Consider the following 110,534-nt stretch of genomic DNA (forward strand, 5'->3'; position numbering starts at 1 on the left):
TTTACAATTAGTTTGAATGGCTCTAATAAATTTATTGATGGTTATTAACAAGAAATAGTGTTTTCATTTGATTTTCTCCCTAGTGTATTGTGCAGCCTCCCCCCCCCCTCCTAATCTTTGCTCAAGATATTTCTTCACAGACATACCTATTTTATTTCATCCTCTACTTTTTTTTGTGATTTTTTTTTTACTTCTTTTTTTATCACAGTAGAATCTTGATTACCTGCCGGACGGAAGCTACCTCAAATAATCAAAAATCTCGGATAATCCGAAACCAATTGCTGCGTAGCCTAGAAAAGTGATCTGAAAGGCTTTAGTTTTAAAGGCTATGAAAAAACTTGACAAATATCAGACGGATAAGTAATTATCAGTTAAAAATGAATTGACTTTACCCTTAACAGAAATCAAGTATTTGAATAAACACCATTTCTGGAGAGAATGTTTCACCAAAATTTGCACTGTACAATTGGAACGTCTTTGGACTATGATTTTTCACATGCGATCTAGGAGCAGTAGTTCTGCTGGGGGACCGCCGAATGAAAAACCGTGGATAATGCGAATCGTGCATAATCGAAGTGCAGATAATCAAGACTATACTGACTCTGACAATGTCATCACTTTAGGTAGACGTTTCACCCAGAATGACGGCAACTTGTTTGCTCATTATTTTGTTTATTTTCTTTTACCATCTATTACTTCTATTCCGCAGAATACAGAGCTATTTTATACCCTCCCGGTTTTAGCCAGAACTTGGTACCAATTTACCTTTTCTCTCGTGCAGCCTCGAGTGGAACGTAATTCATTAATAACTGTGTCGAGAGGCGTCCCCTCATATCGTCACCTTCCGGCCAAAATATCACAAGCGCCATGCGACGTTTCAAAATTTCTGGTGCCCTTTTATTTTTTTACCGAGAAATTCTTCAACGGAGCTGTCCAAAAATTTCACTGAATTTTATTTGTGCTGCCGATAAAATTCAGTAAAATTTTCAAACAGATTCAACCAACAATTTGTATGTAAAAAAATAAAATGGCACTGGAAATTTTTAAACGTCTTTTTTTCAGTTTCAACTCGATGTGTTTTGGCTCCCACTAAACTCGGCGTTTTTGGAAAAAGTTAAACCTCAGAGTCCTTTTTTGTATGAGCGCTCTCAGTTATACGCGCCGTTTATTTTATATCGATTCAACTATGTTTGTACGATTCAGATTTTCCCGCGCTATATCCTCTACAGCAAAAAACGTAAACAAAAATTCTAACCTAGAATATTTCACGAATCATCCTCCTGCATCCGCTAAGACAGTGCAATTAGTTGTGGAATAAGTTTCCAGATCTAAACTTTGACAATGAGCTAAATTATTAATATTGTAGCTCTGGAATTCTATGCTTTCCTCCGTGATACACGTTAAGTGACTCCTAACGCAGTCGATCATCTTGGTGCTTAGTTGAGAGAGTGCCTCAGAGGTCCGGAGCTCTACCCCAATCATGGTCAGTTCTATTAATAATTAACCTACTTTTGTTTAGATTTTTCCCGGGATTATGCCAAAAATGTATCACATTAAGATTGGAAAAGTAAGATGTTTCTCTTACAGTGTAGATGTCAATGAGTATCAATGATGTTATCAGCAACTGTCTTCACCGATGGTTCCTCGAAGGTAGAAGCACATTAGTAACAGACAATTTGTCACTCTCAGTTCGTAGAGATTTAAGTACCTCTATGGATTTTTCTGCAAATCCTGAAACCTTGATAATCTGTCATATTATTAAAGGAGGTTATATTTCCACATTAAGATCTTACGAGAGTAAAAATTTATCTTTTGGAAAGATAATACCCAGTTGTTCTCAAAAGCACATCACACCGATTATCAGGGAGGAATATGCAAGAGGAAGATTTTACTCTTTATTTATTTTTTAAATCAAAGCAGAATCAGGGCCAGTATGCACACAAGCCAGGATGTAGATGGCTAGGAAGTATAATTGTCGTAATGGAAGTATAATGTCATAAAAATTGCTCAATGTCATACAATAAACTTTCTTCTGTACAAATTTCCCTCAAGGCTTACAATCAAACAGGTCCATCTAGTTCTAGACTGAGACAGAAGACCAGCCACATTTTGTACTTATATTACCTTTAAATTTTTAAATGAAGACTGTATACCTCTCTTCTGTCATACTTTAAAGGTGTGTATATTAAGAAGACGGTCTATTAGTAACCATCACCACTAGGGACAAACTTACCAACAGAGGAATGTATTGCAATCTGTACTGACCTCTGATTTGTTCTTCCCCCCAGTATGTAAGTAGCACCCAGTTTTTGTCTTATGTTTATCATCCATTTTAGTTCTTGGGTCACCATTCAAGTTGTAATTGAATCTTGTGAATTTATCAGCTCTTTTTCTGCAAACAGGCAATACTGGGAGCACAGATTGTCATCACTCTGGTGATGGTGAGCGTCATTCAAAAGCTGGCACCACATTTTTCTTTTGCTAGATGGTTGCTCTGCTCTAACAAGTGAGTATTCTTATGGTAGTTCATTTTCATTATTCAAAAAAATATAACCACAGCTAAAACCAAAAAAAAAGTACCTTAGAATGCAACAATATGAGTCCTCTCCGCTCATGTTTGCCACTTTTTCAAATGCAAACTACCTTTTACATTTTATTGATATTTTCTGTGCGTAAGTTTTCTTTTTTCGTACTAAAAATGAAACAAAATTTGAAAAAAGAAAAATTGATCAGCATTCTTGAGGAAAATAAAATATAGTTAATCAGGGACTTTTGAACATTGCAAGTGAAGGACCGGAAAGATAAACGGGATAAGTTCAGTTTTTGAAAAAATTGATGTATTAATGATTTCAAATAAAACTAGTCTCAAAATATATTCTGTGAAAAATTTGCCTCTAAAATCCAATTTTGAAGCATCCAAAAGTCAGTTCGAACTTTCTTTCAACCATAACCCTCCTCATAATTTTGAAACTTTTAACAAGTATTTCGTAAAATGGCAAAAACTGCACTTTTTCCTAATCTTACTTGCTTAACTGGTTAGATTTTCCTTTAAAAAAAAAAAAAAAAAAAAAAAAAAAAAAAAAAAAAAAAAAAAAAAACCAAACTATTTCCTTGAAATTTGATGTAAATATTTTTAACTTGGTATTAAAAAAAATTCACAGAACACTGAAACAAAATTAAAAACTGTTGGTTTTTTTTTTCTTTTGAAAAAGTAGCATAATAGCAGAGATTTGCAACCCTGTGATCGAGGGTACAATTTTTTTGACTGAGCAATAAAATTGTATAAATTCTTCTTACTAATTTTATCATTCTCAAAATATATCCAAAATAGCATGGACAAAATTTTTGAGAACAATACAAATCCTATCATCTTTACATGATGGAAATGATAAATTTTGAAATTCCAGTGTTTTGTGCTGGATTTATGGTAATAATCTATTCTAAGGCATTTTCCTCCTCTTTTTAGGAGGCCTGTGCTTCTTTTTCAAGGAGCAAGTGCATTTTCCAAAGTTACTCCGTCTGTGTGCATCATTTAAGTTTTTATTCTTTGTCTTATCAATCAACTGGACGGTAACTACACTCCTATCCATCAGCTCAGCGTTGAGGAGACAGAAACATTCTTCGCATGATTGATGACAGTGATATGCACTTCAATGCAAAATTTTCGAGCCTGGAAAATGGCAGATAAAAACTGTTTGTAACTTTGTCTCAAAACTATGTTTTTTTAGACAGCAATGTCTAACTACTGTAATTGCCATTCACTGCATAATTTTTTGTAGTATTATGGCCAAATTTTGGTTTAACAATCCTTGAGGCACAGGTGCTACTAACTCATTTTTGAGTTTTTCAGCACCGAGGTCCCTCTTCACATGGACAGATACATTTTTATCTAGGAAACTGACTAATGAAGACTGGGTTTTGTACTTTCATTGTTTCAGTTTGGTAAGGTTTCTGTATCCCACCAATGATGAACTTAGAGCGGCTGCAGGCATACCCAAAGACAAACCAAAAACGAAGAAAGGGAAAGATGGAGAAAATGGAAAAATTGTTCTAGACACCTTTAAAATACCACGAAACATTGACATTCAAGTACGTAGGTAACTTTTTATGTGCCACAGAGGACATCTTTGCAGTTTTAGAAACCTGTAATTTTTGCTATTGTTATATGAAACGATGTGAGAAAAACAGTCCAATGAAGATTTTTTTTTTTTAAAGAAAGTGCTAGTGTCAGATAAAAGACCATTTCTAACTGAAAGTCATCAAAAAAACCCTGAACAGGAGAGGCTCTGAGCGATGTATTCTTAAATATATAAAATAGAGAATTTGCAAGTGTCTGAAATTTGATGAATTTCGTGTATAAGTGGAAACTACTGAGTGAACTGAACACAAGGATACCCTTGGTTCATGAATTGAACAATTATTGGAGAAGATATGACAAAATGATCTAATCTGCTAAAATATGTGTGTTTAAATGGAGAATGCCGCCAGATGATATCACTAGGCGGTGCATTTTCTCACTTTTAAATCTATTTTTATACTGTTTCCTCTATCAGAAAAAAAATATGAAAAATGAAATCAGCTCTTTAAGTACTTTCAGATGAAGCAATGAAAAATGTGCATGCAAACTTGCCATCGACCAGATTTTATCTTTGTACATTTACCATAAATTACTTTCATGTCTCAATCAATTTGAATATTGTTTGTTTTAGCTTGAATTTTCCAAAGTCACTCCTCAAGATGTTGTACATCTGCGGTACTACACCGAATATCAGTGGCTTGTGGATTTTGCTCTTTACACTGCTGTTGTCTATATCATTACCGAGGTATTTCATCAATACATTTTACATTTTTCAACATGCTGCTAGTCAGTAACTTTTTTCTTCATCTTGATTAACAACAAATATTGAAAGTAGTTCATACGTAATACCCTGAAAAAAGTTCAAAGAACTGGTATTTTAAGCAGAATTTTACTCTCAAATCAGCCATATTATAGCTTTATGAATATCAATTTGTTTGAGATACAGCCAAGCTAATAGACATTTTACATGTGGAATTGCACAAAAATTCTGCTGTGTACATAAAAAAAGTCTAATATCTTCTCCATAGAGTACAATTTGCATAGTTTGTATTACGCTTTTTCAAATTTACAGTATACGCAAGTACCTAGTTTGCCGTACAAGCCAGCAGTCAGGTTTGTCCAAAGACAGACTCAGGAAAACCCAACCTAAATAAAGAACCAATCCTGCAAACTGTTAAAAACTTTCCTTGCAAAACAAAACAGAAGAAGGAAACAAACGCTTAAAAATAATTGAAATCATACTCTAGGAAAAGTTTGCAAAATTGTTTGTCTATTCAGGTCAGGTTTTCTTAATCCTCTGTCTGTGCAGACTTGGTTGATAGCAACTGAGATTACTGCCCTTGGACGCAGGAAACTTGAAAAAGCGCATTACCAAATACACAGATTGCGTGCCGAGGGTGGGTTTCAGACTTTTTGGTGTACCTATTGTGATTTTCGATTTTACTCATAACAAGTCTATTTACTTGGCTTTATCTTTTGCATGCAACAGACCCAGTGCATAGTATTTGAAATCTGCTACAGGACCAAGGTAAGTGAAAAGAAGGTGTGCTCTTCTGATGCAAACTACCCAAAGTTGCGTTTGTTTTTTTTCAGCCTTGGTGGGAAGCACAGGGTTTAAATTCCGCAGTTTTCGATTCTCATTGGTCCGTTCTTTTGCCAGGGCCAATCTTTAACTTACCTTGCTATAGAACAACATTGTTGAAAATAGCACGTGTGGAACAACTGGAATATCATTGAATTTCTATCATATGGTTTCAACAGCTAACATATACTAACTTTCTAAGAGGCAAACAATTAGTTGTCATTGTTATTTTATTGTGTTTAGGATTCTCCATTACTTACTTAGTCCCCTCTTTCTATTTTTCAGATCTACACCTATTTTTTTCCACTGCAAGGGGAAGTCAATCTGAGCATTCTATGGTGTCTCCTGTTCCACAGTTTTGCGCTGTATCCTTTTTTACCAACTGAGAACATATGTCCCTAGATTTCCTTTTCTTCTGTCAGGAGAGTGATTCTGTATGTAGATTTTTTTTTTTTTGAGAAGGGCAAATGACATGTTGGTAGGGTAATGAATGAACAAAAAACAAACGAAAAATGGTAATCAAATTTTAGAATAAAAAAGAACATGATGAACTTGTCAGGCAAACTGAAATCTCCACGATGGAGGGAAAAAGGTCAAGGAGCAAAATATTCTCTCAGAGAGATATGCTGTTTGGTCCAACACTAGTTACGAAAATTCAGGAAAGCAACTGTGATTTTGCTTGGCATACTGAAATTTGACACTAAATTTTTTGCAGACAATGGCATTAAGGTCATCTCTGTCTAAACGACTACTGCGTCAAACGGCAACTGTTTGTAGTCAAGGAAACTCTAGCCTTTGTTATAATTTTCCATTATTTGGAGGAACTAAAACTTAATATAAGCCTATTTTGAGAAAGTAGAGACTGAGGTGTGAATTTTTTAGCTTTTTTATACATTTGTTTGAAGACATGACCTTGCCGCTATGTCTGAAAAACCAAAGTCGAAAGCATGTAATGTTGATGCTTCCTCTTTGGTGGAGAAAACAACTCTCTAATGCATCACCATTCTGGCAGTGTTGCAACATTTCCCCCCAAAAACTTGTATAATTAAGCTAATAAATTTACTTTTTTGCCCCATTCCCCTCCAACAGACACACTAAAGGTTCAAATTTTAAAGCTTACCTTTGCCAGAATTTTTTCATGATTATTGTCCAAAAAAAATAACAAAATGTAACATAAACCAAATTTGCTCAATTTATGTACCTTATCCTTTGACTTTCACAGCTCTCTTGGATGTGTCTTTAACTCATCAATTGATATTTGCCTTAACCTAAATCCAGAAAAACGCTTTTCTCAATAACGACTGAATATTTCCGCGGGTCTGAATCAATAGGAGAACGCTCAACTGTAATTGTTTCTGCCTTTGCATTTCTCTTAATCAGCATGATGATTTTGATCATTGACGAGTCAAAATTAGATTCTGGCCTTGAAACAGCTTATTCAAGCTTCAACTCTTCAGCATCGGTCTTCTTGGAAAATCAAGGCAATGCTTTGTTCAATTAGTTTTAGTGTTTTACTGCTCAAAAATTTTCATATGACATATGAGGTAGAGCTTAATAACATGTATTTATGTACTTATGTATTTTAATGTAATGCTTTTGCAAAATTTAATCAAGTAATCTACTTTGAAGGAAAGCATTGATAAGCAATGGAAATTTTTGACAGGAAAGCTTAAATATTGGTGAAAATCACATCTTAAGACCCTCTCTGCGAAGCATTTTGGGTACTCAGGGTGGCAAAAAACCCTAAATCAGGGAATTCAAAACATTCAGGAAGACACAGGAGGTGTCAGGAAAATTAGCAAAATTCGAATGTAAAATTGTATGAATGGGTCAGTTATGCTGCTCACAGAATCGTGTTTTGATGCTTGATTCTTGTAGATTATCTAAAGATATTAAGATCTGTCCAAACCACAACTTTATACGTTCAATATTAACCAAGAAAAACCCTTTGAAAAGTCGGATTTTTTATATCATCCACCGTGGTAGTGACACCCATGGTTTCTTCCACCTTGCTTTCATCGGTTTGTGACGTCAGGTTACTCAACATGAAACTTAGATGAAAACAAGGTGGAAGGAACCGAGGATGTCACTACCGCGGTGGATGACGTCAAAAACCCGACTTTTCAATGGGAGATATCTTGGTTAATATTGAACGTAGAAAGTTGCGGTTTGGCCCACAGGTGCACTTCTAACTCAATTGGTTATTAGGGTTGCTTGAAAGGTACACAAACACATTTAGTTAGCATCAACCAAAATCAACCGAACTACATCAGGTGTTACTCAATATTTTTCTCATGTTTTATATTTTCATAAAATAACCAAGCAACATGCTGCTTAAAAATGTATTTTCTTAGGTTTATTTTCTTTAGGTTAATTCATGGAAACTTTTAAAGGTGTCATGTTGTCAAAATTTGTTAGTATATGTCAGTATCATTAATTAGACTTTGAATTTTCTAATAGGCCTTCCCTCTGACGGTCCAGCTTCAAAAATCATCCTGAAATTTGTAATAGCAGTGTGGTGCGCCCTCATTGGTGCATTTTTTGTTTTTCCTGGTCTGAGAGCAGCGCAGATGCATTGTGATGCACTGAGATTTTACGATGATCGACATTTGATCCAGTTATTGCTCAACCTCAGCTTTGTCTTACCAGGACTCCTGTTACTGTTTTGGGTCAAGCCACTCTCATCGGATTACCTGAGCAAAAGAGTTTTCTCTGGCATGACTGAACCATTGTAAGAATTCAATTGTTTACTTTGAATATTCTTTGAAATTATAGGCCTCATTTTCTCATTTTTTAAAAAAATTTTTTTGATAATTTCAATTTTTAGAATTTTTGAAGATCTTGATTACAGCTTTGAAAAATTCCAAGAAATCAAATCAAATATTCTTTTGAAAATCCGTCCAGTAAAACATGAGAAAAGTGTACCTTAGCATCAGTACATTTTAAATGAAGAAAATCGGGATTTATGACTCCCTTTAGTGCATAGTGTCTCCAGTCTTAGGAAATCAAAAGTAGCAGACGCCAGCTTTGGTCGAGTCAAACAACCTCCTTTTTAACCCTAACAATAATTGTATTTCTCATTAATGTCAACAATTTTATCTCATTTTTTTAACTGCCATTTCTTTTTCAGGATCCGCTTGGAATCATTTGAGAGCATTCGACTAATAGTGGTTGTGGGCGTAATCTTTCATAGAATTATGATCATGCCTCTTTTTCTACAAGCCTACTTAAATTTAGCGCATCGGAAAGTTGAGGATCAGAAAAAAGAGGTTGGAAAAATGACAAATATTGAGTTTCAGAAGAAGGTGAGGTGATGATGCTCCAAGATTTTTCAGTAATTCTGACTTTTACCCTCAAAATCATTTTTCAATTTTAAAAGCGAGATCTAAAGATTAGAAAAATCCAAGGAAAGTTTTGGATATTTTTTGAAGTCAATTTCATGGAGCCAGAAAGGTTAGAAGCTGTAGAATGAAAAAAAGCAGGCCTGTTAGATAGACCGTAAAATCTGCTTCAGTGTCAAAAGTAGAATATCAGCACCTTTGAGACTTGGTTAATCACTCAATTTTACATATATCCTTCTTTTAAGTAGGAAAAATTAGTTTTCCCCTGCTGTACTCCGATTTTCTCTAATTTATTTCTATGGCGTTGTTCAAATACAAACATTTTAATGCATTCTTTTGTGAAAGTTAGACCAGAATAGGAGATGTAGCTTTTACATGATCTAAGAACTGTCTAATTACATTCCTTTTCTATGTAAAACTTAGCAAGTATTTCAAAGCTTAGAAAAGCTTAAGCAATTGTGGAAGTCCAAAAACTCATAAGCTGTGGCCTCTGTTGTTAATAATGTCCAGCATGGCTCATGGGTATTAGAACTTTCACCTTTTTCATAAGCAAATATATTCAATTAATTATTACGGTCATCATGGGAAGGAGGTGGACGTCTGAATGCCCATGAGCCACGCTAGATAGTTTTAACAACGAAAACCAGAGCCCATGAGTTTCTGGACTTTGGCCGTTTTGCTCGGCTAAATTTATCATTGTAGTATCTTGAACTTGAGCGAATATCACATTCTCAACCTTTTTCTCTTTCAGATAGCGGCTGTTTTTTACTATTTGGTGGTTGTTGCTCTGCAGTACCTTATACCTCTTTTGATGTGCCTTTATTTTGCATTTATGTATAAAACTTTGGGTGATTATTCATGGTTAGGCACCCATTCTCTGAACGCCACCGAACATTTGACTCCTCCAGCGTCACCTGCAGCTTCTCAATCAGAAGATGGAGACTCAATCCTCCAATCAGCCCACCAGTTTTCTCTTGCATTAAATTCTCTTAAAGATGTGAGTCAGTTTTCTAAAATCCATTATTTTCACCGATCCAAAATCTTTACTGGAACTAGTAATATAGTTTTTCAATTCCACTCTTGAATTATTTTTTTTCGCCGGAAATGAGCTCACTGCGAGAAATATGTAAAAAACTAAAACAAATGTATAAAAAAATCTTTCAAGCTGCTCCTAATACAAGTCTGCAAGCCTTTTTCGAGCTTGATTAATTTAAAGCTCATGTCTTGCCTTTACTCTGAATAACTGTTTCTTCAAACGATTGAGCTCATTTGTCAGAGAGACCGATTGCTGTCTGCAAGATCATTTGCTTTTTTAAGCTTGGTTTTCTGGCATGTCTCTTTTGGCAGACATGATTGTCAGTAACTAAGAAAAAAGTGTCCCTAGCCACAAGGAATTCATAAACGTGTGGTATGATCAATGAAAATCGTTTGCTGAGAGTAAATTTTCGACTTTTTGATGTTCTTAGTAAGATATTTCTGTTTTTACTATTGTAAAGTTTCCTCAGTTGACAGTACCCGCTAGGTGCAACTTGTCCATCAAAATAGGTACTAGAATCTGATCTGAACTGTTAAACTTACCTTTGCTTGAAATGTTTCAGGTTCTAACAGCAGAAGTGCACCGAGGATTGTTTGGATTTGCCACATGGTGGAGTATTTTCGCGCTCTTTACATCTTCCTGTTTAGGTTTAATCTACCAATCATACTTTGTGAAAGGCTACTAGTGAATAGTTTCGCCACAACATGTATGAATTTTCATAACAAACCTCTCACATTCTCTAGTCAAGTTTTCCGTCTTGTCATTTTTTAAAAACAGAAAAGTTGCATATGCATTCGGAAAAAAATTGCTCTAGAGCTTGTTTAAAATTTTTGAATTTTTTTTTTTAAAAAAAAGAAAAAAGTGTAAAAAATAAGTGAGAGTGTGTGATGACACTTGAAAGTATTGAATATTATTAGTGACTGTCTAAATGTAGCGATGCTGTTTGTTGGTAGCAACCACCCAGGGTGGGTCTGGCTTTAAAATTCTTGGGGCGCTGATACGTCTTCGGGGCCCCTCCTCTCGGGTGAGGGCCCCCCTAACTAACCCAAAGTCTTCCTTTATGTGGGTTTTCCACGTCTCGGGACCCCTGAATCCATTTTGTCAGAATTTTTCGCGTGCTGTAACATCCCAGCACCCCTGGCCAGACCACCCCTGCAATGGCAGTCTGTTGTTAGATCTTTCGAAATGTGTCGGTAATGGTGTGTTAGTGTAAATTTAATGACTGATAAAGTAAGGAAATGAATTACTTACGACAATTATACGTGAGAAACACCAGAGAGTTGAACTTTTTTACAAGCTTAATGTTAAATATTTCTTTAAAATAGGTAATCACATTGTGTTGGCAGCTTTTCATTCACTGTTATGCCAAACACTAGAGTCGTATTTTTACACTCTTTGTTCGTTCCAGATTGTCTTTAAAGGCATGTTTTATTTTCAAACTGTAGTATAATGAATGTTACCAATATTTTGTACATTTTGTAAAGTTTATGAATTTTATTAATCAAATGATTTTTTGAGGGTACAGGAAACCAAGCAGTGTTAGGACGCATTTCAATCCAATTGTTCAAGTTGAGTTCGCACTGAAATCTCAACCAGCAATTTACAACCTCTTTTGGCTGTGAATCATACTTAATGTTGAAAACTATTTTTTTCCTACCACATGAAAAAATGGAAAATATTAAATTCGCTAGAAGGTTAAAGCTGTGATTTTTGCATGAATTTGTCAGTGCATGGTTCTGAATCGGGAAGTTAATTTTTTAATACCTTAGTTAATTTTTTAGTGTATTATGCACCTCTTATTATAAAATGAAGAATTGCCACCAGAAATATTTGGAACAATGGATAATGTGTGTTTTACCAAAATGTGTGCTGCTTACTGAATTACATCATTTTTCCAACAGGAGCTTTCCATGTATCATTTTTAAGAGAGTTAGGGATGACCATTTTTTATTAAAATTGCCCCCAGGAAAGTTCATTTATTAAAGTCCTTTGTATTCAGGAAATCGTGAAGAACATCATACAAAAAAAATAACCAACGTAGGTCATGCTAAATTTCGCCATGAAAAATGTATTACTCTTTGACAGGGTCTTTTCAGACCAAATGAATTCTCCTGAAAACTCCTTATTTGGAGTTTTCAGGAGAATTTTCCTTAGTTGGAGGTGAAAGTGCTTTTATACCCAGTTCTCAAGAATTTTGTCACAAATTTTTAAAACTTTCCAATGAAATGCCCGATTCTGGCGAAATATTCATTTTATTGTTCTTCTTTGACTTCACTATTGTTAGGAATTTTCTCTATAAACTTGCCCTTCTTTCAAGTTTGGGTAACTCTTGTGATAAATGATCCTAACCGTCTAGGGCCACCTCTTAACTCCTGCATCTTCTCGTTATTTGATAATCGGACTGTTAAATATACATAATTTTCTTAGTTATTTTGTGTGTAAGCTATTAAATGTATGATCAAACAGCAGGTATGACTATCTGTAACAGTGCATTTTCTTCAAGTATCTGTTTTTGTTAGTGTATTTTCCGAAGGGAATACACTATTTGTTTTTTGGGTTCAAGCCGTGAGAAGTGTTGATGATGAAAAAGCTTGTGGTATGAATTAAATGTATTTCTGCATTTTCTTTGTCCTTTTTCCATCATCAGTTAATTTAGAGAAGATTCTAATTTACTCTCTTGTTTAAGTACTTTTGCTGTTTAAATGAAGGCACTTTTCATGCAGTAAACCTCATCAGCATTGAAATGGCAACTTTTCTATCATTCTGGTGGAATCGGTCAGTCTTTTAATGAAGCAAAATGTAGGTTCCGTGAAAAGACTGAAGTTCTCTCTGTTTTTTAAAATATTTTTTCTTCCAAGAAACTAATTTTGTATTGCTAAATTTGACCAAGTATGAAAGTGACAAAAGCACTCTCACTCTTTAGCCAAAGTTCCTTCTGAATCACTGCCTTTGTCTTTATGTGAAAGACAAAATTTTTGCTGTTAGCTCAAGCAATCAATGGATATGTTACATTCAAAGAGATGAAGCAAGCATTTTGTCAAACTGCCTGGCAAATAGTCTAAATTTTTTGAATTGGATATCTGGCCCTCATGCTGACTTTTAACAAGATAATACTTCTCTCATATAAGAAAAAAAGTATTTGTGAAATTTTGTATCTTATTCTATAGGGAATGATTCAGAGTGCGTGAAGGAGCATTCATCTCAAAAATTGCATTATGCCATAAAGTACTGCATATTGGTAGTTTGTCACAGATGGTGAAAATCCCAAACCACGCATCTCAGTTTGCTACATTGCAGACTTCCCATCATATTTTATATTTTAAATGGAGAACTACTCAACGGCAATTCTAAAAACTTCCGTGATCTTTCTACTCTGTTGGAAGTAAATTCTGAAAAAACTTCAAGGAAAAATGTTGATTTGTTCTTTTTCAAAAAATAAAATAGGAACAGTGATTTCAACACCACAAACATGATACTTTGTTTAGGAGTTTCAGCTTTGTTATACTAAGGAAAGGTTTCGTATTCGTTATACTAATCTTCAAAATTTGATTATGGGTCCTGAAGGCATTTAACAAAATGCTTGACTTGTTTTCTTGCTTGCAATGGATGTATCCAGCACCCCTGTGTAAATACATGCTTATTATTGTAATGATGATGTGAGTGATTATTTTTCATGAGGATGTATAAACCTTAGATTTTAGTTCTCATTGAATAATGATAGTTTTATGCAGAGTTTACCTTTTGGATCTTCAATCACCACGTAATTTTAAGACCAAAATATGAGCCATATAGTATTATTTTTCCTATAATTTAAGTGTGTACCCCTCATTTTTGTAACTTTCCCTTCTAGACAGCTGAAATTTTGCAACAAGAGGAAACCTCATTTCTTTAACTTAACATTATTATCAGTACTCTCAGAGAGAGGGGGAAAAATATGAGTGGCAAATGTTTGCACCAAAAATTGTCTCAATTTTGATATTATTGATCCACCTGCGTGACCATCCATGTGGTTTGACGTCCCAAAGCGGAGAAACTTTTGAGTTATTGTAACAATAGCTCAGAGAATTGTTTTACAAACATTTCAGGGCCAAAACTTGGACAACAGTGTTTAGACAGTTCAAAGTTCTCTGTTTATGAAACATCAGAACATAATTTTTAGAGAAGTAATCTAGATTTTGTCCTCACCTTACCCAGGGCTTAAAAGTGTTGAGTCAAAAGACTTTACGCCCTTTATTGGTAGAAAAAGGAAAAGAGCCCCTCTTGCAAAATTATTCCTCTTCGATACTGTCATGTTCTATTTATTAACTTGCAAATACTAAATCTTGACTCACCTTGGTCAAAACCATTTTCCTGCGAAAGCCTTCACCCACGTAAGATCCCCTCTCTCATTGACAGCCATATTTGTTTTGTTAATGTTTGCTGGAGTCAGAGGTAAGCTTATTCTGTATGTAGCGTCACTCTTCTTGGGAGATGTTATCAGATGCATTGCATGAAAACTCCCAAAATATATCTTGAAGATTGATTAAAATGGTTTGCACCAACGTTTTCGCAGTTAAATTATTATTTCTTTTAAATCCAACAATTTGTGTTGATCTGACTTTTGATTTCATATTTTGGCCCCCTGAAAGTTTCATCTTGAAAATTGAAGGTACTTTTCTTGTAATGCATTTGAGTTTAGGTCTTACATTTTTCATTATTTTCTGTTTACTTTATCTTTTTTGCTGCTGTTTACTCAGTGTTAGATTTCCATTAAATGAATTGTCATTGGTCCTCCTGAACTTAAATATACCTCTCTCAGTAATGAAGAATGAAATTTAACAATGAAGGCGAGTCCTGGAAGAAGGGCGAGTTTGTTTTTTCCAAACTGCTGTATCTGGAAAGGCAGGTTGCAATAGTCTTAGCGGCACCACTGCTTGCCCAGCTGCGCAGTGGCTGATTAAAGAAAGAAGTAAACGTGAATTATGACGGATCATGCGGAACTATCCTCAATTGCAAAGCCTGAATAAAATATGCATTTTTAAAAGCTAGCTTTGCCTTCATTTTTTATGTTCCTCTCATCAAAGAAACTTTTTGATTTTGTGCATAGTGAGTTTCTGTGTATATCTTTTCATCTTGTAATATTTTTGTTCACTTAATACATTGAGGGCTAAGGAACAAAACCGCTTAACTGACAATTTTGGTGAAAATGAGTTAGTGGCGTTGCTGCATACAACAATAGTGATTACGCAAACTGGCGTGTTTAATTTTTTCCAATTCCGCATGAGAGCGCTGTAATGACGCTGTAATGTTCAAAAAAATTGCAAATCTAACTTCAAATAGCGTAGTTTTTTCTTATTCCTGCACAATCGTCAGATTGCATGAGGGCGGTATTTTCCCCTAGCGATCGATATGTGTCTCCCATATCAAAGGCTGACAAAGAATATTGCCTAACTGACAATTTTGGCAAAAAAGAGTTAGCAATGTTGCCACATTCAACAGTATAAAATACGCAAGCTGGTGGCTTCAGTTTTTTCCAATTCTGGAGGGGAACACTTCGGTGATGCTGAACTGTATGAAAGAATTGCAAATAAAACCTTAAAATTACAGAAATAGCAAAGTTTACTCTTCGTTCTGCTAAATTATTGGTTTGCAGATAGGCGATATTGTTTGTTAGCTATCGATATGTATTTTATATGATCTGATTTTTCCCTTTTATTTGGGCGGACCTTATCCACGTAAGAGGACACAACAGTGAATTCAAAAGTTGAGGAGGGCTTAAACTCTTAGTCTACATCCCTACATGGTTGACATTTCAAAACATATCTCAATACGAAAATGGATTAGTCAGAACACTCAATTGTGACTCTTAGGAAAAAGCTTAAGATTGCAGCTTATTATATTAAAAGAAAGAAACTACTGATGCATCATCAAAAAACTAATGATCTGTTAAAATTAAAAAGGAAAATATATATATTTTGAAATATTTGGAAAATTTATACAAACATTTTTACAGAATTACCATTAGCACATGAGAGTACCAAAATAGTAAAACCTTGTCATTTAAAGAAGGAAAGAAAAAACAAAAAGAGACAACAAATATCACACACAGAAAGGAAGATTAAATATAAATATCACATTTTTGCAAAGTGTATTATTAACATTCTCAATAGAAATATGCTTCGTTTCAAATGAAGGACTTTAATCTGCTCTTTCGGTTACTAGTAAAATGTTGACCAGAGTGACAAAAGTACTCAAAATGCTTCAAAAAGAATACTAACGTGTTTAACAAATAGAGGTATTCAAATCGAAGACTAAAACAGTAGGTCAATTATGTGACTCAATTGGCATAATGGCGATTATTTTGCAAAAAATCGTTTGATTTTACGCAAAAGTCGACTTCGGTTTGAGATTAATCCAAAACTTTAATTTTCTCCAAAATTGATTACTTGGACTTGAGGTTTAAAATGATGATAAATATCATAAGAGACGTTGTTGCTGTCAACTTCTTCAAAATTTGGATCACCACTTGACCAAAATTGCTCGATTTTAATCATGTTTTAGTTTGAAACAGTAGTTGACTTAACAAACTGATTAAAATTTTAAATGAACCCTAGAAAATCGATTCGATTTTACAAAAAAATCATTGCCATCACAGCAACACTACTGAATTGTTGTTCCTGAGATAGCAGGGAAAAATAATTAAGGTGCATTTTCTTCTCCTGTTTACGAAGGGAAGTAAAACAGGGAAATGATTGAAAATGTAAGATTGTTTTCACCGTTATTCGAACCAAAATTAGACGAAAATTAATATTATTTCCTGTGAGGGCAAGAGGTCTATAATTTCAGAACCTGGCTGTTGATATGAATCAAAGTTGAAAGGCATTATTAAAACTTATTTAATTTTCCTGGTCTTAAACTTTAAATGCACTGAGTTTTGATTATGTGTAGTATTAAGTACAATCGTCTATTTCAGAACAGCTGATGATTAAACATGACATTCTCCATTTAAGACAAGCACCGATTTCTCCTATTTGAAAAAATCAATAATAAAAAAAAAAAAAAAAAACCACTATCTAATCCTCCATAAATTTTTGAAAATTGAGGAACAGGCGTGCTTCTAAAAAAAGTACTCATTTACCAAAATAAAAGATTGATTTGACTTCAAGAAAAATGATTCTGTCCTGCCAAATTCGGTCAAACTGGAAAATGATTCGATGAATGGCTTTACTTGCAATCATTATCATATAACATAAATTCTAAAGCATCTTAAAAAGAGTCATCTACTCTAACATCTTTTTTTTTTTACAGTTTTACTGTAATCCAAAATAATTGCTTTGAGTACTTTGTTACGTATTACACATCGAAGATGAAACTAAAAAAACCCTAAGTGCCTCAATTTAAAACATTTCTTATTTCTTGCCTTTCAATTGCAGAACAGAAAGCCAATAAATTTTAATTCTCAAAACATTGCAGGGCTTTCCTTTTTTTTCTCTTAAACATATGTTGGAAAGTATTCATGGGAAGGTATTTTTTGTTTTTCTTTCAAAAGAATGAAGTCAGAAATTTAGAAGATCTATTCCTCAAGTTTCAAATGGAAAGGCAGATCTTGAGGTATTGTGGTAAAGAAAAAGGGTAATTTCATTTCTCCTTTGATTCTGTTCTACCCTTTTATCTCACCGAGACACTTACGTTTGTTCTAGTTTCATCATCGATTTGAGATTCGCAAACTAAAGTTCAGTTCGTTCAAAATACACTTAGCACCCATTTTAGCACAAAATATTAGTCTACAACAATAATACTTACAAAATAAAAGAAATTTATGGGTGTTAGGATTCAAAAATGTTACAAATTAAAGGGTAGGTAAAAAGAAGGCACAGTAAAAATGCGTCAGTGATGGATAATTTGTCCAAACCACTTCATGCGACTTTTGGTTTAGTTAAACGCAATAAAAAATTCGAAACGGACAAGGCATTCCTGGTCAGTGATTTTCTGCTGAGTGAATCTGCATAACTGCATTTCACATTGCCTTATTTTATCTAATGTTGTATTCCTTTAACCAAATGCTATGCAACAATGCCTGAAGTATTTGACTTGCATCTTCCCTTGGTTATAAGAATCCATCATATTTACAATTTTGCCTATAAACAACAGGAATTCTTCCATTTAGAGTAAAAAACAAGTTCACAATTTTTATGAGACTAAACATTCATTTAGGATCGTATGGAAAATTCTTGATTGTCAAAAGTGACAACCATTTAACTATATCGAGAGGAGGAGACCACTGAAAAATGGGGTGAACATAAATATAAGATGTCCGTTTAGGACACCATACATGCTTGCAATATGGCTAAAGTTAAAAGGTAACTTTTGAACAGCATCAAAAGCTGCAAGGACGCCATTGTAGCCTCAACTGGGAGGCTAACAGCGGATTTTTTGCTTCTTTTACAAAATCAACAAAATCCCCCTCCCACCCCAAATAATTATTACTTACTTAAAACTACGTTAAGGTAGCGTGAATTCATAAATTCTTTCAATAAATAGTTTTTGAGATTGAAGTATTAAAATATTCTAGTATGAAAACAGGTACATGAAACTTAAATTAAGTGAGAACTTTCAAATAGCAAGCAGAATTTGCAAGCATGATTTTGAAATCGGAAAATTAACTTGAAAACTTAGTATTTTCCTCACCTTTTTTTTTTTAAAAAAAAAGGAAAAAGAAAATTATTTCGTTACAGGAATGTGATAAAAGCTCCAAATTCTCTTTCAAAACTGATGTCAATGAGTTAAAACGAAACATGAATATACCTAGGATGTAAAGTTAAACACAAAGAATAAAAGTTAAAATTAAGCAACAGAGATACCTATGTGCACTAGTTTTATTGCCTTACACTTAGCAGAGATAACTAATTCTACGAGATGAAGATCTATCCGGTATCAGAACCTTGCATGTTTAAACAAATAGGTCTGAGAATTCCCTGCATGAACAAAGTGAAATTTCGTTGTTGCTTCATCAAATAAGACTGTTTAAAACATGGAAACAATGCAAATTGACAAGTTCTTGCATTGTAAGTTGGCCAAAGTGGCGAAAATTTTTGCGATTTCATTTTCAGTTATTTGAGGAGGTATAGATTATCTGAAGTAAAATTGGGGATAAATTATAAGAGAAATTTCAGAGCAATTTTCTTGAGTAAGTAAATTTAAAATTCCACAAAGACTCTCAATATTTCGATCAGATGTTTAAAAGAGCGTTTTGTAATAAAAGTGTTTTAAATCTACCCTGATGTTGATGAGCATTCCAGAAACGATGTATTACCCTCTTTTGGAAAGACTATCACTAGGGTCATTTGAATCAAATTGGGTCTTCGATGATCTTCAAATTTTCAGATACTGCAGAATCAATCTATGATAAGAACTAACAAGTCTAAAGAAACAAACTTTATGGATGAGAAAAAAAAAAACGCTTACGTAATAAACAAAGTATTGGATTGGCAGGGCCATTGTGGGTCTTATTGCAGGAAATCATCTGACAGTTTCTTCTGAATTGTTTCAAACGTTAAACTCCAAAGATTAGGATCAAGCTTGGGTAAAATCAAATTCCATGAAACATGAATTAAACTGTTCACACTCTTTACTTTGCATACAAACTCTTCAAAGATGGGGTATAGCAGGCGCCAAATTTCTTGGTAAATATTATTTTCTTCTCACACTTTTAGGATTTATAATAAGTGACCTATTTCGTACCTCCGAGTTAAAATACCATTTATAACCATCAAAAATCAACCTCTATGTCTCCTGCGATGTTGGCATTTAGACGCTTGATGAAACATTTAGAAGTTTCTGAAAGAGGACCCCATTTTTACAGCTTCTTCCAAATTTCCAATACTTGTCAAATGATAAGGTTCATTAAATGCATGACAAATCAGAGAATATTTTAATAACTAACAGGAATCATTAATGAGATGAGATTTCATAGAGCCTTCAGAGCTTGTAAAAATTTGCCAACGATTTTTTAGCTAATAATAGACAAAAAACTTGGCACTTAGGATATTAAAATTTAACATAGGTGATGATGAGATTGATTTTAATTTGAGGAGTCATCAAGACTGGGAAAAGGATACTTTTCCAAAGACTCATCACTAACTTCATCGTCTGATTCATCATAAAAAGGCCTTGTAACGATGTCTTTTATCGGCGTTCGGAACAGCTCTGCATCTTTATCGTCATCCTCAAATAGCAATTTTTGCGGTAAAAGGGAGAATCCACTATAGTAGCCTTTATGCTGATTCTTGAGGCGAGAATAAATAAGAAGTCCAATCATTCCAAAGCAAGCACACCCAACGGTGACTAGAGAGATGAATGCAAGCCGAGGTAGTGAGAAAATAGTCTTATCCCTTACCATCCGTATAATCACTCTTGAAGCTTTCTTCTGCTCAACATTGATAAGTTTCGTAACGGGGAAATACCCTGAGGCATTGACTGATGCGATGTATTCACCTGATAATACAAGACAGAGGATGTTGAAAATTGACAAACATATTTTACAGGGAAAATTTGCATCAACGAAAAGGATATTTCACAGAGGATGGTGGAATTCAGAATTGTCTGATTATTCAAAAGAAAGTTTTTCATTTTAACTCCTAGTGGAATTGTTATGTTAAATTTGTATGTTTATGACTGTCACTTGGAATAAAGACCTCAATACACAGATGCAAATTTTAAAGGTCTGCTGTCAAGTTCATTGAAAAATCAGAATTTTTGACAGAGAACGCTTAGGAGCTGGTCGTAAATTATTTCATGCTTCGAGTCAGAAGGAAGGGTCTGAGCCTGCATTGCATATGCATTATAGGGAGAGTTCAGAGCTGCATAACGTAATGCTGAGGCTGGCACTGCATGTCAATTCTTTTAAAATGTAAGATGTAAAATCAACAAAAGGTGACAATTTTTCATCCAAAAGTTATTCCGAAATGTCAATTTGAAAAGGGAGGGGTCAAGCAGAGAATTAGATATTTTTTTAAGGAGGTGCAGACCTGTTTTACAGGCGCATCACCATGGGAAGAAAGGAAGTCAAAATATTTGATTTTCAGTGTCACATATTTTATGTGCGGCCCCTTTCGGGTGTCAGGAGAAGTAAGTTATGAGTCGCTTGTTTCATTTTGCCAAAACAGAGGGTAAAGTTGCATTACAATCTGAAAATGTAGAGCCCTAAAAATTGCAGATTGAAGCTTCAAAATATGTTTTCTCTGCATGACATCTCTTCTATAACTGGTCACATTTCATTAGATAAATGTACTTCTCCAAGTAGAAGGGGGGGGGTGGATTTGAATTGGTGAAAGTATATTACTTCCATAATTTTCTAATAATGAAAATCTTTTAAGGCTCCTGGTGCAAAGACAGGACGTAAATGAGTGAATAATTACCTGGTTTGAGGGGTATCCAGAAATGAGAGTCCTCATCTGGAGTATAAGTTACATTAGTGTCCAATATTGCAAGGCTGTAGCTGGAAATACTGTGGTTCTTCATATCCACAACATAGCCAAATATTCCTGGCTTCTTAATGCTAAAAGCAGGTTTCCTGGCGCCGTTTCTTTTCACTGACAATGTGATCAGAACTTGCGTAACATTGAATTCACTGACTTTCACATGAGCAATTTGTTCTTTGTGATCCGGACAGATAACCTGTGTGAGAAGAGATATTAATGGATGTAGTTTAGTTGAAAACGACACTTTCTGAAGGAGAAGTTTGAGGGTTCAGCATCATGGATGAAAAAATGACAGAGCGCAAGTGGTTGTACGATTTGGTTCTAAAATTTACTCCATGTAGCTTGAATGCAAACGGTGTTTAAATGATACCATTTATATTGCTTTTGCACTTACGAGATAGCTTTATTTTTAGCTCTTCCTTTAACTTCCTGCTACTCTCACCACTGTATCCTCAATGATCATTACTGTCACTTATACATTGCATCAGTATGATCACTAAGGTTCTCTTAATTGATTCACTGCTTCTGTCTTTTTAGCAACATATTTCTACCATAAATTGGCAGTAGCTGACATAGCAGAAACAAAAACTTCTATTTCACACTAAAAAACTAGGGCTCATAGCTAGTTTTTTCTGGGTAAGCCTTGCACCAACGATCAAATTCTTGAATGAGTTGCAAGAACTATTGTGTCCAAAATATCAAATACTACACAGATTAAACACTTACGTGTAGGTCGTATTCGCCAGGAGATAAGATAATTTTAAAATATGCCTCATTTTCAGACACTTCAATATCCTGCTGATAGCCCTTAATTTTGATGATAGCATTCCTCATCGGCTCTTGGTTTGTATCCTGGACTCTGCCAATAATTCCTGTGACTAGACCTTTTAGGATACTCATTAAGGGATTCAAAGTGTACATCCAGACTTCATGGGCACGTTCTGGTGGAACAAAGTTACAACAATCAAGCCGAGCGGAGAGCATGAGCGTATTTTCAAGTTCTTTGCCAAGTTCCACGAAGAGTCGTTCCTTCAGGTCGTAAAGAGGTGCATTTTTGCCATCACATTTGACTAAATCGGGATGAAGTTGAGCATCAAATGTGTCAGCAAAACTCTTGTATAAATTGTAAGAAATACGGTTTGGAGAAACTTCTGGTGATCTAGAAAAGGGAAAAGTTGAAGATTAGTTAACATTGCTTGAACGAGACAGTGTTGAAAATTTCACAGGCATTTTTACACCTAATAATCACAATTTTACATCTTACTGATTTGCTCAGTGAAAGTATGCAATCTGATGAATAGAGGTTGCTTACATAAAAAGTAAACAAGTATCACCAATTCGCTGAATTGGACAAAGGGTGGTCTTAGGGTAGAAACATGTTTCAAAAACCATAATTATTGTATGGGGGAAAAATTGAGTTCCAAACATATTACTTGATTCCTGTGACTAAAGCGAGATTCTGGAGTTGAATAAAGTTTTAGCCTAATTTACATTTTCGAAAATGTTTGATTTAGTGAAACAGTTGACTGTATAATTGAACCTTGTCATCCTAATGATGATGCACTAGTTTACCAGTGCAGGCAGTTTTTTGAGTTTCAATTTCTCACATGGAAATAATCTGCCGTTTACTGAGGAATACAAGAGAGGTCCATGAATTATGTGAAGTTTCACTGTGGACGAAAAAAGGGTCTGATTGCAATCTTTCAATTACAGAGATAACGACAAATGTTTTAAATAAGGAGGGGGAGGGGGGCAGAGATGTTAAACAAAATTGGAGAATCAGAGTTATGTAACTTACAGATGCCTCTAAAGATAGTTCCATGTACAACACTCATACATACTCAAAAACCTATAAGTAAGATTCATCCATTTTGAAGAAAATTTTGTATCATGTTTATTATTACACAGTTAATTAGTCGTGCAATCACTGAACAATGACAAGCAATCGGTGCTCATGCAGTAAAAAATACTTGGAAAATAGCTCACCGTAATACCAGTCCACCTCCTTCTAGAGAAATGATTGCATCAAATTTCTCTTCCAGAAATAGCTTCATGACCGCATTAGAAAGGACAGATTGATTGTACCTTCCATTTGCCAACAAAAGAGCTATGGGCGCGACACTCACTGGAGGTTTGTCAGTCTCACACTTTGTACTTTCAGCATATTTCACTTGATTTGCGATTGGAATTAAATGAAGTACGCTGTGTCGAAGAATTTTACGTGTTATTGAGCTGTTGGTGCGAAATCCTGCCGTAAAATGCCGGGCAATTTTTATAAGGAACTCCTGAGTAAACATTTCTGTGGAAAATAAGCCTCCGAGAATACCAATATGAAATTTATTTTCCTCAGGGGCACCAACCTGTGCAGACAATACATAGATGATTTCATTAAAAATTAGTATGAAATCTTCTGCCCAGCTCTGCATTAAAGATTACACAAAAGATTACTGCATTAGAGATTACTGACCTTACAATTTTTTTGATATTCTTTTGCATAGATCACAGTAGCTACTTCAAATCTCCTTGAACATCATGAATTTTTCTTTGAAACAAATTGCTTTATCTGATTTTAAAGTACAAGAAGTTTTATTTACTTTACTTAATACTGACATTATTTTCAGGGCGTCCAGATGAAATCTCTTTTTCAAGGTGAAAAACTTTCTTGATTTTGACTTTTGACTTTCTGACTATTCCATGACTTTCATTTTCAGGGTTTTAAAATGTAATATTCCCAGAATTTTCGGTGAGTTCTTGATATTTTTTGGCATGATTTCTCAAGAAAATGTTTTTCAAAACCTGTTTCTAATGCTGAGTTTCTTGAAAATCGGCTTGAAGGAAGAATTTCAAGGTTCAACAGCAAAATTCACTGAAGCGTCCCTGATTTTTCAGGGTTAGGGAAAGTTTCCTGACTTTCCCAAGTTTTCAATGACTTTTTAAGAACTTAGAACTCCGTCTTGATTTGTTGTTTCTCTAGGAAAAAGACGAGACAATAAATGGTAAAAAATGTTTGATACGGATTTCAGGTAACTCCCATGACAATGGTGTAATGCTGAAAAGCAATGACAAAATAAAATAAACATGTCCTTACAACTCGGCATTTCTCATCTATTCCGCACTTCGGCCACCTATCAACTTTACATTAAGGTTAATTTCATCCTATACCACGAGCTGACTGAAAATTTGCTTTGCTAATTGAGTGTCAGACATTATGTATTGTGTGAATTTTTAAAAAATAATAAAACATGTTTACGAAATACCTTCTTTACTAATGGGTATCTCACAGATATTCCAGAGTCTATTAGAAAAAGAACCTCAAAGCGCCGGGGCAAATTTTTTTATAAAGGCAAGTAGTCTTATCAAGTTAGGTCAAAAACTCAGAATTTTACCTTTCAACAAAAAACACCGCAACAGCCAAAAGACTAAGCTGGAAACATTTTAATTCAATTTAAACCGGCTGACAGTGTTAAATGGCTTTAAGATTACACAATTTTGACCCACAAACTTATGAAAGTTTAAATAGGTAGCTTTTTCTCAGAACTATGTTTTTTGAGTAGGCAACTTCAGAGTAGCTTAGTTGATTTGATAATTTTTGTGCCAAATTTTCACAAGATACTTCTCTATGCAGTAGGACCGATCAATCAATTTTGAGTTATATTAATACAATCCCTTATTTTATCGATAGTCACTTATCTTGGAAAATTTCAAATAAATTCATACCTGAGCTGTGATTTTTAATGAGCCAGCTGAAGGCAGGAGTCCCAATGGATTCTTCTTGTATTCAGCAATCTTATCATTTTTGTGCTGAAAGGACTCAAGGTCCATCAACTTTTTGAAGATTTCCTCAGCAGAGCTATACTGATGTTGCACTTTGACATTTTCTAGCTGACCGTAATCATTATTCACAGCCCATATGCTCTGATCCAACCGTTCCAGCGAGAAATTCAGCCACTTTGGTACAACGGAGTTCTCAACAGTGACATTCATAGTTGCTGGGATATAGCTGAAAAAAGGGAAGAGTTGAAAATAATTTATTAAAAATAGCCTTTCAAAGTTGAGCCAAAAGGAAGCCTTTTGAAGTGATTTGTACGTTGATTAAAAGTTTGCTTTAAATTCAAAGTCAGCTTTACACAGAGCAGCTGTTTACAATATTTTTATACCCAAAAATATGTACTTGAAATATTTTAAAGGAAATATGAATAGAAATGTAGAGATTACTAGGGATCAGAGTCTTAACAAAGCTTATTACTGATATTACCATGTAAGCTTGGTTACTTAATGGCAAATGCTGTACCGCTTTGCTTAATTTTGGCAAAGTTGAGATGCTTATTAACGTTTCTTACATAAAATCTGAATCTTGCCATAATCTCTCCTTTAATTGTACACATAAGTCAAATTCACCTAAACTCATTGTGAATCAGGTGAACTTCAGAGATAAGGTGAGCTAAAAAAATGAAATAATCTATCTTCCAAAGAACAAGAGAGAATATACACACCCAAGAGCTGAAGCCGTGATTGCATATTTTCCTGGGGCAAGTATGCGCCAATAGTCCCCATCAACAGCTGAGTGGACAACATGAGCAATGTCTGAGACACGGATCGATGCATTTGCAACCGGTTTCTTGTAAAAATCATCTAAGACGAAACCTTTGACACCACGATGTACCTGCATTCAAATTAAAAGGAATCAAATTTGAAAGGATTTTACTTACTAGTAAGACAGAGGTAAATACTAACCTACTCACTATAAGGAAGTAATCATATTCATGATTAAGGGGTTTGGAGACTGTCAGATGACGTTAAGATTGGTGCCTAACTTCTATTTTGGTCTGAACTTGAAATGAAAATTGTAGCCTTTTTCTGAAATAAGGCTACAATTTTCATTTTAAGTTCAGACCAAAATAGAAGTTAATACCTTTCACAGTCATTTTTAAGTGCTTTTATACTATTACTTGATTTTGACCATCGAAAAACAGGTAAATGAAAAAAAAATTACAAATCACAAGTAAGAATCTTTTAGAGAAAATTATGTATAAAAAATTATTGATAATCATTTTACGTAACCTTCTTTGAAAGCATCACCTCAGGTGTGATGACCAAAGATTTTTCCCAAAAAGATAATTATCTACTTTTAACACCCTCCCTCTTCCTGAAAAGAATGGCTATGAGACCAACACTTAGATGCGATTTCAGATTAAATAAAACTGTGCTTAAAAACTTTGGATAAATGATAGATTTTAAACTTTGAAATCCTATGCAAGTATTATGACTAGTTGAAACACAGACTTAAAGTCCCATAATTTTGTTCACATTTTATTTTATTTTTTCCATCACCTGACAAATGAATAGGTTCTTACTTGTTCCATGTACAAGAGGAGGGGTTCTCTGTTATCCAGCCAGTACTCAGACAAATTCGCTTGATAAGGATACTTGAAGCATCCCAACTCCAATGTCAATTCCAAACATTCTGCCTGAAGGTAATTGTAATCTTGCATCCCACCTGTTACTGAGTACCATACGTTTCCATTGATCACTCCTCCTGGAAACTTGTCGTTGTAACCAGGACATGATTTGCCTAGGTGCATTTTCGGATGAGCCTGATAATTGAACAAAAAAATAGACTTTGATACACACTAGACTGTGGAGCAAAAGGAAAGAGTTGAAAATATGACAACATGCGGTGTTAAAATAATCCTGAAATACCGCCCATCCTAGTTCCTTCTACTTGATTCTATGATTCAGCTGCATTTTACAGGTAGGTACTTCCCTTGTGAAGCTAAATGATTAAATTATAGTTTCTAGTGGTGTGGCTTGAATGATCGATTATCGATATTTCCCCATTTGAATCCGTGGTAAAGAATTAATTATTAAGGTGTTCACTGCGAATACCCTGTTAATCGATTCTTTTCTGAAGGTTTAAATGACAGATCAATTGATATATCGCAAAGCACGCCACCCCACTGTTAGTTTCTCTTCATGTACTTCAGAGAAGCTGTGATGTCAAAAATTAGAAAAAAGGTGAAGCAGGGTGACAAATGATTAATATTTCTTACAATACCAGACTACTAAATGGATAAGAGAAACTGCAGCTCTGCAATCTAGAGAGGTCTTCATGAATAATTTTGTCATCAACAAAATCATCTTAAATTCTGGGTGTACTTCAATTAAGTTATACAAATATAGTTAACAATTAAATAAAAGAACAATCAAATTCTTTTATTATCTTGATGGCTAGTTTCTCTGAATTGATGTAACAATTGATTCCAAAACTAACAAAAATTAATCAGTAACCTGGGAAAAATCGTGATTTTTTTCCCTTTGACTTTAAAAACATAGAATGCTTTCAATATTATCTTCATTATTCTTTCATTATTCTACTTCCAGCTTTGCTCTGAATTGCAACAAGATATGGGCAGATATTACTTCTGCATTGATCAAAAATAATTTTTGGATTAGAAAAATATCAACCAAACATGTACTAGTTTAGAATCTTCCAAACGTAAACATGACTATATTTTGACACTTTAATCATAGGTTTCAGCAAGAGTTTTGTCTACCACATATTTAAAAGATTTAAAATATGTATTCTACTTACATTTGCATACAGATGAGCCAAAAACGTGAAGATTTCATTGTCAGGCGACGTGTTGAGGACACCATCCTGTTGATTTTGACTGTCATCGTAGGGATAATTAGCCACAAGGGCACCACCATGAAGATTGGCCGACAGGACAAAATGATACTCTTTCAACCACTTAATTACTGCTGCAACTTCTGGTTGCATAGCTCTATTTTCCTAGAATATTGACAGAACAGCATGTCAAAAAAATGAAATTCATAAGTAGGTTAACCATTTTAAGAACTCTTGCTTCCTATAAATTTGATTTGATTCCCGCCTGGAATTGCATGGTTAAAGGTGAATTTTTACATAGCTGGCCTTATTATCTATTCCTTATCCCCTCATCTTCACTCAGATCAAGCACCAAGCATCAGATCAAAACTACTTGTAAGGTAGGCCAAGGCAAAATTTTTTTATGCGTTGACATGCAAAAATCTCAGAGGATCAATTGCTGGAGGGATGTTGACCTATTTAGCACCAAACCTGGCCGATTACATAAGTAAAAAATCTTCATAACATACCTCAAATACACCGTATTGGTCAGGGAAATTCCTGTTTAGATCAATGCCATTAGCATTTGGTCTTCCATTCAAACTGCTTCGATCTCCTAAAATATTTCAAAACAAAAATAGATGCAGAATTACAAAAAAAAAGGGTATGTTTCGACTCAACCCAATATGATGCTCATCTTACTCAACGTTGCTGGATTGTGTTATTAAATGGGGATATTTTCCATGGGTTAAAAAGTGGAAAATGGATGATTTTTTACCACAATCTGGCAACAATGATCTTACTGTTTTCTATCTTACAAATGTACTAATCTTTTTTGAGAAAAGGATAAACCTCAGTGGGCAGCATACTCAATTGAAACCTCAAATGAAACACTATGCGACTGCTTTGCTCTTGTTAATTTGTTGCTCTTAAATGCTTTTCATAAAAGGAACCAGTCAAGAAGTTACCATTTTAAACATTCTGGAATCAATATATTAGTTTTGGCTTTCCTGAAAAATTTCACCATAGAAAATAAAGTTTCTACCAGATTTACAAACTGACGCTGAGACTAGAAGAACATTTGCGTCTCAAAATGTCTTTAACTGTTTTGTTCCTTTAAAAAAGTATTATTACCTGATATTTGTGCATGGACGTTTTAGAGAAAACGCTTTTAAAGATAAGGAAACATCATTCAAAGTTTTGTGGAATATATTTGATTGATCATCCTCTGAAAGAGTAATACATTGCAGAAAATCTGCAATGTTACAAACAGATATCTAATTTTCTAATCTTACCATTGAGATTTAGGTTTCGTTACAGACTTTCAAAACACTGACTTCTTAAAATTTAAAATTTTTGTCGAAAAAAGTCTTACCTTCTTTGGACATTTCATACCCATCTGGGTTCATTGAGGGCATTAGATGAATTCTTGTGCTGTTAACGATCTCTGTGACCCGATCATCCAATCCATAATTTTGCAGTAGATAGTTCGCGAGGAGTAGTACCATTTCCCGCCCAACAACCTCATTTCCATGCATATTGGCAACATATTTAAACTCAGGTTTTCCTGGAAAAGTCCATTCTTTTTTAGTACCACATTTAAAACAGTTTCCTCTCTTGAAAAATTGCAAACTTGGCTTGGAGAATCCCTGGCACTAGTTTTGAATTTAGGAGAGACAGACGGAAGATTGTAAGTGCAAAAACACAAGTAAATCTCCTTTTACATTAAGCACAGCGTCCTTTAAGGGGGAAGAATCGATTTCAATGATTTTATCATGATGTTTCAAATCATCATCTTACATTCAAAGAAGCAAAATAGGGCTTGCCAAGGTTTTTTGGAAAAAATATATGAATAATTTTTTCTGATACTAAAACTTGGTAGCTTTTTGATAGCTACAGAAATACTGCATCATAGATTTTATAGAAAAAATACCTGGCTCATGAACTCCTGGGTTGGTGGAGATCTCTAGTACATACAGTTTCCGCTTCTTAACACTTTCCCCGATAGAGTAAAGCCTTGTGTACGATGGATAATTTTCAGCAAGAAAACGGAGTACTTTTTCCATCTTCACATAATTGTGATGGATAATCGGGGTAGGTAAAAGGAATCCATATTTGTCTCGTAGTGGTTCAGTAAACTCTTTGACCTTGGTGCCTGGAGCAGAAAAAATAAAAAAGCATTTATTCGTTACAATTTTATGAAGGAAACCTGAGGAATTTCATAGATCTTTTTTGACTGTTGTGCAAAAATTAAATATACAATGGTGACATGTTGATGTTGATCGTAGGTTTGTAATGGCCTAATAAAATTAAAGAAAGGCTGATTTTAAGGGTGAGTCGAGGCTAGCCTGCTAGGGAGTCATTCCTCTTACCAACCATTTATTCTGTCATCATTTGCAGCCGAAACTCTCTGCATTAGTGAATTGATTTTCATGTTGTCAGGAAAATATGATCTCTATTTGCTCAGGACTTACAATACTCAATCATACTCTCCGAGGATCAGCTTGGATCAATTATGATACTTCGAAAAAAATTTTAAAAAATAAAATGAGAAATATAAAAAAAACACAAAGCCAGCAATATTTTTCCTGAAATTACGTTGGCTTCATTGAAGTAATGTGGAAATTACAATTATTTTTAAGTACTGTCGAACGTCTTCACTTTTTCGCTTCTTTGAAATTAGAAAGTGTGGCTTACTGACACACCAGAGAGACAAAATTCAACAAAACTTGATTCAACTTTCAGATTTCTAAAGAGTAATGTACAATTATTTTCAAACCTTCCACAGCCGCAGCAAAATCTAGTTTGAATAAGTTTTATTCAATTTTAAATTGGAAAAATCAACGAATTTCTCGTCAGGATGGCCTGAACGAGACAGCCTTATACACCATCATGCTGATATGATAGAAAAAAAGGATGATGCGGTTTAGACAGAAAAAAGCCAACCTTTTCTATTTAGAGTGGCAAGTTTTGAAATCAGAGCCAAGGCAATACATTTTTACTCATGAAGCTGATGTTGTGAAATTAAATGCTTAAGAACATCTTCCCAATTTTTGAACTTGATGAGAATGAAAATAGAAATTTGTTTACACTTCTACTGGACTGGACGGAAAAAAACAAATATTTGTACAAATAAAATTTCCACAAAATCACAAAATACTTTTACAAATGCTTGAATTTCTCCACATCTTATCGTCATCTCAGAAAGAAAAAGTTTATTCAAATAACAGAGTAAAATTGTAACAGATTTTGAGCATTATCTTGATTGAGAAATATCATATTTAGAGTCATTATTGAAAAAGTTACATAGACTGAAATGAGATTCATTGAGGTGTTGATGCAAAAATGTAATATACCTAGTTCATGGTTAATCGGAACTCTTACATGAACTCTCATACCTATTCTAGAGAGGAAATGCACAGATAATTTTTTTAAATTTAAAATTAAGTAGTACTTGTTGGTCTACATAATGAAAGCAAAAGAATAAGAAAGAAAAAATAAAATCCCTAATTTTTAATGATTACAAAACAACTAGGTCTTGCTCTGGTTAAATGTTAAAGCAATCCTGATAAATTTTGGATTCATAGGTTTTAAGAGTTTGGCGTTTTAGTTAGAAAATTAATCATTTTCCTATTCCAGGCTAGATTATCAAAATAAAAAATTGATTATAATTAAAGATAAATGTTTGGAAACACAGAATACTTTGGTCATTTACTTGCTGAAATAGAACAAATTCTTACATTCTTAAAAGAGAGCATTATTCTTCATTACTTTAGCAGAGGTACTGAAATTTTGTTTTGATGGCTTGAGTTTGATTAAATAAGAAAATGTTCAGCAAGTAAAAATGTTTTTATTAACCCATGCACAAAAATTTACAATCCGAAATAAAAGCTTACATAAAATGCGCACCATTTACCAAATTTAGAGTAAGAAATAAGGGAACAAATAGAAGTACATAACACAATTGGAAAAGAAAAAACAAAGAACTTGAAAAAGCAAATTTAAAGCCATCAAATATGTATACATAAATAAGTCAAATACCTCCAAATTAAAATGCGTTTCTAGTGGATATGTTTTGATTATTTGAGACCATTTAAATTTTTAAAAAAAAATTCGACAAGAAATGCTCTAAAATTAGGGCAGGCATTATTAAAAATATATCGTGCTTACAATTAATCTATCCAGTTATGAGAATTCTACCAACACGAGAATAAACAAATAGTTAGTATTCTTCTTCAAGAGTAAAGAGAGTGAGTAGCAAATAAAAAAATTATGATACTGAGGGCAAATGCTACCGATTAATAATTAATATTATCATTCACCAACACAAACAGTAAAAGTATTCTGTCACATTCATTTTAGTCTCATCCTAAAATTTTTTAGAACTAGTATACGATGAAAATTACTTAATATTATCATAAAAACTTGTGATCTGTCTTTAAAGATTCATGAGCGCATTAAAAATAGAACTAAGCTTTACTGCAAGGGAGCTAGAGATCCAAAACGTCCATTCCTCTCCCCTTAAAAAATCTGCGCGGGGAATAATAACGTTCAACACCGATTTCAATATTCTGAATATTAAAATAAAAAATGTGTTTACGAAGTTTCAAGAAGAGAGTATATGACAGTGAATCTTGCAAAATGTTCCTTAAATGAGTCAATGAATCTTAATTTTAAAAAATGTCTTCCTTTCCCTCCTTTGACAACAGTGCGGTTCTCAACTAAAGATTTTCAAACTTCGCCAAAGTGAATAAATCCATTTTGTGCTGCATGCTAAAAAACTGGGTATTTTTAGTTAAAAGGACTTGTTAATACTAGAATTATATGACAAAAATAAAATAAGATGCAGTTTAAACAGTTAACAATCAAGTGAGATAGTCGCTGTGTCTTCTTTTTTTTTCTGGCTTTATTTGGTTCAAATTTTGTTCATTTTCTCCTTCATGAAAATTTCTAACATTTTCACCGTTTCAGAATTTATTTGACTCATTTTCCATGCTGAGAATAACCACTTCCAGAGACTCCTCTATTTCGTAAAACTATCCACAACATAGCTCTATCAAATTTTCCATCTTTTCAAAATTACTTTAAGTGGATTGTACCCTTATAAAACTTCTGAAAGGTGTATGATATTAACAAAAGTATATAATCTAACTAATAATTCTAACAGAAAAGATCAAATCAGGCACTAGTTTAAAATGTGAAAAATATTATATTAAAATTGTGAACGTAAATTGAGAAAAAAAACCTAGTTTTCTGAGGAGCATTTTTTAAAAGTATTTTTGGTTTGATGTAAAAAAAATACAGAAGAATGAGTGTAATGATATACTTTTGAAAGCTCTGTTTCCCAGAAAAATCAATTCAGGGTTCTACAATCAAAATGTAAAAAACATTGGTAGATCCTTAAGATAATGTTGTACAACCTGATTTTTTCTTTCCATTTCCATCTTTCTCTTTCACTTTTGCATCTCTCTTCCAAAAAAATTGGGGTTCCAGCATTTTCAGAAGTCACTTGATTGATGCAAGGACTTATCTATCTAGGGATCACGTTATTGATGTTTGAATTGATAGCTCCGTGCATTGGCCACTACTAGCCTGACATATTTCTTTCATTCCATCCAATCAAATGACTTCTTCCACCTCAACAGTTAGGTAATGTTGCAACGGTCTACGTATCAATAGAGTATTATATTTTAGTGTGATATATCAGTTAGGAGTTCCCATCATCATTACTTCTAGTGCTTCAATATTATTTGTAATCTCTCATCCTCATGAATGTTATACACATTTTTTCAAATTATTTTTTTTATATATATTTTTAAATAACTCAAATAATTTCATTTACTCAATTGTTTTCAAACAGTGGAAAAAGCGTTGAAGGAATTTTTTGGTTGTCTTTAAGAGAGTAACTTACAATAGTCTTATTAGAAATATTTGTAATAAACTTATAGAGAAACAAGGGGAACATTGCATAAAAAAAGAGCAATATCACATCTTGGGGAAATGAGGGGGGAAGAATATATATATAAATTCTGAACTTATTCAAAGAGAAATATGGGAGAGAATATGTGGGTAGCTGCTAGTATTTTTTCTGAAATTTCATGTGTATCTTTCACAGCATGTCTACCATAATGATCTGTTTCTGATTCATCAATAACTTTCACTTGAACTGGTTGTTGGAGAAGGAAGCAAAGCAAGTTTCACCATGAACAAATAACTGGGAAATCAACTTTTTTAAATTATTTCTTCTGTCCAGGCTATAAAATATGACTCAGTCTCTGAGAAGGGACTCGAGGTTTTAAGATTAAAAATTGAAGTTACTGGCACCATTTTATGAGGAATGGACCGATGGATATTTTGGAATAGGTTTCAACCTATACCTCAAAAATTAAAACAGAGTAGATGAATAAAGTCTAGGACCAAAGAACCCAAGTTCAGTGAAAAATTTATATCGATCCCTTATTAAAATACTTGAGTCTGCAGAAAGATCGTCCATAGCTACAAAGTGTACATACTTTACATAAAAAATAAAGTTCCCAAAGCTTCGATCTTAAAACCCTGTCACTGAGAAGTTTTTACGGGGAAGAATACAGTCTCTTTTCACACATCCATTCACAAGTGCAGAAAACTATGAGAGACATTGCAACTACGTCTATACAAAACAACAGCTTTGAGCAGGAAGAGGGATAGACATATAAAGAGAGAGCCCCGACCTCAAAGACAGTGCAAGCACATACAGAAGCACCATTGACGAAAGTTCTAGATATAAAATTAACTATCCAATTTAAACTGGAAACGCTACAGGAATGATTATTATAAGAGATACAGGATGTCTTTTTTTGTTCAGATTTAGTCTTTAATAGGAACACGATGGTAAAAGCCTCAATCCTCTGACCATCAGATATTACTGGGATGTGATGTTCGGCTTTAGTGGCTCAAACTCGAAAACCGGTATTGTTATTGTTTCATCTGTTTCGGGACAGAAATGAGAAAAATAGCTGGAATTATTCTTTTCTGTGCAACAAAGCAATAACAACACTAAGGAAGTGTTAAAAATAAAGCATTCTTCTATTATGTTAATTTTAAATATTGAGCAAAACACAATGTTTGATGATATTGGAAGCAGATGTTTATTGAAGCGGAATGACTTCAGTCTCTTAATGAACTTGCAATGAGAGAATGAAGCTAGATTATGATGTGAAACATTTTTGTAATAAATTAATTGAAACTATCATACACTGTCCAGGTTTCATTCTGAAAGTAAGTTTTCTCAGGCTCAGGCACATTCTCCTTGCAGATAACAGGGAATTCGTAGTTTTGTGACAGAAACTCCAGCTCTTGCTCAAAAGGCAACAAATATTTTAAACATTGAACATTGAATCTGCTTCAGCCCATCAAAACTAGTTTCAAAATAATATGCTGAACAATGAATCGATAGTTCAAATTTAAAACCCCGTACCTTAATTGCAACGTTTCTACGAATACTCTGTTTCTTAGAAGACAAAAATAGAATATAATGGCTTAAAAATTTTTAAAAATGACTATGGACTGGTATGGAAAAGCTAGAAAACATGCAAGTCTTAGTGATGATTTTTCTTATTTCTAAAAACTAAAAGGGGAAATTTTGAAACCTTTCTATTGCAATACATGGTTTTGGCGTTTGGCCATTGATATGATGACAGTTTCAGCCATTTCATAGGGCACCACTACGTGTAAGGATCTCACTTTATCCACAAAAAAAGTTTTTGACAATTTTACAGAATGTTCCCATTCAGTTACAGAACATACTTATGAATGTGTTTGTTCCTGTGTTAATTTATTTCAATTTTTTATATTTAGATGTGAGAATTTGAAAGTATACAAGTAACCGGGATGGAGCAAATCAGTGCAGAAGTAAAGAGTGAAGGATAAGCTGAGGACTTAATGTGTTGGCTCAATCAAGCAGTGTTTGGAATGAGGTCCAATCCCAGCATTGAGTAGCAGAGATTTTACAAGCAGCAGTGCAAAGAACGTCGGTTTATAAGTGAAGTTTCGAAAGGTGTGTAAAATAAGGCACATTCTTGACTATTTTCAAAACCTCCTTTCAGATAATTGTAAACTTTTCCCCGTGAGATTTTTTCGACACAGCTAAAGAATGTTGAAAAGATGGGTCTGTTGCAAAGTCACTAATTATTATTATACTAATTTTTATGTTACCATTTAAAGGAATAAGGACTATAGTGCCTGTAAAATGGAATTTAAGATATTATTATGATTGGTAAGAGGAGTATTTTCAAAAGAGTATGGAGTATAAAGTAGAGTAAAGAGTTATTATCATTGGTAAGAGGAGTATTTTAAAAAAAGTATGCAGTAAAAAGTATGTTTGAGTGGTCATGTTTTGATTTAGAAGAATCAAATTCCAATGGACAGTGGCAATGATCATGGTGATGGACAAAGGGACAATGGAGCAGCAGCTGACCAACTTTTTTTCATTGGCTTGTACAAAGAGCTAAATTGTTCCGCCAAAAAAGTCTCGGAGAATTCAAATTTGAAGAACTTTTGAACGTGCACAGATTGTGATATTGATTCTTATCAACATTGGCAACATATAAAGGTAGTTGCAAGGAGGCAAAGAGAAAACAACAGTATGATGGATAAATTTAAAATCATGCATCTGATCAGTCATTGCATTCTCTTTTGGAAGAACTTTTCTCGTGCTTCAACCCTCGAAAACAAAATTTTGTACACATTTGTGAGATAGTTATTTACACCCATTTTTAAAAGAATATCATGTTATAAATAGACTGATAAAATTTGAGAAAATTACCTTGTTCTAAAGCCTGCTGTGATCTAGTAAGCGTGAAATTATGGACAGTCGCAACAGGATACAAGTGTGAATCACTTTCTTTCAGGACTTCAATTTCTACTGGTGAAATTTTTTCATGCCTACGCAAAAATCAAATGAGAACCAGGTTTAGATAAACATTACAAATGGATCTGCACGATACAAACTCATTGAAGCAGGAACATAATTTTAACCAAAATTGTTTCTAATAAGCATAAATTTAACACGAGAAATCAATGTACAAGGGTCGTCCAGAAAGTAAGTTTACCTATTCCATATCTCCTGAACTAAGATAGATAGAGGAATTTTGTAACCTTGAAAAGCCACTACTCACAGCTTTCTAGCGCGCTATAGATTTTTAAGTTTGGTTTGATAGAATTTTATAAAATTGGGCTTTTCTAGACCCACCTCCTCTCCGCACGGGTCCAAAATTTCAAGGAGCGTCATCCGCAAGTGAGCTGCTATGTTTATCACTCATGGCAAAAAAAAATGACTTCGAAGTGGTTCAGGAGATATTGAACAGGTAAACTTACTTACTGGACGACCCTCCTATAAGCACCTTCTTAAGTTGTGGACACTAACTATGTCATTTTGTGAACTAAATGAAAAAAGTGAACAAGACATTGGTTTCCAGCATCTAAAAAAGTATGGATAGTGACAAGATGGAAGAGAGTCCTATATCCAAACTATGTAGATGTTGTTCGGGGTAGGGCAAAACAGTTTTTTTATACAAAAATATTGAGCCCCTACTACACAATTTTTGTAGGTGAGCTCCAAAAGTTTAAAAAAAAAAAAATGAGAAAGAGGGTTACTTGCTGTAAAAGCAAAATTACACGCATCAAAACTGAGTTCTTCGGTGGCGCATCAATATTGAGTGCTGCAAATTAGCCACGAGGTTCGAGGTTCAATTCCTGAGGAAATTGCTTTTTTCTCAGTTTTTGTGATTACTCTCAATACTCTTATCTTCCTTTGAATGGTGTGTGTAACCATTTTCTTTTTACAGAGGTTCATGTGATAAACAATAGTTATTTGTTATTATGATAAATATTGATACGATGATACTCTTTCATTTAAAAATAAATTTAAAAAAAAGAGCCAGGAACTCATCAGGCAGCATTTATTTACTTTAAAGGGGGAAGGGGACACTGAGAGTCTAAGAGTGTTTCTATCGGGTATTAATTGATGACCCCTGTTAGATTTAACTTATTATTCAAAATAATAAGAATCCTAGGGTAACTTGCCCTGTTATTTACAAATTAGTCAAAGCAGACCGTGAAAGTCTTAAAGTTTGGGTGTTATTAGCTGAAAGCTGAACGAAGTACGTTGACAAAAAAAATAGCCTTGCGGCTTTAAAAATTTCTCCATCATCTGCCTTACCAAATTCATTATATGAAAGGCATTTTCAATTTCATTGATTCTAAAAATATTGACTCCTATCTACAAGAGATGCAATCAAAGTAGTTGAAAAAATTAACTTTGCAAAATACATTTTTAAGAATTGAATTCTTACTTGTTGATCAAATAAAAAAATTACTGTGAAATGAGAATCATCTGAATTACAACCTCACCTCTGAGAATTTTTTTTAAGCTTGGAAGTTTATTTCAGAGAAAACCACTGGACCATCAGGTTTCTTAAAAAATTGCATAAAAGAACAAGTGCTCAAAACACAAATGCTTGACACATGCAAGAGATCCATTCTTGATTACTGCTTATTTGCTTATTTTGCAAGTATGAATAGATGCTGTTTTGGAGCTGTGGGAGACAATATGAGAATGAAAGGTACATACATAGGAGAGTAGACAGAGATATTGTATTTTCCAGGAAGTAACAATCTCCAGTATTCTCCATCACGAGTTGTGGTGATGTTGTGATTAATGCCTTCCACAATTATGGTAGCACCAGCTACTCCCTTGCCAGTTTCATCTGTCACAATACCTGTAAAAAGAAAAACATTAATACGATTTCCTCCCAAATTATTATTCTTTTTAGCATGTTGGCGACATTGTCTGGTGCTGGTGCTTGAAAGCATATTCCACTTTGGGATGGTGTCGACCTCCAGTACTAAAGACTGACAGGTGGATATCAAATCGTGGATTGATTTATCTAGTTGTCCATGAGTTGTAATGTGGTGGTTCAAGAAAAAGTCTTAAGACAAGAAAAGTCAGAAAAGTCTTTCATTTCTACTTCAACCTGTCATGTGATTTCTGACTCCTGTTAAAAATGAGTGAGAACTTCACATGTGGATACTACCAGGTGCTGGTGCTTGACCAAGTGACCACCTCAAGATCACTTTGGCCACCAAAAGCACTTTTGTCGCCAACATGTTAGGGGCTTACATGTGAGTTAACACTGCTCTTACAGCCTTTAAGTGCTGGTACATCTGTTGACTCACCATTCTGCTTTGGAAGAATAATGATGAGGAAAATAGAAGGAAATAAAAGAAGAAGGCTGAGCAAAAATAAAAATGCAGGAAAGATTACTGAAACTTTGAATTGTGAGAGATAATCTCAGAAGTGGCCACCCTTAATTTGTTTGCAGCTTAGAGCAATGAACACTTCAAGCACAGCATATTGACTGGCGCTTTCCAGTTTTTACTTTCTTGCTCCTTCTGTGTGTAGAGAGAGTATTGTCTTCCTAAAAAAAAATTTGAGACCTCTTCATTTCTGGGTATTTCAGGGTGCCTCGAGTCAAAATCCATTGGTACTTGAAAAATGTAAGTCTGTCCGTAATGTATTTGTAGGAACATCAGTATCTCAAATTGTAATTATTAGCGTTCATTCGAGAAGGGCATTAAGAATTATCTTCATGGTCCCTTATGCATGCTAAATGCATTTCACGTGCGCCAAAATTTGAGGGGTCTTAAGGGCAAAAACCTGAAATTAGACTTGATCAGAAAAAAAAAATTATCAGAGAAGTTTGCCCCAATGTTTATCCTCTGATCCAAAATTATAATTATTTCTGTAGTACTCTTAAACCATCCTTACTATACAAAACAATTTCGTAGTAAACGCTTGTGTGATGCAAAGAAAAACTATGATCTGCTAGTCTTATACGTCTACAATGTATTGAGCACAAACATTACAGAGTGAGAGTAGAAGATAACAAAAGTGTGTAAACTACCTTTAACTCCCATGTGAGTGTTTTCAATATAAGAAAGTAAAGCTCCTTTGTTTTTACGCCATTCGTTAGGTAACTCAGATGCTGGTGGATGTTTGCAACAACTCAGTTCAAAAGTCACCTCAAAACAATTTGAGTGCAGGTAATTAAAGTCTTGCATACCACCTATAAAACAGAATCAGCAAGTTCTCAGTGAGAAATCAATGACAGCAACACTAACACAGGACAAAATGTGAGTAATTCCATTACCACAGGGCAAAAATAAGTCTGAGAATACAATATCAGATCCTTCCCTGAAGGTGTCGCATTTTTTTTCAGTAGTTACTGAAACAGTTCCGTTGTATAGGAGTAACAATAAGAACACCCTTATCGTGGACAACAGCTACCAGAGTTTAAAAATTTGGCAAACATATACTACGACCAAGTATACATTTTCACAAACTAAACAACCATAGAGACCAACGTACAAAGCAACAGTGCTTTTCCTTGGAACTCATGTAGTTCCAACAACGGTAGCCTTAACAGTGTTTGTTGGTAATTCAGAAGAGAGTGTACACCCCAATCTCAAATAGGGAAGAAAATATTTAATTATTCGAGTAACCAATTTTATTTTAAAGGCATACTGAGTACCTAGTTTACCTGAATGATGTTTAAAACAACGTAAAAATTCAACAATCGAGCAAACATTGGTAAGCTGGAGCTGATCTTCCGGGGATGGCAAAGTCATTCCAGGATGAATCAAAGCTTTAAAATAATATTTCATTTACCTTTAACATCATACCAGACTGCTCCATTTGTGATACCTCCATCAAAGTGTTCATCGTAAATCTTGCACCCATTTTTCAAGTTAGAATGGCGATTTGCATATTTACTGGCAATCTGCTTGAAAAGTGCATTATCTGGAGATATATTCGAGTTGTCTTTGGTAGTTTTATTTCTAAAACAGAAAGCAGGAAACCGAATAAAGAAAAGAAAATCATTTCAACAAAATTTTTCTTATGTTTCTTTTCCTCCTTTATCGGATTGTATCAGATAATACTCACTTTTTTTCTCTTTTTTTTTTTCTTTTTTACTAATAATCGGGCGAATAAGAAAGAAGTGAGTATTATTAAAATTTTTCTTTGGAGCATTATCGTTTTGTTTTACCCTGAAAAAATCTATGAATGTTTTTGAAAATATGAATACTTCCAGCTATGCCTTGTAAAGTTCTAAATTTTGAAAACATGGATTGGGTATAATTTCCAGAAGATGCTTATAAATAAAACATACTCTAATTGCTATCAATTGGTGGGTACTTGCATAAAGATAATAGGATAATCTGCTAGCAATGCGTTCTGGAAAAATTACGAACAAATGTCATTTTGTTCCAATATTTTTATGCACTTGCTTGCAAAATGTAATAATAATAATGGAAAATGTGCCAATAAAAGTAAAATTTAGAAAATCTTTCAAAAATTATGAAAAATCTTTACCAAAATTGTGACAAAATCCTTGCTGCTTGAAACAGAGAGGACAAAAATTAGAGGCCTACTAATGATAAGAGATTGAGCTTACAAATAAAGACAACTACGATTTTTTACTTAGAAAATGACAGTAACAAAAGCTAGGTACATTTATATATAAAAAGTAAATATTTTTGGCTTTCCGTCATAAATTTTTAATTCCATCACTGTTTAATTTGTTATTGCGTCTTTTGTTATATGCTATACTAGCAATTAACTTATGCTTCGCAGGAGACGCAATAACGTGTGCTGATAATAGCACACTTTAATCCAACAGCGATACAATTAGAGGGCACTTCGTATTAATTTTGTCACTGTCTGTCTGAATTAAGATGAGAACAAAAATCCTCTTGAGCTCAGGGCAATCTATTCAATCATGATGTATTTTTCATGGGAATTTCAGTTAGTCCTATTTACAAATTTCATGCTAGTTTTCAAACTAAATTTTCTTTAAAACAGTAGATATCAGTGCTGGATATTTTATTAAAAAGTATCACTTTTAATAATCTAATAGCAATATCATCCAAGAACTTGGATGCTGAGGCAGGGCTGTGAAATAAACTTGATTTGCCTGCGGCTTGATTTGTTACTCACTGACTCATCCATTTATCGACTTACTTGGTATCGTCGTACGGGTAGCTGACCACAAGTGCTCCCCCATGAAGATTTCCAGAGAGAACAAAAGGGTTGTTGACAATCCATGCCATCATAGCTTGTGTCTCTGGTTGCCGTTTTGAAATAGGCTGGTGCTCATATTCGGCATCAAACTGATCGGGAAAGTCACGGTTGAGGTCCACATTATTGGCATTCCTACGACTGGTTTCCTTGTATTCATGCTCAACACCACAAGTTCCTTCCTGCAAGAGATAATGATATTATCAGTGGTGTGCAGTTAGGAAAGGCAAGGCAATCATTGATTATGTTCCGATTTCTGGCAGAAAGAGGAAAATTATGCGCTTGAGATTGATTGCATTTTTGCAGAATGGAGATCAAAAGAAAATGTACGTAGAAAGTAAATCATGACAATATCAGACAAAATGAAACGATGATGCACACAGGATTACAGCAAAAATGATGAGAGCTGAGCAGATGAAGGTCACAAAGCTGCGCTGTGCAGTTCAAACACAGACCGACGGCGCCAACGCATGCATTGGTACAACTGTTGCTCTGGGCTGAGTATTTAAAGGCAGTTTATAGAATAAGAATTATGACAGAAGAGACACAAGATACGCAAATAATTTGGCGACAAATAGTCGCTAGCTTCCAGTACACTTACTGCTGAAGGGTTGTGTAGTTACAGCACAAACTCAGCCGATTCCTAAAGCCTGCCTATCGCTGAATTAATTGCTGCCATTTTGACACAACAAAAAGCTTCGAATGACATTTTCTGAGAATTTACAGAACTCACACTCCCAAGAAAACTCACAAAACTGCAATGAGACATTTTAATTGGTTTTCCTAGTAGAAAATAAAATGTGAGCGGTAATTTTTAAAAATAGCAGCTGAGATACGCATTTTCAGCAGTTAGCCAGGAAGCAATAAGAGATGACTCATTACATGTAGTACTCACAAAAATACTTACTTACAAAGTTTGTTCGATTTCTTGGCAGTTATTTAAAATCTGCACAGCTGTTGAATGCTGGATGAAATGGTAAAATAGATGGTTACAAAATGTTATTACCGTCCCTGACAGGTGGCAAGATGACAGGAGACTCTCAACTACATTAAGCTGAGGAGGTAAAGTTTATTAAGTTTCATAAGCTAAATGCTTTAGAATTACTTACTTATGCTTATACGTAGTATGTACGTCTGGTTTCTCTATCAGTAATCTTGAGGCTCATGTTGTCAGCCTGCGGCCACATAAAAAGTGAAAAGGAATAAGAGGAGTAAGTACTTACGATTGATTCAGAGTATCCGTCTGGATTCATTGAAGGCATCAAGAAAATATCAGTGTTATTCACGAGTCTCGTGACTTGGAGATTAGTGCCATAATTGTTCACCAAATACTGCGCCAAGTACACCATCAGCTGATAACCGACCGTTTCGTCTCCATGCATGTTGGCGACGTATTTGAACATCGGTTTCCCCAACTCACGTTTGACGACATTTTTGCTGATTTCGATTACAATCAGGTCCCGGCCCCGGACGGATTTTCCAATGCTGTGCACCCTAGCAAATGTTGGGTGATCAGCTGCCAGCTGGTGAAAAAGACTCACTGTTTCATTGAAAGGATAATACCTGGGTTCATTCAGGAATGACTCGTCTGATGTAGCCACGGATACACTAGAAATTTCGGGGAGATAAATGCACAAAAGTAAAGTTAACAGGTAATAAGGATTTATTTTTATCCCCATTGTCCTGGAGGAAGACAGTCGATTGTAATAGCAAACCTCATAGAGAAAAAAAAGGAGGTGTTTGCATTTCGGGCATCTTGGAGTATTTTGATGACTTGATGACGTAGGTGGGTACAGCTGGGTACAGGGACGTCCCCTTCACACTGTACCCACCTACGTCATCAAGTCATATAAAATTCCAAGATGCCCGAAATGCAAACACCTCCTTTTTTTTCTCTATGAGCAAACCTAACCTAATATCAACAAAAATCTGATGAAAAAAAGTATATCAACAGGCTGTGTGCCATGTTGCCGAATAGTGCAAAAAATTCAAATATTCAAAAGCAATTTCTCAACAAGATTCTCTGGATCCAAGCATAAGGCAGACTTTTTTAAGAGTTTATTTACATCAAGAAGGGGAAAATCCTTATTTTTTCACATAAAAAAGTCTTTACTCGACACAAGGTTAAGTATTCTCCGTGGCCCGCAGCGCAGCCACGACAGAAAATTCTACCACGAGGGAACTTTCAAACTTTCTCTATCATTGTTCGTAACTAGGTACTACACCTGCTAAGTACTCTACTAGACGCAGTCCATATTTTCGAAGGGAAAGAGCAAAACATAATATAATTTTCACTAATATGTTTACCAGACTTTACTTGGCTAGAGTCTAGTTCCGCTGTTGCACTTGGGTTAGGTTTCGCAGCTTCCATCAAATCGCAATTGCCCGGAAACTAGGACCGCACATCTTATCTGATAAAATCGTTCACCCTTTGGACCGATTCTGGGGGATTAGGCTAGACTACTTAGTCGATGAGTCAACTGTTGGTCTTATTCTCTCATTTCATTACGTGAACGCAGAAGAAAAACGGGGTAAAAAAACACTAATTTGTGATCAATTTTCAAGGACAATTCTGTAATTTCTCCTACGATTTTAAATCTATTAAAACGCGTGATGTCCAAATTCTAAGCTCAGATTCAGATTCCTCGTGAAAAACTGATGCGATTTCATGCATCATATGTTGGAATAGCGTGAAGGGAAGAGGTTTAATGACGTATAAAAACACTAATGTGTGATCAATTTTTAAGGACAATTATGTAATTTTTCCTACAATTTTTAATAGATTAAAACGCGTAATATCCAAAATCTAAGCTCAGATTCGGATTCCTCGTGAAAAATTGATGAGATTTCATGTATAATATGTTAGAATAGCGTGAAGGAAAAAGGTTTAACGACGCCTATAGATTCTGTCGTACTTCCTCTTTGAACTACGCCGCCGCCTGTCGCCCGAGTGAAACCGAACGGGCCGGAGGCGCCACTTAGCGCCGGCTAAGCGTTCAGTTTCGTCGCGAGGAATTTCTCACGATAAATTCTTATTCTTCCTCCTCCGCTGACCCACTGAGCACTACCCATGTTGTCACGTTGCATTCATATGCTCGAATCAGTATGCCTACGTTGCGTCTCTTTCCTCCACGCTATGCTCGGGTATGATACATGAAATTGCATCGATTTTTAACGAGGAATCCGAATCTGAGCTTCGATTTTGGGTATCACGCGTTTTAAGTCACATTTTCCAACTTCAAAAATCCGAAATGACGGACGTGGCTAAAAATGCCATCTCGGCTCCTGTTCGATGGATTTTTGTGAAACTCGGTGTCAGGGTATGATACTTACATGAAATCGAATCGATTTTTTACGAGGAATCCGAATCTGAGCTTCGATTTTGAGTATTACGCGTTTTAAATCAAAATCTGTCAAAATTCAAAAAATTCAAAATTTGAAAATCCGAAATGACTGAAGTGGCTTAAAATGCTATCTCGGCTCCTGTTCGATGGATTTTTCTGAAATTCGGTGTCAGGTGGTATTTTTCGACGGGAAACTCGAATTTTTAGTCCATTTTTTGAAATTCTCAAATCGAAGATGGCGGACGTGGGCCAAAATGCTATCTCGGTTTCTGTTTGTTCGAATCATGTGAAACGCGGTATTACATGGTGTTTTTCAACGGGAAACTCGAATTTTTAGTCAATTTTTTAAAATTCTCAACTCCAAGTTGTTGGATGTGGCCTAAAATTCTATCTCGGTTTCTGTTCGTTATAGAGCTTTGTGAACCGCGGGAGCAGGGGTACTTTTCGACGGGAAACTCGAATTTTTAGTCAAGTTTTAAAAAATCTCAAATCCAAGATGGCGGACGTAGCCTAAAATGCTATGTCGGCTCCTGTTCGATGAATTTTTCTGAAATTCGGTGCCCGAGGGTATTTTTCGACGGGAAATTCGAATTTTTGTCAATTTTTGAAAGTTCTCAATTCCAAAATTGCGGACGTGGCCTAATATGCTATCTTGGTTTCTGTTCGTTCGAGTTCGGTGAAACTCGGTATCAGTGGTATTTTTCGACGGAAAACTCAAATTTCTAGTCAAATTTCCAAAATTCGTAAACCCAAGATGGCGGCCGTGGCCTAAACCTAAAATGTTATCTCGGCTCCTGTCGGTTTCTGTGAAACTTAGTAATAGGGGAAATCATTCCAGTCAAATCTTCAAAATTTGAAAATCGTGATGGCTAAAAACCAGAGCATTGTATGGCGGGTTATGAAATACTATTTTTCGCAGGAACAAAGTAACCCCGCTTCTTCAAAAATAGCAACTTCACACTCATAAGTATAGTGAAGAAATTTTAAGCCAGAATATTTTTTAACTGACAGTAGGTATTCCATGTGAACTTTTATTTATTTATTTATTTATCTATTTATTTATTTATCTATTTATTTATCTATCTATTTATTTATTTATCTATTTATTTATTTATTTGATCTTTGGTACAGAAATGTAAGCTCCTGGTAGAGCTATTGTACAGGTCAATTACACAGTATAACAAACTTATAAACAATGTATATTCACATTACTCATCACTAACTTTTGATGAGGCGCCGGCAAATTATATTCTATTAGTGCATTTTTCAAACTTTTTTACTTTTTTAAAACATTTTTTCTGTTGAAAAGGGCTTTCTAATTTTGCGTTGGTGGGTAGTAGCAATTTTCAAACTTTCCGGAGCTCATTCTTCTGCCAACCCCCCCCCCCCCCCCCCGACTTATTCACGTTCCATGCAAGTTAGGAACGACAGCAATTTTCCCGTTTCTCCCAGCGGCAAATATGTAAATCCGGGCCTGATAAGTCGTGTGGCACTATGACTTTGCAACATGGTGCAATATGCGGAAACATCATCGGCAGTAAATTACGTGTCCCGCGCCTTTGTGGAAATGTTTTTGGTGGAAAATTTCAACCATATGACAACGTTACTGTTATGCCACACGACGCTTTCGAACACCGAGGACTTCGTGGTAAACACGACTGTAAATTCAACGTGGAAAACCCTTCAGAACTAACAACCGCTGTCGTGCGATCTGCTAAAGAAAGCCAGAGCGCTTGCAATTCGTTTGGTATGCAACACGGACATCCCAAGAACACGAATAGTTGTATTCAGACCTAGCCATTCAAAAAGCCGGAACCAGGCCCCCCCATCCATCAGTGGGCCCCCCTTTTAGTAAACTATCTTAGGGGGGTCTGGGGGGACCGCCTTCCAGCAGGAGGGGGGTTCGGGGGGCCACCCCCGAAAATCTTTTAAAATTTTGCCTCCAATCTGAGTAATTTCATGCTATTTCCGTACTTATATTAGTGTATGCAAGATTTTTGCCCTTTCAAAATCTCAGAATAATTGCAGTTGTTTGAAAATTTGTAATGAGCCGTTATATAAAAAAAAAAAAAAAATATTCGACGTATACTTTTTTTTAAATATATATAGAAAAAAACTTATTTTAAACATAAATAGGTCTTTAATGCCTGAAGTAAACTATTAAATCAGTTCTGACGTGGGTAAAATTTTACCTTTGATGAAAGAGAAGGAAAATAGAAGGAGATACAAACATATTAAAAATTCAGCTTATTGCACAAAAAAATATGCATCTGAAATTAGATGGGGACAATGTTTTGGCAAAGGATAGGCTATCCCAGGGGCCGACGCAAGCCTGTCTGAGCCTCGAGCAAAATCTCAATCAACAGAATTACTTTACTTTTGCCGGTAGATTGGTAATACAAATGGAAACTTTTGTGATTCTGGGAGGCCCCCCCCCCCCTTGCCGGCAGATTGGTAATACAAATGGAAACTTTTGTGATTCTGGGAGGCCCTAACCCCCCTGGGAGGGCCTAGGCCTCGAGGCTGGAGTCCCGGCAACCCCCCCTCCCCCCTATGTGGGGGGCCTGGTTAGGTATGCGCTTGTATTTAGGCTTGTGATGTTATAGATTTCCTACCTGCTATCGTATTTCATTTGTTTGAAAGACAAATGGTCATAGGTTTTGTTTCCGCGCAATTTATCAAGATTATTCCAAGAAAATGTCGCGATTCAAGGCCGGGTTTTAATTTTCAGTTTTTTTTTTTTATTTTTTATTGAAAATATCGCGATAAAACCCAGTACCTACTTCATCAGCACAATTCGTAACGCTGGAATTAAGTTCAGGTGAACCTAAGTGAAATAATTATAGCTTCAGTTATTGTCGCATCGTGTATAGGTATACCTATACCTATACCTCCGAATAATTTCATAAATAGGCTTACCTAGATGCTGCGCCTTCAATTTCAGAAGATGCGAGTGAACTTACGATCTCGCTCGAGTAGGTACCTGGAGGAGTTCTGAGAGCCTTTAAGTTGCCTTCAAATCACGAGGATGCGACTGATCATACACTTATAGGAGATCGGTACCACATTAACTTAGCCTGTCACAATAAGGATAAAATAAAAACAAAAATAATGAGTAAGCAATGACCAATGTTTTTATCCTCGGTCACCCATTTTTTTTAGTTTTTTGTCCTCGTCACATTTCGGGCTGGTTAATTGTCATTGTTCCTTCTATATTGCAACGGATCGTCTTCATAAACTCTTTCTTTAACCAAAATTGGACGGATTTGAATAAAAAAGAACTACTTCATTGTGACATCAGCCCTGTCATGCATGCATTCTTACTCTTATAGATCTCAGGGCTCATGTCAGAATGCTGCAGTGATGCGGAAAAACGCCGAATGAACCTTCAGGCGTTGCCAAATTTCCTTCGACAAACCACGCATTTTCAATTATTTCTCTTCCAATTTTTCATCGGATTTCGTCCGTAATTTGATCTAAAAAGTCTGAAAATTGCAAGGAAAAATAATCATAAACCCTCTCAAAAAATACATCTTTCCTGAGAGGAAATTTGGCAACATTCGAATGTTAATACGGCGTTTTTTCTTAGCACGGCAGAATGGATATTGATCCTTTTAATACAAGGAAGTTCAATTAAAAGTACCTACTTGCTACTTTCTTTCTTCATTTCGAAACGCTGAGGACAAGTGAAAATTCTGCGTGTGAAATTAGAAAAAGCGGTTTTCCATTTCATTATTTTGATTCAATGAAAATACATGTTACAAAACATCTCAGGAAGCCATTTTGCGACTCATTTAAATTCATTTGTTGGTTCATCTTTAACATAACTCTTTCCACACCACCTTAGAGAAACCCTCTTCAAAATAATCAGTTAAGCAGCGGCAGCGGAAACGGAGTAGCTGAAGTAAGGGTGCCTCGCGGCTTGCTCCTCTGACCGCGGTCAGAAGTCCGCTACTACCTCGATACATTATTTTAGCATCCTGATGTCGGGATTGCATAGCGGACAAAATTAAGGAATTTTTAGAAATTGTAGTGATCTGCCGCTATTCACTGTCGCCAACCTTGGAAAAGTATAGGTATTTCTTTGCGGCAGAATTTGTGATGAAGCGGTTAGTTTTATTGCAGAAATAGGTGAATATGGTGCTTTTAAGTAAACAAAACGAATAGTGGCTTCTAACAATCGCTAAAGCCCCTCTTAGGTGGATTCAAGTAAATAATCATAAACTTTCTGATAAATAATGTAATTATCTCAAGCCAAAAAAAAAAAAAAAAAGAAAAAAGAGCTAATTTTAGGTTCTCATGACAATATAGCGATCAAAGGAAGCCACGAATTCCATGAAGAGAGGGTTTGTAAAGATACACCTTGAGTTTTGTTCGTGACATGGACATGGAGTGGCGTTTTCTAAAGGCTATCAACCACCAGGGACATTTGTTTACCCATACGGCCGTAAAGAGCTGATTGACTGTCTGTCTACCATTCATGGACCGATGGAAAAGCGGCACATCTTTCCGATACTAAAAACATATGAAAGGCCAAACTCTCCCTTTACAGGCACTTTAGTCAAATCGAGTGCCGAGTGTAGAATGCTAAGTCGAAAAGTCCCTATCCGCAAGCCTAATTTTCCAGCGTATGCTTTACTTTTTTAGAAGCTACAAAGATTCTGGTTAAAGTATTTGTAGATCTAGGAGCACGCAACTATTCGCAAACGTTATCTCTCATGGATGGGTAAACAGGTATCGGCACAATCATTTAACGCACTAACGTTTTTTCGAACGTGCATTTGTTTGGAGACTTTAACGCGGAAACAGAAAAGTAGATAAATGCGTAAAAACATCGATGATAGTCTTTACCAGACACAAATGATAGCAACTGACATTGGAATTTTCCGCTATTTGGAAAATGTTGGAAAATAGGCATACCAAGACCATTTTGCAAAAATTGCCGAAGTTAAGTTCGGTGATTGCCAGAGTTTATTTTTATGTGAATGGGACACCAAGAATATATCTCACTGGAAATTTTGCCACATTTGTGATGAAAAAAACTCTACTTTCTCTCCCTGAAAATTAGCTAACTTTGACGTGATCCGGACGATTGAACGTAGGTAACAGCATTCCAATTTGAAAAATTTTCACTCGTAAATTATATTTTTACATATAGGATTGCAAAATCTCTAAAATCCTGTAATCCTAGGATTGCAAGCTCGCGGTGTGCGTTTCAAAAATGCGCGGTTCAATGTGCGGTTGTTATCAAAAATACATGTTATTAATAGATTGATTATTATTGAATACATTTCTATTATAGTAATTATCTCAATACTAATTATCATTAAAGCCGTAAGTTTGGAAATAATGTACAACGGGGTATGTTCGACACCAAAAAATACGACTTTCCAGCGACTTGTTGAGCGCGCTCCGTGGTATATGCGCGATGCATGAAGTATCCTGCAGACTTGTAAGGCGCTATATCATGCGTGGCGCGCACCGTGCTGAACGCGCAATGCATGAAGTATCCTGCGGTCTTGTAAGGCGCTACAATGCGTACCGTGCTCGCCAGCCGCCAGCAGCACCGCGCCGCGCCGGCAGCAATGTGTTTGACGCGATTATTCAAACTTGCGGCGTTAGCAGTTTTCAACTTGTGATTTTGAAGTTTTTGTACATGTTTGTTGGAATTATTGTTTTTTTACAAAATTTCGAGGCATATTGCTTTCTTAAAAATGTTGACACTTAATTAAAAACTCTCGCTTTCACTAGAGTCCCTTCATACTGAGAGTAAGTACAATCCGAATTCATTTCTGATTGGTTCCCAAATTTTAAGCCTTCACAGTGCCACAAACGGGAATAAATATTACATTTGCACCAATTGCAAAGATTATAAACTGGAATGGATCGGAGAATTGGGGGCACGGCAAGAAGCAAATGGAATGAGAGGGAACGGAGGCAGGAATTCGGGTGAGGGTTGATCAAAGATTACAAAAAACGTCGATTGTGCAATCTTTATTCCTGTTTGTGACATCCATAAGCCGCGTTGTCTCAAGTCTCTATAAAGGGACTCTAGCTTCCACTACGATTTATCTACTTTGGACGAGTTTAGGTGACTACCCAAGCCACCATCATCAGCTGACTGATGACAAAATGAATATTGCTTTCTGATGACAAAATATATCACGCATGTTGTTAGGAAAGCCAATATGTTGTAAAAAAAAACGATGTGCCGCAGATGTCTAAAGATTTATTTCATCAGTATCTACATTCATTGAGAGTTCTATCAACAGGACGGTTTTCCAACGTGATGTCCGAGGGGGACAATGAGTAGTATCAGCATTAACGAAATTAATAGTGGAAGTGATACACGTGTCCCTCGGCTAGCCGAAATGGCATCCGAGGAGGTCAAAACCAACCCCGCTTTCGGACGGAGGGTAGAGCATTGTGACGAGTCATCGTGGAGAATCGTAACTGCGTCCCTGAAACGAAAAGTAACTTGCATTAAACTGCCGTGCTGTGGAAGAACGTCGTAAGAGCCTGCAGTCGTTGCCATATTTCCTTCCATAAAAAAAATTTACTGGGGAAAATGTTTATTGTTTTTTTGTTTAAAAATTTTCAAACAATTTTGTTCTCAATTTGATCCAAAATATCTGAAAATTTAAAGGGAAAATAAGCATAACCCTTCCTGAAAATACATGTTTTATCCGGAGACATTTGGCAACTCTTGTATGTTCATCCGGCGTTTTCCCATAGCACGGAAGTAAGCTTACAACGTGACGTCGAAAAAGTTAAGGCACATTTCCTATCAGTTATGGAGGAGTCCTCTTTACTGAGAGAAAACTCAACACGAAAGTTTGGTTAATACGGGAAGTTCTCCTCCGGATACGAGTTACATGCGAATCCAACGTAAAGCACGATTGTAACGCCCATATAAAACTACACAAAAGTTACGTTTAATTCTTGAAAAAAGCAATTAAAATGTGAGGGTCTCTTCTTTGTGGGAATATTGAAACATTTCTTGTTCTCTAATCAACGCTTATGCAAATTATTACCCAGATTTGTAACCAGAATTTGCACTGGCTGTGTGGACCTTCATAATTCCTTGCAAAAAGTGTTTGCATTCGTTCAGGCACATGGGTTCCATCTCAGTTCCAAGATTTAGGATTACTACAACTGGTGGTTCATCCTTAAGCTCCCTTAAAAAGTAAAAATAAAAAGAATAAGGTTTTTGAAAAATAAATGTATTTTTAGGCATGTAAACCGCAAGCACATCAACATACTTTCACAAACTGTCAATCTCTTGGCAGATTAACTCGATGAATCTATTGATAAGAGCGCTTGGTTACAAGTATTTCAGTACAAGATATATTAATCGTGTGCGTGCGCACAAAAATGAAGGAGTTGTGTCTCACATGCAACGAGCTACTTCTGTAGTTCGCGTCACGTCTATTTGGACGTAATTCTGCCAAACAGAACTATGTGCATTATGACGTGAGTCCTGCTATGCATATATTCTTGTGGTTCTCTGAGCTCATGTCTTAATGCGCATATAGTTCCCAAGTAAAAACGTTCCTTGACTTAGTCACGGAAATGAGCTGATTTCCTTCACTTTTCCAAGGAAATCACTTGATTTCCTTGGAAAAGTCACGGAAACCAGATGATTTCCTTGGACGAGTGAAGGAAATCAAATGATTTCCTTGGACCAGTGAAGGAAATCAAATGATTTCCTTGGACGAGTGAAGGAAATCGGATGATTTCCTTGACTCGTCAGTCATGGAAATTACGCGATTTCCCTGGCTGTCATGGAAATGATGCGATTTCCCTGACACTGTCAAGGAAGTCAAGTGAGTTCCCTGGAGTCAAGGAACGTCAGTCATGGAAATGACGCGATTTCCCTGATACCGTCAAGGAACTCAGGCGAGTTCCCTGGAGTCAAGAAAAGTCAGTCATGGAAACTACTTCAAACTTGAAAAACTGGTTCTCACGAGTAAAAGAGTTTACATAATTTATGATAGCCTAGAATTGGGGGGGGGGGGGGGGGCTTGAAAAAAATAAATACAAATAAATTTAAAAAAATAAAAAATGAGAAAACCAGAATGAAAATAAACACGCATTTTAAAGCCCTCATTTATGGTTTTTTATTCTGAACTGTAGAGATAAGACTCAGAAATTTTCTTCAAAACTAATAAGTGTCTTTGACATTTCCCACTCAAGATTTTCGGCATTTTCATAGAGATCTGACAATAAAAAAAGTACTGTATTTACTTTATTTTTTGAAAAAAAAAATATCTGATCTACAATTTAAAAAAAATGATCAATTTTTGCACTACATGAACAATTAAATGAGATGTTAATCTGTTACCTACTTTTCAGTTTTTTTTTTCTTCTTAAATTACCAAATATTTATTGAATTAAGTCTTGCTCGGTGGAACTTGGATCGCGGTGCCAGATTGGCAAAGTCTATTTAACCTAAATATGTGCATACACCAAATGCGATACACCAATTTTGAAATACTCGTGGTTAATGGGCAGAAGGTTTGGTTTTCTTCTTCAAAAAAATATTCGTTTAAACTATTAGAGAGCGGTTATCATTATTCATAATAATTTACTGAGTTCTGAGCTGTACAAAGAAATTTTACCGTCAGGAGGATTTCCACGGTAGTGTTAGTTTCTTAACACTACCCTGTATATTATGCTTCTTCCGTGTTAAATCATCAGCTGGACAAACTCCTAGTTATTTCATTTATTTATAACTTCCTTTAAACACAGTTTCTTCTCAAAACGGGGACAGCACAAAAAAATACAGTGGTGTGAGCTAAAATGCTTTTCGTTCTCGCTTCACCTAGCTGACCCTTGGACCCATGCAACATAGAGGAAAGAGACAAAATGCTGATTGCCTCATCTCTTTTCTCCACACTTGAGGATTCCAAGGTAACTCACAATCAGGGAAACAGCCAGTGAGTTACAAAATGTCAACTTGCGCTCGCACCACTGCTACATGCAGATATACACCTTGTTGTCAGCTCTTCCTCTTTTGAGAGGCCATCAAAACCAGACTTCAAGACATAATACACATGTAACAGTAGGTAACACAATCACTCATGCACAGGCACAACCATCCAGAAAATCAGATATTATAGATACCGTTGCAGATCATGATCAAATTGAATGATCAACATTTCTATTATCAAGATTTGCTCACTGTTTGCCGAGACTAATATTATAGATAACGGTAGAGAATAAGAGGATAACATTGATCAAAAATGGCCAAGTACATGATGGCATTTACAGAAGCACCTATTTTACATGAAGAAATTAATCGCAGGTAATATCATTTCTGAGATAAGCCAGAAAAGTTGGTTCTTTCTTCATAGGTAAACACTGTTGAGATAATATTCTGGTCAGACTATCAGTAGATCTTGATCCTTTCCTGACATGACTCTCCAGTAAAATAAGGTATCTAGTTAGTGAATTAATTGAGACAATTTCATGCATTAATTGCAAGAAAATTAAAGTCTCTGATTAAATCTAATTAGGTACAGAGGTTCAATGAGTATAGTGACAGTTGGATCGCAGCCCTCCAGAGAAGAAAGAAGAGAGATGATTGACAAGGAAAATTACTCACTGGCAGTGGGATGTTTCAATTGCCGATCACAGACATTTCCTTCCAAACTCATACGAAGAACGGTAATAATAAAATTCTGTGGGAATTTGCTGGCTGTTCGCACTGATAATAGGAAGGAATATATTCAGGAAACGAAGTGTAACACTTCGACTGGTTACGCCTTATTAACCCCTCGGTATATATCTCGGGAAAGCCCTACGTGCTGTTGAGGTGATACACGAAATCATTTCTTTTTCATTTTCATATTTCCTTCGTGAAAACTGTAGTGAGTGGTGAAGTGGTGAAAAATTGTGATTGTGATTTGATTTGTTTACAAATTGTTATCACGAGTTCTCAGTTCAGTTCAGTTCAGTTCGTGTTCCGGGAACGAAATTCCCTTTTGGTCCGATGATCCGCGTCCGCGTTCCGCGTACAACGTTGAGGAATTTTCAGGATGCAACTTGAATAGCCGTTACCTCGTTGTTTAGAGCCAGAGACGATGTTGGTCTATTTTTCCAGTCTCTCTTCAAATGGAGCCTCAAAAATAAATGTAAGTACTTAAATTTTGTTAGTATATCATTCAGGAAATGTAGATCGACGGACCTTACCCAAAATTAATGATCTAAATCTACTGAGATCTTCCGCCCTCCAGCGACGAAATTTCTGTTCTCACTTCCTCACATGATTTGACATACCTGTCACAGTGTCATTATTATGAGAAGAAAAGTCGTTCTGGAAAACATGGAGAGGGCAGGTATCGTTTAGGACTCACTGGAAACCATGAAATACTTTTGTCTCACAAGTTTGAGTCTCCATTACTCTCATGAGACAGCCCTGCAGTGATAGCGAAGAGAGCGATAAGTGCAGGCCGGGATGAACCTCAAAACAAATAAAATCATCATGTGCTAATCATGGCTCATGCAGAAATGCGCTTATGGCTTTCTTCGCCATCATGGCAGAAAGGTGCGCAAATTTAGACCTTCGTCCTGATTTGACCAATGTCCCACTCAATAATTTGGGCCAAGCTCATCTCGCTGTTAAAACATCTCATCACTTCTTTATTATGATCATACCTCCATTTTCACACGAGCCCTGCAAGTACGCACCAAGTTATACGAACATTATGGCTCAGTACAATACAAAGTTGCGTCCATTTGTCCTAGGAGTGATGATATGTCCCGTTCTCTATTATTTTTATTACCCACACTATCTGGCACGTTTTCATTAGGTTGATCCAACACATAACCTCTTCTAATTCTCTCAGTGAATGTAAAACGATATCTCTCCGGCTCTTTGTCCCTTGATTATTTACTATACCACCAAAGCAACGTAGATTGCCGTAAAACTTAAGCTTGATCAATCATCACATCGGAATAGCATTTCATTAAACTGCGCGTAAGGACCAAGATATGAAAGTACCCAAGCGTTCAGAGCGAGCCAGTTTATCATCTCTCAGGCTCCGTTTTACTTGTACTGAATGCTAGGGCATTATTACACAAATGAACTAGAGTGCTGTAAACAGTATGTTTGTTTTTTCCAAGAGCACAATAAATGAGAAAAATCATGTTACATTGCACTAACCTAAATTTTGGGAACTTATAAGGTCAATTTTCAAAGAGATATGTGTTAATGATGTAACAATTTCAATTGTTGTGTTTGATTGGAGGGGAAGAAAAGAAGATAATTTAAGTCCGATTTCAGATGCCTACTTTTTCTCAGTTTAAATATTTGCTGAAACTGGTTGAAAATAAATTGTTGGCAACTCAGTTTTGGTAAGTGTTCCTCTTACCTGTACTTCACTTAAGTAAGTACCTGTTTTTTACATTAGACAGGGCACAAAATTCAAATCCTCAGTTTCAAGAGAGCTGTGAAAAAAATCTAATTTTTAAGAAAAATTCTCTGGTATCAACAATTGAGAAGTTACACCGATTTGTAGTTCTTGAAAGAACTGCAATTTTATGATTATTTTAAAATTTCGTTCTACTTAAATGAAACAGCTTGAGATCTAGGTAATTTTTTTTTTCAACGGATAAAATTTGCATGTCAAGTATGAATAAAATCTAAGAGCTAAACAATCACAAGTCACCTCATTGAACTGTCACCATGCCTTGTATAATGCTGTTTATTTGTCTGTTTTTCAGGTTTTTGAAGGGCTTCCTGCACTCCAGCTTGCTCCCTCTTTCTGGATTTCTTACATTCTGGATTAAGAAAGCGGCTACTATTCTATGACATGGCTGTCAGTTTCTCATCTGAGCAGTCATCCGATAGGAAATTAGCAGCGACTAAAAATCATCTGGTTTTGAGAAATTCACCATGAATCGCCTCAAAACAACATCATCAAAAGAAGTTGCAGTGTATTCAGAGAAAATAAACATAGTACCTACCAACAGTTTCCCTAAAAATTTTATGTGTGACCGAAAATGTGTTAAAAAATTTGAAGTGGTGTGAAGTTCAATTAGTTACCTTTAACATGCATTGCTCTAATCTTAATGAGAAAATAAATGAAAGTGAGTGCGCTGTGGTGAAGTGTGCGTAAATAGCATCATTGGTGTCTTATACAGGTTTTATTTTTGATGAAGGATCAGTTGAATTTGGTGAGTCATGCCCATTATATCTTCCTTTTGCATGCAATTTTGTCACGGGAAACCGTCAATAAATGAAGTAAAATGCAAAAAATGCCCTTGAAATTGAATCAATCCTGCATTTTTTTCCTTCGGTTTGTTGGTTTGGTAAACCATGTAAGGTAAAGTCACCAGTTATAGACACCCCAAAAAATAGGACCAGTGACAGACATCTTCTCATATACATTAAAAACATAAAAATTTGAAGACAACTAGGAGCTTTTTAATATTTTTAGTAGATTATTGACATTCTGAAGAGCATTTTGATGTACAAAGCAGGGATTTGTTATGAATTTAAAATTGCAAAAGAATACTTTTAAATTGGCCGTTCTAAAATGTTGTAAAACGACTAATTTCTTAGCAGTTCAGTTAAGAAACTCTGTTTAGAAATGAAGTAAAAATGGATATACATTATTACTTTTGAGGTAACTTTGATACTACTATTTGTTGAGGGAGGTTTATAGAGTGGTTTTTGTGGTTATTTGTCGTTTGGATGTCAGAATATTTTAATTAATGGGGGTGTCTGTAACTGGTGCCGAAAATGAGGTAGCGACCAGAGACAGACACGCGCGTAGCTTCAAGGATTTGATAATAAGTAATTTCCTATAAGTCATTTAGTTATGCCATAATGTTTGTCAATAATTCATTAATCCTTTGTAATTGGTTTATTTTTATATCAGTCCATTTTAAATGCAGCAAAAACCTTAGTCAAAAACGGTGTCTTGTCACTCATACTGAAAATGTGTAATTCCTAGTTACAGACACTGGAGTTTATAATCTCAAAAGCAGTTCAGATTTTTGAGATAAAAATGGCAAAAAAGTACGGTTGAATGGAGTATATCATTCTTGAATCATACCTTCAATGTGTACAAAGTTTCTTTCCCCATAATTTTTCACAGAAATCAGTATTGTATTTAAGGTAATGACATTTTAAGGGAGTGTCTGTTACCGGAGCAGAGACGATGTCTATAGCTGGGACCCAGGGTGTCCATAACTGAGGCACTCCCTCATTTTGGAATTTATTACTTTTCCGACCTTTTCAACCTAAATGTTTATGAAAATTGAAAGGATAAGATAAAATTTATGTGAAAAAGGGTTTACACTTTCATGTAAGACTAAAAATGTTGAATTCGCAGCTTTGGATTACATATTACAGCCAGTCAAAGATAGAAACTCTCTTAAAGGTTTCTATAACTAGTGATTTCACCTTAAGCTAGTTTCTTGCTACAGCACAGAAACTAGCTTCAAGGAAATCACGGCCACGGAAATCACGGCCACGGAAATCACGGCCACGGAAATCACGGCCACGGAAATCACGGCCACGGAAATCACGGCCACGGAAATCACGGTCACGGAAATCACGGCCACGGAAATCAAAGTCATGGAAAATTTTCTGTCCGAAAATTCCATGACTCTGATTTCCTTGGGAAAAAGTCAAGGAACATTTTTACTTGGGTTCCGTTTGGCAGAAATACGTCCATTTCGTTTCATATATATCGCAGTATGGTCTTTTTCGCATACGGCATAAGTGCATTCAGTCCGCGTGAATGCACACAAAACGATCGAAAATCGATTGCTTGTCACAATTACTTCGTTAAAAAATTATTGTTTAAAAAAACATATTATTTTTTTAGGGACTTTGGGGGGCTTTTCATCGCTAATAAAAGAAAACTCCAAATTTCCGCACTGAGAAACTATGATTAAAGTTACCAAAGTTGGTAATGTCCCGTACGAACTCTTAATTAATAAGAGTCATGCCCAATGAGAGTGCTATATTTCAACCACTCCACTCAGTGATACTTTTAAGAAATTGTCAGTAAAATTATCTCTTAATGGTAGAGATACCAATACTATTTCCCGTGATGACTCCGACCAATCAAGGGTTTAAATGGAACACTGCTAATTTGGTAACTTTTATCGTGGTTAGTTCTCTGTGCTCTCTTCCGAATGTTGAGCATTGGTGAAAATCTGTACATAAAAATCACCTTTAAGGAGGTCTTTTTCTATAAGTTCCCTTCGTTTCTTTGTCTGGAATACAGATAGAGCTTTAGCCTTGGGGCGTACATTGTCACCTTCCGGCCAGAGTATCACAAGCGCCATGCGACGTTTAAAAATTTTCGCCGCCATTTCATTTTTTTACAGAGAAATTATTCAACGAGGCTGTCCAAAAATTTTACTCAATTTTCTTTGTGCTGCCGGTAAAATTCAGTGAAATTTTTAAGCAGGTTCAACCAACAATTTCTCTATAAAAAAAGTAAAATGGCGGAGGAAATTTTGAAAAGTCGCATAGCGCTTATGATACTTTGGCCAGAAGGTGACGAACGACAAAGCATTTGTGATCAACCACGGGAAAATGAATCTCCATCCACAAATCATCCCAAGGAACTATAATAAAAAATCATAGAGGAAGGTTCTATGAAAATTGTTCCTACGAGTATGAGGGTCCCTCTTCCTATGGGTGATCACATATGAACAAATAAATTGAATATCGATGGCCAAAGCTGAAAAATTCGTACCTCAGATTACGACGTTGAACAAGTATTCGATAGTGTTTTATTTTTTTAAAAGAGAATTAATCAACAATTTCTATCGATGGTTTCAAAAATGCTCACTACTCATTCTAAAAAAAGAAGGATCACGCAAAATTGCAAGGAAGCATTTGGATTAGGTTTTCATGAAGAGAATAAAATGCAGTTGGAGATTTTTAAACGGCATATACAACTGACGTACGCACTTTTCGCTTTCAGCCATCGATATGTATAAAAAGCGGAATAAAGACTTTAACTTCAGGTTAGGAAGAAGTGAGCGGAAGGCAATCGCCTAGCTAGGATACAATTATTCGTGCTCGATGGATGTCTGTGTTGCATATAGATTGATATGAAGGCGTTTTGCCTCTTCATGCCGCACTCTCATGGACTGACCCTCCTTTTCCGGTGGAAGTTCACCTTTTTTAATCAACATTCTAGGACCGCCATGTTCTTGTTAAGGATCATATAAAGTATAAGTAGCTACACAAGCTAGCTTACCTCGTAAACATATACACCCACTGAGAAACTTTGCAAGTTTTCAAATCGCCAGATTCGATAGTAGGTGACTTTTTCAATTTCAAAAGTCGTTTGACCATGTTCAATGTGCTGCGAGGCTTAGAGAGCTGTTTCTTTACGTTGTTCCTCCAATAGTCTGGATTCACAGGCAACCATGGCGTTTTACTCGTAGAAAAGCCTACGATGGAAAGAATTTAAAGTTTCAAGATAGACATTTGCGAGACGTGGGTATTTCATATTATTCAGCAGAGATGGTATAGAAAGTTTTACACACGTAAAGGATTTACGCTCCTGTATTGTTGGAGATTCTCCTGTGTAAAACTCGTAGATGTCATTAGCCATAGCGTGTGTGAGGTTTCGTTTCCTCCCTGCTGGCTGATCATTGAAATTCATATAGACAAAGCGATAGAAAAAGAAGACATAGGGTGTATGGAGCAATACCATTGGTTGAAACTGACGGTTCTCACAGACTAAGGGGGAAAATGATGGACTAACTGAAGGGTCTCTTGTCAGTTGCCGTTGGTTATTCTATTACCTCCTTAATCTCCTTTGTCTATTTCAACCGCCCGTTTCCACCAATAGGATCCCTCTAAATACCTTTTATCCTATTTGTCTAAAGCTTTGTCCATCGATTTTAATAATCAGCCCGCTGGCTCCATTTTTTATGATCGTGGAGTAACATAGAGATACCATACTCTGAAAAATTGTTGTTCATCACCAACTGATGAGATGAGAGACAAAGATTTATCATAGATCATACACGGAGAAAAAAACTTCGTGCGTGGGACCCGAAGTTTAGCTATTATGGATCTCTGAAGTTTTCGGATTGAGTATCTGAACACTTTAGGTCCAGCTGCTGAGGTTTGGATCACACATCTGAAGTACTTCGGTTTTCACACCCGAAAAACTTCGGTTCTTACATCCGAAAAATTTCGGTTCTCACATCTGAAGTACTTCAGATGTAAGAACTGAAGTTCCAGATGTGTGATCCGAACCTCGACAGCTAGACCTAAAGTGTTCAGATGCTCAATCCGAAAACTTCGGAGATCCATATGACCTAAACTTCGGGTCCCACGCACGAGGTTTTTTTCTCCGTGATAGAAATACGTTAATTTATTCGTAAGATAGTGAACCTGCATTCAATGAATCATCCCACTGCATGGGTCCCCTGCACACGTCGCGCGTGAAGTGCGCTTGAGTGGGGTGAAACGTGAAAACGAAATCTTTCTTCTGATCCGGACGAATGTAGATGTCTTTCATGCGGATCTCCTCGCCGTAGTAGATTCCAGCCACCCCAGGCAGCAGCAGCTGAACCATGAGCATGGCCTCGGCGAACTCCGGATCCACCCTGCTCGCCAGTCGAGAGTTGTCGTGGTTGCTCGCCTAGAAAATAGGGATACCTCCAATCAAAGACACAAACCGTCGCACAGTGGATCGAGTCAATGGAGATGTTGCACGTGTGAGGAATTTGCGATTTGACTGTTGATTCATATGTAAAAGTTCGCGAGAAACACGATGGTGCCACTGGTTCAGAGTCGGACTGGCGTAAAAAAAGTTAGGCAGCTATTAGGATTTTGGGGCCCCTGACGTAAAAACTGGGCCCCTATGGGGGGTCTGGGGGGTCGCCCCCCAGGGATGGAGGGGGGTCCGGGGGTCCTCCCCCGGAAAATTTTGAAAATTTAACCCCTGAAAATAGAAGTTTTAGACTCTTTTCGCATTGAAATTTGATAAATAGCGCCTCCGAAAATGTCACCTATTTTTTAGATATTTTTTGAAAAATTCGGCGATTCCTCTTGTTGATAAAGAAGCACATAACCTCCTCAAACTTTACCCAGGGGCCTCCGCTGGTATCTTTTCAGAGGCCCCGCCCCTGAAGTTAAGTTCTCCCGGCTGCAGGGCCAGTAAAGGCGCCTCAAAAAAGGAGTCATTTTAAAGTGAGTAACCTTCAAAGACCGGAAAAAAGAGCTTTCGAGACCCGGAAGGGCCCCTGAGAGTGAAACCCTTTTTTTCGAGCCCAGGGTCAGGGGCCCCTGCTGACATCTTTTCAAGGGCCCCAGAAGTGACCTTCTTCGGGCTATAGGGGTCTCAGAGAAAGAGTCATGCTGTTTAAAGTAAAAAACCCTTAGAGACCGGGAAAATATAGCTTCAAGGGCCGCTCCAGGGCCCTTGAAGCTCATATTTTTCGATCGCTGAGGGGCCCTTGCTGGCATCTTTTCAGGGGCCCCTGAGGTTACCTTTTTCCGGCCGTAGGGGCCTCAGAGAAGGTGTTATGAGTTAAACCCTCAAGAACTGGAAAAAACGAGGGGTTTTCAAGGATTCATTCCATTTATTGAAGAATAAATTCAGGAATTGTCGGCTCAGGGGCCCCTTCGGGGCCCCTGAGCCGACGATTCTTAGGCAGCGATCGCTGCCTAGCTGCCTTAGCCAGTCCGGCCCTGCACTGGTTGTCTCAGAAATCAACTCCCGAGCTCAAAAAAGGCTCTCAAGATGAGGCCAAAATGGAGGGGATATCCCACGCTATCCTGAGAGTCCACGTCTACATCAAGACAAACTCTCCATGCAAAGATAGGGAGCAAATACATTGACAGGGCTGCCACTTTACTTGGGGACTCTAAAACTGAAAACACGACATCACTGCTAATGTATTTGCTCCCTTCTTTGCTTGGAGAGGTTGTAACGAATTGCGATCAATATACAAGGTAAAATTATTGCTGCTACGCCGGAGTGTTGTGTATGATGCCTATCTGCCAATTGAAGGGGCTCCTCTTATTGAAAATTGTGACGAAATTGAAATAGGTCGCATATTGTCTTTCCATGTAATGTTTACCTTTTCACATATAGAGCTCATTTAATTGATAATTTGAAATCGCCATTTAATGACGAAATTATGTAAAAGTATTGAAATGTCATGACAAAACAATCAAAACTTTGTTGCATCTAATTACAATTTTATCTCAATACTTCCATTGAAAAAATTTTCCTGGATATCGACGATAAAACTACCAGACCATGTATCTCGGTTTGCGACGCTGCAGACTTCCTGTCATACTTTATTTTTTAAGTGGAAAACTACTCAACGTTAATTCTTGAATACTTCTTGGATTTTTCTTCTCCAAGCAAAGAAAAACTCTGCGAAATCTTCAAGGAATAATATTGAGTTGTTCCCCCATAAAAAAATAAAATGGGAGCGGCGATTTGTAAACACACCAAAAGAGATAATTACGTGGTCTGGTAGTTTCACCGTCGATAAGTCTATTCATTGGGTGTTTGGCCCTCAAAACTTAGTCACCTGACAACAGCTTATTTTTGGAAACTTGAATTTAAAATGGTAAGTATTTGAGAGTCATGAGCCGGTGAGGTAATTCCTATTTTAAAGGAAGACTGCTGGAGATGAGCGATTTTTTACTTTTCACAAACATTTCAGGTCAGAATTCAGCGCAGCAGAAGAAAATATTTAAGCTATTTGAGTGTTCTTAATTGGATTACATTTTGCAATAAGGAACCACTATCTCTGCCTCTTCCATAAAAGCACGTATCTAAATGGGGAAATTATGGCATATATGTATGTTGTTTCTAAAATGAGCCGGAAATAGTGGTTCCTTATTACAAAATGTAATCCAATTTATAAGAATCAATTGATTACATTTTGCAAAAAAGAACCACTATGTCTGGCTCTCCCATGAAAGCACATATCTGCATAGAGAAACCAATGGCATGTATGTTGTTTCTAAAATGGGCTAGATTTAGTGGTTTCTTATTGCAAAATGTGATCCAATTATTCAATGCTATAGGGTTACGTCACGTAGGTCACGAGCTACCAAGATATTCTCTGTCGCAGAATAATTTGAAAAACTACTCAACACTATGAGTAAATTATTTTTATTACTTACCACCCAACTTGGAATGCCGTGTGGTGGCATCTTATCGATAAAGGCGTGAATGGCTTTATCTAAAAAGTTCGAGTCGCTCAAATAATTCACATTAACAAATTCAAAGTATAGTGGAAAGTGGGCTATCCTATGAGTTGTATTTCCAAAATATCGTTGTAAGTCCTCTGCTGGTTCGTACGCCTCCACCGTCATTAATCTTCGTATAAACAAAGCATGACAATACACAATTACAAAGGTATTTCAAACAAATCAAGGTGCGTTTTTTTTTTTTTTTTTTTTTTTTTTTTTTTTTTTTTTTTTAATGACAAAATTAAATAAATCAATCAATAAAAAAATCTAACATGGAATAATGCTTGCGCAACGAGCCAACAGCACTTTATAAAGAATGTAAATCACTCTCTTCCTCCAAAAAGATATTGATAAAATGTAACGGAACCAGGTATAATTTGTTCTAAAGGTGGAAAAGAGTCAGTGGCAGGAGTTGGAATGTTGACATTTTTGGTTTAAGTATTAAAACTACCCAGTGAGCTAAGAATGAAAATATGCCTAGTTTTTAAATCATACAAGTATAGGTATTAACAGAGTTCGGTAAAAAAAACACGGGGGACGACAAAAAATGGTTCATTTTATCAACTTTAAGGCAACTTTTCCCCGTGATCCCTTATCAGAAAAAATAGAGAAAAATCCTTTGACTTCAGCAGATTTATTACTTTTACAGGAAGCAATAAAATTCTCTTGTGTCACCAGCCCACTCAGTTTATTCAATGGAAAAACAGAGTCTGGGGAAAAATAGCCATTTGTAATTTCCTAATAAACACTTCCTTGTGTGCTTAAGAACATCTGGTCATTTAATAACGTAGGTTATTATGCATCATTACTGATGTTATATGATCGTTTGAAGTGAATCGTTTCTGAGACAGCGCTGGAAAACTATAACAGCGGTTTTATTCATGAATTTCCCGTATTCCGCCCTCAATTTTGAATTCATCAATTTCGCGACAAATTGTGAAGTAATATTTTTTTAGAAAAATGAAAAAGTAGAGGTTTTAAAAAAAACCGCAATCGGGATCCATGTTGTTTTTTTTTTTTTTTTATTTCCACCCTCAACTTGCTTCCCTTTTAACGTGTTATCGGAAATTGAGTTCTTACCTTTTTCTACCGTCCCTCGAACTATAATCATCAATAAGCAAGCGCCATTGGTGGAGAAGCTCGTAGTTTTCCGGATGTTGAAAGGTATAGACAGGAATTTGATCGCCAAAATCTGTAGAATTCTCTACGCGTGACGAAACATATGGGTTGTTCCGAAGTTGTTCGTCTTCAAATAGGACCGGAACAGCATCCACTCGAAATCCGTCAACTCCAAAATCCAACCAAAATCGGATAACATCCTAAATGAACATTTCTTCAAGTCATAAAAAAAGTCAAGTTTTTGACGTCATCCACCACAGTAGTGACACCCTTGGTTTCTTCCACCTTGCTTTCATCAGTCGGCGTGACGCACATTTGCAATGGTCGTTCAACGTGAAACTCGGATAAAAGCAAGATGGAAAAACCGAGGGTGTCATTATCGCGGTGGATGACGCGACGTCAAAAACCCGACTTTTGAAGGGCGATATATCGGTTACATTGGCGGATCCAGCAAATTGGCAACGTTGTCTTTTCTCAATTTAAACCTATGGAAATGTATCGATTCCTGGAGGGGCTAGATGCTCCGACGAGAATCGATTATTTAGCATAGGTTTAAATGGAGGAAATCCGGTGTTGCCGAATTGCTGGATCCGCCTCTGCTCGGTTAATATTGAACGTAGTAATAAGTTGCTGTTTGGACATGTTTAGCTTATCTACAAGAATCCAGCATCAAAACACGATTCTGTAACCACCACAACTGACCCATTTAACTAATACTGATTGATAATTTCAATTTTACAGCAACGTTATTCAGTAGATTCAAACTTTCTTACAACTTTCCCCCAAAAAATACCACTTTAGGCACAAGTAGGGAGGAGCCAGGAGTATATGACTGAAGAATGAGGAACCGTTGAACAGGATCAGTTTTAGTCGATTGTTACAGTGGTGTAATTTTACTGTCTTCGCTTGGAGTTTTGCGTAGCGGCCCGGGCCGGGAGCGAATACCCTGGCACGCAATACCCATGATACCCATATTACCTTCATTGCTTCCTTGACTTTGGGGTTTCGGTAGTTCAAGTCCGGTTGACCTGGTGAGAACATCCTGTAGTAAAACTGTTGCCGCTTTTCATGCCACTGCCAAGCCGAGCCACCGAACAAACTCAACTGGAAAACGTGAAATAAAACCTGGATTACATTTTGCAAAAAGGAACTGAGAGTATTCAAATGTTGTTAGGGTTGGGAACTTAAACTCGAAAATAAGCTGCGGAAATTAACCTCTTAAGTGGGCCGGATTAAGGGGGTGGCCACATGGGCCGCGGCCCATGGCGGCAAAATGAGGGGGTGGCAAATTTTGCAATTTTTTTAAATGCAGGTACAAAAAAATCGGATTCAGAAAAAAATTACAAACAAGAAAAGGTGACAAAATCTCTCATTTCCTGAGAGTTCATTAATTTCTACTTTTGTCGTATTTCGGTGATACAAAAGACTGCGCACCTTTAATTAGTTGAGTTAAGAGAGAAACCAAACACGTAATTTGGCCTGGAGCGGCGCGGCGCAAAGAGAAATGATGACGAGGACTTGAGATGAAAAGGAGAAGCCCTCGACGCGGCGATCGGCTTGTAACACATATTAGCGCCTACGAGGCTGCATGAATACTTCACGTATTGCGTCAAACACAGTACGGTCAACAGCGGTCGGCGTGGCGTGAAACGCACAGTGCCTACAAGACTACTTGAATACCTCACGCATTGCGCCAAGTACAGTGCGATTAGCGCAGAGCGGCGGCGGAAGTTAAAATTATTAAACCACATTTATGTTTGTTCTTTCTTAATTTTTTAGTTCATTTCTTACAAATGAAAGGCCTTGTCCCCACAGAAATAGGTTTACGGAACTAAACTTTCGCGCGAGGTTCCGTGAACTTTTGCTAGTGGTGTTGACAGGGCGTACGCAAAAAATGTGTCCAACACGAGTGAACGCGTCTTATGCACCCTTCTCCCTCCGGCACGTTCACTTGATGGTTTTATGGATGTTTCAAAATGAATGAGAAGAGGGCGGCAAAGTACAGGCGATCCATGGCATGGGCGGCAAGTAGGTAAATCCGGCCATGCTTTTAACTTGACTTTAATCAAATGTACCTTAGGTTTCGCGTTCAGGTACTTTTAGCTTTGATGTAAGATTTACAAAAAAAGATTTTTGAAGAAAAAACAGCTAAACATGTGCATGCAAAGTGCAGACTTGATAGATTCGTTTTTGCCACAAATTTTAAGTGCAATTGGTAATTTAGCAGAATTCGTCCGATACGTCGATTTTTGTTTACTTCCAGGATACGGGTATATAATTATAATTCAATCCTTCGATTGATACAGTCATTGATGCTATCTACAACAGGAATGCATTCTATGGTCTCTACTACCCCTCTGCAAAAATAATGCACGCTCGCTGATTCAAAACCGAAGAGGCTGAGAATATTTTTCAAATCGAAGATATTTTAAATTAGCGTGATTTCGAATAACTTATAAAATGAATCCGAAAAACCGACCATTAAATACCTACGGTATTCAGTCTGGTTAAGATTATTTTGACTCTACTTATCCGGTTGGTCTGGTAGTTCTTAATGTGCAAGAATTTGGAAGATACTGATAGATTTTTCTCGTGCAGAAGGGTCAATTTCTTTTCTTAACTAGAGAATCGCATCTTGCGCGTTTTAATAATACAATATAAGATAAATAATTAATTAAAAGACACACCAGAACACGCATATTATGAAGAATTAACAATATATTTCCCCGGATGCATTTCCGCTAAAAGCCATCTTCAGCAAGAAAAATTCACAAAAACACAGGAAAGAGCACTATATAAAGATAAAGATGTATTACAATGCATGTTAAAGACCATGATCAAAAAAAGCCGAGGAATTATAATGTCCCTCTCGGTGTTGTCTACATGATGCGATCACTCGTTGTTCTACCTGAGTGTTGATTTCACATTTTTGTCTGAGTTTAATTTTTTGAAAAACTCTTCCATTACTTTTCCTTGGCTTTTTTGATCATAGTGTTTAACATGCATGCATTGTGATACACCTTTATCTTAGTATTGTGCTCTTTTTTGTGTTTTTGTGAATTTTTCTTGCTAAAGAGGGTTTTTCGCCGAAATGCATCCGGGAAAATATACTGCTAATTCTTCATAATATGCGTGTTCTGGTATGCCTTTTGATTAATTATTTACCTTATATTTTTTTCTTACCCAATTGTTGGGAGGCACTGGTGGGGTGCCTGGAGCATGAGGCTTGGAATCTTTCCATACGTAGAAGTCCGTGTAGGGGTCCTCTCTGTTCAGAGATTTTTTAAACCACTCACTCTCATCGCTCGTATGGTTCGGGATGAAGTCGATGATGACACGCATACCTTAAATTAAGGAAATACGAAATACTATGAAGGAAATACTATGAATAATACTATGTTACTAATAAATACTATGTTATTGTGAGTCTCACAATAACAACGGTGAGGCTCATAGTGTGCTTCTTATAATTGTCTTGTTCTGCCGGTTGAAAATGCGGGTGTGATCCCTGCGAAACGTCCCGGGTTTTATATTTTATTTTATGTTTATTATTTACGGCCTTAGTCCCGTTTTAAGTTGTTTCTTTATAAATGTTTCGGGCCGATTAAGTTTTTTTTATATCATTATTTCCTTTGGAGCAGATCTGACGCCAATTCCAGCGCAGAACGGCATTGACGTGAGTGTCAGAAAACTTTGCAACTTGTGCAAATAACGCTGACTTTAGTTTCGATTAGCGTTAGCTTCATAACAACTTATCTTAGGGGGCAAACACTGATCGGCACTGAAGTCAGTTTTCAAGAGCGCTGAACCGACTCTGATCACACAAATATTATTCGCACTGGCCTCAGTCTTTTTAACAGCTATTTGAATGCTATTGGATGGTGACTTTGGAGTATTTCTTGTCCAAGGCAACTTTACTTTGTCCATTTTTACCTCGGATGCTCAGAAAATATTCTTCATAGGATGAGAAAGTTAAAAAAAGGCAGTGAGTTCAAAAAAATATAATATCGTTCAAACTCTGAGGCGAAATTTTCGGGGAAAACTTTTCCCTCCTAAGAGTTTGCAAATTAATACAATAATTATCCGTAATTATTACTCACCTCTGATATGAATCGCGTCGATTAAATTTTTGAGATCCTCCAAAGTTCCAAAAACGGGCTCAGTTTGTCGATAGTCGGCAATGTCATATCCAAAATCAACCATCGGTGATTTGAAAAAAGGCTGAATCCACAACAAGTCAAATCCAACTTCGTGTAGGTAGTCCAATTTTTCCTGAATTCCTAGGAGAATGACAAGAAATTTTCACTGATAATAAATGAGTGCTTTCTTGCTTCCCTCCTTTTTTCTTGCTAGTTTTTAAAGTTACTTGAAATGAACTTCCAGCTGAACTTCAAAATGCTCATGTAAAATAGTATTTAATGGGAAAATACTCAGATTTCTGTTGCAATTTAAGGGTAAAAAGAACCGGAAATGAGTAAATATTGCCGACAATTATTCCAAGCATAAACGCATGTTTAGTGACTTTAAGAATGTTTAGGATGACTTTTTTATATTTTTGATTACTTTTGATAATATTATTTACTTTTATATATTTTCTGGAAACCATATAAGAAATTATAAAACAAAATAATTTTTCATCAAACTAAAACTAAAATGCCTCATGAGAAACTTTACTTCAACCGTTCTGACATAATAAAAAAAGAAAATCAATCAAGTTGGCAAAAACTATATAAGGAGACAAAAATGCAGAACAGCTTGAAATGAGTGACACAAAGGGTAACCTCTTGCCATTTTCACTCCAATCTACACACTCTTGAGAGCCCCGAACTCTTTGGTGACTTTTGTTAACACCCGAGAATGTGTTCATCGATAGTGCCGCCGAGGGAACCCTGAGCGCCTTCAATTTTTTTGTATGCAACACGCACATCCATCAAGTTCGAATAGTTGCATCAAGGGGCTACTATCAACGCCACGCACGGCAGGATACAAACTGCGCGTACTTTGTTCCGTTTTCGTCTACAGTTGATAAAGTATGTTGACTTTTTACCTTTTCTGGGTATTACAAGGATCATGGCGTCTTAATTTTAAAGGGCAACTCGATTTATGTGCAGAGTAGAGAAAATCATACGGATTTTCTGTGAGCTTAGAGGATGGTGTTTATGTCGTGGGAAAGAAGGATGTAAAGGTGTCTTCAAAATATTAAATACTGAATGCTTGTTAATCCATAACTGAAAAACTCAGCGCACGATGAACACGTTTAAAGCTAATTTTGGAACAATTGGGGTAGGCAATGATTATTTTAAGACAAGCCTGCTTGAGAATGTGGCAACATAATGGAAAATAGTTACAAAAACCGGTATTTAATCTACAACTTTAATCTTGGACTTTTTTAAGGCTGTGCTTAGGGCAGTTAGGGCCTCATATGCTTCTTTAACTTCAAGTATTTTTCACTTGAAATCATGAAAATGTCGCACACTATATTTCTACCGAATTGGATTCTTTGGTTAAGGCGGTGAGAGCCAAAAGCGATTAATTGGATGGCAACGTTAAAAATTTCATCTGACAATTTTCTTCTTTATTGATGCAAGGGTGCACATATCATAACAAAATTTTCAGAGAATTTTCGTTGAATCACAAAGTAGATTCTGTAAAAATATATAGAACTAAGTATCTACAACCCTCCTAAAGTGAAAACGTGTCATCAAATGAAATTATGCAATTGCGAATTATCCCTTCCGTAGCTCAAAGATGTTGCTGAATATATGTACGTATTGTTGAAGGTTCATTGACTCCAAAGATTCATAATTTCAAGACCTGGTTCTACGGTCCAAGAAAAACCTGGTTAAAACGAAATCGACTAAAAATGAATTTTAAGAAAAAATAATGTTGTGTACCTCTAAAGTCTCCCGTTCCATCGCCATCTGAGTCTTTGAAAGATCGTGGGTAGATTTGATAGATAACTGTATTTTCGAACCAGTCTTTTGATTCCACTTCGACGATTGACAAGACAAACATCAAAATTGCGGGGATCGCAACACGTGTAATCCTGGTCATTATCCCTAAAATATAAAAACCCCTCGAATTTTGAGTGCAATTAGGGAAGTTTTGACTACTAATCCTCAGAGTAATGGGGCATGTGAAATTGAAACGGTGGAAAGACCTGTGCGTGGTGTGTAGTATTGAAAACTCATTATTTAGGTTCAACTTTCTCAGTATAAATTTGACATTTGACAACATTGACAAGAAAAAATACTCTTGATTCAATCGGATTTTTGCTTGAATCAAAACGAAATCCGCTTAAATTAAGAGGCTTGGTTCTTGATTTAAGTTAGATTCTGATTGAATCAAGAGTACTTTTTCTTGTCGATGTTTTTAAGAGTCTGAACTCTAGATCCAATGTGGGTTTTTTTCCAGTGAAGTATGCTTCGAGGCTTAGATAATGAATGTGTTTCTTTCCCCCGAAAATTTAAAGTGAAATCAGCGATTTTGTAAAATTTCTTCGATGTCCCGAAATTTGAAACTGTAAAATGTCTGAACTTCTGTATCTACGAAAAAAAATATTAAAAACAATTCTTCAATATAAAAATAGTGCTTTACCCATCGATGAGAGGTCAAAAAATTAACGCACACTCTTCTAGCACTAAGTGGAATGTACGATGCGCAAAAACACTTTATATAAATCTCCAGGTTGGATCCTGAGAAGATCGTGACCGATAGCTTGGCTTTGAGATAAATTCAAAGTTGAGTGATTGGCGACCGTCTGGAGGGTGGAGTCGTCTTGGGACTGTTGCGCCAATAAACGCAAAGCAAACATAAAAGCATGACGAGGCAAGTGGGTGTGAATGGGTGGTGAGTTATCCCTGATTTATCGAATATTACAGCGAAAGTAAAGGCCCTGAGCTACTTTCTTCCTCTCCAATCCCGTCAATTATCTGAAACCGAGGTTCTCGACCCATGTGCGAGGGCGTCGAACTCCCTGGGAATTATACAGAAGAAAACAGGGAGATACATTTTGATTTTCTCCTATGGGTATTCATATTGATGTGCTAAGGAAAAGAGAAACTCCATAAAAATGTTTTTTGAACTTTTTCAGAAAAAGTTCGAAGGGCGTTCATACCGTAGACTGTACGAAAGGTGGGCCTTTTCCTCTACTACCCAAGTATGCAAAAAATGTCATTGATGAAATAAAGGGAATCAGAAACAAGCAGTTCCAACGCAAGCGTTGGAGGGCGCTTCTTTAACACTGCGCATGCGAGGAACGTTTTTATACGGCCAAGCGAGAGTATTGCGTACGGACGATGTATAACAAATTGCCTACGTGAAGGTGGTCCGGCAGCAACATACCCGCCGCTAGTCTCTGGAAAACAATAGAAAATAGTAGTTGCGTACGTTGCCAGCGAGCGCGCTGCGAGCGCATCTGTTTCAATTACCTAGCATCGAGTCGGGCCTCTAACTTTCTATTCTCTCTGACATAACCTTAAACCTTCAACCCAGAGCCGCAAACAGCTGACGCTTGACGATGCTGCGCCGAGAAAATGAACCAATCACAAAATAGCACAGTAATACGTCACTAAAATGAAGAGATCACGTGACTGTTCGTGATTTTTTCGAATCAATCTGAAACTACAACCTCGAATATGAGGCATTTAAGCATAACGAAGCCCCAAAATAGTTTAACCAGGTAATACGTCCGTGCGAGATTGTTATGCTTAAAAGCAAAACATTTCACGAAAACTTTTACGAATACCAGATGCAGAAGAAAATCAAATTTTCCCGGGTGTACCAGAATGGCGTCATTACCCATAAGGCAAAACGGTATGTAGTATAGTACATGTTACATCGGGGGAGTCGAACGGCTGGAAAGGGCGCATCTGGTACCCAGAAGCGCCCAAAATGCATCACTATTTGAGTAGGGACAACATTATTTGTCCATTTTCTTTCGGAATAGTTAATTCCCTTAAAAATATTCATCAAGAATTTTGACGCCCCACGCGAGTGAGCAGTCGACTGGTCAATTTATGCACGTTAATGCGCCTTCATTTTCGTCTGATACTGTGCAATACTTCTGTGGTGGAATAGTTGCTCGGAGCGCCTTTCAACAGTGTCGCTTCAACGTGGTGGTAGGAGATTACGATTACCGCTATTTTTAAAATTACAATCCAACCCGGGGGCAATTACAAGTCTCCACGCAAGAGATACAGCCAACTAAATACACTCTCCAAATGTGAATCCGCTCGAAAATCGCGCTGGGCACATCGCGCATCACATTAAAGCGCACATTAGAACGCAATCTCCGTGGTTTGTAACACCCTCTTTCAAATTCACCGCGTATGCGGGCAGTTTTTCTTGGTGGCCGGCAGTCAGGTTTGCCCGGAAAGAGACCTATCCTAAATAAACAATCTCGCGAACTGCCATAAACTCTCGTAGCGTAGGATTTCAATTCATTCAAAGCTTTTGTTTTTGCAAAACAAAGAAAGAAAAAGCTAACAAACGATTGGAAACCATTAAAATCATGCAATAGAAAAAGTTGGTGAAATCATTGTCTACTCAGATTAGCTTTTCTGACTTCTGTCTGTGCGAACCTGGTCGGCGGTGAATGTGAAAATCTGCTCGCAGACGCGGGAAACTTGGAAAAAGCGTGTTACAAACTCCGCGAATGGCGCGCTAAGGAATGGATTTCTGACTTGTTTTACGTGCCCATCGCGATTTTAATGCGATTTTACCGGTAAAAAGAATATTTGTTTAGCTGTTTTTCTTGCGTGCAACTGACCCATTGAGGGGCTTAGAAGACAAGGCGCATAATGCAGTTTTTGAAAAAATTGAGATATTTATGGTTTCAAGTAAAACCAGTTTTAACGCATGTTCTGTGAAAAATTCGCTCCCAAATTCTAATTTTTGAGTATATCAAAAAGTAAGTTTGAGCTTTCTTTTCGCCATAAGGATCTATGTAATTGAGAATTTGCACGCAAATTTTTTATTGCCTCATCTGAGAGTGCTTAAAGAGCTGATTTCGCAGTATTTTTTATAATTTTTTCTGTATTGGGAGATATTCTAACAATTGTCTTAAAAGTGAGAAAATGCACCGCCTTGTGACGTCGTCTGGCGGCATTTCCCATTAAATTGCATGTATTTTATCAAGTTAGATATTTTCGTCACCTCTCCTTCAACAATTGCTCAATTAATAAATCAATGGCATCCTCATGTTCAGTCAACTCAGTAGTTTCCACTTCAACATGAAATTCTTCAAATTTCAGACACCTGCAAATTCTCCATTTCGAAACTTTGAAAACGTGTTTCTGGAAATAGCAAAAACTGCACTTATGCCTCTTGTCCTCCAAGCCCCTCCATTGTCCTTCCCTCTTTTACAAAATTGAAGTCCCTAGGTATACATACTCGAATATTTTTAAACGGTGCAATGGATGTACAAATCTTTGAAGAGAATGCGAAAGTGCGTGCCGCGAAACTCTGTTACTAACTGAATTGTTTTGTCGATCGCATGATCTCATCATGCGGAAGTACCACCTAATGATCTTATTGAGCCACTCATCCTGCGAACTAGATGAATGCTGGCGGGGTCAAAATTCGATCGAAAGCGCACTGACCCACATTACCGAAATGCTAACCGAAAGTTTATTCAATAGGTATAAGTACGCGGAATGAATGTTGATTTCGCTTTCAAGAACTCAGATAACTTGAGAGCTTAGGTGCGTCCGTAGTTCGTTCACCTACGCGCTGAGATTCTGCACCGTACAGCTCATAGATCCTCGGTGAAATTTAAGACGATCGTTTCGGTGAATAGGGATCGTATAAATCGAATGAATCTGAACTGATGGATCTACGAAAGATTTACTTATCTTTTACTTATCCTACTTGTGATATTGCGGATTCTCTGTCATACACTGAAAAAAAAATCTCGGTGTGTTTACTTAGAAAAGGGTGAAATTACCAAGAATTCAGGGTTCTATTTGATCCCAGTTTTTTCTTGGTAAAATTATCATTTATGGAATTGGTAATTTTTCCAATTCCAATAATTAACCAATTATATAATAATTATAACCAAAATAACCAATTCCACAAATGATAATTTTACCAAGAAATCTCGGTAAAATCATTAAACTTTCTCGGTAATTTTACTGGACCTTGGTAAAAACGCCAATAATTTTTATCGACTGCATGTAGTAGAATTACCGAGATAAAATGGCCAAATTACCGGAAATTGATTACCAATAAAACTAGTATTCTTACCTGAAAAAAAAAGAAAAAAAAAACAGTAAAAATACCGGTTTTTATGTAAGCTTACCAGTCCGTCTTGGTAAAATTACCAATAATTGGTAAAAAAGTGAGATGGTAAAGGTACCAACGGACCGTGGTAAAAACGCCGAGAATTTTCTTTCAGTGTATTTCACCATTTTCAAGGATGACTCCACGATCATTATTCTTATTCTACGTTCCGTGCGTGTTTTTCATTGGACGTGTATAATTGAAAAGGAACTGTATCTATTCTGACATGAGCCATGAAAACCATGAGAGTACATGCATGGCAGGGCTCATATCACGCTGTATATAGTTCCGATTGATTTAAATGCGTCAGTATGTGGTTCTTCAAGGTCCATCTTTCTGTGGAAAGTGTTACGTGCCTGTCATATACCTCTCCACATTCTTTCCTATCTCATTCACTTTACACGTTACATATCTTTTGCACTGAAAAAAAAAAATCTCGGTGTATTTACTAAGAAAAGGGTAAAATTACCAAGAGTTCAGGGTTCTATTTGATCCCAGTTTTTTCTTGGTAAAATTACCATTTATGGAATTAGTAATTTTACCGAGAAATCTCGGTAAAATTATTGACTTTCTCGGTAATTTTACTGGACCCCGGTAAAAACGCTACAATTTTTTATCGGCTGTGGTAGAATTACCGAGATAAAATGGCATATTTACCGGGAATTGATTACCAATAAAAGTGGTATTCTTACCCGAGAAAAACAGTAAAAATACCGGGTTTTAGGTAAGCTTACCAGCCTGTCTTGGTAAAATTACTAATAATTGGTAAAAAAAGTGAGATGGTAATGGTACCAACGGACCTTGGTAAAAACGCCGAGAATTTGTTTTCAGTGTGGTCTCCTTTTTACGTTAGATCAACGGACACTGGACATCCAACTCGTTTTCCAAATCGCCGATAGAAAAGTCCGTTAGCTCTTGGTCTGACGTCATCTATTTTCACCTTGCTTGAGACATTGGCCACACCATCGAGATTGACACGGCGTCATTTTTTCGTTTGAAGGTCTCAGACGCAAGTTTTAGGGGCCCAGTGCCTAGTTCGCTCTTTGATTTGTTTAAGTTCCCAATACACAGGTATTTTTCACTATCTGTATTTTGTTTATGTACTTCTTTCGTTGCAGTTTTTACCTGTGGGGCCTGCACAGCATCTCACGAAAGCCAGGCAGCCATTTATCTGCTGATTCATCAAAAGAGCATTGAAGCAATTTTCGAATCTTCGTATTTTCATGGCCTTAAAATAAAAAATCCGGGACATAGTCATTCGTTACTCAGAACTCAACGTAAAAATTTTTTGCTGAGAGAATCTACACGAAAGAAAGAGAGAAAAATTCGTCTCCCGCTTGCTCCACGATAAGATAGCTGATGGATATTATCGTGTGTTTAATTCAAATTCACGCACTGTTTATACTGCCTGCGTGGTCTCCAAGCATATTTCGTCAGAGCCCGCCTGTGCGGTGGATCTTTGGCTCATTCAGGATTTTACACCACACATCAACGCTTGTTGAAAAAAAAGAAAAAAAAGAAACAAAAAGCATTTGACTTTGAAATTAATTATATCTTTGTGTAGGTATTAAAGGATAAAAAAATTGTAATTACTAACACCGTTGGAATCATGTAATTATAAAAAAAAAAGAAATCCGGAGAAATTAAGGAAAAAGAAGAAGAGAAGAAGAGAAGAGGAGAAGAGGAGAAGAGGAGAAGAGGAGAGGGGGAGAAGAGGAGAAGAGGAGAAGAGGAGAAGAGGAGAAGAGGAGAAGAGGAGAAGAGGAGAAGAGGAGAAGAGGAGAAGAGGAGAAGAGAAGAAGATGAGAAGAGGAGAAGGGAAGAAAAGAAGAAGAAGAGAAGAAGAAAAGATGAGAAGAGGAGAAGGCACACGGATAGTGAAAGTACATAAGCACGTATCTCGATCGTAGTGTTTCTAATTCTTTGTTCACACTTAATGTTTTATGTATGTTAGTATTGGAGCATTTTGGTTCAACCTCTCGAAGAATATTCTAAAGAGAGAAAATAAAAATCACGAGAGATTGCAATGATGAGGAGCAGTCACCCTCCAAAAAAGGAAAATTAAACAGGAAAAATGCAACGTCGCAACCCGGAATACATAATATTGTGATTTCACCATTGACAGGAGTTAGCAATCAGCAGCTAAGACAAACGCCACTAAATAGTCGTGTCCGTTCATCAAACCACAGAGGTTGGCTTGGCTTGCAGCATAGATTTTGGCAATTTTCGTTGCTTCTCACATGGATTCCATAGAGCAGGAAAAAAAACAAAGACAAAAATCGAGATGAAAATGAAAACCACTTATAATTACAAATTCGTGTTTCAGCCGGTGGGGCATGAAAACAAGACCGCATTATGGAAATCGTTTTTCTCATATGTAGATGCTGTGTGACGATCAGTTTTAAACTTCACGACAGTTTGAAAGCTTGCATCTTATTTTATCTACAATTCGTTTCGTTATTAACGTGATTAATTTCTTCTTTTGTGCGCTTAAAAAATTAATTAACGAATTACCTAATTTCGTTAAGTTTCGGACATTTCGTCACACCGTAAGTACCTATTCACACTGTTAATAACGCTTTATTTTCGTTGGGCTTGTATTATTCATAAATTCGAATCACATTTGTTTAAACTTTTTTTCCTACCTCTCTCTTTTCTCGGTTTTTGTTATCTCGTTTTGTGACATTTAAAATATCATATCTAAACGTGACTTTTTTAAATCGTGCATATTGTTTCCAATTCTATTGACAGTGAGAGTAACCGCAGTGAAATGACTAAATGAGTGTGCGAAATTTCTAGGATTTCCAGGTTAATCTCAGCAGTTTTTCACATACTAATAAATACGACCAGTCTCCGTTTTAACGACTGAAATACCGATTTAATTGTTACGGGCACAGAATGAAATGTTTTCCCCCTTTTCCTAGGAAATGGGTTTTATTTATTCAAGGTATTTAAATGAAAACAAAAGTAAAATATATGACCGTCCTTTAGTAAAAGGACCTTACTTCACCTAATCTCAAATAATTTGAGTAAATGCTACCATAGCAAAAAAGAAAAATGTTCTTTAAACATTTTCGGATCAAAAAAAGGAGAGGAAGAAGGAGAATAATCCTTAATTGCCAAGAAGCCGGCCTTTATGGCAATCTGAAGTTCACGATTAAAATAAATAAGTAGTTTCGAGTAAAACCTACCCAAAATTCAAATTTACCATCATGTTCAATGTTCTGGGACTGCAGCTGTGCCTTTTGTTGTACATATCACCCATCACATACACAAACAGCTCAGTTATTTTATTCCGATCAGGGGGAAAAAAACTCAAATATAAGTATTATAATGTGATAAGTCATCAAAAAAGGAAGGAAAACGTTATTCAATTTTTTCAATTTTAGGTGTGAGGACGAAGTTGCAATGTCGCAAAATCGTGGGAATTTGATGATGTAGACACCCATTATTGTTTCGTTCTAAGATTATGTCGATTGGAGTGGCACAAAGTAAGAAAAAATATAAAATCTCTACATGCGAGGGAAAACGGGGTTTGGCAAAATAATTTGCTCGCAAAAATACGCTCCTGTCATAATTGAAAAAAATTAATATGTTCCTCATGCTAAATGTTTGTTTAGCCATTGAAATTAGGCGTGGAGTGTGTGCGAAGGGCGCAGAAGAATGGGAACGGGCGAACGCATCAGCGTTAGCCCAGAAAGGGCGCAGGTGGACTCTGACGTGGACCCGAAACGGGCGCCTCATGACGATAACGCCCTAAAGCGGGCACCCCACTCCAAGCCGCCCTTTACACTGGGTCAGCTCAAAAAAGCCATTCCTGCACACTGCTTCAAACGGTCGGCTGCTACCTCCTTCTATTTTTTGCTCTATGACCTAGCCATGATATTCACTCTTTACCACTTGGCCAATACGCTGATTCCACTCCTGCCAACGCCTTTACGGTGAGTCATCTTTCTCTGAAAATGGAGTGTACAAAATTTAAATGGACCCATCTGATCTTGCGTCCTGAAATTCAACCAGTGACAGCCCTCAATGCCGGGTTAAAACTAGATTATAATATCGGACCAGTGTCGACATTGATGACAACGCGTAAATACAACTATTAATACTCGAAGGATGCCCGCGTTGCATACACAAAAAATTGAAGGCGTTTCGGCTGCGCGAGGAGAGCGACCTTAATAATCGATTCTTTACCATAGGTGTAAATGATAGAAAAATTGATACATCGCAATTTACGTCACGTCACTGATCAAAAACTACTGGGATTTTGTTGCAGTTGACGTGTATGCCCTAGATGGGCCCACAAAAATGGAGTCGTGCGCTTATTCCATATTCATAGGAATCTTGGAACACGAAGTTGAAGCGCGGAGACCAATTTAAATCAAAAGGAGCCATCTCTAGTGTAACCTGGGCCCTGAGACTCATAAAAGTACATGAATTCCAGGACTCATGTCACGATGGAAATAGTTCATCTTGATTTAAATCCGTCCAATTATTGCAGTTTTAGCAGATTACAACGAATGTAGCTTAAAGTTTAGTAGCCTGTGAATTGTGAAGTTTGAGCCTTCAGTAAAACAATATTTGACACTAGGTGCGATTATTCAATACCTTTATCGACCTATAATCTCAAATTTTTGGACTCTGTGAACTTGACCACATTAGTTGGATTACATTTTGCAATAAGGAACCACTATTACTGGCTTTTCCATAAAAGCACGTATGTGGATGGGGAAATTAATGGTATATATGTTGTTTCTAAAATGAGCCGGAAATAGTGCGATGTGCCTTCCTCATTGCAAAATGTAATTCAGTTAGGTATTTAACATGGATTACATTTTGCAAAAAGGAACCAGAAGCATTGCAATGTTGCTCAAATTTTGCAACTTCTTTTGTCTTGGAAGAAAAATCTGAGTAACTATTAACAGTTTCTATTTTACTCGCTAAAAACTATAAATTTAAGACACAAATTATTACGTAAATTTCATATTTTTTCATGCTTTCGGTAATTTTATTGCAAAGGATGAAGTTGCACAATCTTAGCACCACTGCAATGATTACCCGCTACAGCGATCACTTTACCAATGCCTAGATGTAGAACTAACTGCTGTGGGGGGTAACTCAGCATTTTATAAGTTCTCGCACACTTTTTTTTACATCCAGAAGTTTTAAATCAACTTCGCTTTTTTTTCGGTGTGGATTCTATCCGTGAGTTATCATTAGTCTTTTGAGCTGATCTGGACAAACTTCTCATGTTGCGAGGCAGGTTGATAGCATGGCCATTGTACTGGGCGGCGCAGGGGTGCGTGATGACGGGGGTGTGGGTACTGGCGCACGAATGCGGGCATCGCGCTTTCAGCGAGTACCAGTGGCTGGATGACGCGGTCGGTTTCGTGCTCCATTCGGCGTTGCTGGTGCCGTACTTCTCGTGGAAGTACTCCCACGCAAGGCACCACGCCAACACCGCCTCCCTGGAGCGCGACGAGGTCTTCGTACCACGTCGGCGGGAGCACCTCCAGTGGTACTTCAAGTACCTCTTCGTCTCGCCCACCGGCCGGCTCTTCGGGCTCCTGGGAGCTCTTCTCTTCGGCTGGCCGCTCTACCTCGCCTTCAACGTCACTGGCCGGTAAGTCGAACGGTGCCTTTAAAATAAGAGTACACGGAGAAAAAAACTTTGTGCGTGGGACCCGAAGTTGAGGTCATATGGATCTCTGAGGTTTTCGTATCACGTATCTAAAAACTTGAGGTCCAGCTGCCTAAGTTCGGGTCAGACATCTGAAGTACTTCGATATTTACCGAAGGGTTCGGGTCACACGTCTGAAGTACTCCGGTACATACCGAATGTCTGACCTGAACTTCGGCAGCTCGACCTCAAGTTTTCGGATGCGTGATCAGAAAATTGACCTCAACTTGACCTCAACTTCGGGTCCCATGCATGCACGAAGTTTTTCTCTCCGTGTATATAGAACCCAATGAGGCTGCCTACACTGCCAAGTGTCTATACTGCCGTGCTAAGGAAGAACGCCGTATGAACATTCAAGAGTTGCCAAATTTCCTTCAATAAAATGTTTCTCTTTGAGAAAAGATATAAATCTTTTTCTTGAAATTTTCAGGGACTTAAGGTAAAATTGCGAACAAAATCATCTGAAAAATTGGAAGAAAAATATTTATAAGTTTACCAGGAAATTAGTGTTTTTTCAAAGGAAATTTAGCGACGCCTGGAGGTTCATACGGCGTTTTCCCTTAGCACATCAGTATAGGTAGAGGTTTTCGGTCTTTAAGAAGCAATAATTTTATCGTTACATACAGGAAACACGTTATACAAGAAACTGGTCTACGGCGTGTAGCAGCTTTAGTAGAAGCTGAGTAGAATGATATCGCTTCTGTGAAGATTCATGGAAAATTCACATCTGAAACTACCGTAACGGAGGTAGCTGATGGACTCAATTTGAGATAGAGAGTTATTTACACTTGATCTCTCTCTTTCACATTGATTCAATGGGTGACGTCCGTTATGTTAGTTTCCGAAATAAAGTTTCAATGAATTTTCACAAATTGGATGTCACTCTACTCAGTATTCATGCTATTACACGTTATGGTTCAGTTTCTTGCACTATCTTGTACATTACAAGGGTCAGATTTAGGGGGTGGCCACATAGACCGTGGCCCATGGCGGCAAATTTAGGGGGTGGCGAAAATTTGCAATTTTTTTAAATGAAGGTATTAAGCAAATCGGACTCAGAAAACAAATTACAAACGAGAAAAGGCGACAAAATCTCTCGTTTTCTGACAGTTTAGTAATTCTTAATTTTGTCGTTTTTCAGTGATACAAGAGATATCGCATAGCACCTTTAATTAGTCGAGTTAAGAGAGAAACCAAACACGCAATTTGGCCTGGAACGGCGCGGCGCAGAGAGCAATGATGACGAGGGCTTGAGATGAAAAGGAGAGGCCCTCAGCGCGGCGGTCGGAATGTAACACATATTAGCGCCTACAAAACTGTAGGAATACTTCACACATTGCGTTAAACAGTGCGTTCAGCAGCGGTCGGCGTGAAGCGCATAGCTCCTGCAAGACTGTGAGAATACTTCACGCATCGCGCAAAACACAGTGCGGTCAGCGCATTGTAATTGTAATTATTTAATTTTTCTCACTGGGACGTATTTATGCTAAAAGGAAGGAGGGATGGGTGGGAAAGAAGGAGTGCGGCGAGTGCGCTCGTTATTGAAGACCGTAAGAATGAATGGGAATCATAGAGCACCAATGACACCAGCGTCGACGACTGGGACGACAAGATTGCCGGTTTGGCACTTCAATTCATGAGCCCTGTTCACAACGCTCTTATCGCAAGCCTACGGCTCACGGGTCAACATATTTTGCCGCTTAGTTCCTTTTGATTTAATCTTAATCCCACTTTTCCATTTTGCGAAAAGGAATCACGTCCACTTTTACATATCGTTTCTTATGCAGCTCAAACGAGCACATGCACATCCCATCAATCCCACCCGTCTCTGCGGGCTGATTATTGAAATTGATAGACGAAGCTGTAGACAAGGAAGTCCTGGAGAGTATAGAGCGATCCTACTGGTTGAAATGAATGGTTCCTAAAGACTAAAGGGAGAAAATGATGGACTGACTATAGGGTCTCTCGTAGGTTGCCGTTAGTTAGTCTATTATATACCTCCCTTGTCCATTGCAACCACCCGCCTCCACCAATGGAATCCCTCCATATCCTTCTGGTCTTCTCTATCTATAGCTTTGTCTATCAATTTTAATAATCGGCCTGCTGGTTCCTTTTAGCATACATATATTAAGCCGCTTTTATAGCGCAGCCTAGCGCTCTGCGACGCCCAATCGCCATTGCCCCCTATCTTCCCAGAGACCATTAGGCAGTTGGCACCTTCTGATCTCCTCCTCCACCCCTTGTCGCCAACCTTTCACACCCTTTCAACCCTTCTCAACCTGTCACAACCTTTTAGCATACATACGTCTATTTCGATCTGTCGGGCAGGCCGTACGAGCGTTTCGCGAACCACTTCGACCCCGGGAGCCCGATCTACCCCGAGAAGAAGCGTCTGCAGATCATCATCTCGGACCTGGGCATGCTGGCCACCCTGTGGATCCTCTACCAGGCCTCCGTCGCGGGAGGGTTCTGCTGGGTCTTCTGCATCTACGTGGCGCCACTCCTAGTCGTCAACGGGTTCCTCGTGGCGATCACCTACCTGCAGCACACCCACCCGGGGCTCCCGCACTACGACTCCTCCGAGTGGGACTGGCTCCGGGGCGCCCTCTCGACCGTCGACCGGGACTGGGGCGTCCTCAACCACGTCTTCCACCGCATCACCGACACCCACGTCGCCCACCACCTCTTCTCGACGATGCCCTTCTACCACGCCGCCGAGGCCACCGCCGCCCTTCGCCCGGTCCTCGGCGAGTACTACCGCTTCGACGACACGCCCATCCTCCGGGCCGCCTTCAGGGAGACCGAGAGATGCATCTTCGTCCAGAGGGACGCCGCCGAGCAGGGCAAAGGCGTCTTCTGGTTCGCCAATCTGGGTTGAGATCACAGCTTCAAAATAAACAAATGAACAAACAAAAAAAAAAAATAAATAAAAAAAAAAACAAAAAAAATCGCAGCTCAGAACGGTGTATGCCTCGAGAATTTGCGATATGAGTACTTTTTCCCTCCGAAAAACTTCGCGAGAAACACATAATTTTCACTGGTTGTGTCTGAAACACACTCTCAATGTCAAAAAAGATCTTTCTCTAGATTTTGCCGTCATGCACCATAGCTTGCTGCGACTTCGCACAATTTTTCGAACCACCAAAAATCTGAAAAAAAACCCGAATGAAATCTAGAAGACTTAAAATTAGTTTTGTCGATTCAAGAACATATGATTTTATCCGATCCTAAAGTAATCTTAGTAAACATTATTATCTAATTCTTAAACATTTTTTCTTGGTCACTGAGTTAATTTTTCCAGTAGAGTGACAGGATTATTTTGACTTCAAACGACCGTTCTCTTTTACTCCTTATCATAGAGAACATATAGAGTCGTAATGTGAGTGGGGGAGCTGGCGGCACTTAAAGCAATTTCCAGATCCCAAATTCCGAGACTCCTGTACGGCGCCGGGTCACTTTTTCGATATATAATCGATTGTTTGCCCGCCATTATGGATCGAACATGTATCGGAAAGGTGACCCGCACACCGGGCTCGGAACTCGTCGAGCAGAACATGGCGCCAGCTCTCCCATTTACATTACGACTCTATATGTACTCCATGCTCTCTATGCATGGTGCGAAATAAGTTTATTTTGATATAGATGGTTTAACGTAAACTTTGGAGTCGTAGGAACATGGCGTGATATAATACCGCATAATAATGAATATTACTCATCCTTGTTCATACAGTGGGTAGTGGAGACACAACTCAATTTTTTTTAAATCACCCATGCATATTATGGTTAGCGTGGCGTAGGAAAAAAATAGATTATGGACCTCAATTACCCAATCCAGGCATTGTGCGTACATAGCTGTTAAAATGTAGCATACATACGGGAAGATAATGACCGCATGTGTACATTCAGGTGTACGGCTTAGGTATATATGCGTAGGATTCGTAAACAGATTAATGCTGGAATCAAACGCTGAATTTGGCAGCTGAACATGGAAGTCAATGGTCATCGCTCCACGGCTGGAATTCCGCAAATTCGAGTTATTTTCATGCAGATTTGTATCGAATCTATTCGATTAGTTTCAGACAAATCCGACATTATCCGATGGTCGCTGAGCCTCATTGCATTTGCGCGCCACGCGCATGCGTGTGATTCCGGCTTAATACTTGATCAGGTCCTACATCAGTAACAAAGCTCTAACTCACGCATTGAGTAGCAATTTCAAACTCATAAGCACTCAAATAGATAGGTGTTTGATGGCCCAATGAGGTTTTTAAATTCTCGATGGTACATACCTATTTAGAGTTTAAACGAGTGTTAATTACACAAACTCAACTGAGAATCTTCTTGTTTTTGGATTGCCAACCTTCAATTTTGCAAAATGACTTCGACAAACGTCATAGTTAGGCAAATAAAATCGCATCCCCCGTTTCTCCTTCATTGCCTGTAACGAGGACAGCGTTCCTTTTATAAGACTTCAACATCAAAGCTAACACAGCAAAAAATTCATCGACGGAAGTTATGCCAGCCTTTTCGCTTCGCAAGCTCCATCCGGAAAGATTTTTAGCTCTGAAATAGCCTCTATAATAATGCGATTTTGCTAGCTGAACATGGAGGGCTTCTCTCGAAAAAGGTCGTAAATGGAATTTTCTGGAATTTTCCAAGTTCACGTACTCACATTTGATCAAAAATTATTCGACATAGGTACTCGTAATCGTGGAAGCACCCCCCAGTGAAACAACGCAAGTAAAGAGCAAAATACGAAATTCACCTCGCGTTGTACTAACATTTATGGTACGATTGGAATTTTTTTAGGATTTTTTTTTAAAAATGTGTCTCAAAATACCAATCTGTGTTCAATTCGTACACGAAATAATACCTAAAACATTAGGAGGCATCACACAGTAAAATAACACGCTTGATTTGTCTGGGTACCGGTCAGAATACAGGGATAAACTCCATCAGAACTCGGGGGTAGGTAAACATTAAAATTACATAACTTTAAAACACTTGGATGGCAAACTAAAGGTATGTCCTCTTCTAAAAACAATTTGTTTGAAAACGCACACATACATTCCGCTATCGCAGTACTTCTTGACACTCTACAACACCAAACCGCCACAGTCTTTTATGCTCCCTAAGCACTGTAGGGTGCACTGTTCCTTCGTTTTCTCCCGGCAGAAACTCACAAAAGCATCCGTTATGACTGTTTTTTTCTGCCATTCTGTACAAATGAGTCACTAGACCAAGTGTTTGGTATACCATCGTCAAACATGCTGTCATTCTCCGTTTCCGTAGTTTGCATATCACTTATTGATTTTTGATGGAGGCTTCTCATCGGTTTCCGGTAATTACAGAACCCTCCACTGCGTTAGATTCGGATAGTGTAAACCAATAAAGTGTCATAAAAAGAAAATGATGATAATTTTATGTGCACTCAGGTGTTACCTTGAAATGCTGAAGAATTTGCAAACAAGAAAACGGGTTATTAAGGTCTAAACCGTGTTCAAATTTTCAGAGTAAGCGGCCTTCATAGACCGCAACGCATCTACTCGAACAAAAATTAAATGCCCTAATTCGGTTCTTCTATTCTGTTTTGTGCCGCATATCAGAGTTCAAATGAATATTGATTTCTCTGTTGTGATTGAAAACCATTTCATTTTTGGAAAACCAGCCGGAAATTTTGGGAACGATTCTGAGGAACGGTGCAACTCTCTTTGATTATTCCAGCCCATTCTACGGCGATGTCCGTCGCTTAAGGTACGAACTTTTTTTTCCCTGGGTGTGTCTACCCCACACGAGTGGTATCAATATTAAGACGACAAATTGTCATTTGCCGTACACAAATGACAGTAAAATTAAACCTTCACAGAAAAATTGAATGAAATATACTGTTTTCAACTCACTCGAATAGATCGGCGGAATTGTTTACATTTCGGGAGTATGTCATTTTAGGATGAGAAATAAAAATAAACGCTTTTTAAAACTGATATGTGAATCGGAAGGAAAAGTGTTGGCAATTGAAAGGCACTCCTTGTGTGGAAACACAAAAGCGAGTATAAACATACTAGCCGGCACTGAAAAAAACGCCAAGTTACGTATATTAATGCAATCATTTCATAAGCGTAATTCTTTTTTAAGCACTTGGAATTTCTTTTAAGATATCGGGACTTTTTTTTAATACACTTTTTTAAAAATATGATTCGTATTTTTAAAAAATCAGATTTAATTTGCGATTCATTTTGAATGGAAGTTTCTTTTTTTAATATTTCAATTTAATTATTTTTTTGAATTGAAGTCGTCGGACGGATCCACTTACGAGTTTTTGGTGATTTCATTCCAATTTGACGTAACAAATGCCGTAATTTTGCACTCCATCAGCCATAGTATTAAAAAATAAAGGAATTACCCTCTAAAGACAGCACTACTGAAAAACAAAGGTTTTTCCATTTAATGACAAGAAAGTAACACTAGACCGCGTCAATTATTAAAAGTATCATCGAATGAAAAATGCCAGGAAATGAGGCGGCATATTTTAATTGACTTCGGGTCATCATCTGATCATGGAACAGTTTCGACTTGTAAATGCTTGGTTTTACATAGACTAAGCATACTTACTCAAAAGGAACAGCGCGCTACGGCATGTCACAGCGTTGTTCGCCTTCATTTCACCCAATAGGCAGAAACGGACCAAACTCGGGTATGTTTGCTGCCAGTAGGATTAGGTATTGGTAAGAGGCAGTGCCACCAATTAGATACAATTTTATTGAGAGCCCTATATCCCTGGTAAAAATTGGCAGTAGAATCTGTGTTCCAAAATACCATAGACCTACAGCCGGCTGTAAGATTTCCAATAGCTTCTATAGCCGGCAACACAATTTCTTACAGCCTTTTATAGCCGATGGCGACTAAGCAACAGCCTGGCGATAAAGTGTATGCTAAACGTTACTAATTACGGATGCTAGGACTCGGTGAGTTTTTGAACTACCGCTCTCTTTTTGGGCCGTAGTATCTTGATTTATTTTCCGAGGAAAGCTCCGTACTTTTGAAGGATGCTTGCCATTCCTAATATCTTAGAGCGCCTGCAATGTTGTATGATACTGTGCAATACCTCTGGTGTGAAATAGCTGCTTCAAGGGCCGTGGTACGCTGCGGCGGGCGGGCAGCCAGCGCGAAACGCGCATTGGCGCCTACAAACCTAACAGGGATACTTCACGCGTTGCGCAATGCGTGAAGTATCCCTGCTAGGTTTGTAGGCGCCAGTGCGTCGCCGCTCCGCTTTATGTTAGGTTCTGATATTTAATCTGGCGGAGTCAGCGTTATTCAACTCATGATTTTGAAATGTTTGCACATCCTGTATAGATTATTCTCATTTTAATTGATGAAAAAAAAATATGTATTAAAGGAAAATATAATGTGTGTTTTGTAAATATTAAGGTGGTTCCGTATCAAACTTAATGATTTCCAAAGCACACGAATTTCTACACAATTTCTTATAGCCTTTTATAATCGATGGCAAAAAGCAACAGCCAGGCGATAAAGTGTAAAGCCCGGCGATAGGAACTATAGCCCGGCTGCATAATTTGTTATCGCTTCGTATAGCCCGTCCGTATGATTTTCTCCGCATTCTACAGGCAGCTATATGATTTTCTGTAGCCTTCTTTAGCCGGCTATAAGAATTCCTATGGTATTTTGAAACGCAGCTCTTTTTGCCAATTTTTACCAGGGTAATTAGCTTGGATAACATGAAAATGTATTCAAACGATAACGGTGATTTCTGGAAAACAAAATAAATCGATATCAGTCGAATAATCGATAAATGTATATGTTACCGGCAAACCCCGATTCCCAAGCAAACCTAGGTTTGCCAAGCAGGCATCAGGCAAACCTAGGTTTGCCAAACGCCATATTAGGCAAACCCTGATTTTGTTTTTCACGACAAATATGACAGTGTTAACTGTTTTTTCACAGCAAATTTAATGTTGGCAGGCAGATTGTGGAGACCAAATTTTTACAGATTGAAGCTGACTTTACTCAAGGAACACGTGCATCGTACAACACTGATAAAAGCTACAAATAAAGGGGGAAATAGCTGGGAAAAATGATAATTACATAAGTTTAAAAAAAATGTCATTTAAATGTTTAAAATAGTAATGATCCCTTCATATTGAGGCGTCTTTGCATACCAATTAATAAGAACATTCCCTTCTTCTAGCCGTACTGCCGTACATCGTCTTCGTTGCACGATTAACACCCAAATAAAGTTAAGCGGCACGGTCATATTTGCGTTTAAAAACAAAATTGGGATATGCCTGAAAGGGTGTTCGGGAAACCTAGGTTTGCCTAGTTTATTTTTTTCTGATAATTAAGCTCTTTCCTGAAATTTTCGGGCAAACCTAGGTCTGCTGGTAACTTCAGAAGGGACGAAAAAACGGAAATCGAAAAAGTTTTAAAGAAGGCTAAGCAAACCATTCATTAACAATTTTGACTGAAATGCCTTCAGGCAATCGTGTGAGGCTAGTAGTACACATCTGAGTTCGATAAGGGTGCATTTATAATAGCCAATGACCTAATTTAGCCGATTTTGGACATTGGCCTGCCAATATTGACACTGGCTGGTCATTTCAGCCACTGCCGACCTTGGGTGAATTCGGTCATCGGCTATAACACATACAGAATTGGGAGGGTGCATTTGCGAGCCAGAAACCGAAAACGATTAATACTCGAAGAAACCACTCAAGGCTTCATTTTGAATTCCATGACCAATTCCGTCAATTAATTCTCCCGTGGGGATGACAAAGTCCATACATTGAAATTTAACACAATTAAATTCTTTTGGTAGACGAACAAGCTCTTTCTGGAAAGGTCCAACGTAGATATATATGATTGGTTTGCCGAAAGTCATCCACTTGTTTGTTATGTGAAAATTATGTGTTTGATCTGGAAAAATTCTTTCGACAGGACTCCATAACGGAATATGTATCTAATTCGCAAAAAGCCCATGGCATTATCGGCGATCACCTTCATTTTCTCCGTGATACTCTCGCCTGTCACTCCCGATTCAATATCGCTGTTCAGAGACAAGGATTTCCAGCATCATCGATGTGACATTGAGGTCAAAGGTTGCAAGCCGGTGTGCAATGGACTGAAAAGGCAGGCTTCATCGCTGCGAGGGAATGCCTCTTGTGTTCATTTTTACCGGCGAGAAAACTGCGAGTCGTACATAGGGTCTTGGAATTCGACTATGGGCGACCTCAGTAACTTCAAGAAAACGGACGCTCAAGATGCAATCGTTTCAGTCGGGGACTGTAAGCAACCGATCGACGTGAGTATTGAGTAATGCCTACCCATTGCCCAAGCCGGAGAGACGCGGTCGAGGGGACTTGAGGGATGGGGGGGGGTGGTTCCCCCTTCCCCTATCATTTTGTCCTTTCTTTAAGAAGGGAGTACTGAGATCAAAGAGTACATAGAGTCGAAATATATATGGGGGAGAGCTGGCGCCATGTTCTGGTCGACGAGTTCCAAGCCCGGTGCCGGTGTGCGCCGAGCTTCCGTCACTATTTCGATACATTTTCCATCCAAAATGGGGATGTGTAATACGTAGTAATTTCTGTCCTCTTTTTTTAACATCTCTGCCGTGATTGCGAAGAGAGCAGTGTGTGTCAAATTTTCATAATCGAGTTTCCTTCAAAATTCGTCTAATCTCTTGAAGATAAAATCACTAAAGTAGCTAAAACAGCAAAATTAATCTTAATTATACCTATAAAAATGAGACTTTGACACAGACTGAAGTACGAATAAAATGACGCAGTTTCAGGCTAGACAGCAGTAAGTGAGGAAGGGGAGATCAAAGGTCAGAGTCTTAATAGAGAGGATCTTTACTTTCAGAAGCCTTCAGTTAGTCATGGACATCTATACATATGTGCCTTGTCAAGGTCGACTTCCAAAAAAGGAATCAATATTCACAGTGAGGAGAAAGTCATTCAGAATATTATTTGGCGGGCAATTTTTCTTTGAAACATCGTTTTGGTATTCGATAAAAATTCTTTGCTCATTAGCCGCCAACGGGCGATTTCGACGATTTCGCTGCCCCCTTTTGGGGGCGCGCAGCGCTAAAGGGGTTGGGCCGTGTGGCGGCCAGGAGACACGGTCCCGTAGTCGATAAAGGGAAACAATTTGTAAAAAGTGCCCCGCCAATCACTGAAAGAAATCACTGGAATCACTGCATGCGTAATCAAAAGAAGAAATTAAAGAGGAAATTAATTTTGAGCACAAAAAAATGACCGGTAATGGTCGGAAGAGAGTGTTTTAAGGGCGGGATATGGAAATCTCCAAAAAACCGGAAGAGAAAGCGGGGGTGGAGGAAGAGAAGGGAGAACGGATTGAGTGGGTGCAGAATGCACAACGAAGGGTGGGAGGAGTGATGCAATTATTGCAGGGAAAAGGAAGGAAGGGCTTGGAAGAGGTAGTGGACACGTTAGGATTTTCAACGTGAGGTCGACCTCAGCTTCCCATTTTATACTAGGGGGCCCTGCCCCCTGACCGCTACGCGGCCCAACCCCCGGGAGGGCGCCTCGCGCCCTCAGGCCCGCTTCGCGGGCCATATACGCATATGCATGGGCAAAAATGTTCTTCCATTTTAATACACCATTTTGTGTTCGAGCTGCATCGATTTCAAAATTTTTGACGTAACCTTCAGATTTGTAAATGATGAGGAATAGCTGGATGTACATGATTTCACAGTCCACTTACTGGAGAAATGTCCGTTTATTATGTTATTTTTAAATACTTATTTTTTAAAAAAAAAAATCGGATTTCGGCCGTTAAGAGTTAATAATATTTGATCCGTCCCGACGCACCGCAGCGCCTGCCTTCTCACTTTTTATCTGCTGTAAATATTAATAGAAATTCAGCAATCAAGTAGGTAAATTGACCAATGCCACAAATCGAAGCCGGAAGAATGCAGGAAAAATTGAGTTAAACCTTATACCTTGGACCTTGAACCTTGAACCCTGAGCGATGCACCGTTCCTCAACTCTCCGAATGAGGAGCCCTTCACGAGCTTTTCCATTGTTTTATTGTTTATTCAAGTCACTCAGGTAGAATCCCACACCTTGACGTTTCTAGCGGAAATGACATATCTCTCACGCTATTAACATTGGACTTAAGTGACATGAGCTTTAAAAGCTCTACAACATTAAAAGTTCGGGGTTTCATAATTTTTTGCACATCTACATCTACTACAGATGACATCATGTAAAGATCATCCTTATCGGTCTGGCAGTTCGTCAGAAATAGTGCTTCCAATATTTTGCTTGTAGCTGTATAATATAGATAGATTAGGATTAGCCATGTGAGCCGAAATCTTGATTTTGCAACCAAATTTTATATCTTCCTCTGCATACGCTATTGATGTCACTTTTTTTTCATCTTTTTTTTGCAGCCGCCAAATTCCATTTCGTTTTACGAGCATGCACAATTCGGCGGGAAGAAGTGCAACATAAAGGTCAACATCGGCTGCCAACCGATGTGCCCGGAATTGGACAACCAAGCCTCCTCCGCAGATGGCGACGCCGTTTGCGCCAAGGTGTACAACGAGCCCAACTGCAAGGGATATTTGGGTGACTTGTACAATTTAAAAGTGAGCCCCAATGAATACCGGAACTTCAAGAAGCATCGGGATACCAAAGTCCTCCGAGACCGGATTTCCTCTATCAGTGACTGTTCGAACAGAACCGTCTCGTTTTTCGAGCACAAGCATTTTAAAGGGAAAAGGTGCGACTTGGAGGTGAAAGGTTGCCAGAGGATGTGCCCCGAGTTGGATAAAAAAGCCTCTTCCGTGAGAGGAGAAGTCGGCTGCGTCAGGCTCTATAAAGATGCCAACTGCACGGACTATCTAGACTCGATAGTCGTCTCGCCTAGCGGGAGAAGGTACCGGGACTTCAAATATCATCCATATAAACATTATTGGACCAAAATTAACGATCAAGCCTCTTCTATTAAGGACTGTATCACCTTTGACAGTGGTAATTTTGTATTCAGCAGGCCCCTTGGCCTGCACCCCTAGGATGTTCCAAGGCCGCACTGAAAAAACGAGATTAGGGCTGGGCCCTAGAATTGCTTCACCTCCACCGCCACAGGGGCAGGCCCTGCGTGGGTAAGGCACAGCCCTACCTGGACAGGGTCTACCTCTTACCAGGTAGGGCTGAACCCTGAAGCAGGTAGATTTGGGCTCTACGCGCGCCGGGCCTGCCCCTATGGCGGTGGAGGTGAAGCAATTTTACCTACCCGGTTAGGGCTGGGACCTTCGGTGCAGGTACCAGCCCTAAACTCGTTTTTTCCGTGCGTAGGATCGTGTACGAGAATTGGAGAAGGTGATTCCTTATGAGAAAGCACATCGGATAATGATGGAATATTTACCCATACATAATATTGTTGCGATACTACACCACTTCAAGATGTAATATTTTTATGCGCCCCATTTTTAATGGTAAACTTGTTGCAACATCTTGTTTATAAAGTATATTATCAGAATAATTGTTTAAAAATCCTAAGGTGGGAAAGAGTCGCGGGGGGGTGTCTCCCCCTGGAAATTTTCAGAGTCCCTTTATACTGAGAGTCAAGACAATGTGAATCCATTTCTGATTGGGTCCCGTATTTTAGGCCTTCACAGTGTCACAAACGAGAATAAAGGTTATATTTTCACCGATTGCAAAGATTTTAATCTGGAATGGACCAGGGAATTACGGTCTCGGCAAGGAACAAACGGAATGAGAGAAGGAACGGAGAAAGGAATTTAAGAATGGGCCGATCAAAGATTACGAAAAACGTTCAATTTGTGTAATCTTTATTCCCGTTTGTGACTCCATGAGGGTGTGTTGTCTTGACTCTCAGTATAAAGGGACTCTAGAAATTTTCATGAATGGAGGTACTAGAGACGCTATTTTGATCTTACTCAATGTAAGTATCGAGCCTTTGAATTGAAGAACTGATAATATTTAATATTATGTCAAATCATTTACAAGGACAAGTTTTTCAGTTTGTTCTCAATGAAAGTGTTGCGAGTGCTTCCAGCCTGGCATCGGGCATTTGGTTAATCTCCTGCACTTGCTTACCTAAAAATTCCTACTTTTTCCTTTTCTCCCCCTTATACATTAATGTGATCTTAAATCAACATTCATTTGCCTCTGAGTGAATTGTCCATCCCAGCTGAAACGCACTCATTATTATGGTCAGCTGCAAGTGAGGTTCGTATCAGTACAAAAACACGTAATTGATGTCATGGTTTGATTCATGTTAAATGTTCAAGAAAGGATTCACATTTTCGACCTAGAGGCTACTGAAACAACTAAAATTAGTACTTTTAAAATTTAAATTATTTACTGTTCAAAGTATTCGAGTTTCGTAATGATTCCTATAGATTGTATAGTCCTCTTACATTGTTCTTGTGTTTTATAATATTTCCTCTATTTTCCAGGGAAGGAATTATCATGCTTAGCTGCACAAAATTTTAGTGAATATATTTGTGTTGGTTGTCCGAAAACAAAAATACCTATAAATAAAGAAAAACTGAAGAAGGGACATTTACTTGATTTTCTTTGGACGCCTTACCAAGGATTTAATGCGAGAACATTCGGGACGGCTTTCTGTAAATACTTCCTTCATCATTGATTCGTTTTTTGTCATGGGAACGGAGTTCCCCATGATATTAGAATCGTTCCGTTGCTTTCGCTATGGGATTCCCTATACCTCTGCGACCTTGAGCGTTTCGCCCAGTCTCCGATTTTTGGTTGATTTTCCGATGTATCAAAAACCGTTGTATTTTTTAGCCAATCATGTCTCTACGTCAAGTTGTGTTGATTGCTAAAATTCGCTTTCAGCGAGTTTTTTTCCACCTTGAGATGTCGTGTCTGACTGGTAAATCTGCGCAGAACCACGAAGTTCCGTTTTTAGGCAAATTCTTTTTTTTGGGAGGTTCTGATTGGTTATTTTTCGCCATCAGTTTTCTGTTCGTTGGTGCAAAAGATCGCCTACCTCGGTGTTCTTGAGAAGCCGCCATTATCCCACCTCAAATTTGAAAAATAGAAGTAAAGAAATAATAACCATCGTACAAGGTGGAAAATTGTTCTGGAGGACTCGTTACGGATAAAGAAGTCAAAATCAGAGCTCGATTGATTGATTTAATTCATGGATACGCAAATATTGCCTTAGCTCAACTGCCGCGATCGGAATGCGTGCTGGGATGAACCTCAAGACGCATTAAAACAGTGCGAACCATGGCTCCTACAGCAATGCGCTTCACATTCCAAAAGCAGTCAAGGTCTCTTGTGATAAGTCCCGCCCATTGCCCGAGTCTTTTAAATGCTATTTTTACTCCCGCTCACGTGGACCCGTCATAGCCTAGTTGACTAAACCGCCTCGTATTCGTGATTAGATGCGGGCACCCGGCGATCGTGAGTTCGATACCCGACGATGGGAACTACTTTTTAATGGTTGTATTGAATGTTTTAGACTAATCATCAAAAAATAATTAATAGTAGATGATAAATGTACGAACATTTTCTCGTGAGTTAATATGTTAAACAAAAATACTGGAATATACCTCCTTCATATAATCAGCCACATGTTCCCCCAAATTAATGACGTTATTTTCTTTTTTCAATAAAGTTAATTTGCATTCAACGTTCGTAAGTTAAGCAAAAAGTACCTATTGATACAAATAGAAAGACATGAAAATAGTATGTCTAACATTTCAGTTGTTTTTTTTTTTATTTATTTTTTGTTTTCTTATTTTTTCAATAAAACAAATTGACTGGGACTAGAATCATCGTATCTCTGAAGACAAAAGCTAAGTTTTTTGATACAGAAATACTAATATATTCATCCTTTATATAATCAGGGAGATGTTGACCCAAATATTGATGTATATTTTCTCTGTTCGCCCAAATTAATGATGGTATTTTCTTTTTTCAATAAAATTAATTTACATTCCACGTTCTTAAAGCAATATTTTCTCCAAAATTCAGCAAAAAATAACAATTTATACCTACGCAAAAAGTAAATAAATAAATAAAGCAATGACATGAAAGTAGTATAGGTAGTACACATCTAACATTTCGGTTACATCTATTTGAATGAAAAAAATGGCAACTTAGGAAGCACATAGGTCACTTATCGACGGTGAAACTACCAAACCACGTATCTCGGTTTGCGACGTCGCAGACTTTCTGTCATACTTTATTTTTTAAATGAAAAGCTACTTAACGTCCAGTCTTGAAAATTTCCGTGATTTTTCCTCTTCGTGCGGAGAAAATTCTGTGAAAATTTCAAGGAATGATATTGATTTGGTCTACTTCAAAAAAATAAAATGTGAGCGGAGATTTTTAAACACCGCAAACGAGATACGTGGTTTGGTAGTTTCACCGTCGTTATGATGCGTATTCGGGCATATGCGTAGAGTAAAAATATCATACTTTACGCCGAAAAAACGAAACTGAAAGTTAAATGCGTTAACTTCCAAAAACCATACATAATCCAACGAAAATAAATAATTGGTAAATAACAGCTTTCTTGTATGCAAAGAAAAAAAATTAAAAATGTTAAAAAAGAGATGTCGACACAAAATTACATAGCCCCTTCAATTCTGAAGATACTACAAACGAACTGTACCTTAAAATTTTCATATCCCAGAAGCAAAAGTTCCCATGACGAATATTGCTATCGCTAGCGATTGCAAAAACCAACTTGTTAAGTAATTAGAATTGTTTCAAATACGCGTTGAGATACACTGTCGAATTTTTCCTGAAGAGACCACAGAACGACTTTGCCGCATTCGTCGTTTTTAGATCAGAGCAGGTATGGCCCGGTACCCACATTCTGGGACGGCAACGTTGTTATACATTTAAAATATCGAAGCATCATTTGGAAAATGGACTATGTCGCAGAAAAATAAGTTTAAAAAATTTAGGTAAAATTGCTTCCCTTCATTTGCACCATAGGCAACGCTGGAAGTGAGTGATTGCTTAAGACGAATTCGCAATGCGCCCTTAGTTAGTGTCGAATGCGACGATCACGATACAAATTTCAGTTCAACTCCTGAATGCAACTATTTAGGCTCCGTGGATGTCCGCGTTGCATACGCACGGAAACGTAGGCGCTCTGTCGTTTTGACTGTCCACTGTTCAGGTACTCACCACTTGACCCGCGGCCGGGGCCGACGACGGCGAGTTTTGCTTCCAGGATCCAAAATGGTAGAACGCTTTCAGCTCCTCGATTATACCACAAAAATATCTCCTAGGCACGAATAGTTGCTTACAGGCATCATATGTGTATCTTTTGTGCTTCAGTTTTGAAATCGCCATGTGTTGAGCATCATATGTAGAGCAATCTGTTCATACTTAAGAGGTGCCTTCAAAGTATGAATGAAGAATCGAAGGCACTCTGTCATTTTAGATCCTTCATGACAAATGACAGAGTGCCTTCAGTCCTTTCTTAGTATTTGGGGGCCATGCCCCCTGGCGGCCCAACCCCCAGCCCAGAGGGCGCTTTGCGCTCTCTTAGGCCCGCGTCGACAAAAGAACGACCAAAAAAAAAAATGAAACGATTTTCACACCCGAATCTTATTTGTCCAATCTGTCTCTGACTGGGAGCGATTGGACGAATAAGAATCGAATGAAAAAACTGGCATTTATTTCAAACTTCACGCCAAGACTGAAACGAAACGGAACGGAGCGTTTCGTCGCTTTGGGATAGTCTATAGTAAAGGAGCATACTTTCGATTCACTTATCCTACTAACAGACCAAGATTCAACATTTCCCGCTTCGTCCAATTTTCTGCTAAATTTGAAACTCCCACCATTTTCCATTGGCGGGAATTTCAAATTTTGCTCCCGTTCCTAAACTCTCTGGGATACTTTTATATAAAAAAACCTGGGTCTTATTTTCAAATTCAAATTTATGATCACAGCGGGCTCATTTAGGGGTTATCACCTGTAAAAATCATGGAAATCGGCCCAGTAGAAGGCTCAAACGAACTGTGACAAAAAATAAAAAATTACATTGTTTAAATGGGAGAATTTGCAACTTTACCTCGTCATATACAAAAACCTTGGTCGTATTTCCAAAATTTGTGTAAAGCGGCCTCATTTAGAGACAATTGCCTGTCGATTGCTGTAAAAATCTCAAAAATCGGCCGAGTAAAACGTCAGAATTAAGTGTTACCAGAAATGAAAATTTAGGAGGCTTGAGAGCTTTTAGTGTAGATGCTTTATCTACAAGCGCGTCGCACTATGAAACGAGACTGTAAAGTGTAACTGCAATAACAGCAAAAATGTTGATGTTAATTTTTCCACACTAATAATTGTATAGGATATTTTCCGAGGGAAATTACACGATTTAATCAGTAAAACCGCTTCTAAAACTTCAGAACTAGACGTCCTATATGAACATGTATATGAGATTTTAATGTTTCCATATCTTGTAAGACTCGTCTCCTTGATTCGCCTGACTGAGCGCCGCTGGTTGTCTGAAGTCAAAACGCCTTCTCTTCCGTGCGTATGCAACACGGACATCCAAGGAGCTTAAATAGTTGCATTTAAGCGTTATAAGAAGATTCGTCTAGTATCAGTCGCATGCGATACTAAATAAAGCCTTGATTGTTTATCTTACATCTTACCCTAATTCCAGGGTTGCCCATTGTGCCGATGAAGTAGTACATTGCTGATTTAAATCTGCAATGCCAATTTTCCGGAAAATTCATTTTTAAATCTATAACAACGTCGCCGTTCCTCGAAATTACAAAAAATAGGTGTTTGCTCGAGCATGAATTTGAGAATTTCCTTTAACTTACTTTAATAAATAGTCCATTGTTTGAATTTCTTTTCCTTTGGGAAAGGCATTTTGACGTTCAAGCCGGGTCTTAGCAACAAAGCTGTAACTTACGTTTCAAACAGTACTTTAAAACTCATTAGCCCTCGAATAGATAGGCGTTTGACGGACCAATGAGGGTTTTTAAATTTTGCGGTGCTACGTATTTAGAGTTTATATTAGTTTTGATTACTTCATCTCGACTGAGAATCATCTTGTGTTTGGTTTGCTAACCTTCAATTTCGCTAAATGACTGCGACAAACGTCATAGTTAGGCAAATAAAAATGTGTCCCCAGTTTCCTGGAGGAAGTAGAAATCCTTCATTGCCTTTAACGAGGAAAGCGTTCCCTTTATAAGACATTACTATCAAAGCCTCTTAAAACCAGTCGCGTGGCGTGAACTGCGATATATCGATTGTTATGCCATTTAAACCTGTGGAAAAGGATCGATAAACAGGGTGTTCGCAGCGAACACCTTTATAATCGATTCTTTACCATAGGTTTAAATGGCGTAACAATCGCTACATCGCAATTCACGCCACGCCACTGCAGTTAAAACGCCACCCTCGTGGGATTGACCTGCTCCAAAAAGTATTATGGCTCAAAAAAACTTAAAACTGAAAGAATGGACATTTGCGATTTTTGCACGTCCCGATTCGATTCGTCTCCTCCCAGGAGGAACGCGATCGAACATTTTTAATGCCGGTCATGCTATCGTCACACCCTGTTGGCAAGACCGTATCAAGCTGATTGTTTGGTCATGACCTCGAAAACGATGTTATTGCGCCGTTTGAATATACCTTATTAATTTTTGACGAGGGCTACCCATTGGGCCCACCAGCAATTTTGGAATTTCCCTTGACGTTGGATTCGTTTTGCGTACACCTAATATAGAAATGATGATGATCTATGTGCATTCAGGTGTTGCGTTGACACGCTTAAGAATTTGCAAACAGGAAAACGCAAACGCGCCATGATATTAAAGCCACAGCTGAGTTCAAATGTTCACTCTGCCTTTCTAAACACCATTACGGTCATTTGCATCCACACAAATGTGATACCCTACTTTTATTTTTTTCTTTATTCTCTGATGGTTTATTGGCTTCGTGTCTGGCACCTGCAGCGAAAATATTCTACTTGAGATTTTATTTTTTTTTATTTTTTAATGCCCGATATTTTATATTATCATGTGAAGTTTGGTTCCTCCTCAGTGACTCAAAATCATTTCATTTTTGGGAAATCGGTAATAATTTCGGGAGCGATTTTAAGAAACATTTGGTAAGTAGAAATCTGTTCGATTATTCTCGCCAATTCCACACCAACTATTATGGCTAATGACAGAAAAAACAACAATACAAACATAAAGCCGCGTTTATAGCGCAGCCTCGCGCTCTGCGACGCCCAATCGCCCCCTATCCTCCCATAGATCATCAAGCAATTGGCACCTTCTGATCTCCTCCTCCACCCCTTGTCGCCAACCTTTCACAGGACAAAAAACAACAATACTAAACGAACAAAGAGAACTATTGGATTAGATGAAATGTCATAACTGCTTTGAAAGTACAAAATTATTGAGTTCAGTGAGTACTGAACTTAATTTTAAATTTTCTTTAAATTTTAGGGATTAAATAATTTTAAAGTGAAAGAATGAAAATCGATGTTCGTTATAAACATGTCTTTAGTTGAAGCGGAATATTTTATTTTTGAAAGCATTTGCTCCAACGCCACATGCGGGAGGACTAAAATAAGCATAAAATAATCATTCATCACTGAGGAAAATTTTCTTTCGACAAGAAGTCATTTTTCATTGATTGAAATTTTTGTCTAAAAAACTGGCATTCATTCTGACATACCTTGACTATTTAAAAAAGAAAAATGAATGAAATTATTTGTGGAAAATCAGAATTCATTTCCATGAAGTGGTTTACATTTTGCAAAAAGGAACCAAGAGCGTTCCAATGTTGATAAGATAGCGCGGCATCTTTTTTTACATTGTAATAGGATTGCATTTTGCAAAAAGGAACCAGACACATTGCCATTTTGCCAAGATTGTGCAACTTCACCCTTAGCAATAAAACTACTGTAATCATACAAAAATATGAAATTTACATGGTAATTTTATCTTAATTTACAGTTATTAGCGCGTGTAAAATAGAGAATGTTTATTGACGAACAGATTTTCCTTCCAAGACAAAAGAAGTTACAATCTCAGCAACATTGAAATGCTCTTGGTTCCTTTTTGCAAAATGCAATCCAAATATAGACACTAGACTGATCATCTAAACAAGTTTCATCTTTACTCCTAATAAGCTATGAATTCGGGACGAAAATTATACGTTTGCAAATTTAAGTAAAATTTTGCAAGGAATGGACATATCACACTCGTTGCGACGTTGAAATGTCCTTAGTTCCTTTTTGCAAACTGCAATCCAAGTATTCAATGAAAGTATACTTTTTAATTTAAGAATCATTTGGATTACATTTTGCAAAAAGGAACCAAGAGCATTGCAATGTTGCTCAAAGTTTGCAACTTCTTTTGTCTTGGAAGAAAAACCTAAGTAACTATAAACAGTTTCTATTTTACTCGATAAAAACTATAAATTTAAGACACAAATTATTACGTAAATTTCATATTTTTTCATGCTTTCGGTAATTTTATTGCAAAGGATGGAGTCGCACAATCTTAGCACCACTGCAATGTTTCTGGTTCCGTTTTGCAAAATGCAATCCATTTATCCTCAGGGTAGAAAAGGTATAATAAAAAAGGTTTGACGTGTATGTGTTTGACCCGGACAGATCGATCGATAGAACTCTCAAGGCCCAAAATGTACCTAATTCGCGAACAATCCATAGCATTAACAACGATCATCTTCATGTTTTCCCCTGCTCTCTCGCCTGTTTCTCTCGATTCAATAACGCTCTACAAGAACAGGAACTTCCACGCAGGGATTTAGAGCTGAGGTTTAAGGGAGCATCATAAACGGAGCCGCATCGGCGCGCGAGGCGGAGGCCCGGCGCGGACTTTCATGCCGCCTCGATCAGTGCGCCGGGGGAGCGCATATGCCGTTGAGGCGGCTTCACCTGGTGAAGCCGACTCCCGGCTCCTTTTCTGATAGCCCAGGCAATAGAGGATAGAATAGGGGTTTACCTTGCAAAATTTAGGTGAAATCAGGTTATGATTGATTCCTATGTAATTTTTTACGCTGAATCCGAATTTTTGGTTTCCCAACAAATTTTCCTTGTGCTAACTCCGGAAAATCGGAAAAACCGCGAAAAATCACGTTTTTCCGCGGTTTTCCCGAGATATCTCTGTTCCAGTGCGATATATCGAGAAAATAGTTATTTCCAAAAATAAAGCTGATAAAATTTCCTATAAAAATGATCTGAACGTTTTTTTCATACGTCCATTAGGTAGAGTGCTGGAGCCGTCCCGGGCCCGGCTGCCGGTCGGCTAATTGCACGGGGCTGTGTTTTCAACCCTTCCTCGGCGTCCACTTCTTAGAACTTTCCTCCTCCCTCCCGCTGTCCTCTCACCTGTAGAACCCTTCTCCTCCGCGGTCACCTCGATGGTTCACCCTCTTCCTGGTTTCATTTCGTCACTCTCACTTTCCACAGATTCACCACCTTCCGAGTTCGTTGCGATACATCCGCTTACACATTGTGCGTCCTAGGCTTGCGGATAAGCTGCCTACTTATTTCAGCGCTTCGCGCTTCTCGCGGCACGGCAAGGCAGCAAGGCACCCTCCGTTACCTTAACATGCGCTACTCCGTTTTTTTAAACTTTCTTTCGCTCTCACTAAAATGTTACTCCCTCACATTTGAACGGATTTAAACAGAATTATCCTGAGCCCACTTCAGGTTGCTGCAAGTTTTCTCTTGGAACTAAAACTAGAATACATACATACGACGTTTTAAGTCAGGATATTACCTACTTGGTTTTGGCTGAAAAATTACCACTTAAATAAAAAGTAGGCCATCTCTGATGTGGTTCTGCTGAATACGTTTGATCATTTTATCGTTTGGTTCTTCTTCCTTCCATGCTTCTACTTAATTGAGTCTCTTTTTAATTGGACTGAGTTAAGCAGAAAGGAACCAACCCACATTTTGGAAAAAAATGAGTTATGAGTGGTTTTGAACTCAGCCACTGCTCTACTATCTATCGCCAAAAATTTAAAGTTTTTGTTGGAGCAAATTTTGCAGAAATTGAACTTGAAGTTTATGTTTTACATTGAGTCTTATGCAGGAGCCAAACTTTAAACCTCTTTTTCTCGGTTCGATCCCGATGTGGCTTGGTTCCTTTCTGTTTAACTCCGTCCAATTATTAATGGTTTTTCAATAGGTAATTAAAAATAAATAAATAAATTTCTAAAAGTTCTTCACACTACGTCGGATTCACCTGAGTCTCTAGTGGGCCCTATAATTTTTTATTGTTACTTTCCTCCGTTCATGTTAAAAGTTCTTAATCGTTTTTTACGCTTGTGATTTGGACTCAATTTTCCCGGGGGGGGGGGGGGGGGGCTTTGGCTTTAAACCTTTGCATTTTTGCTCACTTTCTTCATACATTTCCCATTTCATAATAGCACTTTTCAACAAATAATTCTTATTTCTAAGTTGCTAGAAAGTTGTAAAGTGATTCGAGAGAGGTGTGAGCGGTCATGCTGGTAAATAAGGTTACCTATAACCAGAAAAAAATCGGCATTTCCGTTTAAAACTTAGCTTTCCCAGGAAGAAATTAATTTTTCAAAAAATTCGCAGATGATGCATTAAAACGAAGGTCCTTTTTGGGTTCCGCTGTCAAAAATATACCGGAATTTGTGTAAGGCACGTCTGAAAATAATCCCAGTTTCTCATAAGGATGTTTTCTCGGACAAACCCGTTACTCCGTCCACATACCACAATTTTTCAGCAGCATTCATGCTTATCTTAATGCTTTCGTAGAGTTACTCTTTAACAAAAACAAACTGCATTTTGCAATTCGGAGCTATAAATTCTGGCTCATCTGAGAAAACACTTATGTGCATAGGGAAACTAATGGCACATACGTTGTTTTTAAACCGGGCTAGAATTTTTAGTTCCAAATTGCAAAATGCAGCCCATTTTTCAAGCTATGAAGTTACAATCATCGATTCCTCGTATAGTTGTGTGAAAGTTTAAGGTATGTGACCGGCAACGAGAGAGAAGCTGTAGGTCAATGACCCCATTATTAAGTTATTGAAAACAGATCATATGACTTCTAGAAGACTGTGCACACTCTGCCCTGCTAAGGAAAATCGCCGTAGGATTATTCGAGTGTTGCGGTTACGTTTCCTGGACTATTTTATTCTTCAGAAGAATCATGAGTATGCTCTCTTGAAATGCTTCTATACTCTAAATCTAATCGCCAATAATATTCCTTGAGAATTTCTAAGGGAAAAATTCACAAGTGTCCCTCAGAATTCATATTATATCGAAGGAAATTTGGAAACGTTTGAAGGCTCATACGGGATTCTTCTTAAGCAGGGCGATACTGTGCAGGAAGGGTTCCGATGAGGATTTGATAAGAAATGTGCAGGTACTTAGTCAGGAAAGGAAAATCTGTTGTAGAACCAAATGCCGGGTTTGATTGCAAAGTGTCCTATCTTTTCCCGCTGGACTGAAGCCAAAATTTCAGTCGAGCAATTATTGTCAATTGGAGTCGCAAAATCATATTTCAACGGCAAACTCTCTCGGGTGTAACGTGAATTAGTTGGAAGGTTGAAAACGATTTACGTTGTAACATGTGTTTTTGCCTAACCCAAGTAACATTTCTCAAAGGAAGAATCGCTATATATTGCGATTTCATCGGTGATTAAATTGCCAGGATCATCAACATATGAACATCCTTGATCTTATCGCGATAAAATCGCACTTTTATCGCCCGAAAAGTTGACTGCATTTTGCAATTTGGAACTGTAAATTCTGTCTCTTCTAGAAAAACGCTTACGTGCATAGGGAGACTAATGGCACTTTCGTTGTTTTTAAACCGGGCTGAAATTTATAGTTCCAAATCGCAATATTTTCGAAATAAAAATTGCGATAAATGGCGATTTAATATCGATTTTATCGACGAAAATTCATCACGATTTTATCGACGAAAATTGCGATGTGCAGCGATTTAATCGCCATGTATTCATGTACAGCAATTTTTAATGCGATGATATCTCAATATATTGCCATCGATATAATCGCGATAACCAACCGATAAAATCGCTATTTATCACGATCACTGCTACTTGGGAAGGAGGTCGTGAAGTTCCATTGTTCGAACTTCGAATACTTTGATTCTTGAAAGATGAGTGAGGTAGGTTCCTAAACCTGAATATGTAGCTGATTCGAGTATATTTTAAGTAGCTTATTGTCGTATTGGTATTGAAAGTGTAATTTTTGTCGTTTTGATGTGGAATGTTCGTAGACATTCGGTCCTAAGATGTTCGTGCTTCGTAGAACACTTTCTCGATGATAGAGTAGTAAGTAACCTTGAAAACAATTTTGCCGCTTTTGAGGGCCAATGTCCTTTTTCTCCGGCGGTGATAACGAAAAAAGGATTTAAAGTGAAGGTACGACTGAAGGGCCTGAAGTATGAGCCGCATAAATGCAGTTTTTGCTATTTCGAGGAATGCTCGTTTGCAGTTTCGAAATGACATGGATCCTTACGGCGGGAAGAAAGTTTGAGGGGCTTGGAGGACAAGGTGCATGAGTGCAGTTTTTGCTATTTCGAAAAATGTGTGTATCAAGTTTCGAAATTACATGGATCCATATGGCGGAAAGAAAGCCTTAAATGCCTAAGAATTGGACTTAGGCAGCGAATTTTTCACTGATCACGCATTGAGACTAGTTTTTCTTGAAAACATTAATATCTCAATTTTCTCAAGAACTGCACTTATCGACGGTGTAAGTCAGCAATCACATAACTCGGTTTGCGACGTCGCAAACTTCCTGTCATACTTTATTTTTTAAACGGAAAACTACTCACCGGCAATTCTTTAAAACTGCCGTGATTTTTCTTCTCTGTGCGAAGACAATTCTGCATAAGCTTCAAGGAATGATGTCAATTTGTTCTCCTTTAAAAAAATAACATAGAGGCGGAGATTTTCAGACACCGCAAACGAGTTATGTGATTGCCGACTTACACCGTCGTTATGCTCCTTGTCTTCCAAAGTTCCAAGCCCCTTAAATTGACTTTTTGATGCTTAAAATTCGGAAAGTGGAAGCGAATTTTTCACAGAGCATGCATTAAGATTAAAACTAGCTTTACTTGAAATCATAAATGTCTAAATTTTCTTAAGAACGACACTTATGCGCCTTGTCCTCCGAGCGTTTCAATTTAAGTATTGCTATATATTTTATGATTATGTTCTCTAAGTGATTAATTAGTGTTTACAGCACATGCTCGTCGCGGCGGGGAGAAAAATTATGCACTCGCGTAATTTTTTCTGTAGCGCGGCGTTAATTTATTGCAAGGGCACCAAAAGTCTGCCGGTTTCTTTTGTTTATGTACTTTTAGAAAATCTTATGCTTTATTGTGATTTCTTAAATTAGTATTTTTTATTTTATCATATCATGCTTTATCTTGAGCCACGTTAGGTCATTTTTAAGTGAAGAAATTCTAGGAATGAGTCCACCCAAAGAACTCGATACTGATATCAAAAGTGCTTTCGAATGCGCGATATTTTTCCTCTGAAAAAAACTTCATCTTTAATACGTTGAATTTCTTTGTCAAATTTGATACATGACTTCTTTAGTCTCATGACAAGAGAAGTGCGATTTCAAATTTCGGAAAAAAATGACGAGTTGTTGAAATTATGGAACGAATTGATGCGATATATCGCTCGTCGCTCTGACACAAAGTATGGCTTCCTTCGAATCACCTTAAGTTTTAATGTTCTGCAAGTATCAGTGTGTCATAACATTTCATTATTTGTACTTATTTTCGAATTGCCGGCAAAAAAGTAAGTGTGTGAATGACCTATAAAACAACGAGTAGATACTTCCAAAGTTGCCAGGTTGTGCCACAAAATGTGAATATTTAATATGGGTTTAATTGAAGAAAAGTGCTGATTTTCAGCATTATCTGGCGACTTCAGATAACCTGTGAAAGAAGGCATAAAAAATTGAAGTCTGCAGTTGCCTTTTTTTTAAAGAAAATCCCACTCTTTCCTGAAACAATTTCCTGTAAAGTTCATCAGAGTTATTGTATTTCATTTGAATATTTTATTTTTCATTTCTTATTGTTGCAAATTGTGAAGAAAGGCAAAAAGTGACAACTTATGCGGAGAAGACGATCCCGGGGGGGGGGGGGGGGGTGTTGTGTTCCTAGACGGCAAATCTCCCCAGTAATAAACGGAACGACAAGACCTCTATTTTTCAAAGTCCATGCGGCCCTTGCACAACCCAACCTAATACTCTGTCTCATTGAGCGTCTCGACTTCTCAAGTTCTCGACCGGGGAAGGGGGACTTTCGATTTCAAACGAGATCGGCGAGAAAAAGAGGTGTCCTCCTGGCGAGACGATGAGACGAGGCGTGGGCCACCGCGCCGATGGGAAACGTAAACAAAGGGGTGTTCCGCGAATTCATCGCCGAGTCCGAGGGTCGCGGTCTTCTGGGACAGCCCCGTCGGTAATTAAGCTGGGTGGCGGGTCCGAAAATTAAGGCCGTATCGGGCCGCAAGCCGACGGTCCGGCCGCAGAGGCTGAGGCCCGCTGAGGCCCATGAGCCAGCATCAAACCTCAGCATCAGCGCTTGAGGCTGGCTCGGTCGGCTCTTCCACGGTCAACAATGTGTCATCGAGGTCAAAGGGTGCAAGCCGGTGTGCGACGGACTGAAAAGGCAGGCTTCGTCGCTACAAGGGAATGCCTCTTGTGTTAATTTTTACCGACGAGAAAATTGCGAAGCGTACATGGGCTCTTGGAATTCTACCTTAGGCGCCATTGTCAACTTCAGGAGATTGACTGCCCAAGATGCAATTGTTTCAGTCGGGGACTGTAAACAACCTATCGACGTGAGTATTTATCACAGAGAAAATAGACCGTATTCGATAATGATTCGATGTATCGTTTTGTTCAAAACAATAGAACATAACCTCAAACCAAACTATTAGGATTTAGGTTGGAAAAGCTGAAAATGAGAAAATTTCTAACAATTTCACTTTGCGTTGGCATTTGGTACTCAAAAAAATAAAACATCTCTTACAAAGGACCCGTTCCCTCCGATTTCTGAATTGACTTTTTAGGCTATGTTTATGTTTTGAACCAATCGATATCGATACAATCTCACCTGTTTGATGTATCGAATACGATCTATACAGAAGGTGGTGACAATGCAGCCATTTTGAAGATTTGCTGTGACATAGAAAAGTACACGGACTGGCGCGCTGTTCAAAAAAAAGTACATTTCATGAATTTCATGAATTTCATGATGGAACCTGCATAAAGACCTATCTCACCTATCAAACTAACCTTGAAAGTCATATAATTGAACATTAGTTACCATTACTCTCCAATTTCTGTTTTTTTGACGCACAGAACGTTATTTAACATGGTTATACCTTTAAAACGGGACGAGTCGAGATAAAAGTTGTTACTTTATGAAATACTAGCAGGAAACCCCACCATCAGAATCACTGTGATTAGTGATCAGTTACTAATTGTGCTTCTGAATTATTATCTACTATTTCAAAATTGGCGAGACGCACTGGTTTGATAAAAATGCAGAGATTAGTAGTATGCTGCTATTTTGGTCTGTTCTGCAGTAAGCTCATATGATAATTATAATAATCAAAAATACCCAATCAAAAGTTGGTTATTTTCATAAAGATTTGTTACTTTTGTCAGTTCAATGTTTAATTGAAGTTAGCTGGTGAGTTTCAGCCGCGAAAATTACGGGATTTAACCAGCAGTTTCGTTTAATTCTCAGCAATGGCGGGTCTGTCATCTACATCGCGGAGAAAACGTGATTTTTCCAGGGATTTTGTAAAACAAATTAGAAATTACACGATATCACGGCAAATACGTCGTGTTCCTAGCGAATTTTTTAGATTATTATCATTGCACATTATTCACATCAATATCGTGGCATACACGCGAATTTCTGACTCAATTAAGACTACGCAGTGTGCGCATAAAACTCATAAACATCTGTTACTTGAGATGGGCGAAAACGTATGATTTTCCTTCAATTTTGTATGATACCACATACCCACTCCGGAGTTCAAATAGTTGCTCGCTTCATTTCTGCTTGTTAAAAGTGACGAATTGGAAGAATCTAATATCAATTTCACGAGAACTGTGGGATGTAACCATCGGTTTCCTTAATTGAGATTTAATGTTTTGATTTAAAAAAAAAAAAAAAAAAAAAAAAAAAAAAAAAAAAAAAAAAAAAAAAAAAAAAGCATTAGCGATGATCTAAAATTTTGCAAGTATGACTCATGTGTTTCGGTAAACTATGATAGAAACAGAAAGCAGGTGAAGAATGTCGAAGCGATATTCTAGTTTTGCTCCGCTGTCAGCACCGCGTCTGCAGGCGCAGTGTAACCGAGCCGTCATCACAGTATAGAACGCCTTCAATCTAGCAAGCGGCAATGTGGACATCCCCCGTGGTGAAATAGTTGTATCAAGAGCGCCTTCCACGATCGGAGTCAAATATTGATGAAATGCGCGCGAAAACCCCGTTTCTCCTCCGATTGAAACGTTGCACACCGTCTTTATGTTCCATTTTGGTTTATTTATTTTATTTTTGAAGCCAAACAACAGCTTCTCTTAAAATTTTCCGAGACTTTGCCTAAATCATTTCAAAACAGAAGATAAA

The 110,534-nt window shown here is 37.4% G+C and overlaps 5 protein-coding genes and 1 long non-coding RNA gene across 8 annotated transcripts; 4 read left to right on the forward strand and 2 right to left on the reverse strand.

Annotated features, from left to right (window-relative positions):
* The first annotated feature begins 1,178 nt into the window (after nucleotides 1-1,178).
* Nucleotides 1,179-15,064, forward strand: emei (transmembrane protein 161-like emei). Its single transcript, XM_019046156.2, has 10 exons — nucleotides 1,179-1,483; nucleotides 2,403-2,506; nucleotides 3,939-4,089; nucleotides 4,710-4,823; nucleotides 5,946-6,025; nucleotides 6,939-7,141; nucleotides 8,121-8,391; nucleotides 8,791-8,965; nucleotides 9,753-9,998; nucleotides 10,600-15,064. The coding sequence occupies exons 1-10, from the start codon at nucleotides 1,481-1,483 to the stop codon at nucleotides 10,720-10,722; spliced, it is 1,470 nt and encodes a 489-aa protein (XP_018901701.2). The 5' UTR covers nucleotides 1,179-1,480; the 3' UTR covers nucleotides 10,723-15,064.
* An 898-nt stretch (nucleotides 15,065-15,962) lies between these two features.
* svr (Carboxypeptidase D svr) lies at nucleotides 15,963-44,753 on the reverse strand. Its single transcript, XM_072299362.1, has 18 exons — nucleotides 44,127-44,753; nucleotides 43,443-43,934; nucleotides 42,163-42,401; nucleotides 40,810-40,979; nucleotides 40,046-40,207; nucleotides 38,713-38,860; nucleotides 36,907-37,025; nucleotides 30,037-30,258; nucleotides 29,479-29,670; nucleotides 28,634-28,719; nucleotides 28,089-28,289; nucleotides 26,851-27,090; nucleotides 25,990-26,159; nucleotides 25,214-25,496; nucleotides 23,483-23,856; nucleotides 22,223-22,655; nucleotides 21,434-21,692; nucleotides 15,963-20,510 (listed from the first exon to the last, which is right to left on the reverse strand). Exons 2-18 carry the CDS (start codon nucleotides 43,896-43,898, stop codon nucleotides 20,098-20,100), a joined length of 4,167 nt encoding a protein of 1,388 aa, XP_072155463.1. The 5' UTR covers nucleotides 43,899-43,934; nucleotides 44,127-44,753; the 3' UTR covers nucleotides 15,963-20,097.
* Nucleotides 32,368-38,465, forward strand: LOC140224430 (uncharacterized). 3 transcript variants are annotated; one of them, XR_011899695.1, is made up of 3 exons: nucleotides 32,368-33,877; nucleotides 35,940-36,138; nucleotides 36,487-38,465. It is a non-coding gene; the product is annotated as an uncharacterized lncRNA (long non-coding RNA). The 3 variants fall into 3 exon arrangements; XR_011899697.1 differs by having other exon boundaries at nucleotides 36,992-38,465; XR_011899696.1 differs by having other exon boundaries at nucleotides 32,368-33,855.
* A 7,020-nt stretch (nucleotides 44,754-51,773) lies between the features above and the next one.
* On the reverse strand, nucleotides 51,774-72,864 carry LOC109034300 (alpha-glucosidase-like). The gene is made up of 11 exons (XM_019047353.2): nucleotides 72,490-72,864; nucleotides 71,787-71,951; nucleotides 69,993-70,172; nucleotides 69,076-69,236; nucleotides 66,871-66,996; nucleotides 65,854-66,092; nucleotides 64,705-64,900; nucleotides 61,948-62,197; nucleotides 60,797-60,992; nucleotides 52,598-52,741; nucleotides 51,774-52,024 (listed from the first exon to the last, which is right to left on the reverse strand). Exons 1-11 carry the CDS (start codon nucleotides 72,491-72,493, stop codon nucleotides 51,829-51,831), a joined length of 1,857 nt encoding a protein of 618 aa, XP_018902898.2. The 5' UTR covers nucleotides 72,494-72,864; the 3' UTR covers nucleotides 51,774-51,828.
* Nucleotides 72,865-78,329: 5,465 nt separating this feature from the next.
* LOC109034286 (uncharacterized) lies at nucleotides 78,330-85,120 on the forward strand. Its single transcript, XM_019047339.2, has 4 exons — nucleotides 78,330-78,722; nucleotides 79,794-80,114; nucleotides 81,437-81,796; nucleotides 84,182-85,120. Exons 2-4 carry the CDS (start codon nucleotides 79,837-79,839, stop codon nucleotides 84,729-84,731), a joined length of 1,188 nt encoding a protein of 395 aa, XP_018902884.2. The 5' UTR covers nucleotides 78,330-78,722; nucleotides 79,794-79,836; the 3' UTR covers nucleotides 84,732-85,120.
* A 2,260-nt stretch (nucleotides 85,121-87,380) lies between these two features.
* Nucleotides 87,381-97,340, forward strand: LOC109034315 (uncharacterized). Its single transcript, XM_072299364.1, has 3 exons — nucleotides 87,381-87,607; nucleotides 90,809-91,172; nucleotides 93,291-97,340. The coding sequence occupies exons 2-3, from the start codon at nucleotides 90,825-90,827 to the stop codon at nucleotides 93,912-93,914; spliced, it is 972 nt and encodes a 323-aa protein (XP_072155465.1). The 5' UTR covers nucleotides 87,381-87,607; nucleotides 90,809-90,824; the 3' UTR covers nucleotides 93,915-97,340.
* Nucleotides 97,341-110,534: the final 13,194 nt, after the last annotated feature.

This window comes from Bemisia tabaci, chromosome 4 (genome assembly GCF_918797505.1).
Source record: "Bemisia tabaci chromosome 4, PGI_BMITA_v3".
NCBI lineage: Eukaryota > Metazoa > Arthropoda > Insecta > Hemiptera > Aleyrodidae > Bemisia > Bemisia tabaci.

Coding starts and splice junctions, on each gene's coding strand:
- LOC109034315 (XM_072299364.1), top strand. CDS start 90,825: ATGTATCTAATTCGCAAAAAGCCCATGGCATTATCGGCGATCACCTTC. Junction 91,173..93,290: donor ACTGTAAGCAACCGATCGAC/GTGAGTATTGAG, acceptor TTTTTTTTGCAG/CCGCCAAATTCCATTTCGTT.
- LOC109034300 (XM_019047353.2), bottom strand. Junction 66,997..69,075: donor CAGTGCCTCCCAACAATTGG/GTAAGAAAAAAA, acceptor CACGTTTTCCAG/TTGAGTTTGTTCGGTGGCTC. Junction 62,198..64,704: donor ACGGCATTCCAAGTTGGGTG/GTAAGTAATAAA, acceptor CCTATTTTCTAG/GCGAGCAACCACGACAACTC.
- svr (XM_072299362.1), bottom strand. CDS start 43,898: ATGGGGATAAAAATAAATCCTTATTACCTGTTAACTTTACTTTTGTGC. Junction 26,160..26,850: donor TCCTCTTGTACATGGAACAA/GTAAGAACCTAT, acceptor ATTTGAATGCAG/GTACATCGTGGTGTCAAAGG. Junction 25,497..25,989: donor ATCACGGCTTCAGCTCTTGG/GTGTGTATATTC, acceptor CCCTTTTTTCAG/CTATATCCCAGCAACTATGA.
- LOC109034286 (XM_019047339.2), top strand. CDS start 79,837: ATGGGAACGGGCGAACGCATCAGCGTTAGCCCAGAAAGGGCGCAGGTG. Junction 80,115..81,436: donor CTCCTGCCAACGCCTTTACG/GTGAGTCATCTT, acceptor GTTGCGAGGCAG/GTTGATAGCATGGCCATTGT. Junction 81,797..84,181: donor GCCTTCAACGTCACTGGCCG/GTAAGTCGAACG, acceptor TCTGTCGGGCAG/GCCGTACGAGCGTTTCGCGA.
- emei (XM_019046156.2), top strand. Junction 4,090..4,709: donor CACGAAACATTGACATTCAA/GTACGTAGGTAA, acceptor TGTTTGTTTTAG/CTTGAATTTTCCAAAGTCAC. Junction 4,824..5,945: donor TTGTCTATATCATTACCGAG/GTATTTCATCAA, acceptor TCTATTTTTCAG/ATCTACACCTATTTTTTTCC.